A 144,179-nucleotide genomic window follows, 5' to 3' on the forward strand; every position below is an offset into this window, starting at 1 on the left:
TTCTGATTTCATTCTTGGAGTAGCCGTTTGCTAGCAGTGCGTGATTTAGAAGGAAGAAACTAACCATCTAAATCACGCACTGCTAGCAAACGGCTACTCCAAGAATGAAATCAGAAGGGCCATTGAACCAAACAAAAATCAGAAAACTCAAGAAAAACAGTCTCCCATAGGAAAGGTATTCTTGCCATTTATTAAAGGAGTCACTGATAGGATGGAGAAACTTTTGAAAAAACATAACCTACAAACAGTGTTTAAACCCACCAAGAAAATACAACAAATGCTACGATCAGCAAAAGACAAAAGAGACCCCCTCACCTCTGCAGGAGTATATCGTATACCTTGCAGCTGTGGAGAAGTTTACATCGGGACCACAAAACGCAGCATACAAACAAGGATAAAAGAACATGAAAGATACTGCAGACTTGGCCAACCTGAGAAATCAGCAGTGGCTGAACATGGACTGACACAAACAGGACACAGGGTCTTATTCCAAGACACTGAAAGACTGGACAATTCTACCAACTATTTTGTCAGATTGCACAGAGAAGCCATTGAAATTCACAAACATCAGCACAACTTTAACAGAAAAGAGGAGAGTTTAAGAATGAATAAGGCTTGGCTTCCTGCCCTGAAACACCTCCAGACAAAGACAACATTCAACAATAGCCATACAGATTAGTTTTGGATTACACACATTAACAGATCACTTCAGGATACAATGGTTCCATATTAACATACCATACCCTCATTAGCACATTATCTTGATACTTACAGGACAATACTTTTGCAGGACAATACTCAGCTCAAACCCAACCCCTTTCTGACTATATATTACTCTTTCTACACCCTTGACACTGAGAGACACTGTCCTTCAGTGTTACTACTCTGAAGATGCCTGCCACAGTTGCTGGCGAAACGTCAGGAAAGAAAATTCCAAGACCACGGTTACACAGCCCGAATAACCTACAAGAACTAGTGAAATTGTTGCAGCAACATTGAGCACTTTGATAGAACTGAACAAAACGGAGCCATGGAATATGGATGTCTGGGAGAGTCACCGTTCTGAAGGTGGAGGGAAGCAGGTGGGCAGCCAGAAGAGCTGCAGTCATTGGGCAGAAAGACAGAGTGATGGAGTGGGGGGGGCAGGAGGAGAAGAAACAGAAGCAGAAGCAGAAGAAGAAGAAGAGTTGGTTTTTATATGCCGACTCTCTACCACTTAAGGAAGAATAAAACTGGCTTATAATCACCTTCCCTTTGCCCCCCCCCACAACAGACACCCTGTGAGGTAGGTGGGGCTGAGACAGTGTGACTAGCTCAAGGTCACTTGGCTGGCTTCATGTGTGGGAATGGGGAAACAAATCCAGTTCAGCAGATTAGCCTCCGCCGCTCAGGTGGAGGAGTGGGGAATCAAACCCGGTTCTCCAGATAAGAGTCCACCGCTCCAAACCACCACTCTTAACCACTACACCACACAGGCAGAAATGGGTGGGAGGCAGAAAGAGAAAGATTCATGAGGTGGGGAGTCAGAAAGAGAAAAAGAGTGATGGGGTAGAGGCAGAAAGAGAAAGTGACGGGCACGGGTGAGAAAGAGAGTAAGAAAAGCGGTGACAGGAGAGAGAAAGAGTGAAAGACTGAGAGAAGTAGGGGAAAGGGGGAGGAAGCCATGGCGGGTGGGGAAGCTGCTCCCACAGGTTTCTTGCGGGTCCCCTCTTGTATATCCATAATACCCACAGCAGTTTCTTAAGACTGTAAGCCTGCAGGCAGGGCACGATCACTTTAATTCTTGTATGGCACCTAACTATTTTAAGTTCTTTATAAATAATTTTATATCGTGTTGATAATGTAACGATTGCAAGTAACCTACTGCGTTCAGAACAGCTGCTGATCCAAAGGCCACAAGAAAGAGCAGCTTCCTGGGTACTTGAGGTCCCTTTCCTCCCTAGAATCAGATCATGATTGTTCATCTTAGTTGTGAAACCTCTTCTCCCCCACGGTTTTCATTATAAGTTACAAATGAAAGTGATAAAGTCAGTGTATTACAGAGATTTATGTTGTCCCTTGCACCATTATCAGAACACTGGCAATTAAGCATTTCTGTAAGACGGGACATTAATTTTTAATTTTTTTGCTTGTTTCCTCCCTAGTGCACTGCAAATGAGACTCCCTTCCTACAAATCAAGTGAAAAGGTTAGGTGTCATGCTTATTATGAACTCCCAATTTCAAGGGGTTACAGTTTTGCTTTACTGGTCGTTGTAAGCTGAAAACAGCTCCTACAAAATAATGAACTCTCTGATGGAATTGGCTCATTTCCAGAAGCAAGTAATAATCCAGCACTTAGGCACTTTTTTCTTCTTTTTGCTGTCAAGTTACATCTGTCTTATGGTAGCCCCTGTTGGGGTTTTCAAAGCAAGATCTATTCAGAGGACATTTGCCAACCCTAGTATTCCTTGGAGGTTTCCCATCCAAATACATGCCAGGGTTGACCCTGCTTAGCTTCTGAGATAAGATCAGGCTAGTCTGGGCTATCCAGCTCAGGGCATTAGCAGGCCATTTATTTCCCATAGGTTCCTGATAACTGGCATGAGAAAAAGGTGATTTAAAAAGAATTAATTACCTGAATTCAAATATTTACTTAGCTTACAGAAGGGACTTGCACTAGTTCAGCGACATTTTAATTTTTTTTCTTTGAACAGCTCACTTTCTTCCCCTTGCTAGATCACACATGGCTTTTGAAACTTCATACACACATACATGAACCTTTATTGGCATAATAACCACATTGCTAGATGCGTTTGTACAGGCACCTTAAATAGGGTTGCCAGGTGCCCGGTGGTGGTGGGCAAACCCCCGGCAATTTGCCCCTTTGCCCGCCAACCAGCTGACAATCGGCAGGCAAACGTGCACGCGTGTACACGCCACTGCAGGTCACTTTTGGTTTACAACCACAAGTCCTGCCTCGCGAGGGGCCTTATGCCACTCAAGAGTTTGAGTGGCATAAGCCTCTCGCGAGAGGGGACTTCCAGTTGTAAACAGGAAGTGACGCGCACACACATCCACGTGTTGCCGCACGATCCCGAGATGTGCCTTAAAAGTCTCCCACCGGAGGAGAGGTAGGACCTGGCAACCCTAACCTTAAAGGAAAAATCGTGTTCCATCATAAACTGACAATCAGTTAAAATCAGTATATAACTAACATTAAAAAAGATCTTCTCACATTTCAAAACTAATAAAGCCATCTGGACCCTTTAGTAACAAATGCACCGATACATCTGCTTTTGAAACTTATGTTCACTCATGTTTTGCACCCGTTCAAAAGATTTTACCATGAAGCAAGGGTGGAGGCTTTTATACCAGAAAAAACCTAAAATACCCTTGGACTAATGGATTACTTCATGTTCTTTGGATCCTTGCCCATGACTTTACTAGAAGAGCCTGTATGGTCCACTTTTCATTTTGAAAGACCTTTCTTTACATGATTTTTTTCTGGTTAGTTCTCATGTACAATGGGGGTCTGTAGGATCCTGTAAGTAGCAACCCAATCTCACACGATGGAACAGTTATCTCCAACTTCAACTGAAATTTCCCTATACTGTGACTGGCCCAAGGTCACCCAGCAGGCTTCATGTGTAGGAGTGGGGAAACCAACCCAGTTCACCAAATTAGAGTCTGCTGCTCATGTGGAGGGGTGGGGAATCAAACACGGTTCTCCAGATTAGAGTCCACCTCTCCTAACCACTACACCATGCTGGCTCTTAAATGCCATAAATGCTAGTTAAGGAAAATGCTAGTTAAAGAAGATGCTTAACCCCCCCTTTTTTTCCTGCTTGCATACATAAGGCCCCATTGCAAAGATCTGAAGAGAAAACCTTTCTCCCATCTGTGATTGTGTCATTTGCCATTCTGCAAACCATTTATCTTCCTTTGCTTTGTGCAACAGAAAGGAAGTCTTCAGTTAATAGCAGCCCATGGTCTCCAGAGCTATGAGGAAAATAAACTTTCCTTTGATGCTTGCTTTGCAAACTCCCTTTTTAAAATTGCATGCCTAGTTTTTGTTCAGAAAACATTCAGGCAAGGGAGAGCACCCCTGGTTGATGATTGGCAGTGATTATCTCAGAGTCCAGCCAGGTTGAGTTATTGCACTAGTCAGAGTTCACAGCAGGCTATGAACTGTGGAGGTAAATGTTGCCTTCTACTGTGGAAGTGGCCCCCTGCTCACTTCAGGTTTTAGATGGTCAGCAGTATCCTAACAGCATCTAACTTTTTTAGCTATCCTATTTTAAAAGATTTCAGAACTTTTCAATCTTTAAAACTTAGATTTGACAATGAAACCTGGTAAATCTGAAACCTGTTCTAGGTCATTTATGCAGGCCTGTTTCCCTCGTGGTCATCCTGCTGACTGCTCCAGTGCTTCATTTTGATTATCTGTACCACTTAAGGCAGAATCAAACCGGCTTACAATCACCTTCCCTTCCCCTCCCCACTACAGACACCCTGTGAGGTAGGTGGGGCTGAGAGAGCTCGATCCCAGCTGGCTTCGTGTGTACAAGTGGGGAAACAAATCCAGTTCAGTAGATTAGCCTCCGCCGCTCATGTGGAGGAGTGGGGAATCAAACCCGGTTCTCCAGATCAGAGTCCACCACTCCAAACCACCACTCTTAACCACTACACCACACTGGCTCTAGGAATCACATGATGAAATGCAATCTCAGGTAGATATGCATATACAAGCTGGTGTTCATTTAGCTTGAGACAGCAAAATCAATGATTCTGTGGGAAGTGTTCAGACTATGATATTTTACACATCCCCCTGGTGAAGCATATACAAAATGCATAGGGGGCTCAGAGTGAATTAAAATTAATTCTCCCAGTGCACCAATTGTCTCTTGTTTTTTTCTTGGTGTGGCCCTCCTTTTCTTACTATATCCTAAGCTACTAAGCAATCCTGAAGGGAGGAGCAGAGCTTCTCAGGGGCTGGCATGACCCCAGCACCAGCATGAATGCCAATGGCACTGTCCAAAGTGGTACAGACGCAAGTGCAGGGCCTCTTACACTGGCGCCAGGGAGTTGCGCAGCAGTGCAAGGCTTGGGCGCCAGCACTAACTCACTGGTAGCGATTTTCTGGCACAAGGTCTTGCGCTGGTGCCGATGGGGGTGTTCCCGGGGCGTTCAGCTTCCTAAACCCTTTTGATCCAGGATGCCCCTTTTTGCAGCTGCAGAGTTACGCCTGCAAAAAGGCAGGAGTAGCCCTGTGGAACTCTATGGAGAGTTTTACAATGATTGGGGGAATTGTATTTCCTTTTATCCCCTGCGCTGCTGCAAGCCACACAGGAGGTTGCGCGGCTGCGCCATCCCCAAGCACTTCTTAAATACTCCCCCTTCAGGATTGGGCTGCCCATCAACTAAGGACCAATTCAAATTACAAATTAGTATGATAATGTGTCCTGACCAGATCCACACAGAATTGAGTACATGGTAAAGATTGCATTGTTGAGTTGGGTTGTGGTCTGGTGTTGCATAATTTCCTGTGGTAGATAATTAGGGTTGCCAGGTGCCCAGTGGTGGCAGGCAAACCCCCGGCAATTTGCTCCTCTGCTCGTCAACCACCTGAGGGTCAGCGGCCAAACGTGAACATGCACGCACACACCGCGTACACGGCACTTCCAGTTTACAACCCGAAGTGCTGCCTCGCGAGGGGCCTTTTTCTCTTAGTTTGAATTGTAAAGGGCTGCTTTACCACTCAAACTAAAAGGAAAAGGGCCGCTTTACCACTCAAACTAAGAGGAAAAGGCCCCTTGCACGATGGCCCTTCTGGTTGTAAACCGGAAGTGACGTGCGCACAATCCCAACTGCAGCACTATAGCCTCCCGCCGGAGGAGAGAGGGGACCTGGCAGCCCTATAGATAATGCTAGCATCCAAATTCCATACAGATTCACTTAACCTCCATTCGGAGCATGCCAATTCTCTCATATTGGTAGGCAAGTCAAAAACAGAAATGTGGAAAAACAGCATAATTTGGTAGGTAATTGAGCAGGGATTCAAAGTGAGAAAGGAGCCTCAGTTATAGTCTCTCACCCAGGGCCTACACAAACCTGGAACCGGCCCTGACAGCAAGCCTTTTCCTTATCCAACTGTATGGAACCTCGACAGCCAGAAAGAGTTAACAAAACCAACTAGTTATAGATTTTTACTATCATCCTGCCGTATGTCAATGTGTGATGCATTGCCAAGACAGAAACGAGCAGTCTTGTCTATTCAGTCTAAGAAACAAAGCTGAGAACAATCTGAATATAAAATTGTATTTCTGTTCCTTTGTATTTGAACATCCATAACTGAAAACATCTACAACTCTTTTTTTTTTTTATCTCACCCCAAGGGTGATAGCAAACTGCATCATTTGTTTATTGTACACGTGCATCATCGCACTGATTGCCTATCACATCCTTTTGTGTGTTGCATTCTTAAATCAAAGTACTGCTCAGAAGAACCAATTAGACAGCAACAACTCCACAAATTACCCTGGATAATTCTAGCTTCGCTTTTACAGAATGGCTAGCTAGAGCTGTCTTTCAGCCTTCTTGAAGAAAAATGGTTTGAATGAGTATTGTGCATTGTCACATGTCCTGAATTGGATCACTATCTTGAGAAGAAACCCAAATGTATAGATTAGTCGTGTATATTTTTTAAATCAGCTGGAAGGGATTACGTCAATCATGAAAATGGGATGAAAATCACCAAGCTTTTCAGACTTCCCAGTCGTATACATTAAAAATCAATTTAGTTTGCTGTTTGAAATCTTAGTTTGCTGTTTTGAGCTTGTTTGCCTCTCTGCAAATATTAAATGTACTTTCGCATACTGTAGCCATCCCAAAACCAGAGCACTGTGGGAAGATATAATGTTAGAAGTTGGTATATTGGCAAGAAGGTGATCGCATTTTCCTTCCGGTTCTCTTCAAAACATTTGGGAAAGATAAGTTGCTACTACATGGAAGTTTTCTTCCACTTTGAGTCTCTAACTGTGGGGGGCGGGGTGCTGGAGCTCCCCCATGACATTTGTCCTCCATTAGTTCTCCTATGGTTTCCCCCTCCTGAATATAGTCTTTCTGAAACCTAGTTTGATACAATCTTTTTTGCACAATTGCAGTCCAAGGGCTCATTCCTGAAGTTGGGGGACTATTGGGTTTAGGAGGCGGTGTTATCCTGCTGCCAGCACAAGTGCCTCTTATTCCGTGATAAGAGGCACTTACGTGACAGTGTGGGAAATTCCGTCAGCACCTGAGCACCGCAGAGCAGCACGCTGCTCCCCCGGCAGCACAGATTTTCGTCCCAGAAGAGACATGCAGCACCAGTGTGGGGGGGGGGGGCATTCCCAGGGGTGGAGCTGACGTTAGTCAGTTTTCACAGCCCCTCCAGCATCAGCTGTTTGCAATGGGGGGAAATGCCCCTTTTTTCTTTTTTAAATTTAAAAAGGCTTTTTGCAGCCTTTCGGAGGCCGGGAAACCTCTTTGGAGGCGCCGCGGCAGCGTCTCAGCCACACTGTCCCCAGCTGCCAAAAAGCTCAGTAATGGGCTGCCTGTGTGTTAGCACACTGTGTGTTAGCACACTGCTCACTTATGTTCCCACCTACCTTGGCACCGTTTTCTCCTTGCGAACCCCATTTTCCCTGTGGCACCTGTGGGCATCACCGAATATAGCATTTTGGGGGTGGGGGGAACTATATTGAAATTAATATGATTAAATGACACTGCCTATCAAATGCTACAGCACAAGCACAAAGAACCCCCCCCCATTTTCATGACTCATCATGACAGTAATGACATTGTCCCCAAAAGTCGAGTCATTCCAGAGCCCTCAGAACACCCTCAAGGAAAGTGTGGAAGGCCCATGACCAATGGGGATGCCTCTGCTCCCATAGTAGCAATGAGAGCACCGCAGAGAAGCCCTGCAGAAGTAACCAGAGCACATCAAGCAGAAGTCCTTATCAGATGCCGTACGCCTTTTGTAGATAACCACGCAGCTTCTGCAAGAGGTCAGTTGCAAATTAATTAAGATGGAAACCATTTCACAATCCGTTCATCGTTCAGTGATCCCCCTTCTCAACCATCTATGAATCCATATGACGAAGTACCGTGGTGTTCATTTGAAATAAAGCCATCTCTTTCTGCATTACTAAAACTTTTCACTTGAAGACTGGTTGCTGGCCAGAAAGGAATTTTGCCTTGTTCCCAGTTTCCAGATTGGGGGGAACCTCCTCTTTCCTGTGTGTTTTTTCCCAATGAGTTGTTGGGTAGATGTCATGGCTGCCTTCCAAGAACACACTGCTGTATGTTCTCTTGTTGCTGTCCTAGTATGTGTATCCCTGTTGCGTAATGCTGCAAAAAAAAATCCTGCTCCTTGGAGCAATTTTGAAATTCTGAATGCTGTTTCATCTCACCTACTATCAGGAACACTGTGACTTTGCTTGAAATAACAGGGGTTTCTCTCTCTCTCTTTACCTCAGACGTGTGGTCCATAAACGGGGACAGGCACTCACTGAGCCATACTTTATCTTAGTGACAGGTTTTTTAGAGTGGCAAATATTTGGAGAAAGGAAATGATTGTCTTCAGTGTGGGACTCACCTCCATGTAAATGAACAAAGTAGGACATGATGCAGAAACCTTGAATACTGACTTCATGTAACTTCAATAATGCATGCGGATAGAACAGCCTTTGCCCTTACAGAAGAAGTTAAGAGATGTAATTATCACCACTATGCAGATGTAGTATCTTATTTTGAAGTGAGATTATGGATAAAACCTTTGTTGGAGGAAGCAAATTATTATCTTATGTACCATTTGTTTTCCTCGGAGAACAGATTCCTCATTAAGCAAGAAACTAAAGTGGAAAATAAATCCTTCAGAATCATTTTCTGTGCTTTTGTATAGAATACTTTCAGTTAAATGCCTCATTATATTTATGCAAATTGGGGTGTGTGTTTTTTACATAATAGAAGCTTTTATTTAAAGGCAATCTATTTAAATCAATGTATGGTCCTGTGAGATGCTTATGCAAGTATAATTTCCTCATGCACCATAGAACAATGTTACTTTTTACAAAATTAATGGGTTAGCCTGCTTCATCATTCAAGCTGCCTTGTAAGACCATCACCCATTCTGTGTGTGTGTGTGTGTGTTAAGTGCCATCAAGTCGCTTCTGACTCATGGCGACCCTATGAATGAAAGCCCTCCAAAATGTCCTATCTTTGACAGCCTTGCTCAGATCTTGCAAATTGAAGGCTGTGACTTCCTTTGTTGAGTCAATCCCTCTCTTGTTGGGTCTTCCTCTTTTACCATTCTGCATCCCTGTATTTGGGAACAAGGGCTTCTGTTTTTAACACCGAAAAGCCTCGACCTCCCTCTTAGGGTAGGTGTCATCAAGCCCTTGATAAGCTTGGTTTTATGTATTTTCCAGCTCTACAATATTTATTTCTTTGCTTATTTCTAAGATTTATACCCCACCTTTACATTCTAGCAAATGCTCAAGGCTGCTAGTAAGAAAAGGGCATACACAGAAAAATACAAATAAGTAAACCTTAAACCAGGGATGGGGAACCTCAGGCCCGGGGGCCGTATGCGGCCCCTGAGGACATTTTTTGTGGCCCTCGGGAGCTCCAGGGCCCTGCCGCGGAGGGGCAAGGCAGGGTAACCCTCCCTGAGGGTGTTTCTAGGGCCACGGCTTGCAGGTGCGCTCCGGTGCCCTTTGGACCTCCTCTCACCAACTGACGGCTGTTGGTCGGCGAGAGGAGGAGGAGGGATGCTTCCCCCAAGGCTGCCCTCTATAGCCACCAGAGCACACTGTAAGCCCCTCTCGCTGCCTGTCAGCTGTTGAGCAGCGAGAGGGAGGGGGGAAAGAGGCCCACGGCTCCCGGCGGCACAGCATGCGCGCAGGAGCCGATCAGGTTTCGGGGGGCCTTTTGTGGACTCTGGGTGGGGAGGGCATGGAGCCTGGGGCCAGGTCATGTGGGGCCGGCATGTGTGTGTGTGTGTGTGGGGAAGGCTTTTCTCTCTCCCTCTCTTTCTGTCTCTTTCTTTGTCTGTCTCCCTCGGTCATTTTCTTTCTCCCCCTCTTTCCATTTCTTTCTCCCTCTCTCCCTTTATCTCTTTCTCTGTTTTCCTTCCTTCCTCCCTTGCCGATCGACCACGGACTGCGCCCCCCTGGCGCCTCGTTTGCTCGGGCCCACTGCTGGCTGCCCTCCCGCCTGGGAGGGGGGAGGACCGGGGGAGCGGGGACACCCTCCAGGCCTCCCCTGGGGTTACCAACCTCCAGGTGGTGGCCGGAGACCTGGCAACCCTAGCCTCTCCCCCCCACACTCAGAGATCTACACCTGGTATGGCCCCCGAATGATGTTATAAATGTGCAAATGGCCCTTGGCAGGAAAAAGGTTCCCCACCCCTGCCTTAAACCAAGACATAAGTCATCTTTTTTTAAAAAAAACTACAATAAAATACCCTGGTTGAGATAGGGTGATCAGAACTATACACAATATTCCAAATGTGCATCTTTCCTCTGATTTATATATATAGGGCCCTATGATAACGTGAAACCAAAATCGCAAACATCTGGTAGGAGAAAAGTAGTGTGATCCCTATCTCCCACATACAGGCTGAATGCCTATATCGGGCAAATAGGTAAGATTAATTGACTGCAGGTAAACTGATATTAGCTATTAACTAAGATGCTTGATGCATGCATCTTCTTGTTGAGGGAAGTCAGAAGCTAGAATTGACTAACATCCAAATGACAAATGCAGCACACTGGCTATGTAATGAAAATAAATCTTATTTACACAAAATGTGTTCAGTAACAAGAAGTAAATAACACCAAAAATACAGCTGATCCAGCTCCAAAGTACACACCTGGTAATATCCAAGGAAGGATACAAATAGGAACGATATTATAATTTTGGGAGATAGATTGTTGTTACTCTTGGGATTTTGTGATTGTCATTATGGATGTCCCTGAACTGACCCAAAGCAGCACATTCGAGTGTTAATTTCAGCTTGGGTAGATCCAAACACACACATCTAAACCAATATTACTATATAGGAGAATACCTTTACACTTTTCCCCCTGGCTTCAACTCTCACCTGCTTCAGATACTGGGAACGATACAGTTTCACACTCATTTATCCAGTAATTCACTTAATGGAGTCTCAGGAAAGACCTTCATTAGTTGATTGACTGTCAACTTCATTGCTGGTAGATAACTCTCAGAGATGCACTCTTTCATTTTTAGATGAGAAGGAGAGACTCAGTACGCTTTGCCTTACAGATTTATTACTCAAATTTTCACTGCATGGGGAAACGTCTACTATATCATGAAGTAGCCAGTATAGGGAATGTACTGAAGAGTGACTCTTTCCCGAATTGAACTGTACACAAATTCACACAAAATGGTGCCCAGGGAAGCAAAAATTACCTACAAAACAGCGGATTTGAGTGACTCTGTCTGTAGCTGACCACAACGCTGAAGGTCAGAGACTTCCTGCCCTACTGAATGCTGCTTGAGAAAAAAAGGTCTGTCACAATTTGATGCCTGTCTCTTGATGATCGTAGGAGAGAAAGAAAAGCAAGATAAATGTCACTCCTCCATTGACCTACTGCTTTTGGTTCTTGGGGAGAGTAAAAGATGATGTGCCAAGTTCGCTTGTCAAATTCTTTTCCCTTTTAAAAAGAAAGCAATGCAGTATTGTGACACAAATGTTGTAGTAAAACAATGCACTGTGTCTGAGGTCAGAACTAAATGCTACAGCCAATGGGCAGTTGCTACTGGAAAATGTTTCTATATAAAATTAAGCAAAGCAAAAGAAATAAGTAAACAGTGCCCTCGCTTCTCTTCCTCAGTCTCCAGTCATATGAATAGTAGGCAATGTGCATCATGACATCATTGAATAGCAAGTTTCCCTATTCCTGTCTAATTAGCAGCCACTGGGGAAGAGAGGGAAACTCTTAGCACTTTTCACATTTTGCATTACTGGAATAAGATAAGAGAAGGAAATGCAGAGGTTGCTGTCTTCAGTGGGAGTCATCCATCAGCCCAAACACCCAGATCTATATTGATCTATCTATCTTCTGTGTTTATAATAATGGGCAGTTCTAGTGAGAGGCAAGGTAAGGTATTTGCTAGGGCCCCAAGTAGAACCATAGCATCCATTGCTTTAATAGGGCCACCCTTCACAATTTGCGCAGGGAGCCTGTAAGAAAATTCTTCGTTTCAGAAAAGCCCTGATGGATCACACCAGTGGTCCTTCTAGTCCAGCATCCTGTTTCACACAGCAGCCAACTAATTGCCCTGGAGAGCCAACAAACAGAGCATGGATGAAAAAAGGTTTGTATGTTCCTCCTCTTGCAGCTCAAGTGGACCACTGTGGGAGTCTTGCCCAAGAGCTCCTATAAATCCAAGAGTCAGCACAATTTACTATGAACCTGACTTATACTGGGTGAGATCCAACCAGATTTTCTACTGATGACAGGAGGCAGAAGGGTGCCTTGCCACTACTCAAAAAAAGGAAGAGGCTATGCTGGGGATCATGGGACGTGCATGGACAAAATGTGTATGCGAAGGGGGATGATTTGGAAGATATTGACTTAAAAAGCTGGCTGGACCTCACCCACTGAGTCAGACCATTAGTCTATCAAGGTCAGTACTGGGTACTCCAGGGGTCAGCAACTGTTTATAATTCAAGAGCCAAGCAACATCAAAATTCAGAGCAAAAGATCAACAAGCAGCCAGTATTAGAAAGCCCACAACTGAAAATATACAACTTGACATTGCTGATAATTGACATTTTGGTTAATCATCTGTATATCGAATAGCTAGGGTTGCTAGGTCACTCTTCGCCACCGGCAGGAGGTTTTTGGGGTGGAGCCTGAGGGGGTGGGGTTTGGGGAGGGGAGGGACTTCAATGCCTTAGAGTCCAATTGCCAAAGCGGCCATTTTCTCCAGGTGAACTGATCTCTATTGGCTGGAGATCAGTTGTAATAGCAGAAGATCTCCAGCTAGTACCTGGAGGTTGGCAACCCTATCTTCTAATGCCAATTCCCTGAGCTTTATCTCGTCCCACTGGTTCAGGTGCTCAGCCTCCTCTGCTCCTATGGATTATTTCAGCTGGCTCATGGGTGACCCACCAGCTACTGCCTGCACACAGAAACTGCATAGAGGAATTTACCAGGATGAACTTTAGTTCCTCTACAGACCAGGTCCCACTATCAATCTGCTCTCTCTGGGACTTCTCCAGCAGCTCCAGCTGCTTCATTTTCATAAGTCACTGTTGCTTGGCTAATTCCTTCCTAGCTAGCCTGATCTGACCCTCCTTCCAGTCAACCCAGGAACGACCCCACACAAAAAACTTGTGTTAATTTGTTTGTGTGTGTTTATAGTTTAAGTTTCTTAGTCAATCAAGTTCTCTGTCCATTCTTATCCCACCTCTGCCACCAAGATGTGGTGGGATGGTCTCACATGAACACACATGAAGCTGCCTTATACTGAATCCAACCCTTGGTCCATCAAAGTCAGTATTGTCTACTTTCACATCACCTACTTGCCTAGTCCTTTAACTGGAGATGCAGGGGATTGAACCTGGGGCCTTCTGCATGCCAAGCAGATGCTCTGCCACTGAGCCACAGCCCCTCCCCACTGGATGGCTAGATGTCTCAGTGGTCCAAAAGAATCAACAGGTCTACAGGGCAGTTCCAACACATGGCTCAATACTCACACCCTCCATTTCATAATTGTCATGTGAAAAGGTTCCTGAAGGTTTCTTAACACTGTAGCCACTTGGCAGAAACCCGACCTTTCCCATTTAGTATCATCTACATTTTACTATCTCTATTGTGTACCTCTTACGGTAACCATCACACACCCATTTTATATCAAATGTCACAGCTTTCAGAAGTGTTCTGAAAATTAGCACAGAAACATTCAAGGCGCATTCTAATTAATATAAAATAAATGACAAAGCCAATTTTCTTGCAGAAGAAAAGGCTATTTAAAAGAACAAAGGAACAGTAAGTAGGGGGAAAGATCAATCTTTGCCTTTATATGTGCATAAAGTAAATTAATGGAAATGCATTTGTAGGTAAACTATAAAATAAAGATTCTGGATAGAAATGTGGAAGGAGCATTTATAAGCACATAAAGCAAGCTCAGAACAAGTGAGCAAAATAAAGAGTAACCATAGTTAGAATCATAGAATCATAGAGTTGGAAGGGACCACCAGGGTCATCTAGTCCAACCTCCTGCCCAATGCAGGAAATTAACAACTACCTCCCCCCACATCCCCAGTGACCCCAACCCTCCCCCCGCCATGCAGGATCCCACAATCAAAGCACTCCCGACAGATGGCCATCCAGCCTCTGCTTAAAGACCTCCAAAGACGGGACTTCCCCACCCTCCGAGGCAGTGCATTCCACCATCGAACAGCCCTCACAGTCAGGAAGTTCTTCCTAATGCTTAGGTGGAATCGCTTTTCTCTTAGTTTAAATCCATTACTCCGTGTCCTAGTCTCTGAAGCAACAGAGAACAAGCTAGTTCCCTCATCAACATGACATCCCTTCAAATATTTAAACATGGCTATTATGTCTCCCCTCAACTTTCTCTTCTCCAAACTAAACAAACCCAACTCCCTAAGTCTCTCCTCATAGGGCATGGATTCCAGGCCTTTGACCATTCTGGTCGCCCTCCTCTGGACTAGCTCCAACTTGACAACATCCTTCTTAAATTGTGGAGCTCAAAACTGGACACAGTATTCCAAGTGAGGTCTGACGAATGTAGAATACTGTGGTAGTATTGCTTCCCTTGATCTAGACACAATACTCCTATTGATGCAGCCCAGAATTGCATTGGCCTTCTTAGCCACCATATCACACTGTTGACTCATGTTCAGTTTGTGGTCCTCTAAGACTCCCAGATCTCTTTCACATGTACTATTGTCAAGCCAACTCTCTCCCATCCTGTACAGTGCCTTATGTTGTTTCGTACCTTACACTTCTCCCTATTGAAATCCATTTTATTACTTATGGCCCAGCTCTCCAGTCTATCAAGGTCATTCTGAACTCTGACCCTATCCTCCGGGGTATTAACTCCTCCTCCCAACTTAGTGTCATCTGCAAATTTGATTAGCATGCTCTCTATAGGGGACACCCTTCACAATTTGCACAGGGAGCCTGTAAGAAACTTCTTGGTTTCAGAAAAGCCCTGATGGATCATACCCATGGTCCTTCTAGTCCAGCATCCTGTTTCACACAGCAGCCAGCTAGTTGCCCTGGAGAGCCAACAAACAGGGCATGGATGAAAAAGGTTTGTATGTTCCTCCTCTTGCAGCTCAAGTGGACTACTGTGAGAATCTTGCCCAAGAGCTCCTCTAAATCCAAGAGTCAGCACAATTTACTATGAACCTTGACTTACACTGAGTGAGATCCAACCAGATTTTCTACTGATGAAAAGAGGCCCAGTCCTATGACCTACAATGCTAGCACGTATCCTATGCTCTTGCAAACACATTCCCCAAGAACTAGGAGCATAACAACAATGCTGGAGACCATAGCAACACTGTTAACCCCCCTCTGATCACAGAGAATCATGCCAACAATGCCCCATACTAGTGATTGTTATAATGGGAACTTAGGAAGATCCTCCAGGTTCCACAAAGAACTGATTCCAGTCACTTCTCAGGGAACTCAACAGGTTTTATTTTCATATATACAACTTGGCCCTAGAGGCCCTCAGTAGGGGGCTATAGCAGAAGATCTCCCAGCCAGGTCTCCATTCCCCAGCAGGTAGGCAGAGGGGAACTAACAGAGCTCCTCACATTGCCAATGCTCAACGTCACTTTCCCGTGAAAAGCCAGAGATGGCATCATCGCGCCTAGGTAAAGCTCTAGGATTCACCTAAAAGTCTATGCTTAACTGTGTTTTTTTCACCAGAAGTGACATCACACATTGGCATGACATCAGGAAGATTGTCCTCGCCCTTAAACTCTCCTGGTGGGTTGCCAACTCTTCAGTAGCCTTGCCACAAAGGAGGCCTCCATTTCTCTGGATCTTGGCTGTGCACATCTAAATTTCAGCCTCAATTGATCCTCCAACAAAGCAAACCTCTGCAGTGCCAACTTCTTAAATTCCCTGTAATCTTGAACAATCTCTGCTGGGAGTTCATTAAGGAGTTCAGCTAACTCCCCTGTGATATGATTCCACAAAATCTGCATGTACTTTCTCTCTGGAACTCGTTGACGATGCCCACTTTTCTTTACTCTCAAGGTGCTTGTTTGCCTTGTGCTTTGCCACCATATTGTCCCAACTGGGTTTTCTCCAGAGAATTTTTGGCCGCCTCCTGTAGACTGCTGCAATTCACCTCAGATCCATTGGAGAAGTCTGGAAATCCACTAGCTCCTTCTTCATGTTCATGGGGGGGGGGCGGGTTCACTCTCCATTTGTCTCCATTTTCCAGAGAGGACAACAACTCCTAAACAACTCCTAAATCTCCCAACAACTGTTAAACCCAATCCTCCCTAGGCTCCACCCCCGCAAATCTCCAAGTATTTCCCAAGCAGCAGTTGGCAACCCTACCAGGAACAGAGGTAGGGTTGCCAGGTCCCTCTTCGCTACCGGCAGGAGGTTTTTAGGGTGGAGACTGAGGAAGGCGGGGTTTGGAGAGGGAAGGGACTTCAATGCCATAGAGTCCAATTTCTCCAGGTGAACTGATCTCTATTGGCATTTTCTCCAGGTGAACTGATCTCTATCGGCTGGAGATCAGTTGTAATAGCAGGAAATTTCCAGCTAGTACCTGGAGGTTGGCAACCCTAAGCAGGAAGGAGAGATATTTAACCTTTTCCTATGCCATTTTCCTAATTAAAACCACCTAGACACACTCCCACATGTAACACATGCTGTTTCTCTTGCACTAGTTCAGCTCTGATATCTAGAACTAATGGCAATTTCATAGGTAGGCTTGGACCCAAGATATCCAAAATGATTTCCAAATGTTCTTCATACTTAACAAACCAGTTCATTATATCTTGAGAATTAATTATTGGTTTCAATTTTAAGGAATAATTTTATGAAACACAAATTTCTAACATCTTAATTTTGCTCACATCTCCTACACTTGCAAACGATTACACATAATTTTATATCATCAAAAGGTCATCTGCATGTAATATATTTTCATGTGCTTCAGTGATTTCAATCAAACTCTTGGATATATGAGAAGCTTTCACAGATGTATTGAAATTCATCTCATTAGCCCGATCTAATTAATGGGGTAGAATAAACTCTGTAAAATTGCAGACTGAAAAGATAACAAAGATAATTGTTATAATCAGGATCCAAGGGCATTGTAAGCAAAATGTGCCCAGTTGCTTTAATGCATCTTCCTATTAAAAATATTGTCGAAGGCTTTCACGGTCAGAGTTCATTGGTTCTTGTAGGTTATCCGGGCTGTGTAACTGTGGTCTTGGTATTTTCTTTCCTGACGTTTCGCCAGCAGCTGTGGCAGGCATCTTCAGAGGAGTAACACTGAAGGACAGTGTCTCTCAGTGTCAAGTGTGTAGGAAGAGTAATATATAGTCAGAAAGGGGTTGGGCTTGAGCTGAATCATTGTCCTGCAAAAAGTATCAAAGGTAATGTGCTAACCATTGTCCTGTAAGTATCAAGATAATGTGCTAATGAGGGTGTGGTATGTTAATATGGAACCATTGTATCCTGAAGTGATCTGTTAATGTGTGAAATCCAAAGCTAATCTGCATGGCTATTGTTGACTGTAGTCTTTGTTAGTCTGGAGGTTTTCAGGACAGGAAGCCAAGCCTTATTCATTCTTAAACTCTCTTCTTTTCTGTTAAAGTTGTGCTGATGTTTATGAATTCAATGGCTTCTCTGTGCAATCTGACAAAATAGTTGGTAGAATTGTCCAGTCTTTCAGTGTCTTGGAATAAGACCCTGACACAAACAGGACACAGGGTCTTATTCCAAGACACTGAAAGACTGGACAATTCTACCAACTATTTTGTCAGATTGCACAGAGAAGCCATTGAAATTCATAAACATCAGCACAACTTTAACAGAAAAGAAGAGAGTTTAAGAATGAATAAGGCTTGGCTTCCTGTCCTGAAAACCTCCAGACTAACAAAGACTACAGTCAACAGTAGCCATGCAGATTAGCTTTGGATTTCACACATTAACAGATCACTTCAGGATACAATGGTTCCATATTAACATACCACACCCTCATTAGCACATTATCTGGATACTTACAGGACAATGGTTAGCACATTACCTTTGATACTTTTTGCAGGACAATGATTCAGCTCAAACCCAACCCCTTTCTGACTATATATTACTCTTCTTACACACTTGACACTGAGAGACACTGTCCTTCAGTGTTACTCCTCTGAAGATGCCTGCCACAGCTGCTGGCGAAACGTCAGGAAAGAAAATACCAAGACCACGGTTACACAGCCCGGATAACCTACAAGAACCAACATCTTCATATTGTTACTAATAACATCTGGCCCTATCGCTGCTAATGTAGAGTCTAAGTCAGTACAGATGGGAGAAAGTTTATTTGCAGTAAGCCAAGCAAACTGGTCACAGCAAGTCACTGAGCAGTCCACCTCTTCTACAGTATACAGATGCAATGGTAGCAGAGAAGTCTTATTCATTGCCATCAGCACCATGGGTCATTTCCTCATACCAGAGATCAACCAGACAGGAAAATCCCCTAAAGCCATCAAAAAACATTTGGACCCATCTGGCTTTGGGGTAGACCATCCTTAGCTTATTCCCCTCTCCTGCAGAGTCTTGGTATCCCTGTAAGTCTAGACCCCAGCAGATAGTGATCTACCCATGATAGGATAACTATTCTCAGTTCCTCCACCTTCAGATCAACTTCTTCTTGCCCGGAACTAATTGCCAGATCAACGAGTGGCCCGCACAGTGAGTCGGACCAGTTATTACTTGAGACAGTTCCATGGTTGTCATGGAACTGAGCATGAAATATTGAGCTGCTGCTGACATGGCAGCTTCAGTATGAATCTTGAAGTTCCTCAGAATGACCAGTCCTCAATACCACCCCTAGATCACCTCAGTCAGCTCAGATAGGGAAACAGTTAGGCAGCAGGGTGAACATTACACCAAGAGAAACCCAATGCTGTCTCAGTGCTAGATATACACTCTCAAAACTAGAAGAATTCTGGACAGGGCACAGTATTAGGGTGAAACAGTCCTGATACAGCTACATCACCTCCCACCGGCCAGGCCTAGGCTGATGTGTCACCGAATATCCCAGGGGCACAATCTACTTGCTAGCTTATTCTCTATATAGCTAATGTTTTTATCATTAACATTAACTTATTTTTAATTTAATATCTTTTAACATACGCCTATATCTACCCAAACTCAATTTTGCTTATGCAACATTTTAACAAGCATATGAGTAATAAAGTTTCCAGTAGGCTGTTGATATGGTCACCAGCATCACCCAGCAGGAAGAAGATCCAGAAGGGGCAACAGCCTATAGATGCCTGATATCCTCTTCCCTTACCTGGTGTGTTCTTTTCCCACCACCATATCTCCCCCTATCCCACACCCTATTGACCGGATGTGCTGAAGAAGGCACTTATTAGACCTTTGCCAAATCTGATGTTCTTTTTCACAGGACTTTTCTAGCACTTTCATTTTAGCATCCCATTTTTGTGACCAGCTAATTTCCATCCACAATTGCACACCACCCTCTGGATTCCCTCGATATCATTACTAATGAAATACTAAGATAGTAAGACCACACTGCCAGGTGGCCAAGGGCTCTGACCAGTGGAGCAGTAAGTTGGCTCTGTGAAAATATAGCTGCCTTTATGTGTGTGTAATAGAAAGTTAATGAATATTCCAACTCCTTTGGGGAAAACATGTATCTGTTATGCAACTTTGCCTAACATTTTAAAAAACAACTCCCTGTTGTAACACCTTTGAAGATAATAGTGATTACGTGGCAAGTCAAAATATTGCTATTATTCAGTTAGATTCGCTGATTTGAGGCTAATAGCTCAGCAGCTTTCTGTCTGACAAGTGCTAGTTGACAGGTGCTAACGGAAATATGCAAATCCTTTCATGCTTCACTCGCTAAGCTACCATCAGAGAAAAATTACTTTATGAAATACCAGTAACCTTGGCTTTGATGGAACTAAACTATTTAAGTATTGAAGTTTCCTCGAACATTTTCACCTAGGACTTATAGGATCTTCCCATTTCCCTTCTTGTGTCCTTCATGGCAGTTACCTAGGGACAGTTTATAAATGTTCTTTTTGCTGGAAAATCCATTTGTGTCCCAGGCTGAACTTACTCCAGCAACCTACATCCTCTTGTGATTATTATGAAGCTTGCATCTTACTCATAGGGCTGCAGTACTAGTTGTTGTTGGGTTGTTGTTTTTTAACCCCGTATTCTCCCCTACTGACCCTTCCAACAGCATTATGGGTACCCTTTTTCACTACTAAAACCCGAGACATAGCAATTACTAATTATATGGTCTTTAAATAACATTTAACATTCTTTAATTTCTTAGCATATTATGGTACCACTTCATCTATCTTCATCTTGGGGGAGGGGGAATTGTCTAACTGAAAATATCTTGAAATTTGTCTTTATACTCAGTACATTTTATCTGGCTCTTTTTGCATTTCTCACTTAAAGCAATTTTCCACTGGTTGCTCCTTATTTCAAGAACTCACTCTTCTGCTCAATATTTGGATGATATCCTCCCTCACATTTTTTAAGAAGCTGTTCTTCATTCAGCCTTTCTCTGATGGGCTCATCCTTTTTTAAGGTTGGGAGGATAGTTAATCTAGCAATTGCTTACTTGACAATGGGATAATTTGCTTTGTTTGAAAAATTCAGTTGCACTGACCTAGCTCAAACATAATCATGGTTTTTTTTTGGGGGGGGTTAATATACAGAAAAAAGAAAGGGAAGGGGAAAGTTTTTCTTTTTCCTACAGAGAAAGAATTGTAGGTAGGATTTTGGAACGAGCATTGCAGTCACTCTGGAATATACACCACTGAATACTGAAGGTAGCTGGAATGCCTTTACATCAAAAACGCATAGACTATCCATCATGTATGTACCATGCAAGGTGAAAAAATGTGCTGGTTAACATTCCAGAAGCATCTGAAGGAATATTTGGATGAAATCCAAAAATTCTACAAGGAGTAGACAAAAGATTAGATTGCTAATAAAACATATAAATGGGAGGCTGGAAAGTTGGGGAGAATATAGTAGCATCACCATGAACTAGGGATGCCAGGTCCTTCCTCACAACCCGGGGGTGGTTTTTGGGACAGAGCCTGAAGAAGGGGGGGTTGGGGAGAGGAGGGACTTCAATGCCATAGAGTCCAATTGCCAAAGCGGCCATATTCTCCAGGTGAACTGATCTCTATCGGCTGGAAATCAGTTGTAATAGCAGGATATTACTAGTTAGTACTTGGAGGTTGGCAACCCTACCATGAACTGTGTTTGTATATGCATATATCTAGAACCATTGGGACCCAAAATCAGAGGGACTAGGGCCAGCTAATGCAACTACACTGCACTTTCTTTTCTGTTCATGGTGATACATATGTAGAGAGCACAATGTCTCTAAACCTTCCACCAGGCCAAGCCACTATTTTGCTAATTAACCTTCATACATAATGAACAAAGCAGCAGCTTACATTTACGATGAACAAATCAGATAAGAATTTGCCAAGAGCAAGATCACTAGGAAACAAGCTATGTGTAGGAAGGCGATTTGAGTAGGCTTCCCCCCCAAAATATGTTTACAATGGGTTGTGCACGCATTAATTTTAACATTTCTACCCCACCTTTCTGCCAAAGATATTCAAGGTGGTTACACTCAATTTAAAAACAATTAGTTCCTCAGAGGAGCATTTAATCATTATATCTACTGTACAGATATAGGAGTTGTACGTGTGATTTGTATCCTGCAAAAATGCAAGGAAATGGTAACATCCCTTTGCTAACAATTTCCCCTGCCCAAACACTCGCTTTATACGACACCTGAAAGAGATTACTGTAAAATTACTTTTCGTACGGAGAGAATTCAGCCCAAGAATTCAGTATGATATTTAATATTAATTTATTGGACCCTCTTCCATTGGGTTTGGCAAATAAATAGCACAATAATAATTAAGCAGAAAATAGTGGGTGATTGAAGTTATCCAGTTGCAATGGGAAACAAATAACCCAGTCCTATATATGTTTGTTCAAAGTACCATTGAGTTCAGTGGGATTTACTCTCAAGTGAGTGTGCATGGGATCACAGCAAAAATCAGCAAAAAGTAAAGATGATAGGTTTGGGCCACATCAATTCATGCTGACTGGAAGTCTGAGAAAAGATAATAGCCTAAACTGGTTGTTTTCGAAGTATAATCGAAGAAACAGATAACCTGCAACTTAATACAGTCTAAAATCAACATTAAAACTGCTTTCCGCAATCATAGGACATTGCTATCAGGGCAAAAATAGAAACTGCATTTTTGCATTCCTGTCCCTACTGGTTTCTACTCTGAATTAATCATTTTTTATTTTGCCACAATTAATGAATTTAACATATCAGGGACTGATGAGTCACATATCAGAGACTGAAGGAACCAGCAATAGATACCTTCCAACCATTATTAACAGCATTTGAAAATCTGTGAAGGACAGTAAAAGTCCTCTGTGGCTGAACACACTATCTTTTTTATCATTAAAAAAAGTCTGAGAATTTACTGATTAGTGCCACAATAACAATATCTGGAAACTTGTTTGAAAAAATAAGTCTAATGTTATAAGCATCTAGAAGAAAAGCAGGCAACTAACACTGCAGTCCTTCTATCTCCACTGAAGTCAATGGACTTAGAATTCACTTTCCTAAATCCCTTTCTGGGAGTAAGAGCTCATTGAATAAAATGAGACTTACATCCCATTCCTGAAAATCCAGTGGGCGGAGTCGGCGGGGAAGAGGCGTGGCGGCGCCTCTCCCTAAGCCGAATCGAGCATGCCACAAAACAACAAAAAGCCATTTTGCGGCTTTTTTTGTTTTCGCTCCATAGGGAACAGCGAGGCTGCGCCATTCTCTAAAAAGCAGGTGCAGCACCGGCGGAGGGGGAGGCGCAGTCCTGCAGCGCTCTGCCGCCAGTGAGACTGGCCTCGCTGCTAGTGTAAGTGCATTTAAACACGCGATTACACACACTTATGCTGGTGGCGATGTCACGCCTCCTCCTAAGAAGTTTCTGCCCAATTTTCAGGAATGGGCTGAAAGTTCTTAGTAAGCCTGCTTAGGATTGCTCTTTAATAGAAACTCAGGGAAATGTAAAGTGGATATGTATCAAACTATTCACAAATTAACTTTTCACACATTTTTATTTCCTGGCAAGCATACCGCACTCAGCCTTCTAGGGGATTTTTTTAAGTTGGACAACGTTATATAATAAATCGTTTCCAGTGTGTTCCCTACCGCACTCTTCTACTCCAGCATGGCTGGCTGGGATGGGGGGGCGGCGAGAGGGCTTCTTGCCGGACTCCCGGGGCCCACCACCACCGCGCCAAAAAACGCCCCAAAGAAGGGCGGCTGGCTGGGCTGGGCTGGGGGTGTGAGGGCTTCTCGCCGGACTCGCAGGTCCTGCCACCGTGCCGAGAAGCGCCCCGGGTCGTTACACGGGGCACATGGGAAAAGTGGGAGTAGACCCCATTATTAGTGACGTCACTTAAACAGAGCAAACCAATACACCGCTTGTAAAGGGTTTTTGGATACCACGGCCAATAAACGGTTGGAAGACGTCTTCACAGCTGAAGGGGCCAAAGTAAGTACGAACACCATTTTTAAAAACACTTTCAAACTCTTAATAAATCGGTGGGAAAACATTGAAAGTGCGAACAGATTTGTTTACAACATTTCCAAACTCTTAATACATCGCTGGAAATACAAAGTGCGGAAAGCCCCATGATTCTGGAAAAAATAATGTGGGCAGCAATCATTACATAGACAATTAAAACTTCAAATTAAAGTTCGAAACAGCAAACCTATATGGGAAAAGGAGCTAGAGATGAGAAATTATAAGAAGAGGAGTTGGTTTTTTATATGCCAACTTTCTCTACCAGGTAAAGGAGAATCAAACCAGTTTACAATCACCTTCCCTCCCCCTCCCCACAACAGACACTCTGTGAGGTAGGTGAGGTTGAGAGAGTGTGACTAGCCCAAGGTCACCCAGCTAGCTTCATGTGTAGGAGCAGGAAAACCAACCTGGTTTACCAGATTAGCCTCCACCGCTCATGTGGAGGAGTGGGGAATCAAACCCGGTTCTCTAGATCAGAGTCCACCGCTCCAAACCACCACTCTTAACCACTAGCCCATGCTGGCTCTCTGTCTTGCTGGAATAGTGATGGATTGCAGTCATTCATTGGAGTCATTCAGCTGACTCCAAAGGGAATGAGGAACATCTTATCCCCCATTACTTCTGGGAGAAAATATTTTCCTGCACGCACCCTTCCTCCTTTCCTCCTACTAGATATGAACTAGTTCAAGCCTTTGAAGGGCAAACATGCCACATGCTTTTCTCCTTCTTGGCATGTTGCATTGCCCATATAAGATACAAAAAGAAATTACCTGCATAGTCATCACATACATGTATATACATCATATGCATAGGTACAACAATGAACACATTGTTAATAATATCACCATCTAGCAATTTGCCTTGGGTGATCTCTATCTAAAAACTGATGGAAAGTTCTTTTTGATACTACCATGGATAGTGATTTTCAAGTACATCCTTCTGAAAATCCTGATAATGCTTTCTCTTACATCCTGTAGTTCAAGTGAATCAACAATTGACTCAATTGTACAGCTTCGTCTACCAAGTAATTATTACTATGCCTGAGAAGTCACCAAGCAGTGGATTTATCATGGTTTCTGTTTCAGACAACTTTCTTACTTAGAAAGTCGTTCGTGATGCAAAAAGTTTCAGTCTGTTCATGTATCATCAAGAAAATCCTCTCCCTTAAATTGTTTCAACAATTTTGTTTCAACAAAATTGTTTCAACAGTGGCCAGAATCTTAAAGCAATGGGGTTTTTATGATGTCCAAATGCACCTCCAGATCTTCTGCAAAACCTTTGATTCTTTAGCTGGAGGGGGGAAAGGACCTGGGAAAACACTGTGTATTGCTTCTCCAGCAATACTACCCAGGTTTACTTTGTGCATTGACTAATATTAATCTCCAGCGGTGTTCATATAACGATGACCACTGGGCTGTTAGCCTTATAAGGGGCTTGACTGTTCCATTTTGGTATCAGAGAGAAATTACTTTAGAAATATTTCACTTTGATGCTTCCATTTTTGCTTCATCTTTCCCCCCAGAGAACCAGAGGTAACACCCAGCATAAAATATACAATCAGACCTAAAGCTGCAGTGTAAAACATTATAAGCAAAACTAATCATCTGTAAAGGGCTGGTCCTGCTGAGCTATTAGCCCCTATAGTGAGTGAGGAAATCCAAGACCTTGTTCAATCCTGGGGAAGAGCTCATAGCCTTCAAACTTTAAAAAGTCTGAGAACCACCAGTAGCCTGGGATCTTGAGGAGAGCCTAAATAAGAATTTCAGAACAGGAAAGACCCACACTGAAAATATAGTTCTCAGCAATGCCATTGTAAGTCTCTTGGCTGTTGTTATCCAATATTTCTTCATTATTTTATTCAAAATATTTGAATCCAGAGAGTTTTTGGGGGGAGTTTGCTGTCAAGTCACAGCTGACTTATGGCGACGCGTAAAGGTTTTCAAGGCTGAATCCTGGCTGGAACAGGGAAGAAAGGAGGCTCAAGCGACACGTGCGTTTTCGCCCACTGGCAGCTGGAAACGCTCCTTCCCTTCCCTTCCCTTCCCCCAAATCCCCCTTCCCCACGAACACTGGTGGGGAAAGGCAGGAAGGGCACGGCGTTGGCGCCAGGGGGCGGCGGAGGAGAGGAGCGGAGAGGAGAGGAGGTGCGTCTGATGGCAAGAGGAGGCAGGCGCGCCGGTCCCCAGGCGAGGGGGAGAGCAGGCAGGCAGGCAGGCAGGCAGGCAGGCGCCTGCGGGGCGGGAAGCCCCGGGCCAGCGCCGCGTGGCACGCCCCGGAGGAGCGGCGGGGCAAGGAGCGAGCGGGGTGAGTGCGCGCGCTCCGGCGCGGGGCGGCGGAGGGCAGGCGGCCGGCAGGAAAAGGAGAGCGGCACCCTTGACGCGCGGGAGGTTTTGCCTGGGGGTTGCTGCCCTGCAGATGCGCACTTTCCCCGTCCGAACCCCCCAAACTCAACAGTAAGCCCCCCCCCCATGCAGAGTTTTCTGATTTCAGATGGGGGAAATGTGCATCTAGAGAGCAGCAAATCCAGGGCAAAACCTCCCATGCATACAGTGGCCATTTACGCACGGGAGGTTTTGCCTGGGATTTGCCACTCTCTAGATGCACATTTTCCCCATCCATGTTCTCAAAACTCTGCATGGGTTTTTTTCTTTCTTTCTTTTTTCTTTTTTGATTTTTGAGAATTTGGATGGGCAAAATGTGCATCTAGAGAGCAGCAAATCCAAGCCAAAACCTCCCCGGGCTTAAATGGTGAAAGACGCCCTTGTGTCTGCTTGGGGGGGTGGGGAGCAGAGCAGTGCCCTGACTCTGCGCGCGGAGGGCACCAGGTAAACTGACATGCCCAGCCCTACCAGACTTCATCTTTGGCTCTGCACGCGTCCTTAGGATGCATTCAGTGCCCCCCTCCCCCAGCAGTTGCCTCCATGCTCCCTTCTTCCCTTTCCGAAGCATGCAGCCTCCCAAAACGCAAACACTCCTTCCCGCTGGTTCTTAACCGCACCCCTCAACCTCCGGCCCACCCACCGCAACGTGCCCGCTTCCTTTGTAACCTTTGCCCATTCACCAGGCACCGTTTGCTAGAGAAAGGCAGTATTTTCTTCTTTCCTTGGGAAATCCTTCAATTGAGCAATCTTTCCGTGCTGTACCCAAAGCTACTTCTGGGGTCAGCAACAAGGTGGCTTAATGTGTGTGTGTGTGTTCAGTGCCCTCAAGTCGCTTCCAACTCAAGGTGACCCTATGACTCAACCTCCTCCAAAATGTCCTATCTTTGACAGCCTTACTCAGATCTTGCAGATTGAGAGCTGTGGCTTCCTTTATTGAGTCCATCCATCTCTTGTTGGGTTTTCCTCTTTTCCTGCTGCCCTCAACTTTTCCTAGCATGACTGTCTTTTCTAGTGACTCTTGTCTTCTCATATTGTGACCAAAATATGATAACCTCAGTTTAGTCATTTTCACTTCTAGGGTCAGTTCAGGCTTGATTTGATCTATAACCCACTTGTAGTTGTTGTTTTGGCAGTCCACCGTATTTGCAACACTCTCCTCCAACACCACATTTCAAAGGAATCGACTTTTCTTCCTGTCAGCTTTCTTCATTGTCCAGCTTTCACACCCATACTTAGTAATAGGGAATACGATGGCATGAATTAACTTAATCTTGGTGGCCAGTGGCACATTCTTACAAAATCTTTTCTAGCTCCTTCATGGCTGCCCTTCCCAGTCTCAATCTCCTTCTGATTTCTGGCTTAATACAGAACCAATTAATGGCTGTTTAAAAACCAAACAAAATCTTTACCTTAAGGTATATTGGGGGTATGGGTGGGATGCTAGAATAACCAATAGGTGAAGGGAAAGATTTTCTACTGGAACTAAAGGGCTCATTGGAGATCCTTTACAGAAAGGGAAAATAAAGCAGTAAACCGTTGCCAGTAATCCAAGTGCAAATGATGCACAGATTTATGCCAGTACTCTATAACAATTGTGTAAGGTGCTCCTGTGTATATTTGTTACCTATTAGGACACCTCGTGTGCCATTTCCTGATGAAGGACTTGCAACAACTAGTGTTTCAGCTGTGGAAACTTTATAGATGATTAATCCATGTTGGTTAGCAAATAGTTACTGTACATTTTTCAGTTATGTACTCTCTTATACTGGCTCAGTTGATTCCTTGCTCTGAATTTTGATGTAGCGGCTCTTAATTATAAAAGGTTGCCAACTCCTGACCTAGTCTGTTCAAATACTGCTGCCTCTTTAAAGAATATATGTTTAGCGTATGTATATGGTAAGTATATGTATCTCCATCACCACCACCCCATTCCCAACAGGCAGCTAATTACGAGCACGAAATAGCTGGTTCTCTGCATTGCTTTCTAGTTTGGCAGCCTGCATATTATCCACCTTCCTCTGTGTGTGTATGTACCCTAAAAAATACCTTTTCTGTCTGTGCTACCTAGCCTCTAGAGATGTTCCTTTGCTATATACCAAGCCCCTGAGTCCCCAACAATATGAACTGCACATCAGTGTCTGTGTACTACATTTGCCCTTGTTTTAATGTCTTCCTAAAGGCATTCCTAGGTTCTGTGTTCATATATAACTCCCCCCAGTTCTAATACAGACATCCCTCAGCCTTTCCTGTTTTTCATACACCGTTGCTGTAAGAACAGCACCTTTAAGCCAAAGTATTTGGATGAATGCCAGAAGCATATTGGTCTAAGTGGGCTTCAACTGACCTGCAGGACATCCATTTTTCCCGGTTTTCTCTCGGTTACCAGATGTCAGATCTTGACAACGGAATTCAAAGGAGAGAGAATTGTGCTTTTAATCGTTAAAATAGAGGGAGGAATTTTGCTGGGTGCAGTTATAATGTAGAGGTGGCGAAAGTTGCCCCTGTAGAAAGTCCTGTTTCTATAAAAAAAAGTTACGTTCTCCTTTGCATCCAAGTATGCTTCTGACATATAGTAACAGTTGTTTTCTTCATCAATTACATGTTCGTTCCTGATACATCTTTTTCAGTACAATCTATGCATCACCCACACTTCTGAGAATAACATCGCTTATATTCTGTACTTTGGAGACTACTGAGATGGCAGTTTGCGTTGTTTCTAGGGATGAGTTAGTATATAATATGTATTTTATGTGACAAATGTATTTAGACAAGAGACAGCACATGACTAATGCTTTATCTTGAATAGTTTACAAAACGATATATTTTATGTTCTCCAAGAGTGGATTTATAATGGCTGGGGAGGTTTTGTAAGAGTTCTCTGTACATTAATTTGAAGGGAGTGGAGAAGATGTACTGAGGAAGATAAAGATTAAGAAGGTTTTGGATAGTTATGGCTGCCATTCAAAAGAGTGAATGGAAGACAGGACACTTCTGTAAAAGATTGTGATAGGGTGCCAATTTTGAAGACTTCGTTCTTGATAAAATAATTTGGCTAGTTCGTACCTTGAATTTAACAGGTAACTCTAGTAAATATTATGAAAAACAAACAGCTTAAAAACAGATGAGTTTTTATTTTTGCTTATGTTTTCATGGACCACATTGTCAGATACAGATTATCGCTAAACAGACATATGTAACATATATATGAGGTTAAGAAGGGGGGTTGAAAACAGCAAGGTCAAAGAGATGTGAAATACAGGAAGTACAGGATGTGATATACCTGTAATTATGTAAAATTCAGATGTAATTTTTTAAAAAGCATTGGGACCATTCACAATAGCAGTAACGGGATAATGTCATGTAACACTGCCATATGTTATATAAATATTATGTTATTTCATGCAATAATTTGTTGTGAGAGAGTGGCAAACTGCATTCTGGGTTCGCAGAACAAATGCAGCCATGCAGCCATAACACTTCACTCAATGACTTACAGCGCATTCCTGACCGGAATGCCTGCGCAGGGCTTAGGAGGTAACGTGGCGGCACTGCCTCCTAAGGAGGTTTCGGCCCCAGCGAAACCTCCGCCCGGCGCAAAGAATCCATGCAACCCTCATAGGGTTGCACAGGAGATACACCACCTAAAAGGTGGCGTATCTCGGCCAAAAAAAAAAGAGGGAACGCCTCCCGGGACGCCGCTGCATCTCAGAAATGCGCTGTAACAGTTTAATTCGCATTTGAAATTATTCTTTATCTCTATTATTTATTATCATTCTGTATAGTCAGGGCAGTAAGATATTGTGAGAGCTCAGGGCCTATGGCAATTGAACCATGATGGCTGTTTCATGCTTGTACTATATTAATGGATGCTGTTGTCTTTGATCATGTGTGAACTCACCTATAGTGCAAGAGCAAGGAAAATCCTAACCACATGTCATTCTGAACTGGGATTTGTGGTCTTCATCGGTGTTGCTGCACCTGTTCTGGAGAAAAGTTCCTGTGTGACTAGAACATAAAAGCAGCCAGGCTGAATTGATCCTTACTGTTTCACACAGGGGTTAACCAGATGCCACCATAAGGCTTACAATAGAAGCCAAAACCTCTTCCATTATTGTCCACAGTGCTAGAACATAGAAGTTCTCTTTAGTCATCATGGCTAATAGCCATTGATGGACCTGTCCTCCATAACTGCTTATAATCCCCTTTTCAAGTCAACTAAACCAGTGGACATACACCACATCCTGTGGTCATAAATTCCACATGTTAGTGACTTTGTTAGTGACATTGATTCTCAGATGTGTTTTATAAGCCCCTATATTTATTGGCGCCCTGACCTGGATAGCCCAGGCTGACCTGATCTTGTCAGATCTCAGAAGCTAAGCAGGGTCGACCCTGGCTAGAATTTGGATGGGAGACCCCCAATGAATACCAGGGTCATGACGCAGAGGCAGGAAATGGCAAACCACCTCTGAACATCTGTTTTCTTGAAAACCCAACAGGGTCGCCATAAGTCAGCTGTGACTTGACGGCAAAAAAAAAATATTGGCACTATTTTCCAATTACTATATATATTTTTCTATGAAAGCAACTTTAAAAGATTTGTTCCTATCATGTGTACTAATTAGAAATCTGCAATGATGCTATTTTGTGGGTTCACTGCATTACAATAAGGAGGGGCTATGGCTTAGTTGTAGAGCATCCTCTTTGCATGCAGAAAGTTCCAGGTTCAGCCCCCGGCATCTGCATTTTAAAGGAATCATGTAGCAGGTGATGTGAAAGACCTATAACTGAGACAATCTGAAGAGCCGCTGCTGCTGAGACTAGAAAATACTGTCTATGAATTTTGATAGACCAATGGTCTGGCTCAGAATAAGACAGTTTCATCTGTTCATTCGTACATCTGCTAACAAGCTTCTAATTTATCTTTTCAGGCTTCATTCTTCAATCAAAACTTTGGTTGGCTCAAAGCTGTCCGCTGGTCCTGTCCGTAATGGTCACAGATTATGATCCAATAACCTCTCTTACGTTGTCTTGGAGAAACTAGGTATATTCAGCTACAAATCTTTTTAAAGCCTTTTATCTCATCTTGTTTATTTATTTAATAAGAATCTTTGTACCCCACAAACCCTCCATCCATAGATACTCAAAACATATTTCCAGATGGACTGGCCCAATGCTGGATTTAGATGAAGAGAGACCCTAGGCTATTCCACTTGTGAGGCCCCTCCCAATCCCACCTCACGGCTAGAGGAAGATGGAAGAGTGTTTTAAACAAAATTCAGTGAAGCCGAAGATGATGATGGGTGTTTAAAATATCGCTATTCACAGTTCCTCCTCTAAAGGACATAAGATGTTATTGTTAAATACTGTAGTGATTGAAGAAAAAAAATTAGACACCTTGGCCGGAGGCCCCCTAGATAGGCCATAGGCTTCAGCCTGCCAAGACTATAGGGAAATCTGGCACTGGACTGGCCTTATTTCTAGGTAAATTATTGGCATTACATTTGTATTCCAGCCTTCCTGGGTGGAGATGCTCTGACTCTGAGCAGCAGCCCCTCCCCATGGGGAAGAAGAAGAGTTGGTTTTTATATGCCAACTTTCTCTACTACTCAAGGGAGACTCAAACCGGCTTACAATCACCGTTCCTTCCCCTCCCCACAACAGACACCCTGTGAGGTAGGTGGGGCTGACAGAGCTCTAACAGAGCTGTAGCTTGCCCAAGGTCACCCAGCTGGCTTCGTATGAAGTGGAGGAATGGGGAATCAAACCTGGTTCTCCAGATCAGACTCCACCGCTCCAAACCACCGCTCTTAACCATTACACCACACTGGCTCTGGCAGTGTAGTATTCCTATGTTGCATAAGGAATGGCTGGTAGTATTCCTAGTTGCATAAGGAATGGCATATGCAACCGTTCTTGTGTGTGAAGATCCTTCTGTGATCCAGCATCTGATGCTACTCATGCTGAGACCTTTTTGAAAAGCTAAAATTCCTACAAATTGGGAAGGAGAACGGGGCTGGACTGGGTACCTTCCCCTGTTGTTGCTTTCCTGCCAAAGGGCTGAGCAGAGGAATTTTGCTTTCTGAAGAGAGCTCCACACATTCAGCCCCTGGCTGCTCTTTGCATTCTTCATTGGGTCAGAGCCATGGAGATTAAATGACACATTTGGTACATAATGTTTAGCTCCTTATTTCTGTGATTAGTTCTAATGACATTTTCTTATATTCCAGTAATCAAATGTGAGCCCATCAGTGAATAGTTTTATCTGTGGATCAGACCCTCCCCTCAACTTCCTTTTTACCAGATTTCTCATTTTAGTGAAGCTCCCTCTTTTAAAGTCAAAGGTAATTGTGTGAAATTTCCCAGGCACTTTCCCACATACATGTAAATTAAATTTGATGCCATTGTAGTGACTATTGGGAATTGGCTCAACGACATCCACATCCCGCACCAAGTCGCTGGCAGCACCACAGAGTATTAAGTCCAGGAAATGCCTCCCCTCTGGTTGGGTCCGTGATCAATAGTTCGAGGGCACAGTTATTGAGGATGTCTAGAAATTTTATCTCTTTGGCTTGATTGGAGCATGCATTTATCCAGTCAATATGAGGGTAGTTAAAGTCTCCTATTATTACTACTTCATCACCTTTGCATGCTTCCCTGATTTCATTCTACATCTCTAGATCACCCTGAGCCTTTTGGTCAGAGGGCCCATAGAACGTCCTCAGTACTGAATTGCCTTTGGGGCCAAGGATTCTGTGGATGAGTCTGCCCTTTTTATTGTTTCTAGATATTATGCTTTCCTGGATATACATAGCAACACCCCCTCCAATATGCCCTTCTCTGTCATTTCTATAGAGTTTGTAACCAGTTTGTAGAGAAAATCAAGTCAATATCCCTCCCCCCATTTATTAATTTTGCCTAAATGGCAGAGCAGGGGTGGAAAGGGAGGAATGCTCTTTTAAAATAGATAACTTTCTTTAAATCTATTTATGTAAAATATTCATATGATCAAAATTAAAGTAGTAGAACTGAAATATTAAGGCAATCAAAATGCAGCAGCAACAAAGCCCAAGTGGTTGAATTAAAAATGAATTAGAACACTTAACGTTGTTCTTTGTGAGTTACAGTGACCTCCACTGGATTAAAAGTTAGAATTACCTGACATGTTTCCCCACCCTGTATTTTTTGTACACTGGCACAGTTCTACTCATTTCTAGCCAAGTCCTTGAACATAGATTTCTGAAACCATAATTATTTTCTAAAATTCAGAGATGAAACTGTAACAAAATTGCTCACCTATTTTTCATTTGCAGAAAATCCAAATGGATCATAGTTTTCCTAGGTAGATGCTGCTGTTGTGAGGGGAGGAGGGAGGAAAGCTGAAGACAGAAGGACAGATAAATGTAGGTTGGCTGTTGGGTGGGAAGAAGAGAAGTTAGCAGGAAAGGGGAAGAGGCTGTGGGGGCTTTCAGGGAAGGGAAAGAGGAAATAGTGGAGATGGGGAAAATGAGATGTCTGCTACAATTCATTGCAGGTTCCCACTTTTTGAGTCCTAAAGAGAAGCTCATGAAGGATTAAAGGCGATTAACAAAAAAAATAAGAGAGAAAAGAGATTGTCTCATAATCTCATCTTTAGTTGGCCACGTATGGCTCCTAGATTTATGGTCTGCAGCTGTTTAATGTCTGAAAAGAAGCCTCATCTCATAGTAAAGACTTTGTCGTTTCCACAAAGAAAAAAATAGAATTGGCAGAAGTTGGTAATGTCTATCGTGTCACCCCTGTGGTGTTTATACCTTGTGCACATGCAATTGAAAAGGTAAGACGTTTTCATAATAAAATGTTTTGTTCATGAATGTGAATGTAAAGATTCTTGTTCTGTATGGAGAGTCAAATGTTCTATCAGGCTATCTTAGGCCGGCACATTGTGTATGTGTGAGTGTAACGTGAGAGGAGTGGGGAGAGTGGGGGTATGGCAGGGGTCCAGTTTTCATAAAGAGCATGCTCAAAGCTTGCTAGGCCTCTATGGCATGGTTTTATTTTATGCAAAGTGGGGTCAGTGAGACTGGAAGTTGTGCATGAATTTCTCTGTTGTACTGTGTCTTCTCTCAGACAATGCCAGACTGAACAAATTATTCCCGGTGAATAGGGAATTATTCTGGGCAGGCCAAATGCAATAAACAAGAAGGCTCAAACACTGCTTCTCACCCCGGTGTGAAGATGTATATTTTAAGTCCAAACCAGCTTTTGATTTGTGTGTTCTTTAGGACTCTGTGTGTGCGTGTGGAAACTAATGAAAATGCTTTACACATTTCAAAGGGTCTCCCTTTTGATCTTAGTACGTTTAGACTGCCAGACGACAAGAGAGAATTGATAATGCACACCGCTAAGACAGGCAGTGATATTTTAGGATTATTTTCTCTACAACCTCTGGATGGAGTGAGTTGCAAATCCAAATAAATAAATGTGCTATAAAGAGGAGTTCAGTGTGTAGCTAAGTCCCAAATTCACAGTGGCCATTTATGCAGGACTTTCCCCCTCGCAGTCACCTCCCTGACTGCTTCGAAGCGTCCTTTTGATTATGCATGCCTTTTCCAACCGTCAGGGGTCACCTTGCTCTCCCCGCGTGTTTCCGCATGTTTTGCCCGTATTTTCCAAATGCTGTTTTAGCCAGAATCTGGAAAACACAGGCAAAACGTGTGGAAGCACACAGGAGCGCGAGGTGACCTCTGATGGTCAGGAAAGGCATGCATAATGAAAAGGAAGCCCCAAAACAGTCGGTGGGGGTGACTGCGGGGAAGTATCCCTGCTTAAGTGGCCAGTGTGTAATAGATTAAAACCCTATACGTCTCCAATCATAGAATCATAGAGTTGGAAGGGACCACCAGGTTAATCTAGTCCAACCTCCTGCACAATGCAGGAAATTCACAACTACCTCCCCCCCACCCCCAGTGACCCCTACTCCATGCCCAGAAGGTGGCCAAGATTCCCTCCCACTCATCATCTGCCTAAGGTCATAGAATCAGCATTGCTGACAGATGGCCATCTAGCCTCTGCTTAAAAACCTCCAGGGAAGGAGAGCTTACCACCTCCCAAGGAAGCTTGTTCCACTAAGGAACCATTCTAACTGTTAGAAAATTCTTTCTAATGTCTAGACCAGGGGTGGGGAACGTCAGGCCCGCGGGCCGTTTAAGGCCCGCGAAGTCATTTGGTCTGGCCCTTTGTGGGCCTTGGCAGATCTCTAGCTCAGAAGGATTTAAGACTGGCGATCCGCCTATGTTCAAGGTGGATGTGAGTTTGTTTTGCCAAGAAAAGGAACCTTTTTCCCCCCTTGCAGAAGAGTTGTTAGCTATGGAGCTGCTAGGACCCCCCAAGAAACTGTGTTAACCCTTCCCCCCCCCCGGGCCATGGAGAAATGTATTCCCTCTGTACTACAAGAGGGCTGGGCGCGGAAGTGGTGACAGTGGAGGGGTTAAAGGGGGCAGGGCAAGTTCTTACCCAGTGTGTCCTCATTTCATGCCTGCAGGCAGAGGTAGCTAGAGCCAGCTGTAAAATCCGTCCCCGACCATGCGGAGCAGGAGAAACTCCAGCATGTGGGTGGATGGCTATACCCTGCTGGTGCAACAGACCATCCTGTGCCACCAGTTGGATGCCTGCCTGCTTGCCTTTGTGGGGGGTGTTATTTGGGGCAGCTGCCTGCTTGGGGCTTGGTCGGCTAATTTTTTTTAAAAAAAATAAATTTTTATTTATATAATTGAAGGGGTACAGGAAAAAAAGGGAGGGGTAAGCATTGTAAATATAAAAACAATAGATATTAAAAAATAAGCTCAGTAGTATATTGTAAATTGTATATTGTAAATTGTATATTGTAAAGCGTTTTCTATGCCAAAAAAAAAAGAGATTAATACAATATATCATTCAGTTAGGTCGGCTAATTTTTAAGTTGATAATTTTGTATGGCCCGCGAACAATGTTATAAATATCCAAATGGCCCTTGGCAGAAAAAAGGTTCCCCATCCCTGGTCTAGACGGAAACTCTGTTGATTTAATTTCAACCTGTTGGTTCTGGTCCGACCTTCTGGGGCAACAGAAAACAACTTGGCAATGTCCAAGAGAGCCTGTTTCTCTATTCTGTGACAAACCTAACGTAGGGCTGGCTCAACTCGTTTTGCTGCCCCAGGTGGCAGGAGTGTGTGTGCCCAGGAGGAAGTACCACCCTCCCATTTATGTCAGTGCTGCTTGTCTCCAGGATACCCTGCATTAGAGATGGGTGGCAGGAGCGTAAGTAGGAGAGCACCCCCCAATACGATTCCTTGTGACTGCAAGGGCGGGAAATGATCATGGGCCTTCTACCTAGTGGTCCCGACCAGTTTCAAAATTGGCTACAGAGACCCCCCACTCTCGCCCCCTGGAGACTGGTGGCAGTGGTAGAAAACGGAGGAGCATTTGCCTTCTCTTGATCCTTTATCGTGGTTTAGTGGTTCTCGTGGTATAGTGGTTAAGAGTGGTGGTTTGGAGCAGTGGACTCTGATCTGGAGAACCGGGTTTGATGCCCCACTCCTCCACATGAGCGGTGGAAGCTAATCTGGTGAACTGGATTTGTTTCCCCACTTCTACGTATGAAGCCAGCTGGGTGACCTTGGGCGAGTCACAGTTCTCTTAGAGCTCTCTCAGCCCCACCTTCCTCACAGGGTGTCTGTTGTGGGGAGGGGAAGGGAAGGTGATTGTAAGCCGGTTTGATTCTCCCTTAAGTAGTAGAGAAAGTCGGCATATAAAAAACAACTCTTTTTCTAAGTCTGGCTGCAGTCAGAGCCTGACACTGGTTATGGACTTGGTCTGGGAAATGATCATGCCAGACCCATGACCTCCTCCCATGCAGGTTGCTTGGGAAGTGAGACCACCCAGTCTCCATCTCAGCACTATCAGCCTCAGTCTACTAGGAAAGAAAGTGAATCCTTGTACGCAGGTGTTCCCAGAGACAAACTACATATAATTTTTGACCCTGTATTGAGTTCACACGCCACTTTTCACCATAACAAGCAGTATTCACTTACCAGACACCATGACATCATTTTCTGAGCAGTTGCAGCAGCCAACGAAAAATACAAGGGTGGTGATATATAATACAGGATAATTTATTACAATGTGGTGATATCTTATATAACACAGGATAATTTATTACTTGTTTCATTAGATTTTATCCTGCCTTTCCTCCAGGAGTTTAGGACAGCATACATGGCTTTCCCCACCATTTTATTATCACAACAATCATGTGAGGTAGGTTAGGCTGAGAGATAGTGACTGGACTAAGTTTTCCCAGGCTCAGTTCATGGGAGAGTGGGGATTTAAATCCGGATCTCCTAGAGTCAAGTCTGATATTATTGCCTCAACTCCATGCCAGCAATCACCGGATGAAACCTACACGGGACAGGGGAATTTATTTAATACATTTACACCCTGCCTTTCTCTCCAGTGGGGACCCAAAGCAGCTTACAGTCATCTCTCCTCCATTTTTTCCTCCCAACGACCCTGTGAGGTAGGTTCAGATGAAAGTGTGACTGGCCCAAAGTCACCCAGCAAACTTCCATGGCATGAGGGGGGATTTGAACCTGGGTCTTCCAGATTCTCATCCAGCATTCTTAACCGCTACATCCACATGGGGATTCTTTTTTGGTACCAGCCACACATTGAATATGATGCGTAGCCCTGCTGTCAGCGGCCCAGTCCCCAGCTCTGAAATAGTCCTCCCTTGAAGATAGTCATGTGTGGGGAAGTTGTGTAGTTGTTGCTAATCATTGCCGATGAAATCAAGCATGTATTGTAAAACTCAGGAAGATTACAATCAGCCTTCCTACACAGCCATCAAACGATTCAGAAACCTGATAAAAGTGAATTTAAAACTACTGTCCTGTTTTTTTTATCTATGTGCATCGACAGTGAGAGGTGAGTGTAAAGTACCGTAAGTGGCACGTATGCATTATCGCAATCTGTTTACATTATATTTTGTTTTCCGAAGCGTTTTGTGCCCTGCACTGGGCTTTGGTGACCAAACATTCAAAGGAATGAATGTACATTCCCCTGAAGTTAAGAATTATGCTCAGCCTTTCACCCTATAAAGCACTGATCTAGCACTACCCGGTGTGTCACAGATTAAAATTAGCCTCATCTGTGTTGCCAATGAAAGACAGAGGAATGTCAGATGTTGCCAACCATGTAAACAAGCTCAGCCACGCCTAAAATATCTCCCACGCTAGATACAAGTGGAGAAAGTCATTCTGTAAGACAGAGCCAGTTCAGCAATTTGCATGTTTTTAATCATCTAAGGTAAGTCTTTTAGATAAGATTGGATAAGATAAAATATTATGAATTGGAGTGTAGTTAATATAATACACTAAAAGCCTTTTTGGAACTAACTTGTGACGCTGTGTTCAGTTCTGTACTTTTATCTGCTGTGGGGCTTTTGTTATCTTCAAGCTCCAGATGTAGAATTTAGATATTTTTTTAATTATTATTTACTCATGGTTAACGGTTTAGCTAATCAAGTTATAACGGTTCCATTGCATTATGCAGTTCTGGGTAGTATTAAAAATTAGTAATATTAATATTTTTAAAATGTTGTACACTTTATTCTCTTTGAGGTAGTCTGATTTACATAATATGAACTGTCTGCTTGCTTGATTCCCCCCCATGGTTATGACTGTATAGAAACTTTAAGAAAAATAATATAGCTGTTCACTAAGATTTTCACTTGCCTTTGTCATATAGGTACATATGTGTATAAGAATCCTCCTGTCTTTTCAGTTATATTTTCGTTGAATCCAAATATAGATGATATATGTCAGCGTACATATACATATGTACCTATTATTATATTATATTAGCCACATTTGAGTTTCACACTAGAAAATAAGGCATCCTTGAGGATACCCCCCCCCCATTTTGAAGCGGTGAATTCCCTCTAGGGAACTTTTAAAAACTTTTCTGTGGGGCCCAGTTGTGGTCACGACCACCATGGTGCAGGGAGGAGAAGGGGCTCCTGCCTCCCCCCCACCCAAAACAGCGTCATGAGGTCATTAATTTCAACCAGCTGTAACATACCAGTGACCATGTGTGGCTTGCCGGCAACGTCCTCATGACAGGCAGAGGTTGAAGCAACCAGCCAGCACACACTGATGAGGCCATGCTCCCACCCACTACCGCATGCAGAACACAAGGGAAGGGACACAGCTGAACACCCCCCCTCCCAATAAATGGAGAAGGACTGTGATCAGGAAGAGCCCTAGAGTGAAGACACACCAGAGAGCTCTGCAGATGCAGGTTCAAGTCCTCTCCTGCACCCATGTTTCCTTTTGCCAACTGCACACGTAGGGAAGGAAACAAGTCCTCTATGGCCACACTACCCCCATGCCTCTGCAGGTCACTTGCCAAAGACAATCTGATAGCCCCCCCCCCCTACCCTTCCCTCACAAGGGTTGAGGTCAAACGGGGAGAGCCAGGCAAGGAAGATACAGGCACTAGAGCAAAAGCAAGGAAACACACAACCGCAGATTCACAGAAGGCATTCCTGTTAAACTCTCCCAAAGCTCACAGGAGAAAGGCACCCATGTGGCAAACAGGAGCCATGGGTTCAGATCCCAGTAAAGGGGGTGCTGGCAAGAAAGCGATGCTTACGGTTTGGCCAGCAACAGGATGATCAGCAGCCAAACAGAAGGAAGAATCCCGACTAGAAACCCACATTTCTGAGGATAAAATGGAGGAAAGAAGAATGTTGTAAGACACTTTGGATTCCCTTTGTCAAGAAAAGTGAGGTATAAATTAATAAAAGCAGTGCATAAAGCACACTCCTAAACTCGGTTGATTAACCTAGTTTCAGACTCCTTTAAATTTGCTGGACGCTTGTATCTCTGCCCATAGTTTCTCGGGTCAGGCAGAACTCTGGATACGCTGCTCGGATGAGAGAAGATATTCTGAAGGGAAGGACGCTGCTGGTAACTGAAGAGCAACTGGATGGCAGTTTCTTTTGTTTAGCAAACCACAGTGGCAGCTGTAGCAGGCAGGCTATAGTCCCCATTTGGGGGGGGGGATTAATTCTTGTTTTCAAACTACTGGGCGATAGGTCATTGCAAGGAAGAGTAGTTGGGTTTGTGGAATTTTCTCTTAGCAAATGATCATAATGGTGACACCCTCTGAGACAAAGAAGAAGAGCTGGTTTTTATATTCCGACTTTCTCCACCGCTTAAGGAAGAATCAAACCGGCTTACAATCACCTTCCCTTCCCCTCCCCACAATAGGCACCCTGTGAGGTAGGTGGGGCTGAGAGAGCTCTATCAGGGCTGTGACTAGTCCAAGGTCACCCAGCTGGCTTCGTGTGTAGGAGTGGGGAAACAAATCCAGTTCACCAGATTAGCCTCCGCCGCTCGTGGAGGAGCTGGGAATCAAACCCGGTTCTCCAGATCAGAGTCCACCGCTCCAAACCACTGCACCATGCTGCAACACTTTAATTAATAATAATTAATTGGCATGTGTTGGATATGAAATCAGGAAGGTTGCCCAACATTTGTTCAGTTATCTCAGTGTATTTGCTTAAGTCAGTAGGTCATGGCAAAGAAATGTTCCTCACAAGTATATATAAAAAAAGTTCTGCGGCTAATTGTAACCATTACATGGGCCAAACAGAATTATTATGACAGAAACTCTAAACATATACATACTGTAGTCAAAAAGGGCAAGAGTCCAGTAGCACCTTAAAGACTAACAAAAATATTTTCTGGTAGGGTATGAGCTTTCGTGAGCCACAGCTCACTTCTTCAGATATACATACTGTGTTAGAGGGCATGTAAATTGGTATCTGATGAAAGGAGCTTAGACTCCCAAAAGATTATACCCTGGAGAGCCTGTTGGGCTTGAAGGTCCTACTGGACTCGAATCTTGCTCTCCTACTTCAGACCAACACCGCTACCCACCTTAAATTAGGTGATCGACTTTCTAAACAGCAGCAGGAGGTTACGCATTCTTAGTCCTGATTGTCCCATCTGCCCCAACAAAACGTGCTGCCTTGCAGGTCACATTTTTCATCCAAAACTGATAGTAACAGATCTCAAAAACCCATCCACCTGGTGGTTCTGCTGAGTATGCCTGAAAGAAATCTCTTTCTGGGATCCCTATTACCAAGGGAGGTGTAGGACTGTAATTCTCAATTTTCCTTTCATCGCATCCAGGAAGCAATTAGTTTAACGAGGCTTCTTTGTATCTGCCCTCAGAATATGTGGATAGCATTGCTTGGAACTGAAGGCTTTCCTTAGGGAACACAACTCTTCAGCAGGTTGTGTGTGTGTGTTTTTAAGTGGGGAAGTGTGAGAGATGCTTCAGACGATGATGTCGATACCCTTTGTTTCAGTATTTGGATCCAGCAATCCAGCTGTGGAAGGAGTTGACCGTTGTGGATCTTCCCTGCTTTCCATACCCCCCCACCCCCCAGTAGTCCCTTCCAATCCTGAGAGAGCGGATTCCTAGGGTCTCAGAACATGTGTGGAGTAATACGGGTTGGTGGGTTGCAGTGAGGAGGGGGAATGGGGCAACATCCCATTCAGCGTGGTGTGGTGGTTAAGAGCGGTGGACTCTGATCTGGAGAACCGGGTTTGATTCCCCCACTCCTCCACATGAGCGGTGGAGGCTAATCTGGTGGACTGGATTGGTTTCCCCCTCCTCCACACGAAGCCAGCTGGGTGACCTTGGGCTAGTCACAGCTCTCTTTGAGCTCTCTCAGCCTCACCTACCTCACAGGGTGTCTGTTGTGGGGAGAGGAAGGGAAGGTGATTGTAAGCCAATTTGATTCTTCCTTAAGTGGGAGAGAAAGCTGGCATATAAAAACCAACTCTTCTTTTTCTTCTTTCTGACTCTTCCAGATACTTGTAACAAGTGACGTATGAAGGAGCATATAGATAATGAAAGGGAGGGTTCTTTTAATGTACAAATATAAAATGCCTTATAGTATCTTTTCCTTATTAGCACCAAGCAGAATTATTTCTGTATTTGTTTTCAAGCCTTTGAACGTTTACTTTCAGAGCCTATTTTCTCGTACTCTACTGCTGATAGCTTAGCAGAACAGATTTTAAATGGTAAAGGGATGGTCTACTGTTATTAATTCAAACCGTTTAACAGCTGCTGCTACTATTATTAACCAGCTATGTTGCCTGGCTATTTTCTTAGCTGGTCATTAAAGAAACGTGTTGTCAAGTCTACCCACTTCCTAGCAGCTAGAAATCTACTTTTAATTGTGTGTTGTTCCACATTCAGATTTAAGAGTAAGCTAAATCGCTTGATAATTACCAATTAACATTGCAAACTTTCACTTACCAAACAACTCATTGACTTAGATCCCCCAGAGTTCATCCACAGCCACTCCACAAGTGGAGTGCAGCATTCTCACTTCCCTCCTCCTGCAGCAGCCTGAAATGCCTCTCCAAATATTGTTCCTTAGAGGATAGGACTGGGGGGGGGGGGATTTCAGTCTGCAGTGGGAGGGGGAGTCAAGAAAGTTGCACTTCACTAGCATAAATCTTTCTACCCTCTGGGGGACCAAAGCCGTTGGATTGGGTCCAAAAATGGTCTTAAAGAGGGCATTATCAGACTGTGATTTCCACGGCAGTCCCACCCCAACTGCTGCTCTCCTCATACAGCATCTCATGTTATTCCTGTGTGGGTCCCCCTAACCCTGAGGAGCAGCTTTTTGAGTGGCTTAGGGGCTGCCTCAGTTAGAGGGATAGAGGAACTATCAGCTAGCCAGCATGGTGTAGTGGTTAAGAGCAGTGGTTTGGAGCGGTGGAGTATGCTCTGGAGAACCGAGTTAGATTCCCCACTCCTCCACATGAGCGGCCGAGGCTAATCTGGTGAACTGGATTTGTTTCCCCACACCTACACACGAAGCCAGCTGGGTGACCTTGGGCTAGTCACACTCTCTCAGCTCCACCTACCTCTCAGGGTGTCTGTTGTGGGGAGGGGAAGGGGAAGTGATTATAAGCCGTTTGATTCTTTCTTAAGGGGTAGAAAAAGTCAGCATATAAAAACCAACTCTTCTTCTTACATGAGTGGCTCACCATTTTCTTAATCCAACCCATGATGTTACTTATATCATTTGCTGCACGTATAATTGTAAAAGGTTGTGTGCGTCTGTCCATCCATCTGTTAATTCATGGCAGGTATAACACGTCAGAGTTCTCGTGTAAGAACTGAGTGGAACTATATGCACAAGATGAATCTTATAGAGCTTTTCAGTCTATCCCTTCCCACTACTGACCCAGTGTTCTCAAAAAATTCCTACTGGAAGTCGGTGGACCCTTTAGGACATTGTGGCTTTGCATTGTGGGAGTCTGCACTGCAAAGGGGAGACTGAAGGAAAACTCCCCTCCCTTGAGTGAGCAGATGTGTTAAAGAAGGACTTTGGATCAAATCCATAATTTCATGAATATCTATTTTCATTTCTTCACCTGTAGATGGTACGGGAACAGTATATAACGACAACGCCAGGTACTAACCTAGAGAGACCAGAAAGTCAATATGTCTACAATGTTGGCATTTATGGCTGGAGAAAGCGTTGCCTTTATCTGTTTGCCCTCCTCCTGATCATCATCCTAGTGGTGAATTTTGCTCTGATGATTTGGATTGTTAAAGTGATGTGGTTTTCTTCAGTAAGTGTATTTTTCTCTTAATCATGTTCATTTCCATCATGCTTATTTAGCAGTCAATCTAATTTATTCCTTTAAAGTGCACATGTTGCTCTACTTGCATTCCAAGCACCTTATAGTCAGTCATGAAAGACATAAAAAACAATTTAAACAGTCACGATCTAAACACTTTTCGGAAATATCCATGTAAGTTCCTGAACATCTCACCAAATGTCAAATGAAATGTACCATTTGCGGATAGTGTGATATAACCAAAAACGACCTGAGTAAAAACATAATGATCCCTTGCCAGATCATACTGGGATGTTTTCTTTGGAAGCCCGTCACAAGATGACAGTTTTGGTCATCCAAGAATTTTGTAATGATTTGAGTAAGAAATACAGTGCAGATAAAGGATGTGATTGTTTATTATTATTATTACCCAGATTGGAATGGGATATCTGCATGTTGAAAGTGAAGGCATTCGTCTAGAGGGAGAGTCCGAATTTTTATATCCTTTATATGCCAAAGAAGTTCACTCTAGAAAGGTAAGGTAGACTGCAATATTGTGTACACATAGAAATGTGCCCCACTGAATTCAGTGGTACTTACTTCTGAAGGATTAGACTGTAAATCAGGAAAACCCAAGGGTAATCTAAAAAGGAATGCTGTTTACATGTCAAAAATGATAATGTGCCAGATTTTGGATAGGGTACTATGGAGTGGATCCAGAATAAATTTTCCAGTAGCAGAATGTAACTTTCCTGATTCCCCCCTCCTACTGCAGCCCACTGATCTCCACAAAACGGTGCTTCTGGGGGGATAAGAATGACATGAGGGGGATCTGCAGCGAGAAGAGGGAATTGGTAAATTTAGTCTGGATCCAACCCTATCACTCCCTTATGCTAAATTGAATTCACTAACATTCTTCCACTAAGGGGGTTACCGCACTTTGTATTCCAAGCGATGTATTAAGAGTTTGAAAATGTTGTAAAAAACATCGCTTTAAAAGGGTTTTTGGATACCACGGCTTATAAATGATTGGAAGACGTCTTCACAGCTAAAGGGGCCAAACAAAGTGCGAACAGTATTTTTTATAATGTTTTCAAACTCTTAATACATCGGTGGGAATACATAGAAAGTGCGAACAGTATTTTTTATAACATTTTCAAACTCTTTTAATACATCGCTGGGAATACAAGTGCGCTTAACCCCCTTTGTCTTCTTTCAACAAAGAAAGACTTCCTCCAATGGAGAATGAATCTTTCTGATTGAGAAAAGATTTCTCTGATAACGTTATATAGGCTAACTCAACAATGTATTTTATCTAGAACTGGACTGGTGCATACAATGGATCCTATGTCTCTTGATTTTTTTCAGCTGCCCAGAACTTGTAGTGTATGTGCGTGGTCTCCTTCATACATCTGATGAAGTGGGCTCACAAAAGCCACAATATATTTGTTTGTCTTTACAATGCCACAAGATTTTCTGTTTGTTTTGTTCTGTTTTTGCTGCAGCACACTAGCATGGTGGCTACTCATGTGGAATTTCCTTCCCACTACTTTCCCCTTCCTTCATTCTAACAAGAATTAATTGCCCCTGTTGGTAAATTAGCTCAGTTTCAATCCCCCTGATCTCCTGTGAGGTGGGATGAGGTATTCAGAGACCAGGGCCAGAGGCAAGCATGATCCTGTGATAGACCTTGTAGTGGGCTCTGTTGGCAATGAAGGAGCTGATAGTTCAAGTTAAAACAAACAAAATGGACACGGTTAAGGAGTGGAGGTGTACGTGGATGAAAATGTCGACAGTGAAGCGCTGCAGAAAGACAAAAGAACAGAGATGGGAAGGGGTAATGGGAAAGCACGCCATACATGGTAAGGAATTCCGGAGTGCGCAGCTAAGAAGCTCAGCTACACAGCCCAACCCTACTATAGGTTATATAAATGGCATCTAATTTTTCCACCTCTTCTTAATTCTCCAGGACTCGTCACTGCTTTTACAGTCTACTCATAACATTACTCTAAATGCGCGCAATTCTGATGGGAATGTCACAGGCAGATTAAGTGTAGGTAGGTGTAATCTGTGTTTCTTCAATTTGCATTTGAAAGCTTTTGAGTATGTACAATTACACTAGTAGTTGTGTGCCAGCCTATCTAGTGCTGATGACGCCCTACAAATATCTTGGATAGTCAGATTAGACCCATACAGTTTGGCAGCAAAGCACTTGGTATTTCTGCCTTTACTAAGGGAAAAATCAAACGCGGAGTTTTTTACTTTTATCCTTGTGACTTTAGCCTTTCAGTCTTTCCCAAGCAGTTTAATTCTTAGAGTTAGCACCAATGTCCAATATAGACAACCATTTGTATGTTACGTGTAATACATAGGCTCTGAAATATATATACATTATATAACTATTAAAAAGGTTATTTGGTTAAACAAAAGAAATCTGAAATATTGCCATAGAACTAAGGGACAGCATCCTTCCCTCCCTTTTCATATGCAAAGTTCAGCTGCACATGTGCATTTTTGGGTACAGGATACAGATCATTCCCAAATTATTTTTCTTTGCCAGTTGGTAGGACAAATACTACTTTTCCTGCTAATTAAATCAAGACGTTCAGACCATGAGCAAATGTGCATCTAAATTTAGAATAATATTATCTTATTGACAGTGTATATTTATAGATGAATAAGCTGTAAATGATAAGTATTCCGTTATTGTTTTTGATATGCTTTTTAGATCCTAACATGGTAGAAGTCCATGGTCAGGAATTTCATATCAACTCCATGAATTTGGATGGAAAGGCTCTTTTTACAGTGAATGAAAGTGAAGTTGCCATTGGTACAGAGAAACTTCGAGTTACAGGTTTGCACGCCAGTCTAAGTAACAGCACAAAATATTTTTTACAAAGTAGTAAAGACTTCTGTTTGAAAATAAACTAAAATTGCTCCTGCAGGCAACAGACAATCAGTATTGATTATATAATGCATACAGTAATCATAAATTCAACATATTTTCAGATATATGTGCTGTTTCCTCTTTTATTGTGATACAGTTAGTCATTAAATGTCCTTAAAATTACATCTATGTTGATGTATGGAAGTACTTGTTTTAATGTGATTAATTAGTTGATAATGGCAGCATGACTGTTATTTGATTAAACTTCAGTAAGCTAGCTGGCATCCATAGGAATGATATTTAGCACGGCAAAGTTAATCTACACCAGCACATTTCCCTATGCTTTAGGTCTTTGCATTGTTATAGCTATTAATGTGTCCCATCCTAAGAACTTCAGGAGGAGAGCTTCTGGTAACCCACCACATTCAAATTAACATGAGTTCTGATATTATTCTAATATGTGACACTCCTAAATGTGGATTTTTCATCGTATTTACAAGGACTGGAAAGCCATTACTGGCAGAAACTTCCCAACATTATATATCAAGTGTACATGTAGCAGGAAACCCATGCATAGGCTTATGATACATTTACAGTCTCTGCATGATTTTCATGTTAATTCTTGATGGAAGTATCTTAAAGGTAAGATGCTAATACCATATGAAGCAAATTTTCAGGGTTCTATAGTACAGCATGCATCCTGAGAATGAATGGACATATATTTATTAACATATTGCAGAGAAGTTCATGACTCTGAAGGTGTTCTTTAAACATTTTTGACTGTGGCTTAGATCTTGTGGAGCATTTTTGCAAATGGAACAACTTCCACCTGCAACTTCCCCTGGATCAGCATTTCGGGGGCACTTTATGATGCAGACCAGAAAAAGGAACATTGAGCTCCACTGGTGGAAATTGTTCTGTCCATGGAAATGCTTTGTTGGATCCAAGCCCTGAGACAGAATCTGTTACTCTCCCTTTCTATGACTAGAACAGTTGGATATTGGAGAGAAAGGGTAGACAATCTGCTCTCTTTTATACCTCGTGGCTGATTCTGTATGTTTCCTGTAATGCTTTATTCCTACGTTTCAGGCCCAGAAGGGGCTCTTTGTGAACATTCTGTGGAAACGCCACTTATCAGAGCAGAAGATTTTAACAAAGAGCTTAGGTAAGAGTATGTGTCAAAAATAACTTTGTTATATAGCAAACACATCCAGTCATCCATGGGCTGTGTTAGCCAAGTCTTTTTTGTATAACCAGGTGACACATAGTGGCTGAGAGATAGGAAGTCTCCATTTTAAAGCTGACCTCTGCAATGAACTCATCGGACACACTCAGTCTAGCCTACCTGACAGGATGGTTGTGATAAAATAAAGGAGAGGGGGAAAATATAAGCCTCTTTGGGTCTCCGTTGGGGAGAAAAGCAGGGTACAAATGAAGGAAATAAACAGAAGTAAATACATACGTCATGGTGGAAAATTAATTTGAAATATTCTCAATTGCATTCAACTCAAGGCTTCTGCATCAATTTAATCAGATTATTATAATGAGATTGGTCAATGAGAAACCTGAGGACAACGCAAAGGCATTGCTGTGTTCCAAGAGGGTTCCTAATATTTCATCTTGCTTCCTATGTTTAATATTAGGCACAAGAACTAGCTAGCCTTTTAAAATCATCAAGTTGTATTGGCTAATTAATTCTTTGGAATCTTATTATCAATTCAGGGTGGTCAAGGGAAAGTCTGAATATCTGTGCAAACATATGAAAAGATATAGGATTGTTTTAATATACTAGAATTAATTTATTTGCTGCTACTGGATATGACAACAAAACATGGATTTGCTGCTGAAAATAGCAATAGTGTATCTCTCCTGCACCCTGACCTGGATGGCCCAGACTAGCCTGATCTCATCAGATTTCAGAAGCTAAGCAGGATCAGTCCTGGCTAGTAGAATCATAGAATTATAGAGTTGGAAGGGACAACCAGGGTCATCCAGTCCAACCCCCTGCACAATGCAGGAAATTCACAACTACCTCCCCCGCCCCACACTCCCAGCGACCCCTACTCCATGCCCAGAAGATGGCCAAGATGCCCTCCATCTCATGATCTGCCTAAGGTCATAGAATCGGCATTGCTGACAGATGGCCATCTAGCCTCTGCTTAAAAACCTCCAGGGAAGGAGAGCTCACCACCTCCTGAGGAAGCCTGTTCCACTGAGGAACCGCTCTGTTAGAAAATTCTTGTTAAAATGTAAGCATGTTCTTAACTCTTCGCTGAAATCAGTGGAATTTAAAACACAAAAGTTCACTTTCTGTTGCACTTAGAAAGTGTATTAGGCCTACCTTGCAGACGGATTGAAAGATCTGTAGTCCTTGTCTGCCATCTTGTGGCACTATGGATGTTCAAAGTTTTTTTTTTTTCTTGCAGCAAACACTTGATCTGTAAGGCTTGGTCAAGTAATAATTTATTTGAGAGATTATTTTGAACAGAATTAGCAGTATTGCTAGGGTTCCTTCTCTCTTTTTCGGATACATTTAGACCATAAGATCATTTAGATAATAATATCTAAGGAAAGTTATCTGAAACTGGTAATTCTCCCTCCCCTAACAAAGTTTTAAAAACTCAAGCTGCTGAACAAGGAGACATCATTGCCCTGTTTAGGAATCTGCTGTCAGGCTATAATTCCAGATACTTACTTGGGAGTCAGTGCAGTTCAAAACACCACATATTCTCCAAAAGATAATAGGAAGTCATTCTCTGAGAGTATAGCATCCTGTCTCCATGGAGGGGTGGGGAAACACACTCAGTCCTTTCATAAGAACATAAGAAAGGCCCTGCTGGATCAGACCAAGGCCCATCAAGTCCAGCAGTCTGTTCACACGGTGGCCAACCAGGTGCCTCTAGGAAGCCACTAACAAGACGAGTGCAGCAGCATTCGTTCCATGAGGCTGCCATATTCTGAATCAAACCATTTGTCCATCAAGATCAGTATTGCCTACTCAGACTGGCAGCAGCTCTTTGGGGTCTCAGGCAGAGGTCTTTCACATAATCTAACACCTGATCCTTTCAACTGAAGATGCCGGGGATTGAACCTGGGTCCTTTTCCATGCCAAGCAGACGTTCTAACACTGAGACACAACCCCTTTACAACAAGAGAAACTAGAAATGAAGGTGGCACACAAAATCTCCAAGTCAAGCTTTGGAAATCATTTTGGGAAGAAGCCCGCTTTCTTAAAACTGATCATGGTTTTCAGTAACTGCTGGACCCCATGATCCCAGTAAGCGCGGACTTTCACAAACCTCTGGGGGATGTCAACATCAGCCAAATAGGTGTTGCATGCAATCAAGAACGGACGCCTCTTGAATTTCATGTGGTTTTCTTTTATCTCATCTCTTGAGCAACCCAAAGAAATATCTTCATATATCCAAGGCAATATTATACCTACAGGAATTATACATGACAGCACCAGGGAAATGTTTTGAGAAGTGTTTTCTGGGTTTTTTTTACTGTCTCAAGTCAGGGGACCACAATAACCTTTGTCTTCAAAAGGGTCAATACATTCTTGATGAAGAAGCACTTCAAAATGTTAGCCCCAATTCTGAAATTATTTCCAGCGAGTGTTACTTGCCTCTTTAGACTTCATAGAAGCATGAATCCCAATCCATCCCATGCAAAACTGACCCCCTTATTCACACGGGGAGAAAATCCTTACTTGAAGAGGTGCCTACCTCTAAAAGTTGTATGAATACAAAGAGCTTTTCCCCACCAGTCACAGTTCTTGGTATTAGTGGGTTATTGCAGTGCATTTTTCAGAGTAATCAGGTTAGGCCCCTTTGCCTCTAAACTTCAGTATATAGGGAACAGAGACAGTTTCTGTTGGGTAGAGTTGATGTCATTTTTCCCTACTGGCTTTTCTGGAGGTCCCACCTCCTAGGAAATGGCTATAACCATGCCTTTCGTTCCCAAGTGGGACATCATCCACTCAGAGATTGATCTCCTATCTTCAAGAACAGAAATTAATCAAGTAAGAACCTGTTTTGCTAAGGTGTTCATCTCCTTTTACTGAGGTGTTACTTTTTCTAACTACTTTCAGACTAGAATCTCCAACTCGGTCTCTCACCATGGACGCTCCACGAGGGATCCATATTAAAACACAAACTGGGAACATTGAGGGTCTTTCTAATTTGGATATCAAGCTTCATAGTAGTGACGGCATGGTGAGAGTTAAAAACCCTTTATTATTCGTATTTAAAGTGATATTTTTTGAACCTGCTATTGAGTACATATATTACCATCATTCATTTATCTTACAGTTTTAACAAAAATGAAATAACATTTCTGATAGTAGTCTGGGACTGGTCCCAAAGAGCTGAAATTGGTTCAAAGGGCATATACTTGATTTGAAATTTCTCTGATGCTTATATACCAAGTACCTGATGAAGGGAGCTTTGACTCTTGAAACGTTATACCCCGAAAATCTTATTGGTCTCTAAGGATGTCACTGGGTTCGAAGCTACCAGTTCCCTTGAATACTGATACTGTTTCCAAGGTGGTTTTTTAAATACTTTGAAATATATTGATCTGGCTACTTAAGGCCTCTTGTAGTAGCTCATTATTTTTTGAACTTTCATTTACGAACTGATATTGAAACTTCCCTTAATTTGCGTGGCAGGATACCAAGGGAAACTTTTAGGAGGCTATTCATATGGGCTCTGCTCTACATGTCTCAATTTTTAATCTTTTAATATAGACTCCTCTAAAATGTCTTGCTTGATTGGCATTCCTTCTGTTGCACGCTGAAATTGGTTCAGAGGGATACGTCTGGCATATACCTGGCAATTTAAAAAAAATGTTGCAGTACAGTTACTGCTGTGTAAACAAATCCATTTTTGTGTGTGCATGCTTTTCTTCCCTGCAGCTTATGCTTGATGCTCAGACTGTGCGACTGCTCCAGTTGCCTGAGGGAACAAATGGAGAATCTGGCACCTCTCAAGAACTCTATGAGATCTGTGTCTGCCCAGATGGAAAGCTTTACTTGTCAGTGGCTGATGTGGATTCTACTTGTCAAGAATATAGTCGTGTCTGTCAATAAACACCTACATATACTGCACACTTTCTGACCATTTTTGCAACATTTTTGAGTACTAAGAAGCAGATCATTACTGGTAGCAGAAGGATCAGCGAAACTATATTTATTGAATGCACAGTTCACCACTGGAAGAAAACAGGAGACCCTGGCCTGGATAATACAGGCTAGCCCTATCTGGTCAGATCTTGGAAGCTAGAGTTTGCAGTGTTCTCTAGGGCAGAGAACCAGCCCTCTGTGCTGAGCAAAATGGCTGGTGTGCCACTATTATTACAAAGCTAGGAAAAGGGGTTGCAGCATCTTTCCTAGGATGAAAGGTTGAACAGTTAAGACAGCTAAGGGGGGACATGATGGAGATTTAGCGAAGTCTTTTCCTCTCTCCCATAACAGCAGAACTCAAGGGCACCCAATGAAGTTGATAGGCAGTAGGTACAGGGCAGACACTTAACAAATAATTAAATTGTGGAATTTACAGCCAGTGTGTGTGGTGATAGTTGTTAGCATAGACAGCTTTAAACGGGGGTAAGACACCTTCCTCTGCAGCCACTTTATGGTGGAGCCCTTTCCTTGTCCTCAAAATTCCAGAAATACCCACAGGATTAGCCCCTTCTCCGCCACAGAGTATAACGGAGCTCCTTAATCCCCTGGCTCTCAGCCAGCTGGGTATAATGCCAAGCATAATACAATGTACCTTGCCGTCACTTCCAGTTGGGAGGGTTGAACATACATTCTATGTCGATACAGCAGATATTCTTCTCCATGGAGCTGAACACAAAGACTATTTGTATTCTTATCACATCAGTAAAAGAAGGGACCGCGAAGCAAGAGCTCAGAAAGGAGATACTCTTGAATTATGCAGGGCTCAAGCTCTTTGGCACTTTAAAAATAGCATCAACTGCTAAAGTTGAGCCCCAAAGCCGATGCAGATAGAAATGCATTCCCTGCAGCACATCCTAGTTAATAAATAAAAGGTAAAGGTCCCCTGTGCAAGCACCGGGTCATTCCTGACCCATGGGGTTACGCCACATCCCAACATTTACTAGGCAGACTTTGTTTTACAGGGTAGTTTGCCAGTGCCTTCCCCAGTCATCTCCCCTTTACTCCCAGCAAGCTGGGTACTCATGTTACCGACCTCGGAAGAAGGCTGAGTCAACCTTGACCCGGCTACCTGAAACCGACTTCCGTTGGGATCGAACTCAGGTCGTGAGCAGAGCTTGGACTGCAGTACTGCAGCTTACCACTCTGCGCCACGGGGCTCCTGGTTAACAAATACAACTCAGTATTTTAGCACTAACTGAAATTATGGGTTAATGCTTTTGATATTCATGCTGAAAGGGTACAATCCAAGTTTGTCCGGAAAATCGTGGGCTTTCCATGTTGCACCCCATATGCAGTCCTCTGCTTAGAAACTGGCCTTGTAAGGATAGAAACAAGAGCCTGGCTTATGTCAGTCAAATACTGGCTGCGGATACACTATCAATCTGATCCAAGGAGCTTTTTACATCATGTGCTGTTTGAATCTAACATCTCCAAATGGTCCACTGGTATAATGGGTAAAATAATTTCAATGGGCCTATCCATTGACTCAGTGTTTATGCTCCCTTTCTCAAGTGCATATCAAATAGTTAAACACAGAATTATGGACATTGAACTAACTGAAACAGTAATCTGAATGACCACAGCCCTGTGCAGACCATGTTGCAGTAATCAGATCAGACGGTTAGAGCAAAACAACAGTGGCTGGATGCTACTGATCTGAAAGGCTGCAGATGATGTACCAGCCTAAACTGTTCAAAAGGACTATGTGCCTATGTGTCAATCTAGCAACAAAGCTGGTCAAGAAAAAAGGTTTGCATACCTCACCTCGCACAATTCACATATATAACAAGTGAAGCTATTACGCTTTTTCTTGTGACAGCCACAGATTCCACACATCTGTCTTGTCTGGATTCAGTTTCAATACGCTTACTGTCATCTGGCTACACAGGTGCACCCAGGAACTTTTCCAAGGAATTTACCATAGCCCTCAGACTGGATGAAAATCAGAGAGAATTCAGTGTCATTAGCAGATTGACTGCATCTCATAGTATTGGAAATCTCTCAACAGTTCCATATAGATGTTTAAAAAGCATTGGCCTGGGGAAGCAGGAGAGGGTAACTCAACAGCCAATTTAACTGAGTAATCAAAGAACTGAGCAGGGGTCATTTTCTTCTGCTTCTACTGAAAATCACTGGTGAAAGAGGCCTCAATTAAAAATCAACTCACTGGCCTGAAGAGATCTTTGTGTTTATTATAAAATTAATTTATGGCACTTAACAGCAGAAATAACCACATGGGTTTTATTAAGTACGGTAATAAAGATTTTAACACCTAGAATTTGTTGAGCTGTTTTTTCCCCCAACTGAACGCTCTTTATTCTTTACATTTAAACTGAAGAGCTTTTCTCAATCATGTTTCCTTTTTTACTGTAATAATTTTGGTTGCAATCTCTATATGTTCCTTTTGTTTCTTTTTTTGTTTTACAGACTATATGAAATTACAGTTGCAGTGTAGTAACCAAATAAATCATTATGACAATTAAGTAATAATGGAACATAATTCTAAATGCAGCAAATTTATTTCTTGTTTTCAAGATTTTTTTTTTACAAATATTGAATAATTTACATGGCATTTATCAAAAAGTATTACAATTTATAAAAGAAAATATACGAACTAAATGTCAGACATTTCATGTGTCACAGTGTGAGACAAAATAAAAAACATTGCAGCACCGTTTAATATGTAATAATAATAATAAAAAATTATCCCACTGTATACCAAAAATGCTTTACCGATTTATACGATTTCCAATAGCGGCTCATGGAAAAAATATATAAATATATATAAACAAAAACAACACTGAAGCACGGAGGCTTCCAAAAAAGATGACCTGGTGTGCAATTTCAAAAACCTACACAAAATAAAGAACGTTTCTATGCAACGCACATGCAACAAAAATGTTTAGTAGGCATTACACAAATGTAGACATTACACAAAAATGTAGACTACAAGGAAAGCAAATCATGTGAAGTAACAGAACACCGAGGATCAAAACGCTGTGCTTTGTCAAAGGCCCCTTAGCTTTTGATGTAACGCTGCAGCAAACTTATTATCAGCTCCAGGGGAAAATAATATTTTGAGTGAAATGATTGTTCATAGCAAACAAATGAATCCAGGATGTTCTGTTCTCTGCTTCCAAAGATTTCTGAACGTTTTAAAGACAATATACCCCGTCTTACATTAGTACACTGGGGGGGAAATGACACCATTTGGAAACATAAAATTGATTAGCTACAAGCGAGGAGATATATATGTACGCACACACACGCACACACAAACAGATTTAACCAACCATCATCTTAAGCTTTGGTTATATAAAGTGCAGTTCAGTCCTGCAGATTTTAGTACTGTCTTGTGTACACAACCAGTTTTTATAGCTCATTCTCCCTGCAAAACTTTAAATATGCATCCTACAGTTTTGCTTATAATAGGCTCAGTTTTTTTTAATTGACTATATAAATTAATGTTAACTGTTATGCATCTCAGGAGTGAACTGGATGTTCAGTGGGAGTTCTGGAATGTCACCTAAATGTGAAGGGAGGATGATTTGCAGTGGATCAGGTGATTGGGGGGGGGGGATACATAGCCCTTTCCCTGCTTGCCGATCTGCACAACCAGCTCTCTTTCCCCAGCCTCTTTTCTCTAGCTAAACTCCCAAGCATACATTTTGCTGCATCACAGGGAAAGCAGTTAAATGGAAGGGACAAAAATGGCAGACTGGAGAAAGTTTAAATACTCCTTTTCTGCTTCTCAGCTGCAAATCATGTACTCCACCTGTCACTCCACAGGTGTTCAGCGGTAACTCAGGTTTCCAACCCATGTCTACTGTCAAACATCTAATTTGGCCCTCGGTACCATATGCACTGGATTTACAAGCAGCATTAAAATGCATAGCCTCTGAAGTACAGTAACAGCACACGTAAATCACATTTTCCCATTACACTTAGTATGTAACTCTTTCTAGCAACAGCGAACTCAAGACATGCACTTACCACATTCAATATCTGTGATATTCTCTACACATTTGAGGGGCGCTTCTGCCCCCCATCACACAGAGGCATATCTACAGTATCTTGCCCCTCTAAAGCAGCTGTAAAAAAAACCCCCTATGGCTGGAGGCATGGCATGCATGTCTGAAAACACCATGTCTGTAACCATGTCTATCATACCTTTTGCTGAATAAAGTTTTCAAGTTTTATTATAATGCATGCTGTACACTCCATTACTCTCATGGCAACTTCAGAAGTGAATCTGTCATTTGGAATCTGTGGAAAAGGGAGGAGGTCTGGATAGCGTGTTTTTAAGCTGTCCACTCCATATGCTTCCAGGGTATGAACATCATTTGTAAGACCTTCAAGTTGTGGACTGTATTCTTCAATTTTCTGTGCTAGCGCAGTTGGTTTCACGTCTTTATCCGACTTGCCCCTTACTGCATAATCTGCAGCAATCAAGGCTAACTTGGTAGACAGATAACATTTGAAGCATACCCATTCATTGGCATTTTTATGAAGATCATTTCTTGCAGCTGAGAAGTTTGCTCTGGCTTGCCTCAACCACCTACGCGCCTCAACGGAATTTCCAACTGACTTAAATGTGGGTGGCACAAAAAATCGCTGAGAGTAAGATGGGCCTGTAGCAGATGGGTACTTCTCTTTAGACTGTTGCCTTTCAGATTTATGGCTTGTAGCTTCCTGATTCCAAGAAGTGTAAAATCTCTGGAATGAAAATTTGTCTGACTGAAATCGTGAAGCTGAAGATGAAAACGTTCTCCTGGATGTCCTATCTGCATTTTGGTCTATGAACGCCTGCTTTTCTAGCCTGTTGATTTCATTCTGTAAATGTTTGAAAACTTCATTGGCTATATCAAGGTTCTCTGCATTTTTGTCTGGATGCCATTTAAGATAGAGCCTTCTTATAATCTTCTTTCTTTCAGATTCTGGTAGCTTCCAAGCTTGTTCCACCACTGATGTAACTTCTCTTAAAATCTCTGAGAGAGAATTTGCTTTAATTTTTTTGGGAGAATGATGTTTAGATGCTGATGTTTTGTGACTCTCCCTTCCAGGAAAGAGAGGAGGAATTGCCCTGGGTCCATGTGCTGGAAATTCTGTAGGACTTGTGGGTGTAGATGGTGCACTGTCCCTGCTTTGAGAACTCTCATCAGGTCTTGAAAATTTGTACAAATCAAGTGAACTTACTATCTTGTACTCACTGTACCCAATGTCAATCTGATAAATCTTGCCCAGGAAACTGGAATTTTCATCCTCCTCCTTTTCTACTTCTTGCACAATGATAGCATAAGTATAGGTTGGATGGTATGATCCATATATATCACCTCCTTCAGCATCAACAAGATAGCCAACATATTCTCCTGGATAAAAAACATTCATTGGATCCATAAGAAGTGTATAGTGGATTTCAGATGGTATGGGAGTTCCAGGCATGGGTAATTCAAGTTTTGATGGTTCTGAAGAGTCATACTTCACCCCTAAACTGTCAAGTTTTTCACTAATTCTATAAATATCATTGCAGCCCAACATGGCAATTAAATAGGAAGTATCAGAAATCAGATTATCAGTTGCAGATTTCAGGGTCATTGCTAATGCTAGAAGGAAATTGATGTCTTTGCTGTCAGAGTGCTGTATATAAAGCAATATTACTGCATTTCCATATCTCTTTAAAAAAGCAAATGTTTCACTTCTGCTGTGAGGAATAGGGGAAAAACCTTTAACCCTTAGTGTTGTTTGTAGCTTCTCAAAACAGGAAACTTTCAAGCCTTCCCGTAAGGCTTTGCAAAGTCTTATGGCTTTCTCTTCATTGGCTAAGAATGCATTGTCATTTTCATGTTTCATAATTCTAATAAGTCCCGTAATGAACTGTTCAGAAGACAGCAGTAACTGGAGCCTTCCCTGAAGAGAACAAAGTGCTCCAAACTGACAGGTTTTTGGTGACTCTTCATCCAACTGCTCTTCAAGAATACTACTGAGAAGACGAGGCCGCAGTTTCTGAGGAAACAGCATTATCAGTTTAGTGTGAAAACCATGGTCTTTTCCCAAGTAACACTGGCTAAGATCAACCAGCATTTGAACACCAATGTTTCCTTGTATTCTGCTTTTGTAATGCGGTGCATCATCAAAAACTAAGATGCTTGATTTCACCAATCTACCATCTTGACTCGGAAGGTAAAGAGCCAGATCTCGCACATTCTCCAGGTCACTTCTAACCTTAACAGAATCATTTTGAAGGCTTCTGAACAGGCCAGAAACAACTCGCTTAACGGTACGCATTTCATTAGGATCAAGCTGTTTTCCCTCAGAATTCTTGAATATTCGACTCAGAACCTCCACGAACTGCTTTGTTGAAATGACATCTTCAGTGCCTAAGTGTTTAAATAACTGGTGGAAGGTACCAAGTTCTAATGGAAGCTTGTAAAGGTAAGGCTTAAAATCAGACTCATACTCAAGATTGATTACTACTTCCTCAGGCTTCAACAACTTCCAACCTTCTTCAACCATCACAAAAGCAACCCCTCGAAGCTGAAATCGGATTTCCCTTTTCTCTGTATTAAGATATTCGTAAATGCTCCTTAGGACCTTAACTCTTGTTTTTACCATCTCCTCATCCAATGTTGTTATATTGCATATATTTCTACAGTTATTTATAACTTTGTCCAGAGGGGGATCCAAGTTGACATTAAGCATAGTCAAAACCTGCTCAAGTTGTTCTTGCAGACCAAGACTGCTTCCTTCTTGTTCTTTGATACTTAAAGGTGTTGCTTTTTCTGGAAGAATAGGACATGAAGTCCACAAAAGCTGCAAAACATCAGTCTGTTTGAATTTAGGGTTCACTTGGGCTCCACTAAATTTTATGAGAGGGAGTGTTCCATTAACCTCTTGATACTGGGGGTGGAATCTGACAATTTCTGCAGGAGCACGTTCTGGACACAAGAAGGCAATTAAAGATAATTCTTTCAGAAAGTTTCCAGAGAATAAATCAGTTCTTTCTTGAAATATATGATGAAGGAGTACATCCACTGTATTCTGCAGTGTATCCTTAGTCCAGTTTTCTGTGTTAGCTCTCATACTGATCTCTTTAGCAAACTGCAATACCTGTTGCTGGGAAATAACATATTTTAGTCCCATGTTTCGGAGAAATGCTACCCACGATGTAAGGAATGCAGCACGATTCTTGGGTTTTGTGAGTTGCTCCAGTTTTTTAAAGAAGTCTTGCGGTATAAAGAGTTTTTCAGGGAGCATAACTTCGAAAACTCTTACAGTCCTGTCATAAAAATTCTTTGCAGGTTTTAGTCTATTGCAAGCATCATGAATGATCAAAAAGCTCTCTAGCTTTTCAAACAGCTGTTCTTTTATTTCATTTGATTCTTCAATGCTGGAGAGCCTGTTCTTCAAGTAAATAAGATGTTCCAGTTTTGCATCATAAGAGAGACTTTCAATCTTTGGCAAAAGGTGCTTCAAATAAACTTCAAGGTCATCTACTGGAACACACCCAAGCACACTGTACAAGTCATTTAAATGGATTTTCTCTTCAAGAAAGGCAGATGACGTTGACAGTGTCCATCTATCCACTTCAACCGAGGGGATACTTCTCGTGAGTACGTAACATGCTCCACTTTTTGAAATACTAATGTATCGTCCACTGATAGATTTATAGCATGGTAGGGACCTCAAAATTTTGATGTCATCCTGAGATGTCAGATGATTGAGATTGCAATTAAAATACATTAAGAGAGCCTCAAAGTCACTCTCAGCTAATTTTTCAGTCTTGAACGCTGAGGTCTGAACCATGTAATGTATAGCTCTTAAAATGCTCGAAGGATTGTCTATATTTGCTGTATGTCCTGACAATAATGGCACTAGTGCACTGTCTTTGGAGCAAATTTTGTTCAAGGCAAGCTGAATACAACCAGTTTTCATTAACGCATGAAAAACTTTATCAGTTTGAGAATTTGGAAAGAGTGCTATGTGCATAAGACTGAGAGGAAGCAAGACATCACAGTCTGGTACAACAAGGTGATTGGAAGAGACAGTGAATTTTGTACCTGGAAGCAACGCCCAGTCTTTCAAAGTACCAACAACATCATCAAACGTTGGTTTTGCATCTTCCTGGTCATCTTTGGCACTCACAGATTCACTAATAAAATGCCACGTGTTCTTAAGCCAGGATTCACTAGCAAAGTTCTCTTTCCATCTCATGCACCCTCTGGTCTTGTATTCTCTTGGCAACACAGATGGCAACAAATCAGCAAAACTGGTGATATCAAAGACTTTTGCTACGTTGCATTTAAGCAAAATATTGCTGTATCGCAAATAAAGTGTGTTCATAAACAAATCCTTACGAGAAGGGATCAGTTCATGATAGGTTGTTAAAAACTTTGGCCGCTTTGAGTCAAAAACTTGCAGCACACTGTCAAGTGTAATGAGCAGGGGTAATCCTTCAATGTCGATTTCATCTTCTTCTGCCTCTTTAAAACAATAGTCCACAAGGAGTTTGAGACTGTGGAAAAGTTTCAAGTTTGTCTGCTGAAGACGACAAGGCAGTTTTCCAATGTGGCAATTAGAATCTGGAGAAGAGAACGTCATCAAAAATGATCGGACATCAGCAGGAGTCACATAGCTCACAGGAATGTCTGCATCCACAAGACAGTGATAAAGATTTGCCGTTTCCTCACAGCTGTATATCAAGTTGAAACCAATTTCTAAAAGTAGATGTTTGAGTCTATACACATTTTCTGCTACAGTTTTGCGTGTTGTAATGTTGTACTCTACATTTTTGAGGTGTTGCAACTCATCCTGTAACAAATTGTCAAAGAAAGGCCTAGCTTTGTTTGAGGTAGTCATATTAATCCAAGTAATGATAATTGCTGAATGCAAATCAGAGCCATCAATGTTTGGAGCTCGCACAACAGGTAAGAGACGTTTTGACTCTTCGTGAATGCAGCTGTAAACTGCTTTCACTAAGCAATACCAATCAGGCTGCAGATCAAGTCTGTTAACTGGGAAGAAAGAGAGAAACTTTTTCAAAGTGTCTTTCACAATATGCATGGATGTGTTTTGTAGTACTGACACCGTTGGATCGCTGCCTTGAAAGTAACGCTTTTTCAGCTGAATCAGAAGTTCAACATAGGCTGGTGCTATCAATGCTGTCATTAGACTGTTATTCCAGTCACTCCGTACTCCAACCCCATTATCATCACGCCACAGATTTCTTCGGGCAGAATCCAGAGCAAAGTGCCCATTGACATGAAACGGTAATCCAGTTTCTAAAGACAAAGGTAAGAAACAAAATGCTCTGTGTGGTTTCTTGTAGTTATGAGTAATGCATGCTGCAACACCCCCTCGTGGAAAAAGAGTAATGTCCTCATTCTTGTGAGCTGATATGACACTCTTGGATACTTTTTCCATGGCTGAAAAACCCGACCTGTTGCAAATTAACCAAGTTGTAAGATTTCCTTCAGAATCTTCAGTATCCATGGTGTAAGTTATTTGTTGCACGGGTATCTCTTTAAGCTGTTTCTTCTTAGTTACACTGTCAATAACCGAAGCATGGAACTGCTTCCGTTTCAGCCTATCTCCATCAGTTATTTTGCCTGTTACAGAATACAAAACATTAAGAGCTCCTGTTTTCTCTATTTCACAAATAGAAATTTTTTCCATGTGATTCAAAAACATCAACAATTCTGCTCCATCTGTTCGCAGCTTATCAAGAAGATTTTGCACCATTCTGTCTGAACATGGCACTGAGGAGATTTCTGAAACTTTTGCCATTTCTCCATTTCGAAGTGGAAACCGAAACATGGTGCAGTTGTCTAGTTTAAAGTGATCCCCTAAATAAAGATCCAGCACATCTGAAAACTGTGTTCTGAAATCACTGTCCAGATCTCTAAACATGCGTCCAGGACTAATTGATGTTGCACCTGGTGCGTATCTAGCATGAGGATCAAAAATACAAAGTATATCATTACCAGAAATGAATGAAGGACAGTCTGTTATGTGATACACAGAATTGAATCCTATACCATACTGACCAGTTTTATATGGGTTGCCTTCCTTAGTACCTTTCCCAAGGTTCTGAATTCCTCTGATATCATCTTCTGTAAAAGGCTGATTGTTGAAGACACACAGTGCAGGCCCTTGAAGGGGTGCCCATTTTTCATCAAATATTCGATCAACTGGATGTTGCCGAGGGTCAAACACAAAACAGACTTCTGTAGCTTTTGCATCATCTGCATTCTGAAGAAGCTCTTTCAGCATTTCTTTCTCTGATGGATATGCATTAAGAATACTTTTAATTCTGCCTGTTAATTTTTCTTTCTGTCCAAACTCAGTCCCAAGTGTAGTGAAGCAGATATTGGATGCATATCTTTCTAAGGCTTTATGTCGCTTGGGTATAGCGCCAAGCTTCACAGCTACTTCTCTAGGAATATCAGCATGGCAGTATTTTACAGTGGTGTCTTTCACTTTTATCCAAGGGCAATCATTATAGCACAGAGAATCAGCAGGCAGAAGAGCAAGATGAGTATCTGGTAATAAAACTTTACCATACTTTTTTTCACAGAATTCTTGCTTCTTTTCTCTAATGAGACTCCATATTCCTTCACTGATGATTCTCCGACAAAGTTGAAATTTTTCTTCTGTTAGCGGTTTGCTTTCCCTTTCCTGATTGACTGATTCAAGAACCTGAGCAAAATCTTCTACTGTAAAAGAATGATGCACACCTACACTTTCAAAAAGCTCACGAAAACTATTTCTGTATTTATTAGACAGTTGATGGAGATATGGAGCTGCCTCAAAATTCAGATGAAAAGACACTTTTGTGGGGTCAACATAGCCATTTTCAACAAGAATGAAACTACAGTTTTTCAGTTCCTCAATGATGATAGCTTTTGCTGCTTCATTCTGTAGCAGTGCTTCATGTAGATATTTATAGCAAGCATTAGTAATGTTTTCCTGATACAGAGTAATGCCATCAAAAGACTTCGCAACTTCTTTCAATTGATTTATGACCATAGTAATGGTTGGTTTCTTCAACAAGCCTAAAAACTCTTTGACAGCCAATGGAATGTTCCCACAACCTTTAAAGGAATGGGAGTTTTCATTAAGAATTGGTTTTAAGAGACAAATTATGTCTTGGTGATCAGCTGTGAAAAGGTCCATTGCTGAAAACATTGTTTCCGATTTAAAATCAGTACCCTTCCAGTGCAATGAGAAGCCTGCTGGTTTTGTCATAAATGGAAGAAAAGGAATTGTTTGAAATTTTTCAATGAATTCTTTAGCTCTAGGAGCTCTGTATTTAAGTTTTTCATCTATGAGATTTAATATTATACTGCTTCTGAGACATGCTGAAGCATGAGCAGTCATATTAATGGCTGCTACTGATTCTGCACGTTCAACCAGGTCTTCCCATGAAATATCATCTTTTACCATGCCTAACTGAACTAGTTTGACCAAAACTACTGGATTTAGGTAGTCCTGATTGGTGCCATGAGGAAATCTTCCATCTTCTTTATCGTACAATTTTGCAACTCGGCCTTCAGGATGGATCAATCTTGAAGGTTCCACCAAAGGATGTTCAGTTAAAGAACAAGGAATACATGGAGAAACAGACAAAATTTCTGAGAACTCGGCAATCTTTTCACTTAGAACATATTGCATTAAAGGATCACGGAGTTCTGCTTCAATTTCTTCAATATTTGGGAAAAACACTTCAGAAAAGAACTGTCTCTCTGAATAAGTATTCTCTAGTAATACCTGTTTACAGCCGGCTTCTTCAAAGCCAGCTTTGACCCATGAAGGAAGGTCTACAGCACAAAGATTTTTTGAGCCAGTTTTTTTAAGGTATTTGAGAAAAATCTTGAAGGCTGCTGCTCCGATGTCTGGACGTTTCAATAGTGAATCATCTAAGAATCTTACATTTTTCATGGACACCCAAGAAGAACCATCAGAAAAAACTTGGATTCCTTCTTTGCCTTTCATGTGAGCTATTTCTTCATAAAATCCTTGACATATAACTGAAAAATCATCATGCACTAAGTCAGGATCAGGCCACACTGCACAGTAACTGTAATTCGCTAGTTCTCCACAGACTGCCATGTCGCGTAAAACCACAAGAGTTTCCAAATATGCTTTTACAATGACATGCCGCATGAACACTGTGTTCCACCTGCCTTTTGTGTCAGTTTTCCATATCTCCTTTCGATTTGATGTAACTGCAAAGGAACCATTAATGTGAACAGGTAGACCAGTTTTGATTCGAAGAGGTAAATAGCAGAATACTTCTCCCAAATTGCTGCAGTTGGGCTTCACAGTCCATTTTTTATCCTGAGTTTCAGACAACATAACTCCTACTGAACCACAGGGGACAAGTCCTAGCCTTCGTCCACTTTCATGTAATGAGAATTTTAAGGCTTCTCCGGTGTCCATGCAAGAACATATAAGCCATGTTGTGGCATCTACTGTTTTTTGTGGTAGTTCATCAGCAGGTCTTTTTGTTTGCCCAGATTTAGCCATTTCTAAAAAAGAAGGTGTTTCATCTTCTGATCCCCTAAAAACTGGAGAATGCAGGTCAGCAATCCGTCTAAATACATGATGAAACTCTTCCACTATTATTTGCAATATGCATGAGGACTTTGGTGACTCCGTAGGAAGCCTTTTCATATTACTACTGCAAGTTTTCATGAGTTTAGCAGCTTCCTTGAGTACACTTACTACAGGGGTAGTTATTGCTTTGGACAAACACAGATTTTTTCTAATAGTCACAGTATCTTGCGCAGTACCTGGGTCAGTTTCTTCTGTTTTCAAATACTTCAAAACCATGGAGCTTACATTCTGAGTAAAGAGTATCAGCCTGTGTCCACAAATACTAAACTCATCCACAAGAGAATAAATGTCTGCAGTATTGTAGCAAGTATTACTGACTTCACTTACTTTAGCCTCCTGTTGAGTTCTAAAAGAAAGTCTGAAAAGTGTCCCTTTGTAACTGTAAGGTGCCTCCACAGTCAATGGAAGCTGACAACCAAACACACCTATGAATGGTTTGAACTGATTAGGGAATTTTCTAAGTCTTTTCTGTTGCTTACTCCAATTAATCTTGATCCCAGGATTAGACTTATCTCTTATATGTTTACTGATGTGGTTGATATTTGGGTCAAACATGATCATAAACTCTCTGCTCATAATGATGGGGATATCAGTGACATGATAAACAGAATTAAAACCCAAGCCAAATTTTCCAACTTTGTCAACCTCTGCTCTTTTTAGAGACTCTCCTAATCGAGTTATATTTAGGAAGTCAGAGTCAGAAAATTCAGAGTTGTTGAAAGACCACAGAGCTGGTCCATGACAAACTGCCATTCCTGGATCCAAAAGATTTTCTCTTATGTCATTATTTCGCCTCATGTCTATCAAAAAGTTACACTCAGTTGCATTAGCATCATCAGCATTCTGAAGCAGTTCTTTGAAGATATCTGATACAGAAGGGTATTCCTCCAAAATGTTTTTAATTCTTACAGTTAGGGGTTCCCTTTGCCCCGACTGTTCAAACCCCATATTTTCTGGATTAATCAACCTGGTACTGAGACATGGCACATTCAACCATTCCGCAGTTTTCATGGGAATGTCTTCATGAACCAGAATTATTGGTTCAACAGCATCTTCAAGCAAATCATTTAAGTCATCGACCTTGATATCACAGTAGCAACACTCATGAATTGGCTTCATTGCAAGTCTGTATGGTTTTTTGTTAGAATGTAGAGGAACAGGCGTATTTAAACTGGCAGGAATCTGACAGCTGTACAACCATCTAATAATACTCAACATAATCTGAAGATTTTGCTTACTCTCTTCTTCAGTAAGAGAGCGTTCGCTTTTCAGATATATTTTCTGAATGACCATGGAGACATGGTCTGGAGTCAGTTGCTCAATTGACCCACAACACTTGAACAGCAGATGAAATTTGGCCATAGTTTTTGGAACATTATGCAAATGTGGCTGGAGGTCAAGATCATATGCTGACTTTATGATTGCTTGAGAAAGTGGACAAAAAGTTTTACCAGTCCAGACCCAGGGAAATTTCAGGGCTTTAAAGGCCTCTTTACCCTCATCTAAGTGATCATTCATGAATCCATAAATTTCAAGCAAGATGTGCTGAAACTGATAGTAATCTTCATCACTAAATTTTTTGGAACTATGCCAGTCAACTACCACTTTAAAATGTTTTAATACTGGTTTGATGCTAGCTTTGATGGAAATCCCTAGTGCTTTTGCAACAGATGATCGCACACCTTCTACAAGGGGAACTGAGGAACCAACTAAGGTCGCCTGGGACAAATCACACATTTCAGGTGGCGAACACAGACTACAATGATCACCTTTCCAAATTAATGATTTTGGGTAATTTGGAGGTCTTTCCTTGCATGCTGGAATCCATTTAATTTTTTTCAGCATGGCTTTTGCTTCAGGTGACTGCAGCAATGAAGAGCTTTTGTTTAGAACGGTTAACAAAGTTCTGGCTTTTCTTCTAAGTGCATCCTGATCAGTGCTTGCACAGTCCTTCAAGTTTTCAATTTTATGTGCTATACATAAAATGTCTCTCTCTTCCAAGTTGTTCTCACATTTTAAGCCTATTAATCTCAAAGAATGAAGAACATCTGGAGATGTTTTAAACACAGATGGGGGAAAGCAGTGGTCTTCCTCGCCATAAAATAGATGTTGTAATACCTCCACCTCAGGATCAAAAAGTTCATTAGCTGAAACCATCTTTCCCTCCGTAACCTGAATAAATTTTAGTGGGGTCAGCCAATCCAACACTTCTGCATTTTCATTTTTGAGGAAAGTCAGATTTTCCAGAAACCACAGCATGATTTTTGTTGTTTCTTCAACAGAATAAAAGTCATTTTGAATATCATTTAAAATAAACTTCATGCAATCAGTGGTCTTTAGCTGTTCTATTTTCAATATATTCACTAAACGAATAGTAGCTTCATCACTGCTGTCAACTAGGGACACCGATAGTTTAATGTTAGGTGGAAGTTTGGCAGTATGGTGCAGAACTTTACAGCCTTTCAATGCAGTAAACGAAATTTCTTCATCAGGTGAATGTTCAGTTCTCCTAAACATCACTAGCTCGTTAATTATTCTTTTCTCTTTTTCAGTAACATCAGTTAAACTAGCAAGGAAGCTCCTAAGGGCATTTTTGCATGATGTAGAGAATGATGTGACGTGATCTGTCAATTTCTGTAAGGAAAGTTTTTCCATGATTTGCAAAACTACACTTGGCAATGGGGCATGTACATATTTCTTTAGAAGTGGATGCTGTGTGGAAGGGTCCAGTTCCTTAAGCACAATCCCTCCAAGTTGCTCAATTACGTCAGCTAAAAATTCTGGAAGCTGTGTTTCCGATCCATCGTCTAGAATAATTGGAGATGGAGTCCTCAGTCTAATAAGGCCAATTACTTCTTGCTCTTTGTCTAGTAATGTCTTTGGGATAAGTGGCATGTCATCAAACAATGACAGGTCTTCAGAAAAATGTATGTACAAGTTCTTCCATACCATTTTAAGCCATGAAATGGGTGGCTGATTTTGACCTTCAGAATGTGGGAACCATTGCACCATGATTTCTCTGTTAGGCCATAATGTGTTCAAAACTTCTTTGACCAGCCGTGCAAATCGTTCAGGGTTCAGAAGTTGCAGCTGAGTGCATGGTCTTCCTGAAATTAAATATAAAATAAAAACTATTAAAATTGAACAATAACATCAAGAATGCTTTTGTAGATCAGTAGGCTACAAAGAAAAGAAAAAACTGGTCACCAAACTCATTATATTCTAGTCTAACTTGACTATATGGATCAGATTACAATGTGGAATGGCATTAAGTTCACTTGAGAAACCAGATCACTGTGGATCACCTTTTGTTGTAGCATTTCAACCCTGCATCTGTGAACCAAAGCAGAGCATTCTTGCTCTACTATGGTCACCAGGAAAACCATGTACCAGGCCATACTAGAAGCTAGGGGTTTCTATAGTCCACGAAGGGCCATGAGATGAGGGGCAAACAGTTTGAACAAAAGTCTTTTGTCCTTTTCTAATCAAGGACTTATTGCTTTTGTGTGGCACACCCATATTACAACAAGAGAAGGGGGAAGCTGCTGGCATATATGCCACAATGAACCCATTATCCTTAGCAACCCAGAATGACAGGACTACTTGTTCACCAGAAAACTACTTTACCACTATGCTGTTTTAAGCACGTGCCAATAGTTTCTATTTCACCATTCTGCATTTGATCTGTACATGTTCCTGTGCTGAAAATGAGAGAATCAAATAAGGCCATATACTTAATAGGTTTACACGTAAAAGAACAGATTAAAATATGCTATAACATTATTTTATCAATATTTCCATGAGCTTAAAGTAATAGTTATAAAAAAACCTGAAACCTCATCAGGGTATGCTTTGCAAATGAATGATCTGTGTGAGAGAAACTGAATGATTTGGTATAGTATCAGAGTGAGATGATGAACACTTATAGTAAATCAAGTAACTTAAGCGTAAATGTTGTGGTTGTTGCTGTTATTATAAAGAAGGCGTGCTTTTTGTTTAACAAGGCATTAAACAAAAACAAAATACAAAACTTTTCCACATAGACTTACAAGCTAAAATAGATGTAGACATCAGTTCCAATTAAGTACTCTAAGAAATCCTGAGTACAGAACATCCAACATTCCCACAGTGTTAGGGTTTTTGATGCAATAAACACAATAATCCATTTTATCTGTTTATAATCTTAGCTATCCTGAAAGCACCTACTGCAATGGAATACAAGTTCCTAATACATAATAGTTTTATACAAGACATGTTTACCTTTAAAATTATATACCAGACGTCTTACAATTCTTTAGTAATGTACTGGAAAACTACGAGTACTATAGAAAGCCAAAATTAACTGTGTTTCAGCTGTATTTCAAATACCTATGATACACTTTCGTCACTTTTTAAAACACTAAAGTACTGCCTAAATTCAGAAATATGGTCACGATCAGTACAAGAAACACAAGTAAAATTCAGGCAATATCACAATAATCAATAGTAATTATTCCTATCTCTTCCGTCTGACTGGAAATTACAATGTATTGCAGGTTACAATTTCAAAAGGTCAGTCCATGTACATCAACATAACATTTTTATATTATACAATTTCTTTTGCTACTTTTAAAAGAAATCTACAGAAATATAATCTAGATTTTCATATTAAACATGCAGCTAGCACTCCAATCATGCAATTATTAACAATACACATGTTTAAACAGTTCAATTTATCAGCGGATTTTAATGTACCACTACAAACCTGCATGCCACTTTCTCTGAGAAATTTTTTTTTCTCTGCAGCAATCTAAAAGCAAGATCTGAAGAGCAAACAAACAAACAAAAAACACTTTTATAGGACACCTCTTCTATAGATGTTTAAGAGCACAAGTGAACACCATTCTTGAGGCACATTTCCTCCACTCACTATGCTCCTGACTACAACTTAGTTTCTGTACCTTGATGTGTGGGGAAAAACAGCAAAGGAAAGACATTAGAGCAGAAGTACCAAAACCAGATTGCAACTCTGCAGTCTACACATCAGCCGCAATACAGAGAATGAGCTGGGCAGGCACAGTCGCACTTTGGACTTCGGTTCTCAAACTGAAAATTCCCAAGCCACACAGTGAATCACTTTTAAAGTACGAAAATTCAAAAGCAATTAACGAGATGTGGGATAAAGAAGAAGAAGGAGGGTTGGTTTTTATATGCCGACTTTCTCTACCTTTTAAGGAGACTCAAACGTGCTTACAATCGCCTTCCCTTTCTCTCCCCCCAACAGACACCTTGTGAGGTCGGTAGGGCTGAAAGAGTATGGACAGAACTGTGACTAGCCCAAGGTCACCCAGCAGGCTGCTTGTGGAGGAGTGGGGAAACCAACCCAATTCACCAGATTAGAGTCTGCCATCATGTGGATGAGTGGGGAATCAAACCCGGTTCTCCAGATTAGAGTCCACTGCTCTTAGCCACTACACCACGCTGACCCCTGTATTCACTGGTCTTTTACATCCTGTTGAAACCACTCAAAAGGTCTGGACCTGGAGTCTCCAGCTCCAATAAGATCACGATTAAATGGCAACAGCATACTATGCTAGCACCTATACTCTAAGGAAGCTGAAAGGGACAGGAAGCATATTTATCTCCGCTTTTGTTTGGACTGCCTCCTTAACGGGGCTTTAACCTCTAACTTATTTGCAAATAAAGTGTAGTGATTATTAAATATTTGTATTAGGGAACACAAGGTCAGCATACTCAAGGTCCTTAAGCAGGGAATGTTGGCCAAGGACACCATTACTCCAGCCTTGTGAAATTCCCAGTTCTTGGAAGACCAAGACTGGCAACGGCTTGGGCCTGAAAGTACACGAAGCGTACTTTCAACCCAAAGACACTTGAGGGCCTCCATGCCACATGATCACTGTGGACTTGTGTGGTGGCTTGTGGCTGAAATAGCGTGTGGTAACGATTTCACCCCCAAGTTATCACCAAGTTGGCAGGCTTGCACAAACCCCTGCAACCATGTGTGACCAGTGATGGTTTGGGGCTCAAGGTATACGCTGCAATAGGTTTTCAGGGCCAAACTACCAGCTCAGCACCTGGTTGGTGGGCTGCAGGGCAGTGGCTTCTTTGGGGAAGCACAGGGCTCCCCAAAGGATATGGCCCAGGGTGGTTGCCCCAGTTTGCTATACTCTTGGGACAGCTCTGTCCTTAAGCTGTTTTGTGCTACTGATAACTGTAAACCTTTCTGGAGCAGATTAAATTATAACTCTATAGGTAATTCCTATAGTCATGCTAGGAAAAGTTGAGGGCAGTAGGAAAAGAGGAAGACCCAACAAGAGATGGATTGACTCAATAAAGGAAGCCACAGCCTTCAATTTGCAAGATCTGAGCAAGGCTGTCAAAGATAGGACATTTTGGAGGACTTTGATTCATAGGGTCGCCATGAGTCGGAAGCGACTTGACGGCATTTAATACACACAGGTAATTCCTAGTGTGTACATACTTCAAACTAACATTTAATTTACAGTTATACTTCACTAGCTAATTCAAATCATTTGTGTCTTTGCTTTTAATGAAAACAGTATTAGCCCTATATCCAATCCCTGTACATTTGGTAAACTTACAAAAAGCCCAGAAGTAATTGTCTTGATTATTTTTCAAGTATGACTTAAGAAGTATTAGTAGTAGTAAATTGTTTGAAAAGCACAAGTACAATGGACCAGACTAGTAACCACTACCAATCTGGAAAATGGTACAAGCAGAACATCCAATAATCAAACACGCACACCCGTCAGGCTTCAGTTCAGCAATTATTCAGCTGATCATCCTACCTGAAAATCCCCAGAGGAGCTGATGGGCTAAAATATAATGAAATACATTTTAAGGGAAGGAAATGCATTGCTAATAATAATACAAAACAGCTGTGATTCTGTGTGTATGAGTTCAAAAGCTCTCTGTACCTGCAAGTGTCCCTATTTTCTTCTATAAGAAATGAATTCTCCATCTGTACATTCAACATTGTCTTTCAAGCAACAGAAGAAGAATCCCCTCCACGAATTACACTTGTTGTTCACAGAAAATTGTTGTCAGCCTTTAATATCTAACAATGATTGTCAGAACTTCTGCTGCTTGTTCACGCTGTGTTATTTGATATTTGGTTGATCAAGTGTAGTTTTATTGCTTTAGGATATCAAATAAGTGAGGGATGGCCCAGTCCACTTGCTATTTTCTTCCCGTAGAAATAAAGAGAAACTGAGGGCCAAAATAGATGTTTGGGTGTCCATGGGTCCGATCAATGAACAGTGACACAATTTTAGGGATTATTCAGCCATTTTAAAAAAACTTTGAGGGCCCCATCATGATCAGGGCATGGTGAGAACCAGGTGATCTTGTCCCCCCTCTCTATGTGCCTTTTCAAGTGCTGGAACAGCCAGGACCCCCAGGATCAGGTCTTCATGCTATCTTTAAAATGGAGTTGATGTTCATGGGCTGGACCCATGGACACCGTAACATCTTGTTTGGCCCTCAGACTCACACCAGGTTGAGATTTCTCTCTGGAAAATCTCACACAGGCCAAAACTGATAAATGCAGAGGAGGAAACATTTGTTGGTTACAGCAAATTCCCTAAAAATATTTAGAGGTATCTGAACAGCAACAGACCAAGAAAGGGATCTTGGAGTGGTAGAGGATAGCTCGATGAAGATATCAACCCAGTGTGTGGCTGCCATGAAAAAGGGAAATTCAATGCTGGCCATAATTAGACAAGGAATAGTGAATAAAACTGCTGCTATCATACTGCCCTTGTATAAATCTATGGTGAGACCACACTTGGAATACTGTGTACAGTTCTGGTCACCACAGCTAAAAAAGGATATTGCAGAGATTGACAAGGCGCAGAAAAGAGTAACCAAAATGATTAGGAGACTAGAGCAACTGCCCTATGAGGAGCGGTTAAGATGCGTAGGGCTGTTTAGCTTGGAAAGGCGGTTAAGGAGAGACATGATGCCTATAAAATTATGCATGATATAGAGTGAGTGGACAGGGAGAAGCTTTTCTCCCTCTCTCATAATACTAGAAAGCGGGGTCATCTGCTGAAGATGGAGGGTGAGAATATCAAAACAGATAAAAGAAAGTATTTCTTCAAACAATGCATAGTTAAATTGGGAGACTCCCTGCCCCAGGATGTAGTGATGGCTGCCAGCTTGGAGGGCTTTAAGAGGGGAGTGGACATTTTCATGGAGGATAGGGCTATCCATGGCTACCAGTAAAAATGGATACTAGTCATGGTGCATACCTATTCTGTCCAGGATCACAGGATCCATGCCTATTATATTAGGTGCTGTGGACCTGGTTGGCCACTGTGTGAACAGACTGCTGGACTTGATGGGCCTCGGTCCAATCCAGCATGGCCTTTCTTATGTTCTTAACTTTATGCTTGGCCATGATTTGTAGCTTCTCTGATGTCTATCTGACCTATGTTGATGAGTCCTTTTGTGGCAGGTATTTTAAACATTAATTCACCTGTTTCTGAAACCACAGTAGCTTCGTTTTTCTCTTCTGTTTCTGAAGATTATTGGAAGTTATGTGAGAAATATCGGCTTGGAAGGAGTGGAAACTACTCCCTCTAGGAGTAGACTGACTCAAGCAACATACACTATTAAAAACTCTCAGCAGTAATGAAAGAGTTAAAAACTATGCCCATCTGTATATTTTCATTGCTACTGAGAATTCTCAGCAATGGATTCTGAGCCCCAGGCCAGGCGGTTGAATCGAGATATCCCAGCTGAGTGAGCCTTAGGTGTCTCCACCCCCACCCCTTGCCCTTTTCACTCGGGGGGTGGGGGATAAATAAATGAACTGTAAGTTCCTGCAGTTATTTGAACCAAGAATCCCCTCCCAACCCTGAAAGAATTCTTCCAGTTTAGGAGTGATTGCATGTTTAAATATACATTGGGCCTTTCTTGCAGTGAGAAAAGTGGAAAAGAAACATAAGCTTGAGACCTAACATATCAGGACACTACTCCTGATCCCATTGTCATCTTAGGGAAAAGTCTCAGGGAGAAAATAACATCCAAAGACATGAAGAGCATTTCTTAAGAGGAGGCATCAATCTCCACTGATCCCTTCTCCCCCTACCCCATCCCACAATCCCCTATGCTGTTCCTGAGGGTCCACTAATTCGCAGGAACAAAATTTTGGGGCATTCACTGGGGTTGCAGAGGGAGAGGGTAAACAGCAGAAATCACCACCCACTCTTAAATTTAAGTGCCATTAAGTCTGTGGAACTGCATAGTTTTAAATGTTATCACATGCAACGAAGCAAATACTTTTCTTTCTTTAGGAAATACTTGATGCACAAATGGGAACAAATGAATTAATGATTTAAATCACGTTTTGTACCTGGTGATTTACTATACATTACTTAAAATAAATCATTATGTCCTTCTTCAACAATTAGGACTACTGATCACCTAAGACTGGGCATACTTCGTTTCAACAGGGCCTTCCTGTCACTATCATGATATGCATATTTTTTAAAAATTACCTCTACTTTTGGCAGCTTCCTTCAAAGCAGACAGAACTTGGGGCTTCAAATCATCAGCAAGCAATCTTCCTTCAAGACCTGGGAAGAGGGACCTAGTATGTCATTAAAAACAGAGTATTGATCAAATAAATATTTTATGTTACTGTTCAAAAGCAGAAATATTGAAAAGTAGTAATAACTGGATATTTTCCCATACAACTGTGAATGGATTAAAAGCTTTGTTTCTATCTTTGCTCACATACGCCATCTCCCCCACCCAAGCAAATGACCCAGGAACTTTGGAATACAGTGTGCAGGTCTGGTCACCATACTTCAAAAAAGACATCGCAGATCTAAAAAAATTACAGAAGATGATGATCAGGGTGTTGGAGTACCTTCCCTATGAGGAAAGGCTGAAGAGTCAGGGACTCTTCAGTTTAGAAAAGAGATGACTAAGGAGGAACACAGTAAAGATTTATAAAATTATGCACAGGGTGGAGAGAGCTGACAAAGATAATTTTTTCTCCCTCTTTAAAAACAGAAGAAATCAAGGGCATCCAGTGGACTCCAGAGAAGCGTCATGGGCTGGATTGCAGTCAGATCCACCCCCAAAAAGTTCAGCATTATACAAGGTCGTCTTTTTTAATACCGGTTTTTTTAAAAATACCAAAAAGGTATTTTTCAGTGATTTTTTTTAATTTCAACATATTGATATGCACGCCCCTAATCTTTACCCAGTGAGTGATTAAAATATGGAGCTTGCTGCCAGAGGATGTAGTGATGACCAGAGGCATAGACAGCTTTAAATGGGGATTTAACAGGTCCATGGAGGATAGGTCTATTACTGGTGGCTAAAGGGAACCTTCATGTCCAGAGGCAGTAAACCTCTGAATACCAGTGGCCAGGAGTCAACATCAGGAGAAGTTCTCAGCCTCTGTCCCGTTGTTGGACCTGCAAAGGAACTGGTTGGCCACTGTGTGAAACAGGATGCTGGAGTAGATAGACCACTGGTCTGATCCAGCAGGGCTCTTCTTATGTTTTGAATTCCTGCGTTGCATGGTGAAGTGCTTATTAGTCAACTCCATATGTCCACATCACTCTTGATCCCTTCTTTCCATACTTCTTTCCCCTTTTTCGCTAGTGTGAAGTAGTTAGTTGCAAGGCATAAAAAAAGGCATTAGAGTAATGGCTTATGTCAGAAAGGCAGAAAAAGGGCATTTGTCTGCTCTCTGCCAGATCAATGGCTACAATTTAGACAAATTCTTCTCTGCCCTTCAAACAGTATCTCCAAACTACACAGGCAAAGGTATTCTGGAACAGAAGACAAGTGGGTACATTTGCAGAGCAATGTGCCATTACATAAAATTAAATAATACAGCTCTAACACTTAAATTAAAACTTTACATCACAATAATACAAATTATTAAACATATATTATACCTTGGATAACTTTCTGAAGTTATGTAAACCGCATCTTGATCTGATGCAGATGAACAGAATGATATAAAACTCCCATTTTGTAAGGGCAATAACTCCAGCCCAATAAGCTCACTGTAGTTTCCATCACTGAGCACGAACTCTAAGATATGAAGCTTCTCATCAGCAGATCCCCTGTGCCCAGATTTTCTTAAAACTTGTCGCACTGTACCGGGAGTCACTTTTTTGACAGGTTCAGTACCAGACATAATTAAGTCAACTGCATTTGCAATATTCTCTGATACTTTAGCAACCTCTTTCCCTGCGTCCTGGAGGTAGTTTAGCACAGCTTGGGTGTGCTCCAGATTCTCCTCCATTTCTGTGAAATAAACTTGCTCCACCTTTATCCAGTGATCACAGACCGAGTATATAACCGCATTTTGGAACAACTCTTTCAAAAGAGGTTCTATAATTGGGTGCCAGTGGACTTTTGCTTTATTCTTGTCAGGCCACAACCTGTAAATCCTCTCAGCTGACAAAGGGAAATCCGAGTTCTTTTCTGTTTCCATTCGTTTGATTGCTTCCAATACGAGGACTGCATATGCTTTTGGGACAATGTTGGCCACGAGAAGCTCATTCCACAATGCCGCTGGATCTCGCCACTGATCAAGCTCTCGCCACTTGATACTCCTCCTGTTATCTGTGAGGCCGAAAAAGCCACTAACATGAACTGGGAGACCCGTCTTGCTTTCCTCGCCAGGTGGCAATGGAAGAAAACAAAATGCTCTCCCCGAAAACTGTGCCGCAGCTCCTTTTTCTTCTCCGTTGGTTGATAATGACATAGCTATACCTATCGTTGGAATATATTTCAGGTCGTCAGCCAAGAGGTCCAAATCACTACATATTCCCCGTCCTCCAACACTGTTACATACCAACCAAGATGTTTTCTGCGCGTCTTTAACACTCTCATCTTCTAGAACTATGTTTATATGGTACGTCACACATGTTATGCTATTACTTGGAACTCCTTTACAGTACTGGTTTATTGCACCTCCCAGAATCTTGATGGAATTGGGTCTTTCATGCTTCAAAGCTTTGTTCTCACTAGCAGTCACTCTAAAAATTAGTCGCTCAGAGCCATCAGCTTCCCTAACGTGTAAGGAAACATCTTGCACACTTTTAAGGAACAGAAGTACTGTATCCGCATCTGCTCTGAAGGATTCAAACAATTCTAGAACTTTCTCCTTGTTGTACAGATTACTACTCAGCTGGGAAGGTTGCTGGCGTAGAGGAAAGCGAAAGAATGTACCCGGGAAGTGTCCATGTTTGAAGGTTTCTTTAGTGCTTCCAAACACACCAATGAAAGGTGAAAATTGGTCTGTAAGTTCATTAATTTCTTTGCTGTCATCCTTTAGATTCCAACACTGGCCTGATTCTCGGGGTCCAAAAAGTACCTGATGAGGATCCAGCATTCCAATTTGGTCACCACTGAATATACTAGGCACATCTGTAAAACAGAAAGCCAAAAAATATGAACAACACGGGAACAATACCTAAAAATACAAACCTACATCATTTTTAAAAGACTTATGTTAATGACCATGCTAACACACTCAATTTAAATAAGTGGCAAAAAAAGGAATATCAGCTAAAATCTGGGAGGAAGATTCCATAAAGAAAACCACATCTCCTCTCCAATCCTCTAGAACCCAAGCTATGGAAAGTGCCTGCCTTCTTGCAGAAATTTCAGGAAGATCTCAGCGAAATAAAGCAAAAGGAGTCTTCTCATGAAAAAAAAAATCTATCTTCTTCAGAGATGGGACAGCTTTTCCCAGATGCTGTTAACTACTTGCCAATGCTGCCTAGTATAAATTACCCAAGAAGGACCAAGTTCATGATAATAAAGGGAACCTAGTTCCAGAAACTTCCTATTTGCAAACCTACCCTGAAAGGTTAAAAGCTGATGAACCCTGTCTTCCAAATACTGGCTGACTGCTGTTGGCGGAGTAGAAGCAAATGACTCAGGAAGATGGAGACCCTACTCACCTAAGATATAAAGATAGGGTACTAGGCCAGCGTAGCTAGGTATTCACTGATCACCTTTGACAGTCATGAATTCCTCCAGTGATCCTCTTTCACTTAACCAGTGGAAGAGGTTTCTGGTTAAGTCATAAGCTAAATTGGCTTGAATCATTGTAAATTTTCTTTTGAATTGCACTAGTCCAGCAATATGTAATATAATTCTGTGTGGATTATCATCAATAATGCTATATTTAATAATTAATAACACTAATCTATATATCTAATAGTGAAAATGTGGCCCCATATGCTGATAGCTAAATTAGTGGATTGGGGCCATACCCAAAACAAATAGTTCTGCAAACCTGGGGAACTCTCCAGGTTTGCAAAAAAATCTGAAAACTTTTTTTAAAAATGCATTTTGGGGAGTTAAACCCCCCAAATGCATTTTTTTTGTAAGTTTGGGGGGTTAAACTCCTCCTCAAAAACCCTACCTCCTCTGGTGGTGGCTCCAATGGGGGGGTTGACAGAAGCCATGATGGGCCAGGCAGTAGAGGCCAGACACCGCCAGGCTTGCAAGCAATAAAGGCAATTGGGGGGGAGGGGTTGAGAGATGTGGCAGCCCCAGCAGTGGAGGCTGGGAGCTGCACTCAGCACACTGGGAGTAGAGATGGTGGCGGGAGCCGGAGCTGCTTGCCAGCAGTGTAGGCCATGGGGAGAGGGACAGCGGGCCCAGCAGCAGGGGCTGGACGCTGTGCTAGACTCGCTGGCACTGAAAAGATAGGGGAGAGGGGGAGATGCAGAAGGCCTAGCAGTGGAGACAGAAAGCTCACTGGGGGTGGCGGGAGCTGAAATTGTGCTGGGCTAACCAGCAGTGGGGGCAACAGGGGTGGCTGGGAACTACAGAAGGTTCCCTTAAAGCACCAGCACTGGGGGCGGGGGAGTTAAGAGGGAGAAGGGATTCTACCCCCTGTGAGTATAGGGTTCCCGCTTGGGTTTTTTTCTATTAACCAGTACAGTATTCAAGCCAACAAACCACTTTTTAAAACTGAGAGCAAACTATAAATGCGAGCACCGGTGGGGCACATGCCCTGCATGACCAAATCCTTAATGTTCTTTTTTTTTTTTAAGAAAAGGTTCATTGTAAATACCTGTGATATGATAAACTGAATTAAATCCAATTCCAAATCTTCCAACTTTGAGGGGATCATCCTTTTTTCTACTCCTTGCTATCTCCTGAATGCCATGCCAATCCTCAGGGGTAAAAACTGCATTGTTGTATACATAAAGTGCAGGACCTAATGGATAAAAAGAGAGAAAAGGAAGGGAAAAATGTATATGAATACATTTATAGAAGTTTTCCAAGAAGTGAATATTAAAATCCAAGAAATGTAGCATAAATGTATTCATTTACAGAGAATGAAATTTCTGAAAATTGTAAAAGATATATTGAGATAAACTTAAAACAGTAGCACACACCAGTTATAGGCCATATTGGCAAACAAACTGATACGAATACGTTATACTAAGGATGTGTAGCTTTAAAAATGGTATTTTTCAGATTCAGATTTCAGGAAGGTCATAAATACCAGTATTACAGGTTATTCTGGTACCCTGATACCCATCTGGTATTCAAGTTCGGGTTTTTCCTGGGATTCCAGAATTATTTGGGTTCCATTATTCCCTATTCGGGACCTTTTCAGGGGGCTAGAGTGGCTATTTTTCAACCAAATTACACCAACATTGCAGGGGAACGAGTGCTGCCTGTCCACTAAGGACACCCCGCCCCGGTTTCAAGCAAACTGGACCAAGAGTCCAATTCTACAGGCCCTGGAACATGGTGCCTCCAGCCATCCTACCTGCCTCCACTGTTTCCTATGGGGAAAAAGTTCAAAGAAGCCAATAGGCAAACAGACAGGAGCAACCTCTGGCCAAAAGCCACCAATACAGACGGAACCAACAAGCCCAACATAAAACCAGAGAATTCAAGCCAAACCAACCTGGTTTTTTTAAAAAAAATACCTAAACCTTTGCCTATAGTTAACTATTATTAAAACATTACCAGAAATTTTCTTCTGAACCTGATGCGATAAATTAAATTTTTTAAAACCAACAGTAACATCTCAAAACATCATGAAACCATAAGAACAAAACCGAGGAAAGAACCAGAAAGAAAAATAGGCTGACACCCCCCCACACACACACCACAACCTCCAATTCAAAGCAGACCAGACCAGCACACTCCAAAAAATCTAGCACTGAAACAGAATCAAGCTGCTCTGATTCCTCTTCTTCCAATGCACAGAATATTCCATAAGGAGCAGCAAAAACAGGGAAGTAACTCCCCCTCAGGGAAGTAACACCCTGCGGCTTTGCCGCAGGATAACAGCTTGGGAGGGAAGGCAGGAGCCCTTTCTCCCTCCGTGGCGGCGTTCTGAGCTCTCCTTTATTTCTAAAAAAAGCCATTCCCCACAGCTGCTTTGTGGTTGCGGGGAACCCAAGTTGGGTCCAGGAAACCCAGAACCAACTTGTTCAAAATCTGAACATGTAGTGGGCCTTCACAGAGGGATGTGAGAATTGTTATGATTGGGCAGGTGGTTCAAGTACTCCCTTTAACGTCTGATCCTATTGTCTAGAAACAATCTAGAGACCATTTACACGGTGGCCCTGGATATTCCCGAGATTGTTTCCAAATCGATATTCTGAAATCTCAAATACCATTTTGGCTGAACCACAATAACATGTATATTGTCATACCAGAAATACCTGGGTACACAACCCTAGATTACATATCAAATATCTGTATGTAAAATACAAAAATTATATGTAACTTAACTGCAATGTTTTTGCATTAATTTTGATCTGAAGCATATCACTACTTCATAAAACAACAAATAATCCAGAAACAAAGCTGGATATGAAAAAATATATACTTACCCTGGTACTGAGCCATGTCTTTAGACCAGAGAGACTCTGTCCCATATTGAGTCTCATCATACAGGAACCTAACTTCTGTGGCACCAGCATCTTCTGCATTCTGAATTAATTCCTGAAAATGAAACAAATGTGTCATTTAATGAACCATCAAAAAAAGGTTGAATCAGATCAGCAAAAATTAATTTTTGCTCAGGGTTGGCATTCTGTTCAACTGAGATATTGTAAAATATTCCTTGAAGCCAGGAATAACACTGTGTAAATGACAGATTGCTTATTCTATTTAATGAGGATGTTATTTGCTCCTCCCACAGCCCTGCAGCAGGCAAAGCAAACCTAGAAAAAACTCCCCTAATAGTAACCCTCTATAATTGCAGGAATCTGCACACTGCAAAACCACCTACCCTAAAGACAGAGGAGAATATCAAAATTATCTGAAACATAATGCTGAAGCAGAAGGGAAAAAATTAAGGCAATAATATCACTTTAAACCTCAGTTCCAGCTGAAATAGTGTGCAAAGTTTACTCACTAACATAGCCATAACAGGAGCGTGTGTGTGTGTGTAAAGTGCCGTCAAGTCACAGTCGACTTATGGCGACCCCTTATGGGGTTTTCAAGGCAAGAGCCGAACAGAGGTGGTTTGCCAGTGCCTTCCTCGGCATATCAGCCCTGGTATTCCTTGGTGGTCCCCCATCCAAATACTAACCAGGGCTGACCCTGCTTAGCTTCCGAGATCTGACGAGATCAGGCTATACCATGCTGCCTTCCGCCCGACAAGAAACAAGAGCCTACCCTCCCCCGAAAACACCCTTAAACATTTTAGCTGTTCAAGTTTTTTTTTAACCAGCTCATGGCCAAACAAGGCATAACGTTATTATTTACTGTTATCACAAGGCAATAACATACAAATATAAAAATAACAACATTTTTTTAAAAAAGGATTTAAAACACTAAACGTATGCCAGGAGAGAATCTTTCCCAGCTCCTTCCTGAAACCCACCCCCTCACACCTCTCTTCCTTCAGCTTCTCATTTCCCCCCAGCTCGCTTCCCCTTATTCCACTTGTCCTTCTACCACTTGTTGCTGTCATCTCTTTGCCTCCATCAGGCTTGAAAAGCTTTCAAGGCACCTGAAGCATCCAAAAGCAAACACACACAAAAGCAAGTCATTCCAGGCTTTTTGCCACCTTCTTTAAGCATGGTAATAGAAAGAAGAGAAGCTGTGGGCAGAGGGAAACCTTTCCACTGGCTCCCTGCTTTCAGACACACCAAAGTCAGAGTGCTACAATCCCAATGCCACCAGAAGAGGGAACCAGCGCAAAGGCCAGAGGCCCAAATGATACACGCAATTGGCAGCCTTCTGCCCCTTTTTCCTTCAGGTGCCCTGGAAATTAGTATTCAAACCTCACTGGAGCAGGCAAGAGAGCCAGCAGGAAGGTCCTCTTTTCTCATTGTGTTCCTTACTAGGGCTGTTGGGGAAAAAATTTGGTTGAATTCGGATTCGGCAAAACTCGGCCCGTTTTTATTCGGGCCGTGTCGAAGTCCGAACTCCCCCGCTTCGGATCTCCGAAATTCGGGGGGGATCCGGAGTTCGGGGGAAAATTGCCCCCCCCCGCGCGCCTTCAGGGGGATTCCCTGAAGGCGCGTGGGGGGCCCTTTAAACAGATCTGCGCCTCCCAGCTGGGAGGCGCAGATCTGTTTAAAGGGCCCCCCAACAAGCCCCTCTGTGCTGTCTGCGCAGGCAGCGCAGAGGGGTCTAAAGCCCCCCCCCCCAGCCTTACCGGGACTCAAGGGAAGGCTGGTGGGGGGCTGTCAAGCCCCTCTGCGCCCTCTGCGCACAGAGCACAGAGGGGTCTAAAGACCCCCCCCAGCCTTGCCGGGACTCCCGGGAAGGCTGGCGGGAGGCTGTCAGGCCCCTCTGTGCCCTCTGCGCACAGAGCGCAGAGGGGTCTAAAGACACCCCCCCAGCCTTGCCGGGACTCCCGGGAAGGCTGGCTGGGGGTTGTCAAACCCCTCTGCCCTCTCTGCGCTAGGGGCCCTTTAAACATATCTGCGCCTCCCAGGCGCAGACCTGTTTAAAGGGCCCCCTCCCCGTGCCTTCATTGAAGCCCCAAAGTTGGGGGGGCCCGAATCTGCCGAATTTATTTGCCGAACCCCCAAAGTCTCCAAATAAAATCCAACTGGAATTGCATCACAAAACTTATATTGAAATAAAGCATTACATCATACTTAATGAAACAAAATCAAGCATTACATCATGCACGAATGAGAAAATTACAAACATGTGTGGCTCAGACAATAACCCACAGTGCAACAAGCTAATATAGTGGGGCGGGGCAAATCCTCCTACTCTCTGGGATGGTCAAGTCGCAAGTCCAAGGAGACCAACAATAAAGAATGACGGTGAGGGTTCATGAAGAGGAGAGGAGAGGAAACTTACCAAAATGCATCTTAATGAAACTTTGGATTTTTCCGGCTGCATCAACACACACGAGATTCCCTTTTTGGATGTCACCATCTTCCGTCTTCCAGACAATATCTTAGCGGTCAAACCGTTTACTAAACCTACAGATGCAGGTTTCAATCTACATTTTTCTTCCTTTCATCCCTTACACTTACGTGTAAATCTACCCTTCAGTCAATTCTTACGCATTAAGAGGAACGCATCCAGGGAACAAGATTTTATTGCTGCTGCAGACATCATGTCTTCGAAATTTAAGAGGATACCCACCTGAGGTCATTCGACGGTCTTTCCACAAAACGCATTCTAGATCTCGTACTCTTCTTTTGGGCACAGACAGGTCCACTCCATCTACTCACATTCTTCCTAAGCCTGACTCGAGAGTTGTAGCTTCCTTACAATATTCACATCTGACCCAGGACATCAAAAAGATTTTGATTCACCACTGGCATCTGTTGAACACCATTCCTGGTTGTTCTCAACCACCCATTTTAGGCATGAGAAGGACTTCGTCCATTCGAGATATGCTTATAAAAACAGATGTGTGCCAACCCCAAGGACCATCTCAAACTATTGGCCACCATAAATGTGGCCACTGCTCTATGTGTCCCTACAGTTTACCTATCAAAGTGGTCCATTCCACCTCTCCAAAATTTTCTTACACTCTTCGCCAATTTAGTAATTGTGGTACCCCCATGTCTGTGTACGCGGTTCTGTGTCCATGTCGTCTTATGTACATTGGTTGCTCATCCCGTCCAATCCGTCTTAGGATCGGTGAGCACTGTGCGTGAATTCGCGCACGGAATTTGGAGGCACCACTTGTACAACATTTTATACATGCAAGCCATGCTGATACAGATCTACTCTTTTTTGTTCTTTGGCAGTTTAAATCCAAACCTTTTCATATTCAAGATGCCAAGAAAATACTGTTGCAGCAAGAATCTAGCTTAATTTATGCTTTTCAGACTCTCATTCCTAAGGGTTTAAATAATGAATTCGATTTGTCATGCTTTGTATAATTGTATTTTTATTCCGGGGTTGCTTTGTTGCATTAGGGGTAATGTCCCTTTAAGAAGCTACACTGGCAGCTATATAAGAACTCCCTTCCTGTTAGCTCACCACCGCGGATCCTTGTACAATGCGCTATTGAGTTTCATTAAGACGCATTTTGGTAAGTTTCCTTTTGAATTATAGCATCCACATGGACTTCAGTATTGTATGTATTTTATAAGTGACATTGTAATACCTTGCACTTCGCAGCTGACGGTCTCTTTGACAACCAGCTAATTACCAAATGGACTTAAAAGCTGACGTTGCCTTTCTATTGGAGCTGAAGAAAGCCTTTTGAAACGCGCACCAGCGACTAGCCACGCGTTCTCCTCTCCTCTCCCCTTCATGAACCCTCACCGTCATTCTTTATTGTTGGTCTCCTTGGACTTGCGACTTGACCATCCCAGAGAGTAGGAGGATTTGCCCCGCCCCACTATATTAGCTTGTTGCACTGTGGGTTATTGTCTGAGCCGCACATGTTTATAATTTTCTCATTCGTGCATGATGTAATGCTTGATTTTGTTTCATTAAGTATGATGTAATGCTTTATTTTAAGTTTTGTGATGCAATTCCAGTTGGATTTTATTTGGAGCCTTTCGTGCTGCTAATTTCCACAACGACGTTATATACGGCACAGGTTTTCTATTGATATTGTAGAACCCCCAAAGTCGGCAAATTCGGCTCCCCCGTTTCTCGCCTTTTTTGAGTTTGGTTCGTCCGAACCGAAAAATGGCCGAATCGGGGAAAATTCGGCTGTTTTTCAGTTTGGCCCGAACCGAATCAACAGCCCTATTCCTTACCATTAAGGAGTAGATTCAGCAATGTGTCTTTGATGCACTCTCTCTCTCCCAACAAATTGTCCAAATTCTGCTTCTTTGGTACACAATGAGAAGTAAACTCAGTGCATCACAAAGAAATAAAATATTGGCGAAATGGCTATTAAGGCAGACGTGCTGGCTAACTAAATAAATACTTATTTAACACAGCAAAGATCTGTAATAATATTTACTTTAAAATATTTTATGCTTTACCTTAAGAATCTGTCCTCCTTCGGGATATCTTCTCAAAATATCTTTAAGGAAATCTACAAGGGGTGGTGTTGATTGTCCAAAACGACCTAAAAATGCAGAAGAGTCAAATATGTTTCACTATTCTTCATCACATTACATGTAGAGTTTTTAGAGTTCTCCCACCTAGGCAACATAAATGGCAGCGGTTCTTTGCAAGCTTGGCACTTGACCAGGCTGGGCAGGCAAGATAGCTACTACAGCATGAATTGCTCATTGATGCTACAACTAGGGCTCCTTCCACACAAGGGGGGGTTCCCATTGTGATCATAGTGCTGGCACGATTATTAGTCAATTTGCACTTGCAATGGAGATTCCAGATGCAGCAGGGTAATCCATTTTCTACCATGGCTTGCTTTGTTTTCCCTTTCACACCAGCTGAACTGGACCACTTCCTCCCCCATGTCAGGCCACCTTTTTTCTTTTTTTAATTTTTAGGATGCTTGCCTGCCACCACTCAGGAATAGCTCAATGCTTTATTTTTTTTAATCCTAAATGTTTGGACAGTGCTGCTAAAGAATAATACAATGCCACACTATCTGTGCTTGCCTCCCTTTAATGAAATAATTATTCCCTACATTTGGGAAACTTTTCTGCTCTGGGAAAGATAATGGGGATGGCCCTTCCTCCTCTTTCTGATTAAAGAATGAATTAGTTCCTCATTAGGTTGGGCAAGGCAATGGCGCCAATACTTAGTTCCCTGCTAGGTTTCAACAACATTTCAACTCTGGCCAAAACAAATTCCCATCTCCCTCTGTGTTGAAAAATTTATTTGCATTCTAGGGTGGGGCCAACACACACCCCACACCAATGAATTGGTTCCTTGCTATGTTGAGCAAGGCAATGGGGCCAATTTCCTTCCCCCCTCTGGGCAAGCAAATTGTTCCCTCCCTCTATCAAGCATCCCAGGCTTGACTGTTAGCTGAAGCACCATGGTAGAGGTGGGCATTTTCTTTGGTTATGCCCATGGAAGTAAGCCCGAAATCCCTGACCCATCTAAACTTCCTGTCTCAGTAATACAAGCTATTTGACAAAGGGAGCTTTAGTGTTCAAAAGCTTATGCCTTGAAAATCTTGCTGGTCTCTAAGGTTTTACTGGACTCGAAGCAAACTTTATGTATTGCTTACAAACGTCTGTGATATCCATGCCTCCCAAAAATAGCAAAATACGAATGAGAATCACTGAAAGACATACAGACATGCATGGCCTTGTGTTTTAACCATTCAGCAACATCGTTGCAATGTTGCTCCGTGGCCAAAAACAGAAGGAGAAAGAGTTGGTTTTTATATGCCAACTTTCTCCACCACTCAAGGAAGAATCAAACTGACTTACAGTCACCTTCCCTTCCCTACAACAGACACCCTGTGAGGTAGGTGGGACTGAGAGAGTGTGACTGGCCCAAGCTCACCCAGCTGGCTTCGTGTGTAGGAGTGGGGAAACAAATCCAGTTCACCAGATTAGCCTCCGACGCTCATGTGGAGGAGTGGGGAATCAAACCCGGTTCCAGATCAGAGTCCATCGCTCCAAACCATCACTCTTAACCACTACACCATGACAACGTGGAGGAGGGGGGAAGTGAAGGCGGCGTGTTCTTTTTCATTGAAACCAAAGTTGTCTCTTCCCTTCTGGACATTTAAAAATATCACCCTAATAGATACGGACAAAGGAAGCTTTGACTCTTGAAAGGTCACACCCCCAAACGTCTTGTTGGTCTCGAAGACCAACTACTGGACACGAATCTAGCTGTTCAAATCGAGCTACTGGACTCGAATCTAGCTGTTCCACTGCAGACCAATATGGCTACCCTCTGAAACTATCTTCATGAATGTTCTAGGGTCACAATCCAAACAGTCCCTGAGAGAACATCGTTTTTTACAACTCCAGTTACAGATACTCCTGCTATTTAACGGACTGCTCCCCAAGTTCCCCCTAATTTCAGAAGTGGCCTGACCAGTATGATTAAGAGATCTTGGAAACCATGCGGTCTATGCATATAGAGATCACTATGCAGTCCTTTGCAAAGATCCCCATACGTTTAGTGTATGACATAACGCAGACTAAAAAAAATTCCCCTCTCTTAATTACTCTTTATTATAAATGTAGGATACGGGGAGGGGCGAAGAGGGAGGAAGGGTGGGTATCTAGTATTGATTATTATGTTCACAACTGTCTAATTAAAAACATTTCAATTCTATTTTTCCTTAACGTTGCTGGTTATATTATTTGAATACATTTGTTTAACTTACTCAGCGCAGTTAAACGCAGACTAAATTTCATTACATATCCTTGTTTCTGGTCTTCTTCGCTGTCAGTTCATTGATAACCTGGTCAGTAACTTGCACAAACTACACATTCAAGTTGTAGTGGTTAGAGTGTCAGACTAGGTTAGAGTAGTGGTTAGAGTGTTAGGGAGACCCAGGTTCAAATCCCCTCTCCGGCACGGAAGCTTGCTAGGTGTTCTTTGTTTGTTTGTTTGTTTTATTTCTATCCCGCCCCTCCCCGACCAGGTCGGGCTTGGGGCCAGTCACACAGTTTTTGGGCCAGTCACTCACCTTCAGCCTAACCTACCTAACAAGGTTGTTGTGAGGACAAACTGAAGGAGAGGAGAATGTTGTAAGGTGCTTTGGGTCCCCATTGGGGTGAAAGGCTGGGTATAAATGAACAATAAAAATAAGAAACAAACATTCAAGCTACACCACACTTTCAGACTATTTGTAACTTTCCATGCCTGCAACACAATCTTCTTTGCAACTCAATGAGGACTGCTTAATGAAAGACTAGTACCAATTCAAAGAACCCAAACTGATCAAGCCTCTCAAACAGAAATCCCCAATCTCTCAAGGACCCCATTCTGATTAAAAAAAATGTATATCCCTCCCCAAACCATATGCCCCTTCTCACCATATACTAAACAGCCAAGCTTTCTCTAAACAATACCAGTGATTGTCTTATTATACACTACAAAAACAAGCAGCCCAAACGTTCTGCCAAAAGATGCTCCAACATGGAAACTACTGAAACACTAAACACAGAAGAGAGTAACAAAGAGGAAAATGAGAAGGGCATACATGCAAGGGATGGTTTACGGGTATTTACCATACCTCCTCCTTTCAAGCCCTTTGACAAAAGGTCCAGAAACACATGATTCTGAGAAGTCTGAAGGTCCCCAATCTTGACAAAGTCAGGTAACTGCAATGAAAAGAGATTTTAGGCGTTCTTGAATGTACTGATCATCACCATAACTGCAATCAAGACAGTTAACAAATGGTTTCAGTTTCTAAAGAAATCCCTGCCTGACCAAAAGGGGAGGATTGAAAAGCTCAGAAATGTAAGAAAACCTGCGCCTATGGCAAGGCTGAAGGCACATGACGTGATGCGCAGGATGAGTTCAGCACTCGCTAGACAGTTGGACAGGAGCAACCCTAAGCTCCGTTTTTGTTTTGAATTGCTGTTCCACTGAAGACCTTTCAGATTTTATTGCCAGGTATTATGGACCCCACACTGGGTATTATGGACCCCACCTGGCAGTGGTGCACTATCCCCTCGCTCTCTATGAAGCACCACTTAACACATCTGAAAAGCACAGAAACAGACCACAACTGCTCAATTAGCGCACACAATTTAATGAGCGCCTCACTGGCTGGAACACTGATTATAAACCTAAGATGCAACACTGGTCTGTCTGGTATCTTGCAAAAGGGCACAAGGAAGGAAGCATGATCGCCACAAGTCATTTTAGATATTCATGAGTCAAAACGAGCATCTTTAACCATGTCTGGGAGAGAACAGGCATTTTCACAGCTGTCTCATGTAAATGTGTTTGTTGTATAACGGCAGAATGACGGAAATGTATGACAATGTATGTACCGTTTATTTCATTTCCCTCGCTGATTAATGCTTTAACTACATCATGACTGCATTGCTCTTACGGGAAAGAATTACGCCAAGGCTACTTCAAAAAGTTTAGACGTTCCAAGAGAGGAGGAAGCTTACCTCTCTTCCATGCTGGTACAGCCGCTGCTCACTTACTGGGAAACCCGTCTCTGGATAAATTAACTCTTTGATGCCTCCCACAGACACTGAAGGTAGTATCTCAAATGTCCGGCAGCCCACATAGTCGTGAAGCACAGTTACCCTTGCTGACCTATACCGACAAGAAACGAAAGGAAGTCAGATTTGAATAAATGGCAAAAGAAAAAAATACATTACCAAACAGAGAAATATTTTTTATTGTTCATTATCATACACAGCCTCTCAAAACACATGGAAAAGTTTCATTGGCTATACCAATACATAAGAACTGCAATACACACAGCCCATTCCTGAAACCTGCAGTGGCCGGGGACGGCATGTCTGTGGCACCGCCACTGGTCCTTAACAGAGATTTCACACCCACTGCAGGGTAGAAAAAGGGCATTTTTTCACAAAAAATTTTTTAAAGGGGGGGAAAGCCCCATAGAGAACAGCAATGCTGTACCAACAAAAAGATGGAGCAGCACTGCTGTTACAAAAGGGGGCGTTCCTGGGCTGAAAGGGGTTAAAAAGCTGCCCCCCCCCCCGAGCATCTCAGGAACGCCTCCCAGGGCGTCAGCATGAGGACTTGCAGCAGCAGGAGGCCAAGCCGGTGTCCGAGGGCTGCACTGCAGCGGCCATCCAGAGGGGATGGCACAAGTGGCAATAAGCCGGCGTCTGTGCCAGTTTGCATGGTGCAAGTGGCACAGACACCAGCATTGGGGTCACATCGCCTTCTTAGGCGATTTGGCCCCCTACCCCAGGAATGCGCTGCTTATCAGACCAAAGGACAATCTTGGCCTGCCTGGGCAATGGTCAAACAGGAAATCACACAAAATAGACATGTCCATAGCATTCCTCTTCTGTTTATTAGATGCTGATGGCACAGGTATAGATGTTCCTGTAATACTAATATCCATGGTATGATTAAAGATCACTTCTTTTTGCCTGTCCTGAACTTATTTTCATCAACTTAATTGAATGACAAAGTTTTAATATGAGAGAAAGGGGGGTATGTTCACACACTTGCACACTACTCCATAGCCATGATTTATGCATGGCGGTTTCCTCATGGTAATCTTGCCAACTACTTCAGGGCTTTGCCTTGATTATGCATACATGCATTCAGAAAACCTGGGCAAAACATGTGGAAAGAGTGACCAGAGCATGGTTGCCTTTTTATATTTGCAATTTTAAAATTGGCCCAATCAACTATTACATTCTCATGGTTAACTCCCAGTGCAAGTTGCCACTGCAATTCTTTGCCAAGGACACATACAGGCAATTCACTGATGCAAATGATACATTCATCATGGAATATTGTTTCTTTTCCTCTAAGTAATTCTGTTTCCTCCTAATGTGGGTATTTTGGGCTGTTGTGGAAAATAAGGCACTTCTTCATTGCCCTTTAATTTCTTTCCATCCACAGCTATTATCCTGAATGCACTCTCAGGTATCCTTGCACCTGTCACTTTCGCCATATGTTGACCCATCACTGGGGGTGCTCCAACCATGTTTCAGGCTGGGGAGGGAGAGAAGTATATGGGTATTGTACCTGATCAGGAAGCTGTTGCAACACACACCCTTTCCTCAATACTCCCACTGTCAGTTGCAAAACACAGGGAATGGGATATTGTGGAGCAAAAAAATAACAATCCTATGGCACCTTGAAGAATAACAAATTTATTGTAACATACCCCCTCATAGACTGGAGTCCACATTGTCATGCAGTGGACCATAAAGATGTGTGTTCACATGAGTACATATACACATGGGACAGCAAAAAAAATGTTTGGAAAGTTACTCATTTGTGTTCTTTTACCCCTCAATCTCTTGCAAAATGGCCCTCAAAAAATTTGCATCATGTATTTTTAAAAATAATATAACTGATAACATTTCCAACATAAAACATAACCATTTATAAGTTGGAGTACTAGCAGCCAAACACAAAAGCAGCATACACCAAGGGTAGATATACATACTTTTGTCGATATAACTGAACGGTATATAAGATTTATGAAGCATTATTTTATTTAGAATCATAGAGTTGGAAGGGACCACCAGGGTCTAGTCCAACCCCCTGCCCAACACAGGAAATTCACAACTACCTCCCCCCACACCCCCAGTGACCCCTACTCCATGCCCTAGATGCCCTCCCTTTCATCATCATCTGCTTAAGGTCATAGAATCAGTATTGCTGACAGATGGCCATCTAACCTCTGCCTAAAAACCTCCAGGGAAGGAGAGCTTACCACCTCCCGAGGAAGCCTGTTCCACTGAGGAACAGCTGTTAGAGCAAAAGCATCAGATTAATAATTTATAAGAAATACTGAGCTATTCATACTTTTGACTGCCCATTTTGAACATATGAGGCTGCCTTATACTGATCAAACTTTTGGTCCATCAAAGTCAGTATTGTCTATTCAGGCCAGCAGCGGCTCTCCTTTCACATCACCTACTTGCCTAGCCCTTTTAACTGGTTATGCCAGGGATTGAACCTGGGACCTTTTGCATGCCAAGCAGATGCTCTACCACTGAGCCACTACCCCTCCCCTTTCATACATCTGATAGCCCAGCAAGACTTGGCTGGTTTTTTGCTGCAACAAAGTATAAGTAACCAATCCCTGAACAGGTCCTATTTGCTTGAAACTAACAGCACAGCACTAAACAAAGTCACACCCTTCTAAGCCCTATGAATTTAGAAGGGTGTAACTCCGGTGAGTCCCATTGGCCATTTATGCATGGGAGGTTCTGCCTTGGATTCGCTGCTCTCTAGATCAGTGGTTCTCAACCTTTTTTGCTCCATTCCCCCACTTTTACCATTATTCAGAATATAATTCCCCCCTTCCCAACATAGTCTAACTCAGTGGTTCCCAACGTGGGGCACACGCCCCATGGGGGGGGGCAATTTGATTTTTAAGGGGGGCAATCTGAGAATGAGTTATTAACAGTGATTGCTTTTTTGCATTTCTTATGGTTTTAGGGGCCTCATGTACAGCATATAAACACATATTGCGACATACACATTTTTGAAATTAAAATCAGAATGTACATGGCGGACAGCTGGGGACAATGTCACAGGGGGGTGCATCAGGGTTTTAGAGATGCTCAGGTGGGGGCATGGCCCAAACAAAGGTTGGGAACCACTGGTCTGACTAAAAAAAAAAAAAAACCCTACAATTTTACAGATTGTACATAATCTACAGGGCATCACACTTTGCTGAATAGTGCTCCCAATTCCCCCCCCCAACCCTAAAATCCCCCCCTTGTTGAGAACCCATGCTAGACGCCCTTTTCTACTACTGGATGGGGAAAGTGTGCAAGAGTCCAGTAGCACCTTAAAGACTAACAAAAATATTGTCTGGTAGGGTAGGAGCTGAGCTGTGGCTCTCAAAAGCTCCTACCCTACCAGAAAATATTCTTGTTAGTCTTGAAGGTGCTACTGGACTCTGGCCCTTTTCTACTACTGCAGACAGACTAACACGGCTGTGTGTGTGAAGCGCCGTCCAGTCGCTTCTGACTCGTGGCGACCCTATGAATGAAAGCCCTCCCAAATGCCCTGTCTTGGACAGCCTGGCTCAGATCCTGCAAACTGAAGGCCGTGGCTTCCTTGATCGAGCCCACCCCTCTCTTGCTGGGCCTTCCTCTTTTTCCTGCTGCCCTCCACTTTTCCCAGCCCGGCGGCCCTTCCCAGCGACCCTCGTCGTCTCACGGCGTGACCCAAACGCGACAGCCGCAGTTTAGTCACTGTCGCTTCGAGGGTCTTGATTCGAGCTAGAACCCACCGATTTGGGGTTTTTTTTTGGGGGGGGGGGCAGTCCCCGGAATCCGTAACACGGCCCCCGGCTGGGAATTCCCCCCATCCAGCTCCTCCAAACTCAGAAACAAGCCCCCCACCCCCCACCCCACGCAGAGTTTTGAGGATTAGGATGGGGGAAAACGAGCCCCTAGAGACCGGCGGAGCCTCCCGTGCGTAAAAGGCCATTGAGTCAGCGGGCGTCGCTTCCCCGCTTCTCTCCCCGGCCGGACTCCCCTCATCCTTGCGCCGAAGAGGAAGAGCTGCGGGCTTCCCAGGGGGGAGCCGGAGGCGTGCAATCACCGCCCCCCCGCCCCCCCGCCCCCCCGCCCCCCCGGGCAGCGCCTTCCCCGCCCCTGGCGCCCGCCCAGCCCCCGGCCCCACTCACATGCCCTTCCTCTCGCGCCCCGAGGCTGGCAGAGAGGACCGCCTTCCAGCGCCACGCCGGTGCCGCACATGGGGAAGGGGGTGGGGGCCGCCCGGAGGAGGGGCCGGCCGACGGGGGGAGGGGCGGGGACGCAGGCCTCTCCCCTGCAAGGGAGGGAGGAGGGAGGGAGCTGTGGGCTGCCCGGCTGCTAGCCCGCCTGAGCCGCCGAGGGCGAAGGGTAAGAGGCTGATCTTGTACGCGTTTACGCACGGGAGGTTTTGCCTTGGCGTTGCCACTCTTCAGATGCGCTTTTCCCCCGTTCGTATTCCCGAACGCACGCACATAATCCTCTCCAGTTTTACACTGTTAAAGGTGCAATCGCAGAACAAGAAGTTGCCTGGCAGCACTTTGAAAGACTAGCAGGTTTATTGTGGCAGGAGCTACTCCTGTAGACTTTGGTGTGGGATGCAGCAGGTGGAGTATTCAGATACCCTGAAGAAGAACCAATTTTCTGCCACAACAAGGTGCCAGCAGAAGGCTGGTGGCTGCAAGTGCTGTCGAGTTTCAGAGCAGCTCGCCTGGAAATGAAGCATTCTGTGGATCTTTAAGGTGACACAAGACTGTCTTCTTCTGACACCAACGGGCTGAAATTAAATCAAAAGAGTTCCCATCTAGACGTTAGGAAGAATGTTCTAACAGTTAGAGAGGTTCCTCAGTGGAACAGGCTTCCGCGGGAGGTGGTAAGCTCTCCTTCCTTGGAGGTTTTTAAGCAGAGGCTAGATGGCCATCTGTCAGTAGTGCTGATTCTATGACCTTAGGCAGATCATGAGAGGGACGGCACCTTGGCCATCTTTTGAGCATGGAGTAGGGGTCACTGGGGGTGTGGGGGGAGGTAGTTGTGAATTTCCTGTGTAGTGCAGGGGGTTGGTCTAGATGACCCTGGTGGTCCCTTCCAACTCTATGATACTAATAATGGGCAGTCTCAAAACGGACAGTCTCCTGCCGGGTTGTATTATTTGGTCCAGCCCAATTTATGGTTGCAACCCCCCCCAAAAAAATTTTTTTCTCAGTGTAGACTTGAGGGCATTGGGCCAGAGACAATGGTGGGGGCATCGTCAGTTATCCAGTCACGAGAGGTGCATGATCTGGGTTGCGTTGACACATTTTGTAGTGGAGGGATGTGTAAACCTTCAGTTCATTAATCCGGCTCTTATGCTGAATAAAGAACTGGGAATCAAGACGCAGCTCAAATTTTGTGGTACCTGATTCGTGATTAATGAAATGGATACGTTCCTATGACAGTCCTGTTGACAATTTGGTCACAGAGACAACTGAATTTTAAAAAAATAGTGGGAATGTGCAAGACTAAAAGTTACACAACTCTGCTCCTGACAATGCCTCTATTCTGGGAAGTTTCAGACTAAGGATTTCAGCCATAAGACCAAGGATTTCAGCACCTTTGTGCATCACAATAAATGCAGAGCTGTAAAAAGTGACCTGCTATCAAGTATATCTTTGTGGATCACAATACATCATGTAGAGCCACCACCTCTTCATTCCGGACTCACATAACAAGCAAGCGTGTACCTTCTTCTAATGCATTCTACTGCAACGTTAAGATTATGAAACATTTAGTGGTATATTTTCAAATCACGAGGCACTTTTCATCTGTTGTAGACTATAGCTCAAAGGTAGTAGCACTCTTAAAAATAGTATTGGGGCTTTCTTAAACTAATTGTGGGGAAACAGTGCCGTCTCACCCAAACCTATAAATCAGGGGTACCCAATGTGGTGCCCGTGGGCAGCATGTGTGTCCACGGACACCTTTTCTGGCGCCACCAAGTGTTTTTAGTGGTGGGAAGCAGTAGGCAGGGAAGCTCTGCTACACTGATGAAAGTCACTTCTACATTGTTTTGTATTTTCAAAATTAAAATGTTTTTGGGTTTTTTTTTCATGGAGGACAGAAAAATTATCTGAGCTGCTTTGGGCCCCATTGTGGACAAAGTAGAGGTATAAATTACATAGGCAATAAATATGATAGTGGGGCAGATAACAGATGGGTGGCTGATAGGATAGGGGGAAAGGAAGCATGGAAAGATGAGGATATAGGGCTGCCAGGAGAAGGAAGAGAGTAATTAGTGTGAGAAGAGGATATAGGGAGAAATGAGGTACCCTACACAAGTACTTGCAGGTTCCCTACTGTGCAACTGGGCCCGGCCTAGTGGCCGGCACCACCCAACTCTGCCAGCGGCTGACACTACCCGTCTGGACCAGCACTGTACAGCAGCATGAACCAAGCAGGGTTTTCCTAGGGAGACGTTTCTGGGGGAGGGGGGAGGGAAAAATGAAGACGGGGTAAGATGAAGGTAGGTAGGCTGGTGGGTGGGTGGGTGGGAAGGAAAGAAGGAAGCAGGAAAAGACCTATGGGGGCTTTCAGGGAAGGAGATGAGGAACTAGTAGGGGAGGGGGAAATTAGGTGACCCCTGCGAGTTCTTGCGGGCCCTCCACTTCTTTAACATAATATCTGTATCATTTTAAAATAGTGATCTGCCTCACAAAGACCTGTTTAATTTAAAATGTCTCCTAACTGAAACAGAGGGACATTTAATAAGTAGAATGTGATTTCGTGAGCTGGAATTTGTCCAACAGTGAAATCCTATGCAGAATTATTCCAGTCTAAGCTCACTGAAATTAATTAATTGTGTATTTAACAAAGAAAACCATTCATACGAATTACCATAAACTCAAGTGACCAGGCATTTCAGTGTGGCCTTAATAAAAACCACTACAAAACTTATCTTTTATAAAAAGATTATAAACTAGTTCTTCATAAGCAGTTTTTGAAAGAGAGCAGTGGAATAAAATGGACTATGAAAACAGCTGAGTAGGTTAGACAATGTTACAGATACTGTATAATTTAATGTAGTAGATATAAATATCCTGCTTGTATGGGAGACCCCTGATCTGCATAAAGCACACTGTATATGGCTTTGGGAAGTCACAGACTAACTTACATCATCAGGGGTAGATGTGAGAAACCACAGATTCTCTTCCTAGCTCAATCACTAACTTTCAACTGAAAACACACAGAGAAAAGAACCACAGTGGCATCTTACAAAATGGCCTTATATGCCATGAGCTTTTACAGACATCAGCTGTTGCCTATGAAGGCTTATGACAATAAATCCCATCTTCTCACATATTTGAGGCCCTTGTAATATATGGGACTGTGGTGTGTCATTTCAACACTAGGAACTGCTAAAAGGTTCAGCAGCTCAGGTGTTTGTATCTGCTCATAGTTTCTTTGGATTGTGGCTCTAAATCCTATTGTCAGACAACCTAAAAGATGCACTGGTTCAAAGATGGTGGGTCTTCTGGCCACTTTTGCCCAATATGTCATCTGTCCCATGTTTCAGGAAAGTAGGCAAGACCTTTTTCTGGTGGGGCTACTGATTAGCAGTTGGTTCATACCTTGATACAGCTGCCACCAGAGCAGAGGGTAAGCTGTGAGCCTCCTTTAGCCTCATCTGGTTGAAGGCCACTGCAGCTCTTTGTGAGCTGTGGAGTAGCTACCACTGTTTTAGGGTTTCTTTTCATGGGAAAACCATGTATGCCACTCTAAGCTTCTTGGAGGAAAGGCAGGATATCAATATGACGAACAGAAATAAGTAATAGTTGTATAGAAGAACAGTCATGTGATAGACTTGAAAAGCAGCATTTGTCAAAATGCCATTATCTATACAACAGTTAAAGATATGGGGCCTGTAATATTGAAAAAATAAACCATCCCTGCTCTAAGAGGAATTCTCAAGCAATTGTGATATTACCATTCGACATTTAATGGGAGACATTTTTCACCATGCAAATACTGCAAAATGTGATACAGTGCAAGGGTTCCCCACTATTTCATGCTTTAAAAAAAAACAATAACTTTTCAAAACATTTCAATCTATAATTAAATTCAGAGCTCCTTTAAGACTAGTATGTGCTAACTAAACCACATTTTCTGCTTGGCCACTAATAAAGAATGAAAACATAGAATCATACAGGTGGAAGATATCACCAGGGTCATCTAGTCCAACCCCCTGCACAATGCAGGGAATTCACAGCTACCTCCCCCCACACCCCCAGTGACCCCTACTCCATGCCCAGAAGATGGCCAAGATGCCCTCCCTCTCATCATCTGCTTAAGGTCATAGAATCAGCATTGCTGACAGATGGCCATCTAGCCTCTGCTTAAAATCCTCCAGGGAAGGAGAGCTTACCACCTCCTGATTTAATTTCAACCTTTTGGTTCTGGTCCAACCTTCTGGAGCAACAGAAAAAAACTTGGCACCCTCCTCTAAATGACAGCCCTTCAGGTACTTGAAGATGGTTATCATATCCCCTCTCAGTCTTCTCCTCTTCAGGCTAAACATACCCAGCTCCTTCAACCTTTCCTCATAGGACATGATCTCCAGACCCCTCACCATCTTTGTTGCCCTCCTCTGGACACGTTCCAGCTTTTCTACATCTTTCTTAAATTGCGGTGCCCAATACTGAACACAGTACTCTAGGTGAGGTCTACCCAGAGCAAAGCAATACCATCACTTTGTGTGATCTGGACACTATACTTCTGTTGATACAGCCCAAGGTCTTGAATCACCATAATCTTGAATCACCATCAGTAATTTCTGGAACATAGTTACCTTTGCAATTTTTGGCCTTTAATCATAAAACCTTTGCTTTGGTAATAACTTTGATTCTGAACTAGAGGTTTTGTTTTTTTTACTCATCTGGGACAACTATGCACAGTGGTTTAAGTATTACAGGACATAGCTACAAATAAAAGATTTGAAAGAGCCAAAAGAAGGGAAGCCTGTATGTAGGTACTTTAAGCAAATCATTTTTTTGGGGGGGGGGAGTAATGCAACAGAACATCTGCTGCAGTAAGAGATTTACAATGGCAGCTGCTAAGTTTCTGCAGTGCTGGCAGGAAAATGCCAATGACTCAGCAACCACATTTCAATGTGAAACAATCTATAGCTTATGGAACTTTTTGTACCACAATAAAATGCTCACATTTCAATCTTCTTTATCTAAACCAAGCACTTTATATACATCTGTGGCTCCTGTTAGCATGAAATCAGAGAGATAATGACATTTTAAAAATCCATCAGAGTATATATTTTTAAACTGTCACTATTGCTCAGATTTCATGCTACGTTTCATGTTAATATTTGGATCACAAAGTACCTACTCTTTCAGCATAGGGTGACAAGGTATCAATTGCTTTTCAAAACATCATAGAATTTATCTACCATTTTTATACAGCACAGGTTTCTGTTCACAAAGAAAGAATTGTGGGGGGGGAGTACGGAAATTCTGATTCGTGCTCAGGGACATTATGGGTCATTAAAGGAATATTCAGGGAAACCTTAGAACAGTTACAGCCTTCTTAGTCCATTGAAGCCAATAAGCTTAGAAAGGTGTAGCTCTGCTTTGGATGGCAGCTGTTGTGGGCTAATAATTCCAGGAAGCTGCTGTAGAATCATAGAGTTGGAAGGGACCACCAGGTGTCAGACTAGGATCTGGGAAACGTAGGTTCGAATCCCCACTTGCACCATGGAAACTTGCTGGGTGACCTTGGGCTAGCCACACAGTTTCAGCTCTGGCTAGTGTTGGATGGGAGACGTCCAAGGAATACCAGGGTCGTGACGTGGAGGCAGGAAATGGCAAACCACTTCTGAATGTCTCTTGCTTTGAAAACCCTACAAAATCGTCATAAATCAGTTGTGACTTGATGGCAAAACTCACACAGCACATGGACTAACCTACTTCTTCAGGTGCAGCTTTTGTATAATCAGTTCCAGCAGTACTCAGTGCTGAACTAAATCAATTTAATGTTGGCCAACAAGCCTTTCTTGTTTTCTGCTGGAAAAACCAATTCAGAATAATATTGCTTTCTGATGCATACAGACTGATGCATAAAGAGGATATACATGGGCCGCTCACACGGCTGTAGCATCTACTTATTAAAATGTTAAATAAATAAATATTCTGTGCTCTTCATTAGATTTGGTTCCTGAGGCAGCTTACAATGTGTTTGATCTTTCGAAAGATCAACAGCTTGGCAACCGATGACTGAACGTGGGCTGTGCATTCATAATTGAGGCATGACAATGGAAGTCTCCCCTTCATTTGCTGTTAAAAGAATGCTGGAATAAAATATTGTTAGTCTTTAAGGTGCCACCAGACTCCTGCTTATTTCTGTTGCAACAGACGAACACAGCTGTTCCTCTGGAATTACTTCCCCCCTCCCAATGCCACTCACGAAGTAGTGGCCACGTGGATAAGGGCCTATGAAGTTGACATCAGGTGGCAGGCAGGCTCACATGGGAGCAGTCTTTTCAGTACTCTGATCCCAAACCCTTTATGGCTGAAAAGGTCATAACCAGTATTTTGTATTATTCTTTGAAGCACACTGGCATCCAGTTTAGCCCTTTTAAAACTGGCAAGATGTATCCCCTGTAACTTGTAATAGACAGTGATTTTGCTGCTGCATTCCACACTGATGCTTCTGAACAGTCTTCAGAACCAGGCCAAAACAGAGCATGTTAAAGTAATCTGTCTTGGATGTGATTAGTGCATGGATAACCAAAGGGCGATCCTGCCTCTCAAAGAAGAGACACAGCTAGGAGCAAGGTGCAACAAAGGAGACTCAGGCCTGCAAGATTTCCACCTGAAGACATGCATCTAATAGCATCCTTGAGCTTTCACCCTGCCCTTTTAGGGGGAGAACAACAGTCCAAAACAGACTGAATTCTCAATCCTTGACTGCCCACATTGAATACATACATGGAGCTACCATATACTAAATCAGACCACTGGACTACCAAGAACAGCACTGTCTCTACTCTGACTGGCAGCAGCTCCCCCAAGGTCTTTCACATCATCTACAACTTGATCCTATTTTTTTTTTAAACTGAAGATGTCAGGAGTTGTACCTGGGGCCTTTTGCATGCAAAGCAGATACTCTACCATGGCTTTGCTCATTTTTGCCCAGTCGTATTTGGTCCTCATGCAGATCATCATTGCATCCAGACACTAGTTTAGAACATCCAGGATCTTATCAGGATCCAATGAGATAAGGTCCAATGAAAAGAGGAACTAGAGCTGTTGCGGCCCCAGTCCTATGGGGGGGGGGAACGGAACGGGGGGAAAGGGGGTCACGGTCACCCCAGGGGCTATCCATACCCTGGTGACCGAAAGGCGTGATCTTACCAAGAATGACTAGTACGCAATAGCTGGAGTAAACAGGCCACAACTTTATTGATTACAGCTTTAGGCATTGGCAAGCATGAGGGGCGGGATCCAGGGATCAGCTGACCCATCTGTCAGCTGATCACACCCTGCGCCCAACCCCCCTGCTGGGCGCAGCCTGAGATGGCAGTATGCCGGGACCCATGTGGGCGGCAGCCAACTGTGTGGTCCACTGCCACTTGGGAGGAGGCCAAACCGCAGCCCCCGAGACAGGCTTAACCATTCCTGGCCTCCCCCCAAAACCCCTTATTAGGGTCCCCAGAATGGGAAGCGGGGCACGCAGGCCGTCTTTCATCCAAACTGGATCCGGCCCCATGCCCAAACCGCCACAAGAGGCAACCGGAGATGTCTACCCTACCTCTCCAGGTGTCTCCCGCCAACGCCTAATGCTGCAACCACCAGCTGAGCCCATGTCATAGGTCCTGTAGCTTACCCACCATCACTGTGCCTTCTGCCTGGCTTGGTCCACCATTCTAGGGGACTGCGCACCCGGTCCACCTTTCTAGGGGACTGCGCATCCAACCAGCACCTCCGTTCAGCTTGACTGACCACACCAAGGTCTGGGTGGTGGATCACGGCTCCTCCCAAGGCCGTCACAGCCTTACCCACCACCACTGTGACCTCCTGCCTGGCCTGGTCCACCTTTTTAGGGGACTGCGCACCCGGTCCACCTTTCTAGGGGACTGCGCACCCTACCAGCACCTCCGTTCCAGCTTGCCCGACCACACCAAGGTCCTCCTGGGCAGCCGCTCGGCCGGGGTCTGCAGGTCAACCGTGGCCGCCTCCCATAGACCGCAGCCTCCCCGTCTCACCAGGTCAGTCTCTCCCAGCTGGATCCCCAAGATGTCCGGTGTCCCGTGTTTCGACACACGGCACCGCACCAGCAGCACCGATGCCCCCCAGCGGATGCCACGAATGCTGAACCAGGAGATCCCTGCGAGCTATGCCTCACCCCCGAGGCAACCCGGCGTCCATTTTGGCTAATCGAGCCTCCCTGAACCACTGTTGCATTTTGCAACAAGTGCCCGTAATCCTCCTGCCAGCCGAGTCCAACTTCACCAAGCAGACCTTCCAGCACAAGCCTTGGTGCCACCGTGGGCTCAGACAAACATCAGGAACTTACCCCACACCCGATATAGTGCCATCCCCACAAGCCTGCCTGCCGGTGGGGAGGGGTGGGAGCTGTTGATGTTAATCAGAATGGGGAAGAATGAACCCTACAGTTTCCCATAACACAAATGGTAGTGAGCCAAGCAGATGTTCCACAGCCCCACCTTCTGGCACCAGACAGCTAGACAAGAACAGAATCATCACTTTAAACAACATGATACCCATGCCATGCAACCCCTGCACTATTGTCAATTATAATGAAAGCCAATTAGAGGTTCAGAAGGATCAACAGGGTTATTGTCTCCTTGTTCTTCTCCTGGAAGAGTAACATACCTATCAGTTATTATCCTCTATAGTTAATTTAAAGACTTGCAAAAATATTTTTGGTTTACATAACATCAATTATTTTGCTGGCGCAGAACACTGTACACACATGACCCCTATCTCATATTGTTATATAATTATAATGGTCTGTTTGATTGCTATTTTCCTATAAGCATTTTTGTTTTTGTTTTTTAAATCTCCAGTCAATATGCAGCATCACTAAAATTTTATGGCCACATTAAGATTTCCAATAAAAGTCAACCCAAGGTCGGTTCGCTCAATACTTTATGATGTCCTTATAAGTAGTCTTTACCATACTTACTCTTGCTTAGCATTATCCTTACCAGTCATAAGCAGACTCAACATCAGCATCCTAAATTTTCAAATAGTAATATGTATACTGGAGATGCAAAAATGTTGATTGTTAGAACAATTTTAGGGGATCACAATGTTGGTATTTGGTTTTCAAACTCCAAAATGTTAATTCTCCAGGTTTTAGGGTTTGTACACTAAGCAAAATAACAGAATTCATGGGAGAAAATCTATGAAGTTTGATTCAAAGGTCTCTGTTAGGGATGGGAGGGGCAACTGCCTGCATGCAGAGCTGATCTAAACACACAGCACTTACTGTGGCCCTTGGTGCCTTTTAAAAGGCCATTTACTATTTCACTCTTGTGGAAAAGAAAAAAATACTTTCGGGGTGCAAAAATAAAAGAAATAATCCACACTTTAATGCATGTAATGCCTTGATCAACTGAGGACATAATGGCTTCTAGCAATACAGAAGTTCTCCCTGATCTGGGTGCTCACTGTGTATCATTGGCCTTCCAAATAATAAAACAATAGAACTGTCAAGCTAATTCCTCCCACCACATTGAGATAAGATACAGCAATTGCTTTAATGCTGACTATAGTTTAGATTGTAAACTCCAGACAGTCTGTTTTTTTTAAATTTTGTACAGTACTTAGAGATTTTAAATGCTTTATAAATAATTAATAATAGCATCAAATTTTATTAGGCTAAGAAACAAAGGCTTTTATAGGGGAAGCTGAAGATTTTAAAAGCTTGTATGTACAAGGACATTTATTATTTTCTTTTGACCTACAGTGCAATTCTAAGCACGTATACTCAGAAGTAAATCCCATTAAGTTGAATAAGACTTACTCCCTAGTAAATATGTTCAGGATTGCAGCCATAGTGATTTATCTACCTTCATAAACTGGAGGATACTTTTTTAAAAAAAATAAGATTTTATTTTTGTTAATTAACAGAAAGAAAAAACAGGAAATAAAAACATAATACACTTTCATCAAAAGAAAAATATACATATGTTAAACAATAAATGATAATACCAATAATATTGAAGAATAATTGGTGATACATTAACAAATGTTAAGTGGTGATGACCGTAATAATGAATCTAAGATCCTGCATAATAGACCTATTTATTGTAACACAAGGGAAATTAAATCCTTGCTGTGGCAGGGAGAACAGTTCTTTTTCCACTGTGGTGGAATCAAGCCAATCACAGTTACCAGAGCTTAAGATCAATAGTTTTTTTTTTTAATCAGATAAATTAATCTTCATAAGCAGTGACCTGGATTGCCTGTAGGCTCTCTGATTACCCACTTTCTTGACATCCAGTCAGCCACCCAGGGTTACCCACTATAAAGAATTATACAGAAATGTTTACTAACCTTCTGCTATATTTGCCTTTCTGACATTTCATTAATTTAAAAAATGCTTTGCACCAACACTAGTAGCATGGATACAAAGCAGTGTCCATTGCAATACTGGAGAACTAGTTGCATTGGGGCAAACTTAGAGGGAAATCAAGGAAGATCACATCCAGATATCAAATTACAGGAAAGTCCCAAGTAGGCATAGCCTTATTTCAACACATGCCTTCCATCATGCAAAGTTCACAAACCAAATCAAGCATTTCCCACTATGTGGCTTCTGAAACTCTGTTGGCTGTCCTTTGTGAAGAACAACAGCCCTGAATTAGACTGGAGTTTCTGAACATATGAAGGTGCCTTGAACAGAATCAGATAATTGGTCCACCAAGGTCAGTATTGTCTACTCAGACTGGTAGTAGCTCTCCAGGGTCCCAGGTGGGGAAGTTTTTTCCATCACCTGCTATCTGAGCCTGTTAACTGGAGATGCTTGGGCTTGAACTGGGACCTTCTGCATGCAAAACAGATGCTCTGCCCTAAGCTGCAGAACTTTGGGCTGAATTTCCAGTACCTTTCCAGTCCACCTAGAGCTACAGCAATCAAGTCACACTTTATGCTCATGAAGCTGCAGTTTTCCTCTATAAACAGATCAGTCTTTCACAGGGAGGGGGTGAAGAACATTGGTCCAAGTGAAGTATTTTAGGTTCAGAGATATCTGGCCTAACCCAATGACTTGAACTTAGGATTCCCACATTTACAGTCTCTAGCTATTTATTCATTTACACCCCACCTTTCTCCCCAATGGGGACCCAAAGCAGCTTGCATAGTTCCCCTTTCCTCCATTTCATCCCCACAACAACAACATGAGGTGGGATGTCAGGCTAAGTGTGCAGCTGGCCCAAGGTCACCCAGCTAACTTCCATGGCAGAGAAGAATTCAAACCTGGATCTCCCAGATCCTAGTCCGACACTCTGCCCCAAACTGGCTCTATATCATCATGGCAGTGATACAAACCAGAGTCATATTGTCAACCTTTAATCACACTGAAACCATCAAGTTTCTTAGCTTCTGCATAATCCCCTGGATGTCTAGATGGCTACTCCAGTGTGAACTGTTTGAAGACTACAGTTTGCCTTCCTCTAGAAATGTATCAAAGTAAACTTATTATAACAAAATTGTTTCATTTGTTTGATCAACAGAAAGCAGAAATGTTCTTGATAGGCGGGAATCCTACTGTAATCCAATTATTGAAGTCTAGAAGGAATGCCTATTCAAAGCTTTGCATAACTGGAACAATATGTAGAGTTTACACAATTAAATTTAATCTGCAGACAATATGAACGTGTCTAACTGTGCAATCCTTAGGAGAGTTACTCCAATCTAAGCCCATTGAAATTAATGGGCTTAGACTGGAGTAACTCTCTTTAGGATTACACTGTAAGTCACACTATGAAATTAATGCCATCAGCCCAGGGGTCTTGCAAAGAGCAATGGAAATACAGCACTACATCTTTTTCTTATATGCAGCATTCCTCTAGGAAATGCTGAACAAGAACTGTTAGTTATCATTAGTATCATCAACTAACACGGCACTTTAAAGAATAACATAGCCAAAAGGCACATCCATACCCCAAGGAGCTTACAATGTCAAATTTGACAGTGGTGGAGACAACAGAGGGAAAAGAGCAAAGGACACAAAGATGCCAGGACAACAGAGAAGGGATATGTGTGATGGAAGGAGAAATGGAATACTTCTCTGTTACTTTACTAGCACTCAGATCATAACCATTTGCATTGTCTCATTTACCTGTAGAAACACAGTAAGGCTCTTTAAGTGCAATAGTTTTCAAAGTTACTCCAGTGTAAGCCCATCACATGAATGGGCAGACACCTGAGTCCCATGTATGGATTACTTCCCACTTATTATTTATTAATTAAAATATTTCTATCCCACCTTTCCTCATGGACCAAAGCATTTTACAAGTCACAATTAAATCATTACAAGAATCAAATGTGCCACCCTGAGCTCCTTGGAGGATAGATGGGGGGGGGGGGAAACCTGATTGATTCCCTAGTTACCCTTTGTGCTTTCCGACTTTTTCCACTGATGGCAGGAAAGTGCACAATAGATTAGGTAACTTTCGCTTTTATCTATTTGTACCTTAGTATATTACATTGGTTACTTAATTTACCTGAGCTCATCCTTGGTCTTCATCTTTTCTGCGTCCATGATTTCTTCCTGCTAGGAACACGAAGCAGACATAGACGGTTCAATCTTTTTTAAACGCCTGTGGTGGTTCATCAGTTTGTCATCTAAAAAAATAACTCCAGCTCTGTCTGACCATGTGGAGCACTCAATAGTTTCTTGATCTCTTATCTCCAACAGAATACTGTATTTCGCACTGCCTGCTGCTTATTTGTCCCTTGTCAAATCTTTTTCTGTTCGGAGCTCTTCAGAGGGATTGCCTTTCTTGTATTCAGCAGCAGATTAAAGAGTCAGGAACACAATAGCAGCAGATTAAAGAGTCAGGAACACAGCTTAAATGTAAGTCCCACCATAGTTTTTTCTTGTGCAGATGAACTTCGTCTCTTGTTGAGGATTATTGGGAATGTGGAAATGGTTATTTTCTTATTCTCAGGGACACAAAAGGCAGCATTTGAATCCAAGTCTGCCCATTTTCTTCCCTTCACCTGCTAATGGCCGCCTCTTATCAATGCATCTGTGTTCCTGAAGGGTAAAAACAGAGCATGAGTGAAGCAGGGAGAACTGACATGAACACAGGCAGAAAGTGAACTGAAGGGTACAGAAAAGTCATTTCCTCTGAAGGCAAGACATAGATGCAGTTCCCGGCTATTATGAGTCATGTTTCTAATTATAAATTCCTACTTACACTATGGAGCTTGCAAGCACATGGAGCAAGTAAAGAGTTTTCCTTTCCTCTTATAAAGTAATTGCTGGGCAATGTAAGTTTTTGCTTTCTGTATAAATTCATCAGTAAGGTCTCCTTTCTTATTGTCACAGGTTACTTTTGCTAAAAGTTCTGTTATCTAGATGACAGGTACTTTCAACAGAATAATTCTAGAGATGGAGTATCTAGAGTTTTTTGGACAAAAAAAATACTGGATAGCACTTATAGCTTGATATAGCAATGTTTAAACTAAATCCCTTGGTTTCAGTGGAACTTACTTTCAAGTAGTCAGAGGAAATTAGCTCTTCAGAATCTCTGGATTAATGACAGAGCTATATGCCACAACGTTAAGATGCATTTACATTATTAAAGGCAAAATATAACTCTTTGCAGCCAACGGGCAAATTAAAAATTACTGTTGATATGGTTAAACCATACATATTATCATAATTTTTATTACAGTAGTCATTAGACAAGCAATCCCTGATAATGGTGAAATCTCATTTCCCCACATGTGCACATACATACACATACAAACTTTGTGCACTTTGGCACAGGATAATGACACAGAGTTGATTTCTAACTCAAAACATCTGAATGAAATAAAAGGAGATACACCTCCTATGAGCCAGCTCTGAAATGTGGAGAGCAACAGAGCATGCCAAGACGTATGCCCTTTTCCCACACAAACCACTTTCCAGTGTTTTTTTGTTGAAAGGGTTTGTTGTCGCACGGTACTCATGATGCAGTAGTCAACATTCGAACATGCTCTTCCCCTGCTTCAGAGGACCAAAGGGATCAGACCAGTTTAAGTGGCTTCTTGTCTGCAGACAGTCTGGTCCAAGGGTATTGCTACTTCACACTGCTGTCAAAAACTGAAGCGAGCCGTGACTCACAAAAGCTCATACCCTGCCAGAAATTTTGTTAGTCTTTAAGGTGCTACTGGACTCTTGCTCTTTTCTACTGCTACAGACGACAGACAAACAAGGCTACCCATCGTGATCTATCTTGAAAAGACTCTACCAGATTGGCGTGAAAAGGAATTCTGTATATTTGATATTTCCAAGTTTCTTTACTGTTTAAAGATAATTGTCTTGATCATTATTATTCTGTGACTTTGTTCACTTTCTGAAAGTTTGGATGAAACCACATTGCTCATTAAGACATATCCCAGAAACCCTAGGTCAGACCAAAGCAAAATCAGACACACAAGAGTTGCCAGCAGTAATGAGTATACCATTCATTCGTGGGCTAGTGAATCACCTCTTGCTGTCTGTCTCTCATAATGATCTGGCCACCTGCCAAGCAGCCTTTAGCAAATCTGAGTCCCAGTGAAACCCTATTCTCTATGACTGCATCAAAGAGAGCTGACCCAATGATGAGAAGATAAAATGAGGATTTTTTTAAATTAAGGACAGAAATCTCATTTATCCACCATAATTCCTCTCTGAAGAAATCTATCCAAAACCATTTTAAAAATAACCAAAAAGGCCTGTGCCGCAAAGAAGAGAAAGAGATGAGGCTGGAGAACTTTGCATACCAGTAGTTTGTCTTCCTATCTACAAAAGCCATGAGTAAAGCATCGGTTTCACATGACTTCAAATAGTATAACTGTGTGTTATAAATTGGATGATTTTCAGTGATTGCCTCTCAATAAAGCTTTCATCATCTGATAATGATACATAATGTCCACGTTGCTAAAAAAAAGAGAGGAAATTTGAAAAATCTGCCACCTTCCCAGAAAGTAGCCACTATTATAGATTAATAATTAATGTGGTAGTTTAAGCAGTTACTTTCTTGCATTTATATATTCCTCAATAATTTTTCTTGTCTGAGCTAAAATAAGAGGAGGGAACCCTGAGATGAGGTTGGAAAGTTCTGAAGTAGTTCAATTTGGTGTCTACTAATATAAATTAGCAGGCAAAATTTGCAATTTGAGTAGGTGGTTTACTGGTGCAGTGGCACAAATTCACTTTAAAATATTTTTGAAGGCTTTTAATAGGAGGCAGAACAGGACAATGGAAAGACATGTATTTAGAGCAAGAATGCAAAGATGCATTCATTCTCAATGGGACACTGGATTTTGACTAAAAATTAGGAAGCAGAGCAAGTATCACAGGTAAAATGGATGACAGATCTTGGAGTAATGGTGCATAGTGAACAAATGTCTCTTGACATTTTCAGGATTAGATCTGGATTGATCAACATCTTCAAAACACTGTACAGAAACAGAGTGGATAGACTAGTCAGATACCAATGATTATACACGAGAAGCAGCAATTATTTCAATGAAATCATCTCAGTCTTAAATAACCAATATGAAATTGCTTAAACATTATTAATAAAGTCTCAGATACTTCTGACCCACGGAACCCAGAAGATTCCCAGCTGTATACCATTTGCCAGCCTAAGACGTATGGCATGCAAGAAACATGTGATTACTTATTTAGCCAGGGAATTTAGCTGAGTGTCTCTCTTCTTTTGATCTAAGAATTCCATATGCCATCAGAAACTTACACCAAACAAAAATGTAGCTCTGAAAAAAAAAGAATGTGACTGCCATATGCCAGAAAAGCATTTCAAAAGAGACCCTCATCAAAGATGAAAATGTTTAAGTCCTCTCCTTTTGTCATTAAGCATTATGCCAAAAATGGCATCCTGCACCTGTAACAGATATTAATGAGAGCAACTGAATTTGTGTGAACTTGAGCTTTTTGGTTGAATTTTTTTTAAAACCCTTTTAGTTCTGTATAACTGTTGTGCTTCTGGGTGCCGTTGATACCATATCATGAGAATCATATGCCTGCTCAAGGGTTACTTGGCTCACCTAGAATGAGACTGCTGCTTTCTCGTAGAGAAGATAATAAAGTCACTGGAATGCCCTGTATTAGAGTTGGGAAATTCCTGGAAATTTGGGCATGGTATCTGGGGAGAGTGGAGTTTGAGGAGGGGGAGGGAGCTCAGCATGAATTTGATGATGTAGAGTACACCCTGCTGAAGTTGCCATTTTTTCCAGTGGAACCAATCTCTGTTGTCTGGAGATCAGCTGAATCCCAGGTGAACTCCAGGCCCTACCTCAAGACTGACAGCCCTGCATGTGTGTAAAGTGCCATCAAGTCGCAGCTGACTTCTGGTGACCCCCGTAGAGTTTTCAAGGCAAGAGACTAACAGAGATGGCTTGCCATTGCCTTCCTCTGCGCAACAGCCCTGGCATTCCTTGTGGTCTCCCATCCAATTACTAACCAGGGCTGACTCTGCTTAGCTTCTGAGGTCTGACAAGATGAAGCTAGCCTGGGGCTATCAAGGTCAGGGCCCACCAGGGGTTACACTTAGGGCTGTTGAAATTTTTTTTTGGGTAAAATTCGGATTCAGCAACATTTGGCCCGTTCTCATTCGGGAAATGCCGAAGTCTGAACTCCCCCGCTTCGGGTCCGTGCAATTCAGCGCGAATTCAAAGTTTGGGGGAAAAATTTGGCCGAATAAAGCCATTAAAAACACAACCGTGCCTTTCCGCAGCTCCGGGGGGGCATTTTTGGGGGTAGAGGTCCCAAACTTTCAGCGGAGCTTCAAAGGACCCTCCTTGCAAGACCCCCCAAGTTTTGTAAAGATTGGGTAAGGGGGGCTGAGATATGGGCCCCGAAAGGGGTCCCCCCACCCTTAATGTGCATCTCTGAGCAGAGCTTGCCGCCCACGCACAAAGCTCCCAGCCCCAACAAACAGCTGAGCTGTGGGGAGCAAGGGCGGGGCAGGTGCGAAGAAGTTTGCAAAGCAACACAACTGCAAAGCAACACAACTGCAAAGCAACACAACCATGCAAAGCAACACGTTTGCAACCATGCAAAGCAACACCTGACACCTGGGAGTTTGCAAACCATGGAAAGGGACAGAGGCAGCTAGCTAAGCATAATGAGCAGGAGGGGGTGGAATTTCCCCTTTTGCATCGGACTCGGGACCAGGCAAATGCATTCTTTAAGTCACCATTTGAAAACCAGTTTTGAGCAAGCATCAAAATAGACCTAACCAATCTTATGAATGAGGGAAAACCTGAGGACACACAACTGAAGCCCCTCCTCAAACCAGGGAGAGAGAGACTCAAGGGGGCACACACACCCCAGGCAGAATGGGCGAAAGCCCCCTTTGGCTCCCCCCCACCCACAGAAACTGCTCCCTCCCCCCACACACACAGACTCTGCTTCTCCCCCACACACACACACACAGGAGAAAAATTATAGATTAAAGCCCCCAAAGGGGTCTTACTGTGACTGTCTTCTGTTCCATCAGGAGGGGCTGGGAGGACTGGGTAATCCAATGTTCAATGTTCATAAGCACATGCGCGCATGCGCACACACATACCAGCATCTTGTAATATACTTGTTCTAGCAAGCCTGGGCAGTTTCTCTTTTTTGGAATTGCTTCTTTTTGCTCTCCCTGTATTGCTGCTCTGATCACTGAAGGAGCTGCCATATTGCATATCTTTATGCCACCATAAGGTGGGAATGGCTAAAACCACCGAGGACCACCAATTTATACTGTTGGGAAGGACATCATAGTGCGCACTGCCAGCGGTGGCTGTGTTGCTAGGAAAAGCACTTACTTTACAACCATGGGCTGTGAAATCATACCTTACATCCCTCTAAAGAGCTGTGGAGATGTAGGAAGAAAAGCCCTTCTTAGAGATCCACTAACCATGTGACTATTTGACTGCTTCCTAGATTCTTCCAAGTCTCATAAAGGATGCAGAATGAACAGCTGGCAGTAACATGACCTGCCTTCTCCAAGAACTTGGTGACTGTAACGCGGAGAAATTTTTGGGACCTGATCAAACTCTCTCTGCTGGCGCCATGGAACGCATGTAAATCCTGACTGTTCTGGCAGTCAGGGAGTAGATGGGAGTGTGTGTGTGTGTGTGTGTGTGTGTGTGTGTGTGTGTGTATCCTTGCCTGGCAAGCTCTCCCCTCTAGCACTACTGGTGACCTTGCCTAAAAAAAGAAAAGGACATGATGCTTTCACTTGTTAAAGCCTAAACATATTCCTTGCTTTCACTACATACTGTTGTGGTGATGCATGTTTTATCTGTGCTATGATTCTACTGTAATCTCAACAGCGGTGGCTAAATAGCTACGATTAGGGCCACAGCTGGGGAATCAGCACTTGTAGAAGAAGAAAAAGAAGAGTTGGTTTTTATATGCCGACTTTCTCTACCACTTAAGGGAGACTCAAACCGGCTTACAATCACCTTCCCTTCCCCTCCCCACAACAACATACACCCTGTGAGGTAGGTGGAGCTGAGAGAGCTCTAAGAGAGCTGTAACTTGCCCAAGGTCATCCAGCCGGCTTCGTGTAAAGGAATGGGGAAACAAACCCAGTTCACCTGATTAGCCTCCGCCACTCATGTGGAGGAGTGGGGAATCAAACCCAGTTCTCCAGATCAGAGTCCACTGCTCCAAACCACTGCTCTTAACCACTACACCACACTGGCTCTCTTGTGGAGGAGAGAGAGGCACAGGAGTCAGAGAGAGGAATGGGACAACATGGATGACAGAGGGAACAACTCTGTGGGTGGGGGGTGTTAAAAGCAGCCTTGAAGATCTTTAAAGTCTTTTTAAAAATTTGAAGTAATATATGAGAAATGTCAGCATTTCCAAAAAGGGGGGGTGGGAACACATTTCTCCAGATCTGGAACATATTTCTCCAGAAAATACAATGCAGGGCCAGTGCTTCTCTCTATCCTCCCCTACCTATATCCCTGTCAATTTAGCCACAGCTTTCAATAAGTGGACTGAACAGAGGATATACCTTCTCTTCCAGCTATATAGCTCTTTTATTATATGTGTCACCCTTATGTGTCCATCAAAAGCTTTTAACAGCAAGGACTCTTCAACTATAGTCATCATGAAAGCAAAGGCTTCAGATGCAGATTTATTTGTTCTTTCCCCCCCCCTTTTCTCCCCAAAGAGGTTTATAACAACTTTCTGCCCTCTTCACAACAACCACCCTGGGGTGGATCCAGTCCGCTTCCCCACCACCACCAGTTTCACCTCTCTTCTTACTACAGCTTCCACCACACATGCTTTTTTTGCATCTGAACTCCCATCAACCTAGGGTTGCCAACCTCCAGGTACTTATGATTATGAAAAAAACAGACACCACTGTACTGGTACTGCACATTTAGGAAAATAGTACAGGAGCGAACAACTATGTAACAAAGTGCAAAAATATCTACTTGTGAGCTACCACATAACATACATCACAACAATCAGTAGTCAATACATCAATATCCAAAGTCTATATATGTATAGCATGTCATTGCTTATATCTTCCAAATGTTATGCACAAAGCATTGTACAGCTGGTATCTTCAAGAAGTAAAATCAGAGTAGAAAGGGGATACGTCCTTTTCAATATTCTTCTGTCCAGTTGTTCCTCAGTCCCCTAATTCATCAATTTTATATGATTCCAGCTTCAGTATTTCATGACTGCATTCAAAATTTCAGGATAGTCACCAAGTTCCACACAGGGATACACAAAAATGTAGCAGTCATTTTCTGCTATTACAACTGATCTCCAGCCAATAGAGATCAGTTCACCTAGAGAAAATGACTGCTTTGGCAATTGGACTCTATGGCATTGGAGTCCCTCCCCTCCCCAATCCCCACCCTCCTCAGGCTCTGCCCCAAAAACCTCCCACCAATGGCGAAGAGGGACCTGGCAACCCTACATCAGCCCCGTCATTGCCTTTCTGATCATCAAAGGTGACCCCCTTCCTCCCTTTTTCACCAGTAGAAAAGCCGTTTGGATCCAACCCCCTGTGAGGTCAGTTAGGGTAAGGGTGTGTGACTGGCCCAAGGTCACCCAGTGAGTTTCCATGGCAGAGCAGGGACTCAAACCTGGGTCTCTCGGATCCTAGTCCAGAACTCTAACTGCTACACTGTGATGATTCCCAGAATGGGGGCACTGCGTTTATTTAAAAGTTTCTTGTGACAAAGCTAAAGTTAGGCAGTAGCTGGGATCAGAAGTCACACACATAGAACAAGAAAATAATTATATACCTACACAACCCACACTCAAAGTTGTTGTCCCAGGATCCAGGTTCTGCTTTGATTTTTGCTTACTCTTTAAGGCTGCATACATTGTAAAACAGTAAAAGTTATCAAAGCTAAAAACAAACATTACAAAGCTCCAAAGTTCTGCTGCCTTTGTGGAAACATCATATTTTTATAGAAGTTCTAGGTGGCAATGGTGTTCAGGAAAAGGGTGCCTTAATTGGAACAGGGTTGTCTCCTAGCATCTAGCCGGGTCTCCCAGAAGTCTCCCTGAAGCCCTATTATGACCATTCAGACAAAGTACAAGACAATTCTACTGCAAACTCGCTTCCATTTCTCCTGAATTAGCAGTAATTGTCAATTTTAATATCCCTCCCTCCAAAAACAAGGAAAGACGCTTCTCTTTGTTCCAAGAATTTTCTAACAGTTAGAGCCGTTCCTCGGTGGAACAGGCTTCCTCGGGAGGTGGTAAGTTCTCCTTCCCTAGAGGTTTTTAAGAAGAGGTTAGATGGCCATCTGTCAGCAGTGCTGATTCTATGACCTTAAGCAGATGATGAGAGGGAGGGCATCTTGGTCATCTTCTGGGCATGGAGAAGGGGTCGCTGGGGGTGTGTGGGGGAGGTGGTTGTGAATTTCCTGCATTGTGCAGGGGGTTGGACTAGATGACCCTGGTGGTCCCTTCTAACTCTATGATTCTAAGTGTTTACTGAGTGCCTTTGTTATAGGATACCGGAAGGCCAACAACAATCAATCTGATATAGTATGAGAGAGGATAGGTCAGCTGCCATTAAAATATTCCTTACTGAACCATCCCTTCCATACTCACTGGGAAGCTTACCCCTTTCCCTCTGTTATTATGAAGACACAATTTAATGAGTCCCTACAAACGGAGGGAAAGCATCAGCAGAGAAGCAGCTGTCAAAGTTTGAGGTTTCTAGTTTAGAAAGGGCTTCTGTCTGAAATACAACTGCTACACGAAGAACTTAAAAATCAGGACCAATCATACTTGACATCTGTTTTGCTAAAAATCTGGCAAAGTGAAAAAAATGTTCATAATATCACTGCAAAGTATATGCATAAGAAGAAAAAAACAATAATTAAAGCAGGAAAAAGTGTCCATTGTTCTGTTCCGTCAGATACGGAATATTTTTAGGCTCTGATGATGTCAGCCATTGTCATTCCAAACAAAGACTGCATCATGAGCCCTCTGCCTTGAAGGGCTGCTTCCCCAAAGCACCACGAGCCAGACGCTCCTGCTGTGTTCCCAAGCAAGGTCGACTCGAACCGAAAACAGGCGATGCAGCTGTAGTTTCTCAGGCGTTGCGCTCTGCATGCGGACAAAAGCTGGCTCACAAATGTGTCGGATTTTCCTGATTCAGAAGCAAAGGAAGCAAATCCCTGCATTTCATCCATTTCTGATCATACTGCGTTCTCCAAGACACATTTTTTTAAAAAGCCGCTAGATTTACAGACAAAACAGTGCCTGAACTACTAAGCACTGCCATTGAGTTAAGGACAATGAACGCAAACAGCATGGTGCACCCTATAAAATATCACCCCAAGCAACTGCAGTGATGGAGCAGTTTCCTTCCAAGACAGTACTTACACTGGAAGAAGAACAGGCATCATCAACGCCGGTCAGATTCTGTCTTTTACTATTTCTTTATCCACAGCATCCACATCCAAGGCCAGACAGGCCATTTCTTCCATTGGTGGTTTGCATTTGACTGCCTCTGCAACCTGAGAGGAGAGCATGCCTTTTGTATAATCAGCTGTTTTTCACAGAGCCACGCATGATCACTGCTGCAGCCTCATCCAAACCAGTCCAATGCAGCAAAGGCTCTGGCTCCCCCTTCCTCTGGCTCTCTTTCTTTCTCCTTTATTTTTAAAGGGATATAGTCTCAAGGAGATCAGTACAAAATACAATGGTTACTTTAATGGCTCAAGGACAGAAGCCCATGGAAACGAAAGCGCTAACAGTTTAAAGCTAATTACTCCATCTATATCAACACATTCAGTTATTACAGCGGAAAGACTTTTAAAAAGTGGCAAGGAGGGATTGTTTTGCACTAATCATGCTGCGGGGGATTTTTCAGAGTAATCTTTTTCTGCACTGATGACAAAGCACGGCAAATCAATTTAAGTGTCTTATAACTATTATGAGATCCACATGTTTCAGAAGACATTGCTCAATATAAGGGTTTGTGAAGGACAAATGCTAAAAAGATAAGACTGTTAAAATTCAACCTATCATGCACCAGTGATATATGAAATACGAACATATCCGAATATTTCAAATGTAAGAATGAATTTTCAGCATGGCAAGTGCAATTTTTTGCTTTAATAAGGGGAAAGGCACACTGAAGCACTTAAGACCTGAGTTTTTCTCCTTCTATGGAGCCAAGATTTCCTCTTGTGTCATTTAATCCTGCACCTGAATTCTAGACACATCAAGAATTTTGCAAGGGGTATTTCTTCTTCAGGAGGGAAGGCGGCATGGCATAACACAATCTCATCAGGCCTCAGAAGCTAAAGCAGGGTCAGTAATTGGATGGGTGACTCCTTGCTGGGGTTGCCATAAGTTGGTTGTGACTTGATTGCCCAATGGGGTATCCCAACCTCTTGCAAGAGCTCCTGCTCTCAGGAGACATCAGCCTCCTGCACTGATTCGGCCAAAGCATCAAAACATTATGCCTGTTGCTCGGGCAGGGGGTAGGGTTGCCAACCTCCAGGTACTAGCTGCTTTTACAACTGATCTCCAGCCAATAGAGATCAGTTCACCTGGAGAAAATGGCCGCTTTGGCAACTGGACTCTATGGCATTGAAGTCCCTCCCCTCCACAAACCCCGCCCTCCTCAGGCTCCACCCCAAAAATCTCCAGGTATTTCCCAGCCCGGAACTGGCAACCCTAGCAGGGGGGCATCCTTGCTTCAGATGTCTCCCCTAACAAGGCAGCCTCCTCCCACCCACAGTCAAGGGAGGATGGTCTTCTGGACCTGTACAGATTTGCTTCACAGAACTATCATGAGGAAGGCAAAAGTAAGAATGGTAGAGCATGCTACATGATAATGTCAGACACTAGTATTACTTTTAATTAATTAATTTGGTATACATGCTGCTTTTGCACAATATCATAAGCAAAAGATGTGTCCCTGCCCCACGGAGCAGACAAAGAATTGTAGGGAAAGCAATAGGATTCCCCCCACCAGCTTTGAGATAGCAGTTAAGAAGTGGCATCTGTGCCAGTATGCCCTTGATCCAAATCTGACTTTAGCCACAAACTCATTAGGTGGTTTTAGGCAAGCCGATATTCTCTCAGACCCCTCTCATTTGAATCATGGGTACAAAAATCCATTACTCAGGTGTAAGGAAAGAAATGAAAATATGTAGGGGGGGGGAGAGCAGGAGCAGGTGGCCCCATCCCTTATGCCAGTCGGAATAAGAAAACTTTCACAGAGGATCCTTCACACAGTTGATTGTTGGTCATCCGATTAGTATCCTCCCTGGTCCCTGGATACCAATCCATAATTATCTGTCTGACTAAAATGCTTATACCCTGCTGTTTAGTCCTAAAACCACCCCCAGACACTTTAAAATATCAATACACAATTAATACGTGATGATCAGAGTAAAATCAAGAAAGAGTGAGAGAGAACAAGCGGCAGATAGCTTGGTCAATATAAAACAGACCACCACATATCAAGCTCAATAGAACATGCAAATAAATTCCACTAAACTAAAATTAAACCCACCAAGAGAAAGTAGTTTTAACCCGATTTCTGAAATCAAAAGAGATGAGCCAACATGCCACACAGGAAGAAAGACAGTCCAGATGAACTACATGTTTGCCTCAACTCATACTGTAGAAAGCAGTCTTTGACCCTGGACTTAAGCTGTTTGGGGCTTTAAAGGTCAAAACAAGCATACATCTGGCATCTTATAACTGCCACATAGGGCTCTTGCTGACTTTAGACCTAGGATTGCCAACCTCCAGGTGGGATTACAACTGATCTCCAGATGACAGTTCTCCCAGAGAAAATGGCTGCTTTGAAGGGTAGTCGATGGTATTATACCCTGCTGAGCCCCCTCCCCTCTCTAAACCCCACCTTCCCCAGGCTCCACCCCCAAAATATCCATGTAGTTCACAAGCAGGAGTTGGCAACCCTATCTAGACCTCTTGTTGACTAGCAAGAAGTGTATCTGCGTCAGGGTACATAAAATGCTCTTCCTCACATTGATACCTATGAGCAGAAGCACAATCGTATTTATCTGAATGATACCACAGGACTGGGCGCCATGTTTTAAAAACTCATTAAAAAAACAATTCATTCTTTGATAAGCAAAATCACATTTCCCAGTCATTTCTTCCACAAATAAATGAGTGGATTATTTACATTAAGTCCCTTTGAAATATTAGCTTTAAAAAGTCCCTCCCCCTTTAAATCAGTTTCAGCAAGTCTTTGAAACTATTATATAGAGGGCATATTACACTAGTAAATCTTCATTTTCATTACAACATTGGAGATGCTATAACAATATAAGTACATATTTCGATGAGCCCCATGGTGCAGAGTGATAAGCTGCAGTCCTGCAGTCAAAGGTCTGTTCATGCCCTGAGTTCGATCCCGACGGAAGTTGGTTTCAGGTAGCCGGCTCAAGGTTGACTCAGCCTTCCATCCTTCCGAGGTCGGTGAAATGAGTACCCAGCTTGCTGGGGGTAAAGTGTAAATGACTGGGGAAGGCACTGGCAAACCACCCCGCAAACATAGTCTGCCTAGTAAATGTTGTGATGTGACATCACCCCATGGGTCAGGAATGACCCGGTGCTTGCACCTTTACCCTTTTACATATTTCAATATCTGGTAGAGCTGCCAAAAAGCCAATGTAGGATAACAAAATTTGAAATTGAATTTAACACCTGGAAAAGTAGCTTTCTTAAATCATTTACAGAGGAAAACAAGACATTGCCACAAATGTTTTTAAGAATTTTCTTCATGTTAGCTGAGAAATCCATCATATCCCAGCATCAGAAATCCACAAGAATTACAACTGAGATAATATGGGGGTTTGTGGAATATAGCTCAGTTGTAAAAAAAAAATATGACTTGTTAAATTAGATTAGCGAAATATCAAGATTGTGTGTGCTTTTTATGCTATTTAGAATCCATTTATATTTTTTTCCAGTCCCTCCCCTCCTCAAACCCCGCCCTCCTCAGGCTCTGCCCCCAAAATCTCTCGCTGATGGTGAAGAAGGACCTGGCAACCCTAACTGGGTTAGATGGTTCCAGCCAGCCAGCTGCTACATTCTCATGTTCTAAGGGATTTTCCTCCTTGAAAGGCAAGCAATACCTTATTAAAAATATATATACAAGCAATTATCTGCCTACAATAATCTGGTACAAAAGGATCTGAGGCCTCTAGTTCGTCACATGACAGGTATGTTTGTTTGTTTGTTTGTTTGTTTACAACATTTATATCCCACTTTTCTGCCCTTTACAATATATTGAAAAATGGGCATTATTTCTAACTCACCAAAACAACAGATATCCAGATAATGTTCATCCCTATGTGTAGTCCATTTTTATTAAAATTAAAATGTTATATATGTATACGTTAGGGTTGCCAGGTCCGTCTTCGCAACCGGCGGGAGATTTTGGGGGCGGAGCCTGAAGAGGGCGGGGTTTGGGGAGGGGAGGGACTTCAATGCCATAGAGTTCAATTGCCAAAGTGGCCATTTTTCTCCAGGTTATCTGATCTCTATCGGCTGGAGATCAGTTGAATTAGCAGGAGATCTCCTGCTACTACCTGGAAGTTGGCAACCCTAGTATACGTACAAACCTACTCTCAAGCTTCCTGCAACTATTCTGGGCTGTATATTTTTAGACACTATATATGATTAACAAGAATAATACCACTTTTGAAACCTGAAGCAAAACATGCAAAATCAAAAGGGCTATAAATGCATAGTTTGAAACATGTTCTGTTTTTGCCGAAGACAAGTCCGCTTTTGTATGATTCTGGCCCAATGAGTTATAACATCAGGAAATATTATAGATATTCTTTAGAGATTGACATCACATATTTACTTCCATTGCATTGCGCAGAAAAAGAACATGTTCTGCAGTTTTCAGGGAGGGTAAAGAATGTGTTTGTCCTTCCCTTCCTTTCCAAGATCTGCAACCCAGCATACTTTCCCCTCTTTCGCACATTCCATTTCGTTAACATCCTCGCAATATTAACTTTACATAGCAGAGATCTCAGCAGCTCTGAATGTTGCTGTCTCAGTTTTGTCCACAAGAGGCCAGTGTAGCACCATGTAAAAATTAATCATCAGTGTTTGAGCTAATTTCCAACTAATAATTTAATTTTAAAAATTCTTTAGAAAATATAAAAGAATATAAGCAAGTGTTTGTGTAAAGCCAGTAAAGGGAATAAACAACATTTGATTTCAGTCAGCAGATATTCTGCTATGTTCAGCTTGGTTTTTAAACCTTACTTTGTTATTTGCCTTAAGTCACAGCTGTTCTTATGGAGACCCTGTTTTCAAGGCAAGAGACGTTCAGAGCTGATTTGCCATTGTGTGCTCATGACCCTGCTATTCCTTGGAGGTCTCCCATCCAAATACTAGCCAGGGTCAGGGCTGAGAGTGTGTGACTGGCCCAAGGTCACCCAGCAAGCTTCCATGGCACGGGTGGGGATTTGAATCTGGGTTTCCCAGGTCCTAGTCCAACACCTTAACCACCACACCACGCTGGCTCTCTTAAACCTTACTACTGATCTGTAGTTTAGTTTCCATGTCAAAAAAAGAGGCTGATTTCTCTTTAAAGAAAATATCCACCAAAGCTGCCTCTCAGAGACACCACAGGTATATTGATATGCAATGCAACAATGCTACTCTTTAAAAATGCCATCCTAAGCAGTTAACCCTTTTAAGCCCATTGACTTCAGTGGACTTAGAAGGATATACTTCATTCTTAGGATGACGCTGTTGGCCATACATTTGGTGGTGTTTTGGTTTGTGCCTGGATACCTTTGGACCAGAAGTAGATATCCTATTATGACTAGGGTTGCCAACCTCCAGGTACTAGCTGGAGATCTCCTGCAATTACAACTGATCTCCGGCCGATAGAGATCAGTTCACCTGGAGAAAATGGCCGCTATGGCCATTGGACTCTATGGCATTGAACATACATACCTTATACTGAATCAGACCCTGGTCCATCAAACTCAGTATTGTCTACTCACACTGGCAGTGGCTCTCCAGGGTCTCAGGCAGAGGTCTTTCACATCACCTACTTGCCTAGTCCCTTTAACTGGAGATGCCGGGGATTGAACCTGGGACCTCCCCAAGCCCCGCCCTCCTCAGGCCCCGCCCCAAAAACTTCCCACCGGTGGCGAAGAGGGACCTGGCAACCCTAATTATGACGGACTTTGTTTATTTATTTACATTATTTATAATCCACTTTTCTCACTGGGATTTGAGTTGAAGAACCAACCATAAATCTAACAAAACAGAACTGAAGCAAAGTGTAAGTGTTAACATGACACATTAAATGATAAGGAATTACATAGCAGGATCCAGCTTTCAGCAAACTGTAGTAGAGACCACAGTCCCTAATAATTTGTTCAAGTAATTTTGTGAATCATTTTGCACAGTGTTACCCTATTGCCAGGGTAGAAAAGCCCTCTCGAATAATTCAGTTTTGCATAGTATTGCAGAAAGCCAGGAGGGTGGGAGCCTTCCTGACTTCCTCAGGCAAACCATTCCACAAGGCGGGGGCCAACTGTACAGGCAGTTGTTAATTCTGCCCGTTTGCAGGCTGGCACCTGCAAAAGGCCTTGCTCAGATAGGTGAAGCTGTCATGGTGGGGGAGAGATGTTCCCGCAGATATGAGAGTCCGGCAGACATAAGGGTCCAAGGCCATGAAGGGCTTTGTATGTGATAGCCAATACTTTAAATTGAGACTGATAACTGATGGGCAGCCAGGGGAGTGATTCCAGAATGGGAGCAGTATGCATGCTCCATCTAGCTCCTGATAATAGTCAACCTGCGGCATTCTGCACCAACTGGAGTTTCCAAATTGATTTTGAGGAGAGACCAATGTACAGTGCATTACAGTAGTCTAGTCTCGATGTTACTGTGGCATGGATCCAGGTGGCCAGGCCAGGCATATCAAGGTAAGGAGCCATTTTTCGAGCCAGGCTATTGGAAGAAAGCCTTGTTTCCACCTGCGTTAACTTGCTTCTCCGGCAATAATGTTGAGTCCAGTATAACCCTGAGGCTCTTAACTGGATCAGCAAGCATAAGCTGAACCCCATCGAAAGTGGGGGGCATAATGTCGTTCAAGACCTTCACCTTCCCAACCAGCATCACTTCTGTTCTTACCAGGGTTTAGTTTCAATTTGTTCACTCCCAGCCATTTTATCACAGCAGCCAGGTGGTGATTTAGGACCTCTACTGCGTCACCAGGAGATTTGAATAAGGACTTATATAGCTGTGTATTGTCTGCATTTTGATGACAGCCAACCCCACAACCACAAATTATTTGGCCTAAGGGCTTACATAAGGACTGACTATTCGATGATGTCATGACACCCCAGTCAGATCCAACAGCTGAGTTTGTGCAAGGCTGTGCAGAAGATAAAAAACACCTCCAGCAGCTCTTTTGGAAGGGCATCCTGCCTGCCACTAAATTGCTGGCTTGGAGATTTGCAGAAGAAAAAGAAAGGTATTTCCCCTCCAGCCACAGAGTGTGACGTTCAGTAACACATCTAACATCTTACATAGTTCCACATAGAGTGGCCACAAATAATATCAATGGCCCTTTATGGTTAGGGGGTCAGTCAAGAGGCCACTCCCCTCTGCCCACAAAAATCACCACAAATAAAAAGGAAAGTGATGATCTCCAAAGGTATGTTAGATCCAAGGCATCCAGTGAATTAGATCTTAGGTCAAACTCTAACTATGTTATCACTAGTGTTCCCAAGCTGAACCAAACGAGAGTTAGGATATGTCAGATTCACCATGACAGACAGAGGATGGGTTAGCTGCTATGCGAAGACAAATTGGTTTCAACCAGGGCCGGATTTAGGTTTGATGAGGCCCTAAGCTATTGAAGGTAATGGGGCCCTTTATATGTCCAGCTGTCCTTTGTCAACCACAAATTGTCGCTGTTTTTTGTGTTGAGTATATGCTATATGGTAATTTATGGAACTAATAGGTATCTAAAGCTATTTGCACATAACAAAATATGTATTTTATCAAAGTAATTGTTGAACTGAAATACAATTAAGAAGAAGTATATTAATAGTGAAATAATTATTAATCTCTAACTTAAAATTATATATATAGAATATATAGAAATGAGCAAACCAGTGATATTTTAGGGAGCAGGCTAGCAGGCACATCATAGGAGCCTACACAACACAAAACACTGTTGCTGTATGTAGGTTTTATTTTATTTGTTTTTTATCTTATATTTTGGAAATGTACATCCAGGTTTTTTTCCTTTAAATTTTTTGGAGGGCCCTAAGCTATAGCTTGTTTAGCTTATACGTAAATCCGGCACTGGTTTCAACACACCATTCACCACATAGAGGAGCTCTAGTGGACAGCATTTTGCAGACTCACTGGAAGCTTTAAAGAATTTTCATTGATTAACAGGTAAAGGTTCAGCATCAGAGGCCACATTGGAAACACCAAAAGATGAAGGTTTACTATTCATTGTAATGTACATTTTAATGTACATAACATTTTAACGTAAATAATCAGAAAATTGCTTAGGCAGCTAAGAAGCATCATCATTTAAATCTGTTGTAAGGATCTTTGCAAAATAATTTTATTCTTCAAAGGCAAATGCTGCAATGAAAGAGAAGTTCTAACTTTCAAAAAATGTGCATATCACATTATCAAGATTGAATGTGTTACACACCAGATCTCCGTCCATAAATTCCACATCTGGCACTGTGAAATTTAAAGGGAGCTACTCACATTTCTCTTGGCTTTGTGAATTTGAGTGAGCCCAAATCTGATAGAGGTTTTGAGCTCTGCTGAAAGATCTTTGGGCTCTTTTCGCAGAAGGCCTGTCAACAAGTGAAACTCCTGAACTCACAATATACCACAGCAGTATACTGAGATCTGCAAGACATAAAGCATTCTGCCAGTTTTTGCACATAGCTAGTTATACAAGAAAATGTGAGATCACTGCAGAACTTCGGGGAGAATGAGAAATAGCTTTTTGGCTACTGATTAGAAGAAAGGGGAAAATGTTATCCTGTTATTATAGAGTTACTGAATATATACATTTTTATAGACCAAAGATCAAAACTGAAAACAATCTAAATTTTATATATATACTAGCTGTACCCAGCCACACGTTGCTGTGGCTCAGTCTGGTTAAATGGAAAAGAAAGAAAAGAGAAAGCGCACATTTCTAATATGTTTAATTTCACAATGCTTGTGGGTATACAATATTTTTTGTTGTTCCATTGTCTGTGAAGATATAGAGATTGTCTGGTTTGCTGACTGTAGAACACGCAACATATAATTGTCCATGTGAGAAGTAATCCGTGTCTAGATCTAAACCGCACAATTCTAAAGATTGGCCCTGAGCTTTGTTGATGGTGATTGCAAACACCAATCGAATTGGGGATGGCAATCTCTTAAATTGAAATGGCAGATCCGTTGGAATCATAGGAATGCGAGGAATGAGGACATCTTCACCTTTGAAAGGTCCTGTCAAGATTGTTGCTTCTACGATGTTGCTCATGAATTTTTTTACTGCAAGCCGTGTGCCGTTGCAAAGCTTTGGCTGGTTGATATTTCGCAACATGATAATTGGCACGCCGATTTTCAATTGCAGTACGTGCGGTGGCATCCCTGGCAGATTGAGTGAATGCAAAAATTCTGTTGGATAATTAACCGCTTCATCTGCTTCCACAACAGTGTCGACAGACTTGTATGTGACTGCCTCGCTTTGAATGTGAGAGTGAATAATATTGTTAAGTTCGTAGACGTCTTTGTTCTTGGCCGCAAGAATAGCTCGTTCACTCAGCCAATCGTGATTCTTATAATTGGTTTGAATATTGGGAAATACTTTTTCAACCAATTCTTCTTTTGACATCACTAAATTGCAGAAGTTATGAGGCAATGAAGTTCGTCCTGAGGTCAGATCAACCGGCATCTTTCCGTTCCCAATTTCCAGCAATTGATGTGAGAATATCTCAGCTGATCGCTCGTTTTGCAGCTGGACACGCATATTTGTAGTTAATTTTAACGTCTTTACGTGTCGCCACAAAGTAGAGTATTTCAGGCAAGCATTTATTTCGTCCGCTGGTGTCGATCGAGGAATTACAGGTAATGTTTGCCTGAAATCTCCTGCAAGCAATATTAATGCGTTCGCAAATGGTCTGATGTTTCCACGCAAATCTTGCAATGATCGATCAAGAGCCTCGAGCGATTTCTTATACGCCATTGTGCATTCATCCCAAACAATAAGTTTGCATTCCTCGTAAATCAGAAACATTGAAATGGAATTGTAAAATATTTAGTATAGCATGTGTTGCTTTTACGTCCAACAGATGGCGCTGTTTTTCAGAAAAAGCATGTTTTTACCTGTCACAGGTGTGACATCTATATAATAGTAGGTATATAAAAACATGCGCGTATTCAAATGCAATGTTGTGTCAAAATTTCAAAGCAATCGGTGAAGAACTTTCGGAGATTTAAGATTTTGAACAAACGAACATTTACATTTTTATTTATATAAATATATTATACACATACACACACACACACACACACACTATATATATATATATTGTGTGTGTGTGTGTAGGTGGGTGGGTGGCAGGTTTTTGAAGAGTAGCCATCACAGTAAAACTATTACATGTTAAACAAGATGGCAAGACTCTGGAGATCAGAAGGCCCAGAATGGAAGATGCAAGTTCTAACTTCAGTGAAAAATCCTTTGAATCCTGACCTCATTGCTGTTTTTGAATGTCTGACCACTCTTTAGTAGTAGAAAAGGGCAAGAGTCCAGTAGCACCTTAAAGACTAATAAAAATATTTTCTGGTAGGGTATGAGCCTGGTATCTGAAGAAGTGAGCTGTGGCTCATGAAAGCTCATACTCTACCAGAAAATATTTTTGTTAGTCTTTAAAGTGCTGCTGGACTCTTGCCCTTTTCTACTACTGCAGACAGACTAACACGGCTACCCACTGTGAATTGACCACTCTTTGCAACTGTAAAACAACATTTCGGGTAACGCTGAGTGACCTTTACGAACCTCTTTGTTGCCCATCCGCCAGCTGACGTTTATAAAAAAACACAGTGTTAAGAAAGAAAAAGCGGAGTGAGATAAGAACCTATTCTTCTAAAAACTGGGAGTAAAAATAATTTTACTGCCAAGCACAACAGGCTTAGCTGGCGAGAGGAAATGGACAATAGTGTTTTTCAAAAGAGTAAACGAAGATTGGAAATTAATCTGGCTACTGAGTGTAGAATTTATAGTGAGTTGAAACTGCAGAGAGAAATAAACATGTTCTGACCAGAAGGGATAATAATAGGACAAATGCCCCAAACGTCCAGGTGAGAATACCACTGAGCATGTGCATGAAAGGGATAGCATTGTAATGCAAGCCCAGCATTGATCTAAGCAAATATGTAAGCAAATGGACATTGAATGGCTTAGCAAGATGATGAGCCCCCTAGAGCATTTCCATTTGTACATACAGTTTATCTTTCCACCCATCTCGCAGCCATCTCATTCATTTTGGATTCACCGCGTGAAGAACAGCCATCATGTGGTGGTTTCCCTATCCCCGGGTACCCAAAAGGTTGGGTGAACTAAAATTAAATTAAACAATGAAATGTGTTTATTACAAAGCAAATGCAAATGCAAAGAAGAAGAAGGGTGTGATGTAGGCTCCCTGCATAGTCCCTTAGCTCTACATAGTTCATGTATGTAATGTCCAGGAAAAGTCCATATATGGGAGCATAGGGTCATAGTTGGCCACCCTAGCCATGTGCATTCCTGAAATTAACACAATGCCAGAGCTTCAGGACCAGCACTATCCCCACAAAGGGCTTTGCCCTTCTCCTGCTATTCCTGGTGGTGGAAAGTGTCATCAATTCTCAGCAGACATGTGGTGACCCTTGTAGGGTTTTCAAGGCAGGAAAAAATCAGAGGTGGCTTGCCATCACCCGCCTCTATGTAACAACCCTGAACTTCCTTGGTGGTCTCCCTTCCAAGGACTAACCAGGGCTGACCCTGCTTAGCTTCTGAGAGCTGAAAAAACCAGCCTAGTCTAGGCCATGCAAGTCAGGCCCCCACCCCATTCCTAGAACTTGTGAAATGGACATGGGCCTGGATTTATTTATTTATTGGTCTTTGAAAGCAGTGAGTGAAGATAATCTGGGCCAGAGGAAGTCCTTCCCACAGTTAAAGGAAAGTCGTTCTGTCTCCAAGAAGCAGGATACATGCAAAGAAAGACAAAGGATGGCATCTGGGGAGACATATATACCGTATTTTTCGCTCCATAACACGCACTTTTTTCCTCCTCAAAAGTGAGGGGAAATGACTGTGCGTGTTATGGAGTGAATGTGCGCACAGAGCCGGCTGGGCACACTGGAATGACGCGAGCCGGCTCTGTGCGCCCCATTCCAGCGCGCCCAGCTGGCTCTGTGCGCCTCGGCGGGGTGCACAGAGCCGGCTGGGCACGCTGGAACAGTGAGCCGGCTTTCCCCGCCCGCCTCCCAGCTGGGAGGGGGCACACAGAACCGGCTCGCGTCGTTCCAGTGTGAGCCGGCTTTCCCCGCCCCGACAGCCAGCTGGGAGGCGGGCGGGTCGCACAGAGCCGGCTCGCGTCATTCCAACGCGAGCTGGCTTTCCCCACCCCGACAGCCAGCTGGGGGGGGGGGCATGTTATGGTCAGGTGCGTGCTATGGAGTGAAAAATATGGTACAACTATTGACAAAATATATGTGGTTTCCACTAAGGGGTGTGCATAGCAATATGCCGCATTTTTTAAAAAAACAAAAAATACTGTTTGGGTATTTTTCGGGGGGGGAATGGGAGCAATAAATGGGGGCTGAAAAAGCAGACCCTGAATAATGCTGGATTTATTCGACATTATTCAGGGCTGCTATGGCCCCGCCACCATTTTTTTTTTTAGCCTCCCCCTTCCTTACTTAACTGCAGTATGCTTCCCCACAGCAATAGATCTCCAGCTGTAACTCTGCTGCCACGCCGATGCAAACTGAAGACGGGGCTGGCTAGGAGCTCCCAGCCAGTCTCACCTTCAGTCCTTCAGTCCACGTGGATTTCAACTGCGGCGGGATGCAGAACTGAAGGCTGGGCTCACTCTGAGCCCAGTCTTCAGCTCTGTGACATATTTTTCGGGTTCAGGTTTATTAACCTGAATTTAAAAAAAAAATCTGGGGAAAGATGGATTAAGTATTCAGCTTTTTTCAGCTTTTTTGAAAATTTCGACATCTAACAAACCCGAACCTGAAAAATACCGAACTAAAAATTGGTGCACACCCCGGTTTCCAACACGCAGTACATCACATTTCTTCCTAGGTGTTTTTTCCATCATTGCACTTTTGGTAATACTGGATAACAGCTGTCATACCAGTTCTTTATAATGGAAACAGCAAGAGGGACATTAAATTGAAACAATCTGTTTATTTTGTATGGAAAGCAATAACAGCCAATCCTCTGTTACAGCTGAGCTACTGAAAACAGATGCAGACAACAAAGTCAAGGCTCCACAGCTCCTATTTAGATACATTCCTAGGTTTCAAATACTTTGAAAATCTACCATTCCCCACTGAATGAAATGGAAGCTCTGCCTTTTGGAAAGGAAAGATCCCGAGCATAGATTTACAGCAAATGGAAAGAAAATATGACAAATATCTGAACTGACAAGATGGATAAAGTTGAGAAGAAAGGAAGTAAGATAGCCAGTTACCCTCTCTATAGTGCCAACATATCATGGATTGTGAGACCATGGCTGGTATATGTACATAAATGCCACCATTAAGTCGCAACCGTTGGATAAAGTTGAGAAGAGAGGAAGTAGCCAGTTACCATCTCTATAGTGGCAACATATCATGGATTGTGAGGCCATAGCTGGTGTATATACATAAATGCCACCATAAGTTGCAACCGACTTATGTAAACCCTCAGCAAGGGGCTTTCAAGGAAAGTGAGCAGCTGAGGTGGTTTGCCATTGCCTTCCTCTGCAGGGTCTTTCTTGGTGGTCTCCCTTCCAAGTACCAACCCTACTTACAGTACATTCCTGAAAGGAATGCCTGCTCCGGTTTTAGGAGGCAACCCAGCGGAGTTGTTTTAGGAGGCAACTCTTGGTCCATCAAAGAATGCGCTGTTAGTTTCTGAGATCTGACAAGGCCACCTTCCCTCTATAGCTGGTATAGGGAGTCTGTATACCACACACTTTTTTTTGCCATCAAGTCACATCTGACTTATGATGACCCCTGGTGGGGTTTCCAAGGCAAGTGATGTTCAGAGGTGGTTTGCCATTGCCTGCCTCCGTGTCACAACCCTGGTACTCCGTGGAAGTCTCCCATCCAAATACTTGCCAGGGTCGACCCTGCTTATCTTTTGAGATCTGGTTAGATCAGAGTAGCCTGGGCTATCTAGGGTCATATCCCATACTAAGTGTTCATTATTAGGAGTGGGCATTTGTCCCATCTAAAATCACACATTTTAAAATAACTTTATCATAAGTCATTCGTTATATGAATCTAATGGCCTCTAGATTAGATTGTGCTCTTTTTAGGATTATTTTATCTTTCATTTACAAATTTGTGTACGTTTTTTCAACCACAGTGGTTCGTGAATTCATGAGGATACACCAGTCACTGTTAGCCATCCTGGATAAAGACCTGTCCTCTTATCCTGTGACTGCTAAATTTACTCAGGAATCTTTGGTGAGGAACTTTGTCAGAAATGTTTTGGAAGCCCAAGTATATCATGTGTATCTGATCACCCTTACGCGCATACGTCTGCCAAATAACACCATATCAGAGGTGGCCTTTCTGTAATTATTGAATGCCAGGGACAACTGAGGATGGTAATTTTAATCCAACCTGGCTTATAACTAGAGCCCACTTCAGCAGATGCATGACATATTTCAGAAACAGTGCTCTTTAGATGGACTAATATTTGACAGGTCTGATCCAACAAGGCAAATCTTATAGTGCCAAGTAAAGAGCTTCATACAACGATGCTAGGCCACATCTGGCAATGCAGATTGTTGGACACTGCAGAACCAAGATAATGACCCCAGCTGCTGATCCAATGCCAAGGATTCAATCATATAGTATTAAAAGGGAAACGCTTAAGGCTTCCAACCTAAATATCACCCTTCCTCTTTTTCCTGTTGAGGAATGTGTCTGTGCTCATGCCGAAGTATCATCCAGCATGGTAAAAGTGTGTACCAAAAAAAGATTAGTGAACAAGTTACAACATATGCTCAGCGTTGGGCTCTCTGGACTTTATTGTGTTGGCAGAAATCCAAATTTCCATTGACAGCAATGCAGTAACTTTACCCCGTTCCAAGGCATAGCAGAGGCTCTACCGCAAACGCCTTCATAAAATGTTCAGACCCATGTCAGACTTCCTCTTAAAGATAAGACAGTCAGATCATTTGAAAACTCAGATTGAGACTTCAGTAATATGTTAAAAAGTAACAAAACAAAGCTAGGAAAACTGTGTTATCACCAATTGCTGCTATTGTTAATGGAGACTGTGTTTTTCTTGTACACGTTAGAGCTTTGCATAAAATGTTAATATAGACTGTATCTCGTCACTTCAAGGCTTTTCGGGGCCCATTTATAGTTTTTCTACACCTATGTGCATGACACCCATGGATAACCCGTCGTGCATCTGATGAAGGGAGCGCTAGTCCACAAAAGCTTATGGCCCAATAAATTAAGGTGCTATGAGACATTTTGCTATTTACAAAAAACCCAAAATATGTATCATTTTTAAATTAGTTTAGAACAAGCAGTTCCATCAATGGTGGAAGGTAGCAACGCCTTTTGATTGTTCTTGCCCCCATGAGGATAGATTCTGACAAGCGAGAACCCACAAGGACTTAAGGGGTAAATCTCCCTTCCCTTTCCCCCACTGTTTCCTGTTTTCCTTCCTTGAAAGCCCCCATAGCCTCTTCCCCTTTCCTGCCTCTTTCTCTCCTTCCCATCTGCCAACTGACCTACCTTTATCGCCTTCCCATCTTCAGTTTTCCGCCCTTCCTTACCTTTGGCACCTACTACCCTAGAAAACTATGCCCCTTGCTTAGGGCTCATCCAGGCGGGGCACCTCTGCCTGTGGGTCTCCCTGGCTTCGGGCAGGGCTTGGCTGGGCCAGGTGCCACTGTCTGCCTCACCTTGCATGGGGCTCGGCCGGGCTCCCGCCTCTGCTGCACCTTCCCTTGCCTGGAATGCTGGCCAAACTGTTGTGGTTGCCTAGCAACAGCCCCTAAGGGCCATTGATGCCCTCTGTTTATTAAAGCTCTTTTTCTCCCCCCCTTCTCTTTCAATCTCCCCCCCATATTTCTTCCCCCTCCACTTCTCTGACAATTTACCCCCGCTCTTCCCCATTGCCCTTCTCTGTCAATATTCTCCCATCTCTATCTCTCCCCCTCCTTTCCTTGACCTCTTCAGCTGCAGTATCGGTGGCAAGGCCCCCAGCATTCAGCAGGGCTCCCAGGAGCCGCTGCATCGGTGGCAGGGCCCCTTGGGAACAGCTGCACTGGAGACAGGGCCACTGGCAGCTGCATTGGAGACAGGGCCACTGGCAGCTGACAGGGCTCTCCAGAGCTGCTGTGTTGGTGGCAATGCCCCCGGTAGCTGGCAGGGCCCCTGGGTAGGGTTGCCAACCCCCAGGTAATAGCAGAAGATCTCCCGCTATTACAACTGATCTCCAGCTGATAGAGATCAGTTCACCTGGAGAAAATGGCCGCTTTGGCAATTGGACTCTATGGCATTGAAGCCCCTCCCCTCTCCAAACACTGCCCTCCTCAGGCTCCGCTCCAAAAATCTCCCGCCGATAGCAAAGAGGGACCTGGGAACCCTACCCCTGGGAGCTGCTGCGCCAGCTGCGGGTGAGTAATCTGTGCATGCACAGATAACGTTATTGTGTTTGGGGGGGCTTAAACCCCCCAATATAACTTTTTTTTAACTTTTAAGGTTTTTCTGCAAACCTAGGGGAATCCCCCAAGTTTGGAGAAAAATCTCTTTTCTCTCAGTGTGGGCCTTATCCACGGATTTAGATATCTGCAGATCTGCTCACACTTGAGAAATAGATACATAGATGATAGGATAGGGTAGGAATTGGTTGCTCTCAGGCTTTTTCTATGACTTCTCCCATCTGGTGAAAGAGATTCCTGGATGAAACGGGAAGATCGCCCCTCTTGCAGCTTCGGAGGACTTGTAAAGCAACACTTCAGAAGAGCTTTTGACTCCTCAAAATGGCATCTTGAAAGAGCACAGTCCCTGTTCAACATTACGTTTTTCTGCTGTTTGTTTTAATTCTGCTGTTTTTAGAGTCATGTTATCTGTGTACTGATTTTATTGTTGCTACACATCTTGGGTTTGTGTTATCTAGGAAAAGTGAATTTTATATAAAGAGAAAAATTATTTTAAAATAGAAGTCTGTTTTAGTGGTGAAATCTAATCCTTGACAACCTACACTTAATTGTAATATGATTTAAGGTGGGGCAAATCTTTGGCACTAAATCTTGTGTGTTATCAACTATTTTTGGCCAGAGAACTTAATGCAATTGGGGGGGGGAATGTATACAGATTGGCTTTATTTGGTACTTTCCAAACATCTGGACACCTGTTTTTAATTTACAAAATTGGATTAGGTTCAACTCATCCTAAAGGCAAGGAAAGTATCATCTGAATCCATCTGTAACAAGCTGTCTAAACAATATCATATGCACAACTGCAGATGTTTTCTTTCAACTCCAAGTAAAGAAAATGGGTCGGTAGTAATTAGATTATTGATAAACTTGGCCTGCTGCTATTTTAAATTGTGAATTGAAGTTTAGTGTCAGACAACACAGTTTGGTACCATTTTTAAGCAAAATTGGCATTGAATAATGACAGCTTGATGACAGATGAGAATCAAAGTACAAAAGCTTATTGTTTTTTAAATCATAAATTGCACAGAGACATGTGGAACATAACCTTAAAATCCAGGTCTGCTTTTTACCATACACTCGCTGGGGACTAGCACTGATAATAAATGTGTTTGGTTAAATTTAATTCTTGCTAGGCTAAATCCTAGATGAGATGTGCAATGGTATGATATAGCCTGATCTCAGATCGCAGAAGCTAAGCAGGGTTGGTACTTGGAAGGGAGAGCACCAAGGGAGGCTCTACAGAGGAAGGCAATCGCAAACCACCTTTTCTAGAGACATAAAACTGGGGGTGCTTTTCAACTTTTACACAGATTTGATGCTCTGCATTCGGTCTTTACAGAGCATTGTATTGGAGCTAGCAAAGGTCTTTGCAAGAGCAAGGGTCCAGTGTCAGAGTGCTGGAGCAAGCAAAAGTCTCCACAGGAGCAAAGATCCACTCATGGGACGCAGCTCAGCAGCTGACAGTAATAAGCAGGTCCATTGGGACCAGCTGAATCAGCTTGCCTTTGTACTCAGACTGGGGTTGAAATAAACCGAATGGGAAACAGCTAGGGTTGCCAGGTCCCTCTTCGCCACCGGCGGGAGATTTTGGGGGTGGAGCCTGAGGAGGGCGGGGTTTGGGGAGGGGAGGGACTTCAATGCCATAGAGTTCAATTGCCAAAGTGGCCATTTTTCTCCAGGTGATCTGATCTCTATCAGCTGGAGATCAGTTGAATTAGCAGGAGATCTCCTGCTAATATTCGTATATTCAAAGTCTTATTCTTCCATGTGAAGAATAAGACTTTGAATATACGAATATTGTTAATAATAAGACTTCTGTGAAGGAGCAACATTTTGAGGCCACCGGCTGATGAAGCTGTCTTTGGATGGCGAAAGCGTTTAAAGCATCCGGAAAACGCTCCAGCAGAGGCGTGCCTACGTAGTTCTCAAGCTCCATTATTTCGTTCTGTAAAGAGAAAAAAATAAGTCATTGTACTTACCTTTGAAAGTATTTTACAAGTCATTGTACTTACCTTTGAAAATTATTTGCTTTCTTTGAGTAGCTTTATGCTACATATTCTTTGTATTTCTGTATAACATCTGCACTTGTAAATAATATATCACTTTTGCATACCATTTTGAGCTTGATACCATTATCTTTATCCAGCTTGTCTAAAGGTATGTGCTTGATTTTTGCTTAGCCTTCAGGTGGGGCCTGGAGATCTCCTGGAATTCCAACTGATCTCCAGACTAACAGGATTCAGTTTCCCTCAACAAAATGGCTGCTTTGGAGGGTGGATTCTACAGCGTTATACCCTGATGAGGTCCCTCCCTTCCCCAACTCTGCCCTCCCCTGGCCAACCTCTCTAGTGAATTTCAATTCAAGTGTGCTCTAGGGAACAGAGAAGACTAGGCAATAAGTATTTCCCAACCTCATGGCAATCTTCAAAGCCAGAGAATGAAGAAACTGATTCATACCAGTATGTGTGATTTAGATGCCAGGACAAAGCAGCAAAAAAGTAAATATCAGTTGACTCAGCATAAGGCAGTTTCATGTGTTCACAAAGAACACCAGATTGTATGAGTCAGAGTATAAATGATCTATGCTTACTGTCCATGCCAAATTGTTAACTTTTCTAAAAAAACAAAAAACCCAAGCTTATAAAACACTGGTTGAGCCACAACGCCTGCAAATGTTAGTTATCCCTCTGTCGCATGTGACTGGAACGTGTCCAGAGGAGGGCAACAAAGATGGTGAGGGGTCTGGAGACCAAGTCCTATGAGGAAAGGTTGAAGGAGCTGGGTATGTTTAGCCTGAAAAGGAGAAGACTGAGAGGGGATATGATAACCATCTTCAAGTACTTGAAGGGCTGTCATATAGAGGAGGGTGCCGAGTTGTTTTCTGTTGCCCCAGAAGGTCGGACCAGAACCAACGGGTTAACATTAAATCAGAAGAGTTTCCGTCTAGACATTAGTGGGGAGGTAGTTGTGAATTTCCTGCATTGTGCAGGGAGTTTGACTAGATGACCCTGGTGGTCCCTTCCAATTCTATGATTCTATGAATGAGCAAGATGGCTACTGCAGCACTCAAGGCCAGTGTGAATGAATTTATTTGTGGCCCCTGAGACCAATAATGTTTGACCAACAGGAACGGCATTATTATGCACGCTGCCTCTCTATCAGCATGCAACAGCCAGGGCTCCTTATGCAATTTAAATAGGTATGTCTTAGCACAAAAAGTCATTAGAGCCTGAAGAAATGAAGAAAATGCAAGCCATAGTGGGGCTAGAAAGGAAGAAAATAAGAGTTGTAGAACTCCCCAAACAGGTTACCCATTTCTATTGCACTATATTGGACAATTCAATTAGCATTTCATATCTGTGGAATTAGGCAGGCAGCACTCCTCTTGGGATTGCCTTGGTGTTGTTTAGATGGAGACAGAGATGACGAGGTGAGAACTGACTGCTCTTAATGTACAAATGTGGGGTATTTACTCTTAAATAACTCCACATAGCCTTCAAAGCGGGAACTATTGGTCACTAGAAGAACCCAGGCAAAAGCTCATGGAAAAGGACCTTGGGTTAGTCCCAAGCATTTCCAGTTAAAGATAAGCAGAGACCCCGGACAGTTCCTGTCAATCCGAGTTGACAGTACTGGACTGAGTGGACCAACAGTTCACCTGTGACTATGGACTCAGTATAACCCAGATTCATGTGCATCAGAAGTGCCCCAGCATTACTCATATTAATATGAGCACTGCTTGAGGTGTTAGCTCTTCTTGAAAGTGATAAAACGTCAGTGGAGCGGCTGTACTTCAAGGGACCTGTTGTTTCCTGCAATGTTTGAAACTATTTGAGCGACAAAGAAGACCTCAAAGGAAATGCTGAAGAGTTCTATGGAAATTTTAACAAATTTTAACAAAGCAAATTGGCGCTCAAGAGCATGGGCCAACTTTTGTGGGGATTCCTACTCAGCAGCTGCTGGCAAAAGGTGAAACTATTAATCTCTTTCACGAACACTAAATTGAACCCCCTGGTTTTTTTTTTTAAACGCTTGTCTCAAGAACACAGTTATAATTATGCCGCAGCGCAATACGTTTGATCTTTATGTATCACTTTGAAGTGCTGACTTCTTGGCGTTTTGATTAAAGTCACTTTATAAATAAATTAGACTGGATTATCCCTTGACTTCGAGTTTGGATCCAAGAGTCCCAACTCTGTGAGAAGTATAACTAAAAAGTCAGAATTTGTAAACAATGCAGGGCACACTTGGCACAAGCTAATAGTCAAGTCAAGTTTATTGTATAAGGCCATAGGCCCTTACAATCTAAAACAGTATAGCAAAATACAGTATAGCAAAAAACAGTATAGTATATACAAAACCAGAATCATTAAAAGAATACAAAAAATTAAAAATTAAAATACGCCCATTCGGCTCTATCTGGCTTTACCACTTTTCATGGTTTACTTGGGGCTTTGGTAATGGAACACCCTGCCCTGAAGCTATGAAAATTGTTCAGAGGGCTCCACAGGAGGTCTAGTAGATAAACCATTTTGATTAAAACTGTGACAATATGCTATCAAAGCCATGTGGTGAAAAGTAAAGTTCTTCTACCAGATAACTGGTTTGAGGGACAAATTCCCAAAGAACCCCTGAAAATAAATTTTGCCATAAAAGACACCAGCAGTCTGTATTACATCTAGGGCTGTCAATTCGGTTCGGTCCGAACAGAAAATCAACCGAATTCTCCTCGATTCGGCGCTTTTCTGTTCGGACGGATCCGAACTCAAAACTGGCGGGCAACCGGGGAGGCCGAATTCAGCGAGTTCGGGAGTTCGCGAATAAATCCGGCAAATTCGGCCGTCAGTAAGCAGGCGTGGGGTGCCCTTTAAACTGATCTGCGCCTCCCGGCCAGTTTAAAGGGCAGCCCGCCCCCCTTCACGGGAGCCGGCTGAAGAGGCGCGGGGTGCCCTTTAAACTGATCTGCGCCCGCTGAAGAGGCACGAGGTGCCCTTTAAACTGATCTGCGCCTCCCGGCCGGGAGGCACAGATCAGTTTAAAGGGCAGCCCGCCCCCCTTCAGGGGAGCCCGCTGAAGAGGCGCGGGGTGCCCTTTAAACTGATCTGCGCCCGCTGAAGAGGCGCGGGGTGCCCTTTAAACTGATCTGCGCCCGCTGAAGAGGCGCGGGGTGCCCTGTAAACTGATCTGCGCCTCCCGGCCGGGAGGCACAGATCAGTTTAAAGGGCAGCCCGCCCCCCTTCAGGGGAGCCGGCTGAAGAGGCGCGGGGTGCCCTTTAAACTGATCTGCGCCTCCTGGCCGGGAGGCACAGATCAGTTTAAAGGGCAGCCCACCCCCCTTCAGGGGAGCCGGCTGAAGAGGCGCGGGGTGCCCTTTAAACTGATCTGCGCCTCCCGGCCGGGAGGCACAGATCAGTTTAAAGGGCAGCCTGCGCCTCTCCAGGGGAGCCCGCTGAATGGTGCAGGCTGCCCTTTAAACTGACCTGCGCCTCCCAGCTGGGAGGCTCAGATCAGTTTAAAGGGCCCCCGCACGCCTTCAGGGAATCCCTCTGAAGGCGTGCGGGGGCCGAATTTTCCCCCGAACTCCGGATCCCCCCGAATTTCCGGTGATCCGAAGCAGGGGAGTTCGGACTTTGGCACGGCCCGAATAAAAACGGGCCGAATTTTGCCGAATCCGAACTGTACCGAATTTTTTTTTTGACAGCCCTAATTACATCATATGATGTCATGGTGGAATCATGTGACTGTACTTTCTGTCATTCTCATGGTAATTTCCATGCAGACCTGGGATGGATACAAAGCACATTCAGGTGATGTTCTAACATTAATTCGGCATGCTTTATTGTTTCAACATTGCAAAGGTTGTTTTGGCTTGAATCTGAAGATCTGTCAGAAATTTCCCATGATTTATTTCCCCCATGAATCTCACAGAGTGCTGGCAGGGAGGGAGGAATCACCTTGGAATGGAAATTCTGCAGTGAGCATATCAGCATGGATGGCTATTATTGATTTATTTTATTTACATTGTTTATAGTCTGCCTTTCTCACTGGGACTCAAGGTGGATTTCACAGAGTACGTTAATACAGACAACAGGATGGGACATCCAATAAACAATCTGGAACCAACCAGAAATCTGAGAGAAGAAGCAAATTGTTTATTCCATTAAAAATTTACAGTGTGCCCCATCCCAAAAGCTTAGGAACAACAATACATGCATGGAAAAATGCCACCCCCTAAGCAGAGTTACACAATTCCAAGTCTACTGAAGTCAATGGGTATAAAAGGGTGTAACTCTGTTAAGGCTGCACTGTAAGAAAAGTAAATTTTGTTTGAGTAGAAGAAGGCAGAACAAAAGTCAAGCACTAAAATAAATTCAAAACTCCAGTTCCTTGCCAACTTTTTCAAAAAGTGCAAATATGTGGATTTGTAAGTGCATGCTTTTCAGATACAGCTACTGGACACATCACCAGTAATACCAAATCAATTTGGGCGGGGGGGGGGGACACATGGAAACAGCAAAATTATGATTTTGTGTCATATGCATTCCATTGAAATGTGGTATCGTGAATAAAGAAACAAAAACCTATATTTTTATCTTACAAAACACCCATTTTAATTGTGATTTTCAAATATTACTTTATTAGGTGGATCTTTTTGACAATCTGTTGTAAGGATTAATTATGTAACTCGCATAGCCATGTTCTCAAGAGCATTTAATTTATATTAACAGCCAGAATATAGAACTTCCTTAAGTCATGCTATAGAGACCAACAAGTTTTTCAGGTGCTTTCAAGAGTCAGAGCTCCCTTTGTCAGATATCTGGAGCTTTAACTCTTGACAGCTTATATTCCAAAAAACTTGTTGGTCTCTAAGATGCTACCGGACTCAAATCTAGCTGTTCTGCTTCAGATCATCATGGCTACCCTCTTAAATGATGCTGTGTATCTGCTGGTTTTTTCCCCCTAATTCCAGGCAATTGAAGTCTATAATATTATGCATGGTATGGAGAGAGTGGGCAGGGAGAAGCTTTTCTCCCTCTCTCTTAATACTAGAACGCGGGGTCAGCTGCTGAAGCTGGAGGGCGAGAGGTTCAAAACACATAAAAGGAAGTATTTCTTCACACAACGCATAGTTAAATTGTGGAACTCCTTGCCCCAGGATGTGGTGATGGTTTCCAACTTGGAAGACAGGAGTGGACATGTTCATGGAGGATAAGGCTATCCATGGCTACTACTCAAAATGGATACAAGTCATGATGCATACCTATTCTCTCCAGTATCAGAGTAGCATGCCTATTATATTAGGTGCTGTGGAACATAGGCAGGATGCTGCTGCAGTCACCTTGTTTGTGGACTTCCTAGAGGCACCTGGTTGGCCACTGTGTGAACAGACTGCTGGACTTGATGGGCTTTGATCTGATCCAGCAGGGCCTTTCTTATGTTCTTGTGTAATTCAAAGAAGTCTGTAGTTTCCCCTCTAATTCTTCTTTACTTAGATCCCTTTGCGGTTGTTGTGAGGATAATATTATCTCTTCTTTGCAAGAACACTTTATGATCTTCACATGAAAGTCAGTATGCTAAGATGATAATAATCAATATAATTATAAAACATCCTTGGAATTTCATTAATTTTTTTTACAATGAGGCTGGGAAAGGTGTAATTGTTGTTTTCATACTATTAACAGATTTTAATGGCTGCCATTAGTACTTCTAAGACAGTGGGTATGTCTGCTCCTGGAAGATTCTAGTACATTTTTTCAAATGTCTTTTAAATAGTCGAGTGGTCATGTCAGTCCGTAGAATTTCAGGGGAGGGTGGGCTCATCCATCATACTATTAATTTCTTTTTCAGTTCTTCTTATTACTTTAATTTTTAAAGCACTTTAATCAAAATAATATTTTACAGATTGCTTGTCTTTCTTAAAGAGCCAGCAAAGCAAAGATGTGGGACTGCCTTTATACTTTGCTGGATATTGCATGATCAATGCACGCTATAGCTGTCATTCACAACTGTTTTTCCCCCTGTGTGGGAGGTGAATGATTGCTATAGCGCAACTATAAAGGAACCTACATGTGTAGGAGTGGAGAATCAAACCCAATTCTCCAGATTAGAGCCCGCCGCTCATGAGGAGGAGTGGGGAATTGAACAAGGTTCTCCAGATTCGAGGCAGCTGATCATGTGAAGGAGTGGGGAATTGAACCCGGCTCTCCAAATTAGAGAACAAGTGGAGGACCTGGCTGCAAGGACTTGCAGGGCAGCATCTCATTTTCCACTTCTGCACTAGTTCTTCTTTCCCTTTCCTGAAAGCCCCCCTAACCTCTCCCCTTTTCCTGATTCCTTTTTCCCACACTTTAGTCCATGTACCTTTATCTGCCCCTCTGTCTTCAGCTTTAGTTAGAATGTTATTTTATGCCTCCACACTTGGTTCCTTCCCCCTTCCCCAGCCAATGTTATTTTCCTCTTGTGGAGCAGTACTTCTGCAGCGTCTCCTTGGTGGTGTCCCATCCAAGTACCAACCCTGCTTAGCTTCTGAGATCTGACCAGATCAGGCTATAGCATGCCGCCTTCTCTTCCCCTGGTGTGGTTAACCACCTGGAAAACCTCCTGAACTTCACCAGTTCATCTCCTCACAGTTGTGGAAGCCCTTTCCTCCTGGTGGTAAACAAAGAGATTGAGTTGGGTCAGCTTCCCATGTTTTGGTGCTGGTGTGAAAGCTGGTGAGTCTACTTTCATTCAGAGGTTAAAAGATACCTTAAAATAATTCAGAAAGCAGCTAAGGAGTGAGCCACCCAGAGAATTATCTTGTACTGCAACTGACACGGAAAACCCCTCAATTATATTGTGTTTGTTTACTGTGCTATATCACAACCTTCAATCTTCATTTCATCCAGCTGTAGTAATAAAAGACAGCTCTCACTGCACAGGTCTTGATTTTCAAAGTCCTTTGATCTGTCAGCATTGTCCAGTTTGCAAATTTCCTAGCCAATAAAACAGCCTCACAAAATTATCCCACATCAGTTACACACGCATCAAGGTTTTCACTAGCTTACCTGCCCACACCTGTATTAGTCTTTTGTGACACAACATACACCCAGAAAGAAAGAAAAAACAAACAGCTCTTTATTAAGTTAGGAAATCTTCCCCACCTGGAAGCAGTTAATTGCTACCAGAGAGCAGGCAAAGGGTGGTTTTATTTATTTATTTGAGATTTTTTTCCCATCTTGCTATCTCCAACATAGATTTCCAAGGTAGCTTACAAAGGGACAACAGTAGCACCCAGTATAGTTAGGGAAGGAGAGAGGATCCAGGGGTGGGGGGATTCTTGGGAACATCTCTGCCAGCTGTATGATGTCTGGGCTAAGCTTCAGTTTCCCTTCCTGTTTGCAGGTATTTAAGCCTGGGCGTGATCAAAGTCACAAGCTGTTCAGCAAGAACCAAATGGCTTCTGTCCCTCAGCTTTTAGCCCAAGGCTTATAACTTGTGGCCTTGAGCGAGTCAGCCCAGGATGTAGTCTACTGCACTTCTCCCCCCACCCCACCCATTTGCTCATTTAAATTGTACTTCTGTAAGCCACACTGGGTCTCCATTAGGGAGAAGAGTAGAGTGAGAAGTCCATAAACAAATCCTCTGTCAGCCCGGGGTTGGAGTCTGGGGCTGTCTCCTCCTCCAGGGTTCCTTTAGTAGGGCTTGCCCTGAAAGAAGAACCTCAGAAGAGAACTGAGTGAGGGGGGATACAGCACCCTCTCCCACTCCTGCTAGTAACCTCTCCCTGGTTGCCTTAGGTGAGGTCTGGCCTTTCCTCCCTGGCCCTCCCAGAATGCACCTTTTAAAGGGCTGCCTAGGGGCAGGACAGCTCCGGCCTCCCCCACTTATAGAATCCTGGAAGGGGAAGGTATTGAGGGTAGGGAAGATTTCAAAATTATTCCCCTTTCATGTTTCTTCACAGCTCCCCATCCTCACCCCCCCCCAAGTTTGTCCTAGCAGCAAATTGGGGGGTCCCTTTGCCAATGACTAAGGCAACCACATGGCACCACTCCCAATATCAGAGATACCTGTATTCTTGGGGATACCTACAATATGTAGGAAAATATATGCCAAATCAAACCCAGAGAAGGGCGAAGAATCCCAAACAAGAGGAAGAAACAGATAGGGGAAAACTGGGAATGGGAGAATGGTTCCACCATGCATGCACCCATATGCAGTTTCCAACTTGGCCAGCACCATCTCTCAGTCTCTTGGACAACAGTTAAGGCCTGGCAAATTTAGAACTGGTAGGTGCAGGAGATGTCCACCAGATTCAAAAACTTGAGTGGTAACCAAGGAGGTAGTCAAGGTTCTGGAGACTCAAAACCTACTCTACAATGGAGCTGTCTAGGCGGTAGTGGGAGTGGAAGCTAGTCGTAGAGACTGACAGACCAGCAAAGCACAGACTCCAGCTGAGAAATCTAACAGACTCTGACTGATCCACCCTTCCTGATGGTTAAATGGGAGCCCAGATCCTACCAAAGCTCAGAGTTCAGCTCCTTCCTCCTGAATAGGAGTGGTTAACTGGATACCTCACGATGGTCCAGGATTGTGGTCAAGCTGCAACCTTCTTCTCTCTTGGGATCCTGGGGCAGTTCCAGAAGTGCACAGGTCCCGTCAGAGGTCTCCCGGCTTCCCATCTCCACTGACTCCCTGAACAGCATCTCCTTCTGAGGGACAGGCTTGGGGCTTCCCACAGGGGTCCTGACACCCCAACCATTGGGGGAATCATCCTCTGAGAAGGAGTTTCCCTTCTTCTCTAAACTAGGGCATGTTCACAATTCCCCACCTCAAATTTCACACACTACTAAAACGGCTGTGAGGCCTCCTTCTTGTCAGCTTAAAGGCGAAAGAGAGAGATCTGTCCATCTTGTTGTGGTTCAGCTGCCACCAGCAGTGTCTAGCCCAGGTGTCTACATCCCTTCCTATCCTCCTCACCCTCTGGTGAGCTCCTCCTCACTCGCTGATCAGCATGCCAGAGATCACAGACTCACAGAGTTGGAAGGGACCACCAGGGTCATCTAGTCCAACCTCCTGAACAATGCAGGAAATTCACAACTACCTGAGGCTGCTTCTTGCTATTTAGCTCTCCTGTGTGACACAACTTTGCTCAGGCTTCTGCTGCTATTGGGCCATCCAGACTCCATGGTTAGGGTTGCCAACCTCCAGGTACTAGTGGAGATCTCCTGCTATTACAACTGATCTCCAGCCGACAGAGATCAGTTCACCTGGAGAAAACGGCCACTTTGGCAATTGGACTCTATGCCATTGAAGTCCCTCCCCTCCCAAACCCCGCCCTCCCCAGGCTCCACCCAAAAACACCTCCCACCGGTGAGGAAGAGGGGCCTGGCAACCCAATCCATGGTCTCCACCGGCACAGTTGACCTGACCCTCAGGGCTACACTCAAAAGAAGAAGCACCATGCTACACTACCAGGCACACTTCCTGTCTTCTCTTCCTCTGTAGCTGCTCCCATAATCCACCCTTTATTTCTGCACCCCAGCTGAGTTTCTTGAAAGGCAAACAAATTAACAGAACAGGAAGGGAAGAATGATACTTCCCCCACAGCAGCTGTGTATCACCCCAGTGTAAAACCAATAAAAGCAACTCACCAGATACAAAGATATCCTCATAAATAAAAACAACTGAAAATAAGCAGTGGCATTAAAATAAACTAATCGTATTAAAATAGTTTATATATAAATAAATGAATATCATCCTGAAATAATTTTGAAATAAAATAATTATAACAGAAATTGTAAAAGACCAGTTAAACAGTATTAATATAAAATCACCATGGGGGGGGGGGCGTTCAAGGGTAAGGCTGTGTTTTAAAGGAATGTCTGTGTTGGGTGCCAAAAACTCAGTGAACTCAACACCAGGCAAATATTTATTTTATTTATTTATCCCTGAAGGGCTTAAAGGCAGGTAACAACATAAATCAAATAATTACTCTAAAACAATCCAAACAAAAATTACTCAGATATTTTAAAAATGTTATGAATCCAGTTCATGAAATTAAATATCCAGAAAACCAACAGTCCTCTATTAAAAAGAAATACAACCAACATCACTGAACTGCAAAACAAAACATGTTATTCTCAGTATTAACAAAAAGCTCTTTGAAAAAGGATTATTTTCGAGGACTTGCTGAAAGACATGGATGAAGCCTTCTCTATGGCCTCAAGAAAGGGATTCCCCAGGGCTGGCGCTACACAAGAAAAGGCCTGATTTCTGGTGGAGTCTATGTGGGCTAAACAGAGAATGGAAGGGACCAACATCAGAGAACCCTGGGCAGATCTAAGATGGCTTATACCACACAGGCTAATATCAGAGGAAACGGTCCTTCA

General features: G+C 42.9%; 2 protein-coding genes across 2 annotated transcripts; one reads left to right on the top strand and one right to left on the bottom strand.

Moving 5' to 3' along the window:
* Positions 1 to 38,585: 38,585 nt before the first annotated feature.
* On the top strand, positions 38,586 to 51,953 carry SGCG (sarcoglycan gamma). The gene is made up of 8 exons (XM_056858422.1): positions 38,586 to 38,605; positions 43,774 to 43,968; positions 44,391 to 44,492; positions 45,926 to 46,013; positions 46,685 to 46,810; positions 47,933 to 48,008; positions 50,937 to 51,060; positions 51,762 to 51,953. Exons 2-8 carry the CDS (start codon positions 43,774 to 43,776, stop codon positions 51,933 to 51,935), a joined length of 885 nt encoding a protein of 294 aa, XP_056714400.1. The 5' UTR covers positions 38,586 to 38,605; the 3' UTR covers positions 51,936 to 51,953.
* Positions 51,954 to 56,141: 4,188 nt separating this feature from the next.
* On the bottom strand, positions 56,142 to 105,984 carry SACS (sacsin molecular chaperone). Its single transcript, XM_056858750.1, has 9 exons — positions 105,873 to 105,984; positions 89,087 to 89,237; positions 88,195 to 88,282; positions 85,058 to 85,143; positions 80,519 to 80,630; positions 78,733 to 78,879; positions 75,587 to 77,069; positions 74,168 to 74,259; positions 56,142 to 67,750 (listed from the first exon to the last, which is right to left on the bottom strand). Exons 1-9 carry the CDS (start codon positions 105,908 to 105,910, stop codon positions 56,193 to 56,195), a joined length of 13,755 nt encoding a protein of 4,584 aa, XP_056714728.1. The 5' UTR covers positions 105,911 to 105,984; the 3' UTR covers positions 56,142 to 56,192.
* Between the last annotated feature and the right edge of the window lie 38,195 nt (positions 105,985 to 144,179).

Source organism: Euleptes europaea, chromosome 12, assembly GCF_029931775.1.
Source record: "Euleptes europaea isolate rEulEur1 chromosome 12, rEulEur1.hap1, whole genome shotgun sequence".
Lineage (NCBI taxonomy): Eukaryota > Metazoa > Chordata > Lepidosauria > Squamata > Sphaerodactylidae > Euleptes > Euleptes europaea.

What these genes read in the sequence shown, in the direction of transcription:
- SGCG (XM_056858422.1), top strand. Translation starts at nt 43,774, where the DNA reads ATGGTACGGGAACAGTATATAACGACAACGCCAGGTACTAACCTAGAG. An exon ending in CACAGGCAGATTAAGTGTAG is followed by an intron (nt 46,014 to 46,684) that starts GTAGGTGTAATC and finishes TATGCTTTTTAG; the next exon opens with ATCCTAACATGGTAGAAGTC. An exon ending in AGAGAAACTTCGAGTTACAG is followed by an intron (nt 46,811 to 47,932) that starts GTTTGCACGCCA and finishes CCTACGTTTCAG; the next exon opens with GCCCAGAAGGGGCTCTTTGT.
- SACS (XM_056858750.1), bottom strand. Translation starts at nt 105,910, where the DNA reads ATGGACGCAGAAAAGATGAAGACCAAGGATGAGCTCAG. An exon ending in AAGGAGGACAGATTCTTAAG is followed by an intron (nt 80,631 to 85,057) that starts GTAAAGCATAAA and finishes TTTCATTTTCAG; the next exon opens with GAATTAATTCAGAATGCAGA. An exon ending in TTCAGTTTATCATATCACAG is followed by an intron (nt 77,070 to 78,732) that starts GTATTTACAATG and finishes TCTGTTTTACAG; the next exon opens with ATGTGCCTAGTATATTCAGT.